This window comes from Oryctolagus cuniculus, chromosome 10, assembly GCF_964237555.1.
Source record: "Oryctolagus cuniculus chromosome 10, mOryCun1.1, whole genome shotgun sequence".
Taxonomy (NCBI): domain Eukaryota; kingdom Metazoa; phylum Chordata; class Mammalia; order Lagomorpha; family Leporidae; genus Oryctolagus; species Oryctolagus cuniculus.
The window spans coordinates 121,253,282-121,396,760 of record NC_091441.1 but is presented as its reverse complement, the minus strand read 5'-3'; the positions used below and the strand labels follow the sequence as shown (position 1 = coordinate 121,396,760).

The following is a 143,479-nucleotide window of genomic DNA, read 5'->3' as shown; positions in this document are numbered from 1 at the left end:
ACCGTACCTATGAAATTTATATTTATTAAATAAAGCTTTCTAAAAAACAGAGAGAAGAATTAGATAACAGTGAAGGCTTTTCCTGCATCTTCTCACACTTCCCCCACATACCTGGAATGGGAGAACAGGATTAGAAACATCCTCAATTGTAGCAGAGACAGAGGACAGTTTATAGACACAGGGAAACAGGTGCAGCCAGAGAAACATGCAAGAGCAACATGTTCTAGAGCCAGCATGCACTGTGGAAGAAAACCAGACCTCCTCAGCTGCACCTCCAGGCCCTGCACAGAGCAGAGGGGCAGTAGCTTCAGAAGCCTGCAGCAGGATAGAGAAAGCATGGAAACCACAGGTGTGGTCCACTGGCACCCCCTCCTCCTCCTCTTCTCATTGAGTGGCATCTCATTGAGATGCACCAAATGCCATTTATCCCACTCAGCTGGTTAAGTCTCCCCTAACTCAGGACTTTCTTCCTTATAGACTAGTATGCAAAATTAGCAGAGAAAAGCCCTGTTCTCTGGAAGACTGGGTGCCATTTGTCTTTCACACTTAGCAAACCTGTATCAAAGGAATGCTGGTCTGCTAGGGACTGTGCATTCCACTGCTGAGCTACAAGCCCAAATACATGTGGAAGTGGGAATTTCCTGCCTGATTTCCTCACTGTCTTAACCCCACTCACCAAAATAAACAAAGAAATGAGTAATGCTGAAAAATCTATTGATGGCTTCTAAGAATGATCTCAATCTCCTACAAAATACAGAGACATTACAAAATGGAGGTAGAACTAAATGTTTGAACTATATCCTTTTCTTCTTCTTGGCCTACATAACTGTCATTTCTAGGACAACCAAACACCCCTGAAAAGTCAACAAGAAAGTAGCAAATAATATTTCTACAGGAGGTTTTAGATTTGCATTCAAATGGACACACATACATATATACACACACACACACACACACACACACATCATGGGCTGTCTAAAAATATCTGCACAACCTGCCCACATTGTCTATTATCCCAAATTGAAAAATAAAGTAATCCCTAAATAGATTCACCCTTTGAGACCACTGAACTTTCAAATACTGAACAATAAAACCCTGAGTGGCAGGACTGGGGAAGGAAGGCCGCCAAGCTCATTACCAGCCTTCCCTTTTGCCTCTTCTACTGGTACAATGAAACTTAAAGGTCTCAGGGAAAGAATGAAAACTAGGAAAATTGAAAGTTACAACCTCAAGCAGTTTTCCATCAAACCACTTTCTTCCCAATTTGCTATACGCACCCAGCCAACCCCATTCTTTCCCCTAGGTACCATGGGAAACAGCAAAGTAAAAAATTCTACCTCCAAGAAAAAAAACCTGCAACCTACCAAATGTGGTACATAATCAGATAATCAGTAGATTATCTAGGACTACACTTGTTTTCTAATATGGAAACATAAATATTCACCATAAAAAAACACGCTCATGATAGATTCTGAGCTGAAACACCACATTCTCCAACAAATCATTGCTCTTCTAAAACCAGCATTGAGAAACACTGGACTTAGATCATCTAAATTCCAATGCAATTCATCCCAATTAGTCTTTATTACGTGCTCCTCAATAAAAGTTTTCCTTTTTCCTTTTTTATGACCAGGTAAATTATTTTTCTTTTTTAAAAAGACTTATTTATTTTATTTGAAAGTCAAAGTTACAGAGAGAGAGACAAAAAGATCTTCCATCTCCTGATTCACTCCCTTAAATGACCACAATGACCAAAGTTAGGCCAGACCAAAGCCAGAAGCTCCATTCAGGTCTCCACACGGATGCAGGGGCCCAAGCTCTTCGGTTATCTCCTGATGCATTTCCAAGTCCATTAGCAGGGAGCTAGATGGGAAATAGAGCAGCCACGACTTGAACCTGCATCCACACAGGATGTCAGAGTTGAAGGTTATGGCTTTATCCACTATGCCACAATGCCAGCCCCAAGTCCAGATAAATTTTATGTCTCATGAGATGGAACATAATAAAAGAAAAAAATCACTGTGAAAAAGCTTTGAGTTAAAACACTAACTCTATTTTGTAAGTAATTCTTGATTTACTCTCCATTTCTTGTGTTCCCTTCAAAAAAGGTTCATCTTTTGAGCATGATCCTTGCTTATCTTTAGCAAAGCTGTGCACTGTTCCTGTACCCCCTAACCCTAACCTTTACCCCATAGTTGCCACTGAAACTATAATTTAAATTAACATCAACCTACTTGACTTACCTATTACACAAGGCAAAAAGACAGATTTCAGGGAATCTGCAATTGTGTAAAATGTGATGGTCAATCAACACAAAACAAAAACCTCAAATGTGAACTATTTTCATGTTTACACTTTTTCAACGTAATATTTGTATTAATTGTGGGATATGTGACTTTTTTGGATTGTGGTTTTGTTTTTGTTTCCACCAATAAATCTCAGTACCTTGTCTTTGGGGTTATAAACAGCTCTGCACCATCTAGCAAGGAAATTACATGTCTCAAAATATCAAGCAATGAATAATTCTCCATTCAGTTCTCTTTGTCTAGAGCTCAGCTGTGGTAGTAGCAGGGGCCAGTGCTGTAGTATAATGGGTTAAGCTCCCATCTACAGTGCCAGTTTCAGTCCCGGCTGTTCCACTTCTGATCCAGTTCCCTGCTAATGAGCCTGGGAAAGCAACAGGGGGTGGCCCAAGTCCTGTCTGCCTGGCTCCACAATTAATGAATAAAAACAATTAATGACTTGGGAATGCATAGCACTTCTGGATCATCAGCATGAAAATTAATTTTTTATGATAGGGCTGAAGCCATGGAAGGCATAGAATGGGTTTTAAAACTGAAATGTTCTTGGGGCTGGCACTGTGGCATTGCGGGTAAAGCCACTGCCTTCAGCGCTGGCATCCTATATGGGCGCCAGTTCCAGTCCCAGCTGCTCAACTTCCTATCCAGCTTTCTGCTATGCCTGGGAAAGCAATAGATGATGGCCCAGGTCCTTGGGCCCCTGCGCCCATGAGGGAGACCCGGAAGAAGCTCCTAACTCCTAGCTTCAGATCAGCACAGCACCAGCCCTTGCGGCCAACTGGGGAGTGAACCAGTGGATGGAAGATCTCTCTCTCTCTCTTTCTCTTTCTCTCTCTCTCTCTGCCTCTCCTTCTCTCTGTGTGTAACTCTTTCAAATAAATAAATCTTTAAATATTTATTTCATTTATTTGAAAGAGTGACAGAGAGGCAGAGACAGAAAGAGATTTTTTTTTTTTTTTTTTGACAGGCAGAGTGGATAGAGAGAGACAGAGAGAAAGGTCTTCCTTTGCCGTTGGTTCACCCTCCAATGGCCGCCACGGCCGGCGCGCTGTGGCTGGTGTACTGCACTGATCCAAAGGCAGGAGCCAGGTGCTTCTCCTGGTCTCCCATGGGGTGCAGGGCCCAAGCACTTGGGCCATCCTCCACTGCACTCCCGGGCCACAGCAGAGAGCTGGCCTGGAAGAGGGACAACCGAGAAAGAATCCGGCACCCCGACTGGGACTAGAACCCGGGGTGCCGGCGCCGCTAGGTGGAGGATTAGCCTATTGAGCCGCAGCGCTGGCCAAATAAATAAATCTTAAAAACACACACACACACACACACACACACACACACTGAAAGGCTCACAGAGGAATCAAATGGGTCATATAAATGAGTAGGTACAAAGATCTTGTGCATAGACCTCCTGTAGGTACTACTTAATTCTGGCTCATTTCAGTAAAAAGAAAAGCACTCGTGATCATATTCTCCTGTGTTGTGCTTTACTGAGGCTATTTATGTATGTGTTTATGTGAAATCCCAAAACTTAAAATTTTTCAATTAAACAGTAGTGTTTAAAACATGCATGCCAACCCACATTAATATGAGCCTAATTTGGCCTATGGGTCAGTTTGTAGCCTTGATTATCTGAGATTGGGACAAATCTGAGTAGGATCTAGGTCACATTCCTGATCTAGGGAACAGCACTGGGCAGAGAGCAAGCAGCACAACTGTATAATACTGACAGAGACTCAGGAGTCAACCAAACGGTGCGCAGATTAATGACCCCTCCCCCCAGAGATCTGCATGTCCTAGTCCACTGAACTTACAAATGTCACCTTACAAGGCAAAGAGGACTTTTTGGATGTGATTAAATTCAGGATTATTGGGGAAGAGGGGGAATCCAACCTACTCACATGAGCCCCTAAAAATAGAAGAAGAAAAATGAGTAGGGTCAGAAAGCCAGGCCATGAGAACTCGACCTGCCCCTGCTGGCTGTGATGGTGCAGAAGGGCCACAGCCAAGGAGCACAGTGGTCTCTAGATTCTGGAAAAGGCCAGGAGGAAAGGAACACTGCCCTGACGACACCTTGATTTCAGCTGAGTGAGAAGGGAGGACTTCTGATCCACAGAACTATTAAAAATAATAATGTGGTTTAAGCCACTAAATTGGTAATAATTTGTCACAATAACAACAGTAACAAACTGAATCAGTGGCCCTAGTTTGATATTTTAGAAATTGGAAAACAAAAGTCCACAGAGTATAATGTCAAAAATAGAAAGAAAATAGGTCTCAAGAGTTTCTTTCTAGTAATCTGTACTAGACTGCCTTGATAGCTTTTTAGTTGCTTTTATGGAATTTTCTCATAGGAGGAGAATGAATGGCATGGAAGAGAGAAGGGGTGGAGAGAGAGAAGAAGGAGGAGGAGGACAAGGAGGGAGAAGAGAGGGGAGGGGAGGAAACAGAGGAGGAGATTCTGTTTCATTAGGATTTAGCTTGAATAGAAACATTTGGTTTGGGATTCAGAGTTAGGTAACAGCAAAATCCAGTCAGAGGAAGGCATTATGCCTAAAAACACAAAGCTGCTTCAATATATAAAATCAGCCTACCTTCTTACTGCTACCTAATTGCTGACCTTTGATCCTTTGCTATGTAACCAGTTTGGAATCTGCATAAATTAAAACATCCTGGACCTGGGCTGCCCGCCCTGCTGTCTCTGGAGGGTTTGTAAGGGTCTGTTATCCCATGGATTATGCACATTGTGGGTTGGCTTAGGTGTCAGCCATCTGCAGTCTAACTGGAGCTGTGATACGCCTGCCGAGATCATGATTACAGTCACAGCTCAGTGGCCCCTGCAATGCCAGAGTCAGCAGCATGAAGGACATCAGAGCTCAAGCCTGCTTAGAAAATCAGTCCACGCTCACTTTTGCGTCCCCTCCCCATGTGCACGAGAAGATCAACATCAGTGCCACACACAGATTTCTCCCAAAAGCCCCACAAAGAGCGCCTGTGCTGCTGGCACCTGAGCAATGATATACACAGCTGGCAGGGACAGGAGACGATTCTGCTTTCTGGCCCTGAAAGTCCACAATCAGTATCCCACTCTAATGAACAGCATACAGGTTGTCCTTTCTTCATCTCTCTGTGATACTCATTTTACCCAATTTCAACAGAGAACAAAGCATATGACATAATCTGCCCCTCCTCTTCTCCAAATGGCCCAAACTGACCACATCTCCAATCTGCTCCGTGCAAACTGCCATTGGCAAAAGTCCATCTGTGCCCCATCTCATCCCATGCAAACAGCTGCAAGGCAGTATGGTTGCCTCTCCCTTCAGAAAAACTGACCTGGAGGGTACTTGGATGTGACTTTTCCTGGGCCCAGTGAGGGAAACACTTCGCTCAGCACACCTTCAGACCAAGGTGTTGAGAACCAAGTCTGATGTACCAAAGCTATCCCAAATAGTTGGCAAAGTTCCCTAGGAACTCCACCTGCAGCAGGAAGACCTCCCAGATCACTCAGCTCCCAAAGAGGGCCTCCTTCCTCTAGGTTCACCCCCTCTCTGGCATGCAGGGGTTGCTCTACGTGTGTTTGTCAGTGGCCAAAATACTGTCCAAAGTGGCACAAGTTTAAAAAAAGAATTATTTTCAGACAAAACTGAAAATCCCGTGGCTATAAGCCAACTTGTGGCATGGCCAGTGCTCAAGCAAGATTCCCAGATGGCCGCTCCCTCTGCTCCTGGATCTGCCTTCCCCTGGGTGGCTCCACTCTGAACCAGTTATAGCAAGATGGCTAGCAGCAGCTTTAAGCTCATGTTGTATTTTTCTCAGCAGCCCTGGAGTAAAGCATGCCTCTTTTCCAAACATTTCAACAAAAGTCACAGAATTTAGTCTCTGGTTCCAGAAGGCCTGGCTTGACCCCATCCCCATCCTTAAGCTAATTACTATTGCCAGGGTGATGCGATTGCCCTTACGGCCATGCCAGAATCCTCTTGATACAGCAATAGGTGAGTTCCACTGTCGCTCCCCCATTCGCGGAGGAATGACACTAGACCCTGCGCTGTTCTTTTGTCTGCTAGGCCCTTCCCGGGTTAGCTGCTGTTCCCTCACTTGCGGAAGAACAATGCCATCCCGGGTTAGCTGCCAGCCCCTCCACCTCTGTGGAGGGGCGGCACCCCCCCCCCCCGCCACTTTCCCCGCTTCCACGGAGGAGCGGCACACCGCCGGCCGGCTCTCTTGGGGGCTGCTCAGGTGTTCCCTCAGATGTTCCTGGTGCGTGTCCTTTCTCTTCCACCAATCCCAACTCTGCTGCCCACACGCCGAGCACGCTGCTCTCCTCCAATCAGGAGCAGGATCAGCTCCTGCAGCTCATCAGTCAAATTGGTGAAGGAGCTGCGTAGAAGCTGTTTACTCCCTTCTCAGTGCCATACTGTGGGAGAGCAGATGCATAGAATAAGTCTTAATTCCAGTAACTTAGTCTAGTCTCAGTTGCTCCCCACATCCACCACAACCACAGAGCTCAAGAATAGTCTCTGTCTCCAGGGGAAATTGAAGTGCTTCTTCAGGAAGAATGAGGAATGGCCTCCAGCAATGTCCACCGAACTCCAACAGCACCCTGACCTGAGGCCAGAACCATGACAGTAGGATGAGTTGCAGGAAGAGAAGAGCAGAGGATGAGTGTGTTTGTTTTTCTCTCTCTTTCCAACCTTCTGTAAGGTTATTACATTGGCTTTGTTCTTTATATAGGATGCAGACAAGGACTGAAGGCAAAGAAAAGCAATGCTAAGTTCTAAATAAATGTAGATATGATCCTATAAAGGTCAAAGGTCTCCTTCAGAATTAAAAAAGAAAACCCATCTGTAATACATGTGATCTTTTGTAACACTACTCCAGGTGTGTAATAACTATCAATCAGTTTTAAAAGTCACTCTTTGCAAAGATGAAAAATAGGACTAATGACATCATGAATTGCCTTCCAAATGATTTCTGCTCCACTAACATGTATATCTCAGAAATCAGAAACATGACTACAAAATAATTCAAGGTAAATGTGTGCAGTTTTTTTAAAAAAAAAATCAAAGGAAAAAGGTATTTCAACTGGTTCTAAATGCTGTGCTGAGAGATACAGTACCGCCAGGTTACTCAGCTCGCAGACCCAAGACCCTCCCTGACCCGCCACTGCCTATCTCTCAAGTCTTGCCTCTAGGCGCACTAGCAGGCACCCCCTACTCAAGATCCTGTTACATTCCTATTCCAGCAACCCTCCGAGCATTCTCAGGCCTCCTATTATTTCACCCAGCTCCCTGATTGGGTAATGCCCCAGCCTGTTCTTTGCCTATAAAACGCTTCTCATCTTTGGCGCTGGTACTGTGGCACAATATGTTAAGCCACCACTTGCAATGCCAGCATCCCATATCAGAGGGTCAGTTTGAGTTCTGATTGCTCTGCTTCTTATCTAGCTCCCTGCTAATGCACCTAGGAAAGCAGCAGATGATGGCCCAAGTACTTGGGCCCCAACCACCCATGGGAGACCCTGATGGAGTTCCTGGCTTTGGCCTGGCCCATGCCTGGCTGTTGCTGGCATTTGGGGAGTGAACCAATGGATGAAAGATCTCTGTCTCTCCCTCTGTGTTACTTCCACTTTTAAAACAAATAGGTAAATCTTTAAAAACCAAAAACTCCTCATCTTTGAAGGCCCAACCAAACATCACGTTTCTAGAAAGCATTCCCTAATCCCACTCATAAGTTCTCTGAGCTCCCAGAGCACACAATGGATTCTCTTCTCTGGCCCTTGCTTTGCTCTGTGTTACATCACAGGTAGCTATGCTCTCTGTGTCATCTGCTACATAACTGGCCTCCTTATCAGAAGGTTCCACGTCCATGGACTCAACCAGTTGAGGTGCAGAAATACTTTAAAAAAAAATGTGCCAGTGCTGGTGGCGTATAGACTTTTTTTCCGGTCATTATTCCCTTAAAAATATAGCATTACGGGGCTGACACTGTGGCGCAGTGGATTAAAACCCTGACCTGAAGCACTGGCATCCCATATGGGCGCCGGTTCTAGTCCCACCTGCTCCTCTTCCAATCCAGCTCTCTGTTATGGCCTGGGAAGGCAGCAGAAGATGGCCCAAGTCTTTGGGCCCCTGCACCCACCTGGGAGACCTGGAAGAAGCTCCTGGCTCCTGGCTTCGGATCAGTGCAACTCTGGCCATTGCGGCCATCTGGGGAGTGAACCAGCAGATGGAAGACCTCTCTGTCTCTACCTCTCTCTGTAACTGTCTCTCAAATAAATAAAATAAATCTTTAAAAAAATACATACAGCATTACAACTATTTCCATAGCACTTACATTATCCTAAATGTTATAAGGAATCTCAAAGGCAATTTGAAGTATACTAGAGGATGTGTGTGGGTTCCATGCAAATTTGACACCATTTTATATAAGGGACTTGAGCACCCCAGATTCAGGTATCCATGGGGGTTCTGGAACTAAAATCCCTCAAATACTGAGACGCAACTTCATTTACATAACCTCTTTCCCACCCTTAAGATCACAATTAGAATGCCAAGCTTTATCTTATTGATTGCATTGATCAATAGAAGCCCAAAGAAAAGAAGATAGAGGTGTTCCTCCAACACTACAGATGGAAGATGGAAGATATACAGGAAATCTGTAGTACTATGCACATAATATTTCAGAGCTTCCTATCATTTCATTTCCTTTTCCAAGTGACAAAAGAGAAGAGGAAAATGGTTATGACCCATATTAAATGAAAAAGGAGCTGTAAGTATGAATCTAGCTCTCCTTACTATAATCTGACTTCAGCCATCATCTGAAATTGGGAACAGAGTTAAACATAAAGCTCTCACCCACAAGGCAGCCAGGATACAGCCCAGCCAGGCTGAATCAGCAGCTTTCCAGAGGTACTTCCCAGGCAGTTAAATACCACCACACACAGTTCTGGGACCAGAGCCGGAAGGCCATTAGGGAGCCTGGAAGGAAGAAGGACGCTGAAAAGAAGAGCTAGCGCAGCCTCAGCTGGGACACCATGCCTCTGAATGCGAGAGTTCCTTTCTCATCTGTAAGCACCACCACACTGAGAAACATGAGAGGGGAGTCTGGGGGAAGAAAAATCTGGTGAACCAGAGGATGTTCCTGGGAGTCTCAGCAGAACACGTTTTGATAAAGGAGAAACAGCAGGGAAAGGCATGTGTTGTATTTTCCCAGATGCAACTTGTGAACATCTAACTCAGGTGTCCTTTGACTGCTTTAAAGAGACTTTTATTTTGAGAAGAAGAGTACTCCATTCAAGTTTCCCATCAAGCTTGATTAATTGGCGATAACACGAGTACTTCTGCAAAGTGTATCATCAGAGAGTGGGCTCACTCTAATGGTAAGATATGTCAGACAAGGAAAAGTGTTCCCGCAGACTATAAAAGTGATCTTTAACTATCTACTATCAGACCTCATTACCACAGCAATTTCCAACAAGTCTGACCCCTACCCAAGTCAGCTAAAGTACAGGACATGAATGTGTCCAGTGCATCTAAGAGGGGCAAAGACAGCCACTGATGTATGGAAAATTTTGCTGCTGCTGAATGCCGTGTTCTCTGAAACACTGTCTTTAGCTCAAAGATCACAAACAGGTGGGCCATATTTTTAGTTTCTTTAGAACTCCTACAGTTACTTACATGTGACTTCAAATATGGCTCATCAGTTTTTTAGCAATACTGATCATGATCCCTCACTTAGAATAATACTTTGTAGTTTATAAAACACTTTTTCACACATGTTATTACTTAAATTCTCACAATGTCTCTGCTAGTTGTTCCAAGCTTACCTAACTAACCCTCAGATACAGCATTTCATAAAAATACAAAAATAATTTAAATCTTATCAATTCATTTTTAAGTAATAAAGTAAAATGTTTTCCTTTTAAATATTAAAAAAAATTACAGGGTCTTATTTCAGAGCTCTGAGTGCTGAATTAATCTATTATTAGTAACACATAGTTAACAAGGGTCTAGAATATATTAGAACCTTAGCATTCCAAATTTTCAAACCTTAAATGCATAAATACAATGTTAATCTAGATTTAGTTATGAATCATAATCAAAGGGTGTTTATAAATATATGCAAATATCAAGCACTCATAACGACAGTACCATATTCCAAATTATCTGACATATACAGAAGACAGGGAAACAGTAACAAAGAGAAAATTTGTTAAGAGGGTACTAAAAATTTTATGGAAAACAGAATCAAAAAATCAATGTGAGATAGGCTCTGTGGCTCCATAGGTTAAGCTGCAACTTGTGACGCTGTTACCCCATATGAGCACTGATTTCAATCCTGGCTGCTCCACTTCTAATCCAGCTCCCTGTTAATGTGCCTGGGAAAGCAGTGGAAGATGGCCCAATTGCCTGAGTCACTGCCATCCACATAGGAGACCTAGATAGAGTTCCAGACTCCTGACTCTAGCCTGGCCCAGCTCTGGCCTTTGCAGACATTTGGGGAATGAACCAGCAGAAGGAAGATCTCTCTCTCTCTCTCTTTCTCTCTCTCTCTCTCTCTTTCTCTCTCTCTGTAACTCTTTCAAATAATTAATAAATAAATCTTTAAAATAAATTAAAAATCATTTATTTTGGTGCAAAAAATTCTGAAATCTATGCATAATTTTTCATATGCATTTTCTATGAACTTTTTGAAAACTCTTTATATGCTTGAATTTCAAGGATTTTTTTTATATTTACATAGGGAATTGAGAGTAAGGGGAATTTTAATTTAAGGCAAGAAGAAGGTCATCAAAAATTAAATGGCACTGATCTTTGCCTCAGATTTTAACAAAGGACACCAACATATGGGAAGCTCCCTAATCATGCAGAGGGCAAACTGACCAACTAGCTCTGACTACACTATATGAATTTTCAAAGTCACAAAGAAAAAATACTTTTAGATCTATAGAGTTACACACATCACAACACTAATAACAGTAGTATGAGAAATGACCACAATGCAGAACAAAAAACCAAAAGTCCTGGAATATATCAAACTCAGAGTCACTGATAGCATCTCAGAGTGAACCTGATGGACCACAGAGTACCATCACCAGCTATGTTTCATGAGGATCTCAACTGTGTTTTTCCTTCTGAATAAAATGTTTAACATCCTGAAAAACTAGTGACAACCAAAGTCTGAGGATAGAAGATGAAGAGCAAGGTATCGAGTAAAAAGACTAGGCCAAATTTTAATCCTCGGCCTCCCTGGTGCTCTTGGGTAACCCAACCAACCAACTTTTATCTGCCAAGTATTTTCACCTACAAAATAGCAAGGTTGAACTAGATAAATCCTGGAATTTAATGTTCTCTGATTTTATAAGGTATCACTAAATTTCCTTATGTCTACTTTATTCAAATTATTCTACCATCAACTGAAACATTAATTAAAAATGAAAGCCATATCCTGTGCTCAGAAGTGTCTCTAAAAAGGAGTTCCTCACAATTCCTTTTTTTCTTAGAGCATGCAAAATGAAGTTTATTCCTACCTGTCTACTGATCTCTGGTAGATACAAGACAAGGTAGCAAAAATTATTTTTTGAAGAATAAAGTGTTGGGAATTTCTGTGATAAGAAATTCTCTTTTCTCTTCACGTGGCTGCCAGTTTAACTAACATTTCACTGCCCCCTCCAGGCAGATACTGAAAAAACAAGATAATTTCTTCACAGGAACCGGAATTTGGCTTCAGACATCAGTGGAATACAAGGGATATTCAACATGTAAAGTAAGATGTGTATGATGAGAAAGCAGTGCACAGATTTAAAAAATTTTACAAGAAAATTAAACAAATTTTAATCTCATATTTTCCACATATTATTTGAATATTCTCAAGCTCTGATTCTAGCCAATAGAGGATCTACTTAATTAAAGTAAGTATAAATATAAACTGTAACATTTAAAAGATAGCAATTTGGGGTGAACATGTGCCCTAGCACATATGTATTCCACATCAGAGTTTGATTCCTGCCTCCAAATCCTGATTCCAACTTCCTGATAATGGCAGATCCTGAGAAGCAACAGTGATGACTCAAGTAGCTGGCTTCCTGTCAAACCCATGTGAGAGACCTGGACTGAATTCTCACCCCATCCGTACATTGGCCTTTAGGAAATGAACTAGTAGATAGGCATTCCCTCTCTTGCTTTCTCAAATAATTTTTCTTTTATTGCTTCTGAGGTTGATTTTTCTCAGAAAGCTTATTAGGATGTGCTTTGGGGATCAACCCTATTTCTTTAGAAGAAATGAAAGAGGCAGAGATTGGGCTCTAATGTGGTTCCAACAAAGGCACTTGTTGACCCCACAAAACAGCTCTGAATTTAAATGGCGCATTGGAACTGTCCTGAGCTGGGGCAGGAACAATGGGCCTTCCTAACCATATATCAACTAGTCACTGGTTACAAGCTGTTTCCAAGGACAATTTCTGGAATGGGCTGACATCGGAGGACACCAGCAAGCAGCAGGGACAAGGGACGGCCCTTCTGGTCCTGAAGGAGAACCTGGATGTGGTGGAATCAGAGTCTGCAGCATAATTACTTTGCACTGTCACCGGTAATTCTGCTTGTTAATAAATGCACAGCAAACACCAACTAATAATTGGCAGATACCAGGAAACTAATCTTATGTATTCTTATACATATAAGGTAAAGTATAAAAAACACAGGAAATGGTGCAGTCAGTTTGGAAAGCAGATGTAAAGTTTCTTTAGAAATTAAATTTACCATATTATCCAGTAATTCCAATCCTTGTTGGAAGACAAATGACAACACATGTCCAAACAAGTCCTCATACAGGAATTATCATAACACCATTATTCATAAATTGTGGAAATCATTCAATGTTCCGTCAACTAGTGGATGGATAACAAAACATGCTATATGCATAGAATAGAACAAAGCACTAATATATACATGCTACAATATGGAAGAAGCTCAAAGATATACCAAGTTAAAAAGCCAAGGGCAAAAGATTATACAATTATAAGATTCCATTTATATGAAACATCTAGAAAAGGAAAACCTAGAGAGACAGAAAGCAGACCAAGGACTGCCTGAGGCTGGGGGAGGAAACAGGCAGCAACTGCTAATGATGAGCACAAGCAATCTTCTGTAAGTTACTGACCTATTCCACAACTGCATTCTGTGATGACATCACTGCAAATTTACTAAAAGTCTTTGAATTGCATACTTTAAATGAGCACATGTTAGATTAAGTAAATTAAACTCAGTAAAGCAGAAAGAAGGAAGAAAAGAGCTAGGGGTCAGCATCACGCTCCTGGGTGGCATAATCTGATCAATGTTTTTTCTCTATCTGAACATAGCACATGAGGTGGAAATAACTGCGTGTCTGCATCCGTCAGAATACGTCAGAGCAGCAGGTCCCTGAACCTCAGTGTTAGTGACTACATTCATTTTGGGAGCGGCCCAGCACAGACAGGCCACATAAACAGCGTAATAGATAACTCCTTTAAGGCAGCTGGTAGGAGCCTGGCCTGTCAATAACTTGAAAAACAAACCGTTCTCAGATATATACACTCATTGTAGCTCTACATCTCCATCTTCACCCAATTTGACAAAGCAAACTGCTCTTTCTCATTCCTTCCTAGTTATACTGGCTCAATGCTACTATTTCCTACTTATTTACCTCTTCAAGATTTTCCTTGATTTCAACTTGACGTCACCAAGAAACAACATGGGAGGGGGGCGCAAAGGGAGAAGTGAGGATGGGAGGGGAGAAGAAAAAGATTCTAACCTCTGCTGAAGGCACACTCACTGTGCCAGGTATTCTTCACACATGGCAGCACTTAGTCTAAGAACAGGCTGTGCAGAAAATATTGTTCCTGTTTAATATATGAGAAAGCCGAAGCTCAGAGGATGAGGAGACCTCTTTGGAAGTCTTTCAGCATGGTGGTCAGACAACCAGGAAGACCGCTGTACACACCAGATAATACACAAAGATCGGACTATTCCATGAGGGTCTTTCTGGAGTTACACACTCAAGCTCTGCCCCTATGAATAGGAATGGGGGTTACCCCGAAAAAAAATTACTTGGAAAGAAGTTTTTCTCAAAACTGAAAATGATGCTCCGAAAACAAAACATCTCCTCTCTAGTCCCTTTGCCTGTGACGCTGAAGTTCAGGGCAGTCTGGAACAGTCAAGCAGGATGGGGTGCCCCTGGCCACATACAGGCAGGGCAGCAGGCCCTAGGAAGCCAGCCTGGAATCACAGGCTGGATTCTCAGATGATATTTAGGGTACAAGATGTCTACCAGGGAACATGCTCATGAGAGGAAGGAGGCAGGACAGGACAGAAGAAAAAGTTCCAATGTGATGCAAGCCTGCAGAGCCCTGACCAACCTGGTGGGACTCTGGAGCAAGTTCTCTCATCAGAGTCATTCTGTACTGCACATCGCTGTGTCTACCAAACCTAGCAGGAGATGCTGGGGTTGCCCTGGGCTTCTGACTAGCTGAAAATTATTCTGCACACTCTACATCCTTTTCATTATAGTCTTGCCTCAGTAGTGCTCTGAGAAAATAGGAAAAGAACCTGTGACTATAAACGAATAGATGCAAAGATGTAGCAGGAGAGATGTGATAATTAGCATGCCTTCTGCTGCAACTGTAGACAGACTATTTCCATTGCTTGAAATAAGATGTGTATTGTCTCAGACACAGGGACATAAGAGTTAGCATGACTCCAGAGTTTATGTGACTGGAGCTCCACTTCCCTGTGCAGGCCTGGATTTTCCTGTGTTGGCTTCTTTCTTAGGATGGTAGTCAAATAGCAGGTTTATATAATTACTTTGTCATAGTTGCTGAATATTTTTACATTTTGGAAAAGGATTCACTCTAACTCAATAAGTTATAAGAAATGTACAGTATTGCAAGTGAACTAAAGTCACTAAAAAGACATGTATTATAGATCTAAAGCCTATCAAACCAAAATAAAAATAAGAAAACAAAAACAAACAGTTTATTTGTCCACAAATGATACTATAGTACGACATGCATCCTATGAAATCAATTATATCTTGCAGTCATAGACTATGATGATTAAGGGAAGACACTGTGGTACAGCATGCTGCGCTGCTACTCATGATGACCACATCCTACACTGGAATGCCTGCTTTGAGTCCTAGGAACTATGACAAAGTAATTACATAAACCTGTGCACAACTATAACCAGCACTGCTTTAAATATGCTCACACCACCAGTCTTCAGGACTTTCCAATGGAAAGTGAGAACAGCGGAAGGCAAAGAAACATGAGGTAAAATATCTGACATGTAGTTTCAAAAGTGGGTAACACTTTGGAGATAATCTATAATCAAATCCACTGGTTCTCAAATCTAGATATACACTCTGTTGCATATGGAACTGGTTTAATATCAACTGTTGCCTCACTCCCACTCCCCAACCCTAAAGAAACTCAGCAATTCTGAAACTGGTGAAACAGACCTTCTGTATTTTTATCAAGTTTCTCAGGGATTCTGAAGCACAGGTTAATTTAGAAGCCATTGCTATGGTTGAAATCTCTTGAATAACAAGAAAAATATTTAAACAAGTCAAATAGTTAAAGAACAAAAGCAAAAAAAAATACTCACGTCATCTTTACCAAGTCTGATATTCTTTCCCTTACCTCACCAATCCATGTGTACTATAAAAACAGTATGATGAATATTAAGTTAGGAAACTGGATGATTTTTTTTTTGATCCAAGGACAAAGATTATCCAAAACAGAGCAAGAAAATGAGAAGAGCATTAGCTGGCTTTAATACAGAACTAACTAAAATAGAACTAACTAATGTAGACCCTAACCTAGTAACAAAAACAGAAAAAAAAAAAGGAGGGGAAAGAAGCAGGAGACAGGAAAGGCAGGGATGCCATTCAAGTTACTGAAAGAGAACAAACACATAAGACCTTAGATGGAACTGAAAATGAAAATCATACTCTATACATCTGGAAAAGCTCAATGGAACTAGTGTAAATGAGGATGACCGCAGGTGTCCATTCTGTGTTATACTTTCTCATCAGCATATCAGCTGAAATCGAGGATTGCAACAGGGAATTACAAACAGTATTAGACTACTCCAGAGAAAACAGAATGACAACCGGTCACTGGGGCCCCAGAAGAGCTCCCCTGAGGTCCACCATTTCCAGACAAGTACCTTTAACTAGGGCTGCTATAGATACAGTAGGGCTTGTCACCCCAAAACTCACACAGATGTTTAAATTCGGATTCTCAATGTTAATGACTGATGAATTAAGATTAAGTGAAGACTTGATCTAATTACAGCTTCTGAGAGATGGGTCTGGTAGGAGATGCTTGGGTCATCTGGGGGCATGACCTCAGAGGGTGGTTATTTGAGTTCAAATTTGGCCTGGCTGTTTGCTCTCTGCTTCCTGGCTCACCATGCGATCCTCCTCTGCAGACACCTACCACAGGGCCACCCTATGCTGAACTGTAATCACCAAACTGTAAGCCAAAGTAAAACTTTTGTTTCCCAAATGTCGCTCCCCCTCTTCGTGGAGGAGCAACACAGGACCCTGCGCTGTTCTTTCGTCTGCTCGGCCCTCCCCGGGTTTGCTGCTGGTTCTTCCCGGGTTGGCTACTATCCCTTCCACCTCCGTGGAAGGGCAGTTCCCCCTGGCCGCATTCCCCACTTCCGCAGGGGAGCGGCACACCGCCGGCCGGCTCTTTCGGGGGCTGCACAGGTGTTCCCCTTAGGTGTTCCCCTTAGATGTTCCTGGTGCATGCCGTCTCTCTCCTCCTTTATAGTCCTCCTCCGCCAATCCCAACTCGGCTGAGTACGCTGCTCTCCAATCAGGAGCAAGTCCTACAGTTAATTGGTTGAACTGGAGGCAGCTGTGCGGAAGCTGTTTACTTCTCTCCCAGCGCCATATTGTGGGAGAGCAGATGCATAGAATAAGTCCTAATTCGAGTAACTTAGTCTAGTCCGGATTGCTCCCCACAGATCCCCCTTTCTTTTTATTTTTTAGCGTTGATACGCGCCTGTCTTCGGTGTCCCGCGGCACACACTCTACTCTACTTGCTAGAGTTGCCACAGGCTCTTACAAGTCCTAACAATCAGGAAAACCGAATCCGGGTCCTCTCTTCGCCATTGTGAGGAGGTTTTTAGGCGCTGATGCGTGCCTGTGTTCGGTGCCCTGCAGCGCATGCTCTGCTCTGCTAGAACTGCCTGCAGGTGTTTACAAAACCTATCAGGCAAACCGAATCCAAGCCTTCTCATTGCCGTATTGTGGGGGAGACTTATTAGTGTTGGTTTGTGCCTATCTTCGGTGACCTGCAGCTCATACTCTGGTCGAGCTTTGCTGGCGCTTACCGCCTTAAATCAGGCAGACCGAATCCAAGCCTCCTAATTGTTGCATTGTGGGGAAGCTTTACTGATGTTAATTCGTGCCTGTCTTCGGTGACCTGCGGCTAGCCGCCCAGGTGCTCATAGCCTCACTAATCGGGCAGACCGAATCCAAGCCTTCTAATTGGCATGTTGAGGGGAGGCCTTATTTTCTCTATTTCTCTATCTCCGGGCATTCCTATTTCTCCCATTTTACTTCTATCTTCCAGCATTCCCATTTCTCTTTTACTTCACTTCCAAACTTCTGTTTCTCTTATCCCCGCAGCTTCCCGGCACCTCGCCCCGCCGGCGGGTTCCCGGCTCTGCGCCGCTTCAGCCCGCGCGCCTCTCTCATCTGCGCAGCTTCCCGGCTTTGCGCGGCTCGGCTTTGCGCGCTCCGCGGTCTCCACGCTTAACCCTTTCGCGTCTGAACCACGGCCTACGCCAGCGTTCCCTATCTATTCACGCCCCGTGCTCTCTCTGCACGCGGCGGCTTCCGCGAGTAACACAGCGTAGCTTGCGTCTCCACCACTAGCATTCAATCCAAGTTCCCCGGGCTAGCCTGGCGAATTCAACCCAGCGTACGTCTCCGCCCCACGGTTTGGCTTCCCGTCCTTTGCTCCCCGGGCTAATCAGACGGATCCCAACCTGGCTTGCGTCTCAGCTTCTGGTTTTAACTTTTCGCCCCCTATTCCCGGGCTAACTTGAGAATCCCAAAGTGGCTTTCGTTTCCGCCTTGGCCTGCCCCCCGCGGCTTCAATTTCCCTAACAGTTTTCTCTACCCGGTATGTTTCCCCAAGCTTTCCTCCAACGATATTCCTCCCTCATTTCTCCTGGCCTCTCCCCACAGTCCGCGTCCGAGTCTGTTTGTTCTAGCTTTCACTTTCGCTTTCGCCCTTAGAGATTTCTCCCAGCTTCCCCCCGTAGTCCGTATCCGAGTCTATGCCTAGGCTTTCAATAGCTTCCTCCGGCACCTCTTTCGTCCGGCTTTTCCCTAGGCTGTTTGCTAGTCTCTCTCTCCGATATTTTCCTGCTTCTTCCCGTTTCTTCCCTCCTAAGTTTGCTATCCGTCCTAAGTTTCCTATCCGAGTCAGGTTTCCTATCCGAGTCACGGCACCATTATGTCGCTCCCCCTCTTCGTGGAGGAGCAACACAGGACCCTGCGCTGTTCTTTCGTCTGCTCGGCCCTCCCCGGGTTTGCTGCTGGTTCTTCCCGGGTTGGCTACTATCCCTTCCACCTCCGTGGAAGGGCAGTTCCCCCTGGCCGCATTCCCCACTTCCGCAGGGGAGCGGCACACCGCCGGCCGGCTCTTTCGGGGGCTGCACAGGTGTTCCCCTTAGGTGTTCCCCTTAGATGTTCCTGGTGCATGCCGTCTCTCTCCTCCTTTATAGTCCTCCTCCGCCAATCCCAACTCGGCTGAGTACGCTGCTCTCCAATCAGGAGCAAGTCCTACAGTTAATTGGTTGAACTGGAGGCAGCTGTGCGGAAGCTGTTTACTTCTCTCCCAGCGCCATATTGTGGGAGAGCAGATGCATAGAATAAGTCCTAATTCGAGTAACTTAGTCTAGTCCGGATTGCTCCCCACACCCAAAGAAGCCCCTCTCCAGTGTTTTAGTTAATGAAAAGTAGACTATTACAAAGGCACATTCCAAGTTTTAAGGCAGTAATTTAATAACCTAAGCATTACATCATCATATTATCATCATCAATTTAAAAATGCAGGTTGAAAGTACAGTAGTTACACAAAAGAAAAATTCCATGAAGAATCCTGGAACTACAAAATGAATTTCTTCTTGTGCTGCAAGATAAAAAAGCAATTTGGTCCCAAGTATTTAAAGATACTGCATACCCAAACTTGCTTATTTTTCTGATATTTTTGGCACTTTTATGCTCTTAATATTTCCATTAAAAGGACTGTTAGATCTTTTTGATGGCAGGTGAGATAAAAGAAGAAAAGCAAATTTTTAAAATCTGGAAAAATATATGACATATACTGTAACTTTTCAATGTACAAAATACCTTAAGTTGATAAAACTTTAAAATTTTATTTTCCATTTAAAAAGGATTAATTTTATTGCAAGGTCATTTAAATTTACCTATAATTTTAAAGGATAAATAGTTGTAATTAACTACTGGTAAAAACTAAAGATAAATTTTGAACATACAGAATTACTTGCTTAATTTCAAAAATATCCTGAGCTTGTTAAATTTGTTTTTAAAATGTCTTGCTATGGTGGGCCTACCTATTAAGCTTCCAGATGGGACATTCACATGCTATACCACAACATTTGTGTTTTCAAGTCCCAGCTGCACTGATGGGAGGCATCAGATGACACATATCAAACAGTGGACTCCCTGCCACACACAGGGACCGGCACTGAGATCCCAGCTCCCAGCCCCCGGTTTTGGTCTAGCCCAGTTCCAGCCATCAAGGGAATCTCTGGAATAAACCAGTGAATAGGAGGCCTCTTTATCTCTCTGCCTCTCAAGTAAATAAATAATTTCTTGAGATTTATTTATTATTTGAAATGCAAAGTGACAGAGAGAGAAGAAGTTGAAAGGATATGTCATCCACAACATTCATCCAAATAAATTTATATTTTTAAAATCTCTTCCTACATAGCCATAAAATACTTCTGAGACTGGTTTTTCTTTTTTTTTAAGATTTATTTATTTATTTGAAAAGCAGAGATGTGGAGAGAGCGAGGAAGAGAGAGAGAGATCTTCCATTCAGTGGTTCACTCCCCAAATGGCCGCAACAGCTAAGCTGGGCCAGGCTGAAGCCAGGAGACAGGAGCTTCTTCCAGGTCTCCCGCATGGATGCAGGAGCCCAAGAACTTGGGCCACCTTCCACTGCTTTCCCATGTGCATTAGCAGGGAGCTGGATCAGAAGTGGAGCAGCCAGGACTTGAACCAGTGCCCATATGGGCACTGTGTCACAGTGGCAGTCCCAAGACTGGATTTTCTTTAAGGAGTATTATTAAGATAGATCACAGAAACAATTTAGATATACATGATCTCCTACAAGTGGCATTATCATCAATCCCACAGAGATTAGGTAAGTTAACAAGCAAAAAGCAATTTTACTTGTTACAATGAAAACATTAAATTTTTATGTATATGGTATTCTTTCAAGTGAATATATAGGAAGGCATTTAACACAAGGAAACACTGTTTCACTTACAACATTTTGTGATGAAACAACAAAAATTTTTAAATGTAATAGAAATTCTGTGTAAAACTTTGAAAAATTTATAGAAAATGAAAAAACTATGTGGGGATTTCAAAAAAATTTTTTGTACCAAATCAACTTATCGTTCAATTCCATTTTCCATAGACTTTTGAAATACCCTTCTGTTCTCAAACTTTTGGTCCCTTTTAGATCCGAAAAAAGACTGAGAGCACCAGACCACTCTTTGAACCACTGTTCTGCATTAATCACCTAAGCTTCTTATTTTTTAATTTCATTTTTTTTTAAGATTTTTTATTTCTTTACTTGAGAGGCAGAATTATGGATAGAAAGAGAGACAGGCACAGAGAAAGGTCTTCCATCTGCTGGCCACAACAGCCTGAGCTGAGCTGATCCAAAACCAAGGGCTAGGAGCTTCTTCCGGGTCTCCCACGTGGGTGCAGCGGCCCAAGCACTTGGGCCATCTTCTACTGCTTTCCCAGGCCATACCAGAAAGCTAGATAGGAAGAGGAGCAGCTAAGACTAGAATATGGGATTCCAGTGCCACAGGAGAAGCTTAGCCCACTACACCAGAGCACCAGCCCATCATTTTTCTCATAATTTGATTTTACTGCATTTTATAAAAGTACTTGTCTGCAAAGGATTAAAAAATAAAAATAAATACAATCTTCCACATATATAGTTGAAGAATTGTTATAAATCAGCCCTGAATAACTAAATTGGACATTTCTATTTCCACCCTGAATGATTCATAGCCACTTCATTTGACAGACTGAGTTTGTTACTATTACATTGAAGTACTATATGAAAGTCATGATAACCTACAGTAGCTCACTGAAAACCAGGTATGTGCAGAAAATCATTTAAATGCTCTTAACATTTTTATTCTGTCAATTCATTACTTCAAAATGAGAAAATGAAAAGGTCAAGGCTCTTAGAAGGGTCAAATATACTTTGTTAGTAGTTAAAAGAATGGAAGCAACTGGCTGGCACCGCGGCTCGCTTGACTAATCCTCCGCCTGAGGCACCAGCACCCCGGGTTCCAGTCCTGGCTGGGGAACTGGATTCTGTCCCGGTTGCTCTTCTTCCAGTCCAGCTCTCTGCTGTGGCCCAGGAGGGCAGTGGAGGATGGCCCAGGTCCTTGGGTCCTGCACCCCATGGGAGACAGGAAGGAAGCACCTGGCTCCTGGCTTCAGATCGGCGCAGCACACCGGCCGTAGCAGCCATATGGGGGGTGAACCAACGGAAAAGGAAGACCTTTCTCTTTGTCTCTTTCTCTCTCACTGTCTAACTCTGCTTGTTGGAAAAGAAAAAAAAAAGAACGGAAGCAGCCTACACGTCCATCAACAGTTAAATGAACTAGGACACATCCACAGAATACTGTAAAGCTGTGAAGAAGCCTGAAGAAGCTTTTGTGTGCTGAAGCACAACTCCCTCTGTTGTACGTTAGGGCAAATGCAAGTGGGAAGGAATATGTGCCATCATCCCATTTACGTGAGAAAAAATGGGGGAAGAGGGTAGGTCATATATCTCCATGCCTAAGTTGCAGACACTGACTTTATATGATATCCCTGCTTCGGGAGAATACTATTAGATAGATATGGTGCCGGCGCCGCGGCTCACTAGGCTAATCCTCCGCCTAGCGGCACCGGCACACCGGGTTCTAGTCCCGGTCGGGGCGCCGGATTCTGTCCCGGTTGCCCCTCTTCCAGGCCAGCCCTCTGCTGTGGCCAGGGAGTGCAGTGGAGGATGGCCCAGGTGCTTGGGCCCTGCACCCCATGGGAGACCAGGAAAAGCACCTGGCTCCTGGCTCCTGCCATCGGATCAGCGCGGTGCGCCGGCCGCAGCGCGCCGGCCGCGGCGGCCATTGGAGGGTGAACCAAGGGCAAAAGGAAGACCTTTCTCTCTGTCTCTCTCTCTCACTGTCCACTCTGCCTGTCAAAAAAAAAAAAAAAAAAAAAAAAAAAAAAAAAAAAAGATAGATATGGTGTGGCTGGAAACTCCCAAGTGGAAAAGGGCCAATCTGCTCCCTAACTCAAGCAACCAGTTCCTGATGCAGGCCTGCACGTCCAGGCAGTCAGACAGCAGAGGAGACCAGAGGTTGCCATCTTGTTGAGGATTACTCCCACGTTGCCAACTGGGTCTATCCAGAGAACATGGTAGAGTCCTGGAAGGAATCATACTATCTAGGGACCACTGGACCTGAACATATTTGAGAGAAAGAAACGCCTCAGCAGAGTCCGTTAAGGTCACCACACTTTCAACAGTGCTCAGTAAACAGAAACCTAAAAGTTATAAATCAGATCTGAGATCGAGGTTTCTAAATGAAAAGGAGTCCGCTTTGAAGAAATGGGATAACGAGGCTGTTCTAACAGATAGTGCCTGAACAGTTATGCAGGTGAACTGTGACTACTCATTCTTTGGGGAGAGGGGATATCATAGCAGAGCTAGAGGCAATAAATGCAAGAAAACAGAACCATTTAGTGTTTATACTCTGAGAGGAGACTGGTAATGCGAACCAAGTTACATATGCCACCCTGCAGGCTGGAAGACAATTGTTTTAATGGGACCACTTTTTCCCAGCTCCTGGTTTTAATTAGAGAGCTCATTTCCTAAAACTCACAACTTTAGGATGCATAAAAATTAGTGTACCAGATGGCATACACACAAAAAATTGCATGGACTCTATTTTTACGATATTTTAAAAGCATTTTCTAAAGGTGTTTTTGACTATGTCTTAAAGCTAACTTTAACGAATCCTTGGAGCTGTGTTCCGTAAAGGATTTGACTCCACCATAGTAAAAACATACATAAGAGATGACACAAACCATCTGTAAAAAAAGAGTAATTCCAGTTTTAAAAATCACTAAGTGGCCTCACCACAGAAGAATGATAAGTATGTGAGGTAACGCACATGTTAATTGCTCTATTGAGCCAACCCACAAGGGAAACCTTTTTCAAAGCATGATGGGGCCAGCGCCGCGGCTCACTAGGCTAATCCTCCACCTTGCGGCGCCGGCACACCGGGTTCTAGTCCCGGTCGGGGCGCCGGATTCTGTCCTGGTTGCCCCTCTTCCAGGCCAGCTCTCTGCTGTGGCCCAGGAGGGCAGTGGAGGATGGCTCAAGTGCTTGGGCCCTGCACCCCATGGGAGACCAGGAGAAGCACCTGGCTCCTGCCTTCGGATAGGCGCAATGCGCCGGCCGCAGCGTGCTGGCCGCAGCGGCCATTGGTTGGTGAACCAACGGTAAAGGAGGATCTTTCTCTCTGTCTCTCTCTCACTGTCCACTCTGCCTGTCAAAAAACAAACAAACAAAACAAAAAGCACGATGGTATACATGATAACGACATGCAATGATTACTTTTCAATTTCAAAAATTTAATTTTTTTAAAAAAGAACAATGTCAAGAGACATTTTATGAATGTACTGTTATGGAACCAAGGATCTAATCAAGAACACCTTAAGGCTTCCAGTTCACTTAACATAGGTTTGCCTGGTCCACACACTGTTTTAGCAATCACTGGGAATTCAGAGGTGAGAAGTAGCTGATGGTCACAGTGCCAGGGCCGGAAGTCCAAGATCAAGGTATGTGCAGGCTATTTTTCCTCTGAAGGTGCTGCGTTCAGGGCCTCCTGCCAGCATCTGGCAGCTCCTTGACTTAGGGGAGTGTAACTCTAGTTTTCATATGGCATCTCCCTGAGTACATGGCTGTCTGAGTGCTCTTTCTATAAGTACACAATCAGATCCTGTGAGGGCCCACACTACTGATATACTCTGAACTTGATCATCTGCAAAGACTCCATTTCCCACAGTCACAGGTACGAGGGATGAGGATTTCAGTGTCTTTTGGAAGAAGACATGATTCGGTCCCCAGTAGCCTGTAAGGTAGATAAGCAGGGACTGGGAAGAAAGCAATGAGCAGTACAGCAGGACAAAAGAATTAATAACTTGAGGCTGGCTGAGAAGAGCCTGGATCATAGGTGCATCATATAAAGAGCATCACACACCCTTGGAAGTGCATCCTCTGTGCAGGTGACTTTACGAGCCCAGAAAGAACATTCTATTCCAGTGTGAAAGGAGATGGCCAGGGCTGACCTACAGACAAGAAGACTATCTGTGAGGTTGCTATAGCTTCAATTCAAGGAAGAGATGGTAAACCCTTCTTCAGGGATGGAGAGAGAAAGCACTGGAGAAAGGGAAGAGAAGCTGCTGTGCACTGACTATCCACCACAGGCTACTGGCTGGAGGCTGCCTCATTTAATCCTCATAGCAACCCTAAGTCAGAAATGCAATACTTGCCTTGTACAAACCAACCAACTGAAACCCTTAAATTTAACCCAAAGTTACACACTTAGTTGGCAGCAGAGCCAGCAGTAAGATAAAGGCATGTTTGATCAGAGAAGTCAAACAACCTAGGGAAACTGTTTACAGGTTAGAAGTAAGAGAAGGCCGGCGCCACGGCTCACTAGGCTAATTCTCCGCCTTGCGACGCCGGCACACCAGGTTCTAGTCCCGGTCGGGGTGCCAGATTCTGTCCTGGTTGCCCCTCTTCCAGGCCTGCTCTCTGCTGTGGTCAGGGAGTGCAGTGGAGGATTGCACCCCATGGGAGACCAGGATAAGTACCTGGCTCCTGCCTTTGGATCAGCGCGGTGCGCTGGCCGCAGCGCACCAGCCGCGGCGGCCATTGGAGGGTGAACCAACGGCAAAGGAAGACCTTTCTCTCTGTCTCTCTCTCTCACTGTCCACTCTGCCTGTCAAAAAAAAAAAAAAAAAAAAAAAAAAAAAAAAAAAAGAAGAAGTAAGAGAAAAGAGAAAATAATTAGAAAAAAAATCAGAAAAGTACATGCAGGAAAATCTGCACATAAAGTGAACCCTTGGGGGAAAACAAGAAGTGAAGAGAATAAATATGTTCTTACAAAAGGAAAAATTGAACAAATTCAGAAGAAACTAACAAAAGTTCTGACCTAGGGAGTACAGAGTAGAGAGGGAGGAGATAAAGAAGAAAAACAGTAGGAACAGGAGTAAGAATAAGGCTCCTTAATACAAATATGTTATATTCTCTTGAGGTTCTTTTCCCTTTGAACACACTTCTTCTTTAAAAAAGCATAAAGCATAAAATATTTTATAAACAAGGAACAATTCAGTATAATAGCAAAGACAGTCAAAATCATATCGCAGAAGATTATATAGGTATTTATCTTTTGGTAAAAACTCACAAGCTAAATTTTGTTTACTTAGCATGCCCAATTTGTGATTATCATTATACATTTTATTTAGAAGAAAAAAACTTCTTTGTAGACTCTGTGTGAGTTTGAAAGATAGCTAATTTCAATAACAATGCAGAAAAGATTAGAATCAGTAATCCCTATTACCATTTGTTAAATCACTAATCACCATGAAACATAAAATCAATGTGCTTATTTAGCCATAGAAAGAATTCATGTTCAAATGTGTACGGTGGAAAGCTTATTGCAGTTTTACCAGATGAAATGTCTGGCCACTAACATGATACAGAATTAAGAATTTAGACTTTTGTTTTCTGAAAGTAAAGAAATGTTTAGGCAGAAAGGATGTAGAGTTAAGGCACTGCTATTCCTACTAAATTTCTATAGTCTTTAATTAGAATAAAATATCAATTCACACAAACCTTCTACAATTTCCCTGTTCCATAATTCTTTCCTAATCAGAGCAAAGGAATAAAACCACTTGGTGGGAAAAACCACTCCTGACAACATGAATGGCTCTTAAACCACAGTTATTACAATTTCAATCCTTTTATACTAAACGGCACTTCCAGTGAAAATAATGATAGCCTCACAAGAGTGGAAGGTGGGAGAACTGTCGCTTAGTCAATTCCTAAATGGAAATACATTTTAAAAGAAAATCTCATTCTGAGTCCTAAAGGTCGGGAAGCACGTCTTTTACAGTAAGATGTCTAGTTTCTGTGTTGCATCCTACAGTCCCTCCTCCCATGACTGCCTGTGGAGGCTTAATATCACCAAACACAGTGCCAAACAAGAACTCCAAAACTGTCTTTATTGATTGGACACTCCACCCAGTGAACAATTTTTTTTTTTTGTCAGAAATGGCTGTCAGAGCAATTTTTATTACCCTCCTAAAGACTCAATCTGGGGGCCGGCAGTGTGGCGTAACAAGTAAAGCCACCACCTGTAGTGCTGGCATCCCATATGGGTGCCAGTTCGAGACTCAGCTGCTTCACTTCTGATGCAGCTCTCTGCTATGGCCTAGGAAAGCAGTAGAAGATGGCCCAAGTGCTTGGGTCCCTATACCCGTGTGCGAGACCCGGAAGAAGCTCCTGGCTCCGGCCATTGCCGGAGGAGCAAACCAGGGGATGGAAGACCTCTTCCTCTCTCTCTCTCTCTCTACCTCTGCCCCTCTATAACTCTGCCTGTCAAATAAATAAATAAATAAATATTTTTAAAAGACTAAATCTGTAATCATGTACCACACTTCTGTACTCTGAGAACAAACTGAATTAGATGACGCCTCTCTTCTTCAGACTCATAGTATGCCGTTTTAGCAGCTCGGAATGGACCCGAAAGGAACTGATGCTCTGCATTTGGTGCCTTCCCCTTGAGGACCTTTATACTCTGAGACTTTTTTTTTTAATTTAGCTTAGGAGAGAAGGTTTGGAAACCTGCTACGAGTTTGCTCCTTCAGGAAAACTGCTTCCACGTGCAACTTCTAGAGATACCAACAAGTGTACAAAACCTTGTGGAAAGAAATTTTCAGATGCATATTTGCATTAGAAGCCATAAATAGCACTCCCCTCTTCTTTTATTCTTGTCAAAAGAGATATGTTCAACTACAACTGTGTGACCATCTGACTGAGGGGTCCTTCATATCAGCCCTGTCTCCAACCCACCTCAAATTTCAACACTACACATCTATTCTTTCTCAGTTACAGGTTTGCCTTTCTGTAAGTTTTATATTAAAATTCCTGTACAGTAACAGGTTAACCAATCAAAATATCCTAAGTAACTAACCTCTTGAAAGTATCTGGTAATTAGTTAATTTTCCAGCATAACAAAGAAAAGAACCAATGGTATGCACAAGCTTTGATAAAGGGAAAACTCATAAAGTATCAGTCTAAGTACCGACTACCAGCTAGAGAGGACAGAGACAGGAGTTATCACCAGAAATGCAATGACTGGGTCCATTCAGGGTGCCAGAACAGAAAATCTTAGGCTGAGTGACTTATAAATAACATCAGTTTTTTCCTCACAGCTCTGAAGGCTGGAAGGCCAAGTTCAAGGCAGCAGCAGGTTTGGGATCTGGTGAAGACAGTGCCTTCTCCCTGAGTCCTCACATGGTGGACGAGATCAAGAAGCTCTCCGAGGTCCCTTCTCAAATGGCACTAGTCACCTTCAAAATGTCCCAGCTTCTGGTGAATCCTAACCATCACCTTGAGAATTGGGATTTTAACATAAGGATTTTGAGGAAATGCAAACGTTCAGTCCACAGCAGAAACCCTAGAAAAATTACCAAGGGAGAGCTAAGAATAAAGAATGCTGAAAGAAAAGCTAAGAAAATATTTTTTAAATGGGGAAGGGGAGCTCGCCTTGCGTTTCCATGTTGCATACAGCTGACCCTGATATCAATTTCCATTGTAGACATCAATGATCCACTTTAGAAACTACCTCTGACATATCTTTAACTCCAACGTGATATTCTTCTTGTTGGTTCTTCCAACAAATTCACACTAACATCAACAACTACTTCAAACTAAGGAGGACAAACAAATCTACTGGGTGGAAAAAACACCATAGATCCCAACACAAAAGAGAATGAAACACAGCCTCGGGGCCGGCGCCATGGCTCACTAGGTTAATCCTCCGCCTGCAGCGCCGGCATCCCTTACAGGCACCGGGTTCTAGTCCCGGTTGCTCCTCTTCCAGTCCAGCTCTCTGCTGTGGCCCGGGAGTGCAGTGGAGGATGGCCCAAGTGCTTGGGCCCTGTACCTGCATGGGAGACCAGGAGGAAGCACCTGGCTCCTGGCTTCGGATAGGCATAGTTCCGGCCGTAGCGGCCATTTGGGGAGTGAACCAACGGAAGGAATACCTTTCTCTCTGTCTCTCTCTCACGGTCTCACTCTGTCAAATAAATAAAATTTAAAAAAAAGAAAGAAAGAAACACAGCCTCATTTGCTATTCAGGGTTATCTATACACAGTGTTTTTTTTTTTTAAGATTTATTTATTTATTTGAAAGCCAGAGTTACACAGAGAGAGAAGGAGAGGCAGAGAGACAGAGAGAGTCTTCCATACTGGTTCACTCCCCAATTAGTAGCAATGGCCGGAGCTGCACCGATCTGAAGCCAGGAACCAGGAGCTTCCTCCAGGTCTCCCATGCAGGTGCAAGGGCTCAAGGACTTGGGCCATCTTCTACTGCTTTACCAGGCCACAGCAGAGAGCTGGATGGGAAGTGGAGCAGCCGGGACTCGAACGGGTGCCCATATGGGATGCAGGCACTGCAGGCAGCGGCTTTACCTGCTACGCCACAGCGCTGGCCCCTGCCCACTGTGCTTTGAAAGGAGAAAAGTTAAGAGAAAGGGACTGTTCAATGCATTACTTTTTCCTATAGAAGGAGTAAATAATAAGCAAATGACACTTCAAATACGATTTAACCGAGAAATCCTTGTGGACATTCTTGGGAGTGAAGGTTTGCTAGGCATTTGGCAGCGTGTGTAACAGTGTCTCTAAGATCAGCTCAGAACCCTCTTCTCTCAAGTAAAATGAGGCTTGAAACCATTCCTGAGTAGCTTCGGCATTCTTAGAAATCCATGAGTGCAACTCTCTTGTCCCAAAGCCACCAATTAAGGTAGCAATGTCATCTTTTCATAGCTCTTGGACACACCTGAAGTTACTACCACAGCCATAGCCAGATCACAACTGTTCATAAAATCACATGTACCTAAAGCAAGTTGACTTAGTATTTCCTTTTTCACAATCACCAACAGGGGCTATATGTAAAACTTGCATATTCCTAAGATTGTACCTGAATTAATATCTTTAAAAACAATTTTTCAAGAGTCTACTTAAAATAATGAATGTCTAAGGTTCTACACTAAAACACTAATGATGGTATTGTTATATGAGGCTACAAATTATTTCTGCCTTGTAGATCTCTAGTTTTTGCTTTTTTCAATGAAAATACATTATTTTAATAATTAAAATATATGTGGCTATTGTTAACCATCTTTTAAAATGTTTTATCTATTCATTCTCATCTTGTTTGAAATTGAGAGAGAGACAGAGACAGAGAAAGACCTTCCATCTGTTGGTTCACTCCCTAATTCCCACAATAACCAAAAGTAGGGTGAGCTAAAGCCAAGAGCTAGGAACTATTTCCAGGTCTCCCACGTGGAGGGCAGGGACCCAAGCACTTGAGCCATTACCCGTTGCCTCTCAAGATATGCATTAGCTGAAAGTTGGATCAAAAGAGAAGGGGCCAGCGCTGTGGCTCACTTGGTTAATCCTCCGCCTGCGGCACCAGCATCCCATATGGGTGTCGGGTTCTGGTCTTGGTTGCTTCTCTTACAGTCCAGCTCCCTGCTGTGGCCCAGGAGGGTAGCGGGGGATGGCCCAGGTGCTTGGGCCCCTGTACCCGCATGGGAGACCAGGGAGAAGCACCTGGTTCCTGGCTTTGAATTGGCGCAGCACTGGCCATAGCAGCCATTTGGGGAGTGAATCAGTGGAAGGAGGACCTTTCTCTCTGCTTCTCTCTCTCATTGTCTCTAACTCTGTCAAATAAAAAGAGAGAGAGAGAAGCCAAGATCCAAACCCAGGCACTCCAGTATTGGATGCAGGTATCACAAGCAGCATCTTAACCTTTGTACCAAATGCTTGCCCTGGTACCAAATGCTTGCCCTGGTTATTGTTAATCTTTGACAATGAGATTTCCTTAACAAAAATGTGTCTCTACATGAATGCAAACTGTATGCTGTTATTAACATTTCTTTTCCAATATTCAGCACTTTCTTCCATATAGTCTACTTACCTGTATAGATATATCACAGATGCTACATATATCTGTGCCTTCATACATAGGGCCTCATATTTGATAGGTGATTAACAGCTCTTTGAGCAATGAATGACACTTCCAAGAATATAAAAGGTTAGGATTGATACAGCTATCCAATAGACACCATTACTGTTAAAACATTAAATATTTAATGTTAGTTAAGAAATGGGCAAAAGACCTCAGTATAGAGATCTCAAAAGAAACATAAATAGGCAACAAATATATGAAAAAATGCTGAATATCACTAGCCATCAGGGAAATGCAAATCAAAACCTCAAGATATTACCTCACCCCTGTCAGGATGGCTTAAATCCATAAGACAGAGTATAATTAATACTGGAGATGATATGGAGAAAGGGGAACACTTATGCACTGTTGGTGGAAATGTAAATTAGTGTAGCCACTGTGGCAAAGTGTGCAGATTTCTTTAAAAACTTAAAGCAGACTTGCCATATGATCTAGCAATCACCTACTGGGTGTGTACCCAGAAACCTGAACACACTGCATCAAAGAGACACCTGCACCTCCATGTTTATAGCAGTATTGTTCCCAACAGCTAAAATTCAGAATCAACCAGGGTGTCCATCATCAGATGAATGGATAAAGAAAATGTAGTATATATATACAATGGAATATTATTCAGCTATAAAAAAAGAATGAAATTCTACCATTTGCATCAAAATGGATGCAACTAGAGGACACCATATGGCGTGAAATAAGCTGGACACAGTGTGGGGAGCAACTGGGAGCAACTCAGACTAGACTAAGTTACTGGAATTAAGACTTATTCTATGCATCTGCTCTCCCACAATATGGCGCTGGGAGAGGAGAAAACAGCTTCTACCCAGCTGCCTCCAGTTCAACCAATAAACAGCAGGACCTGCTCCTGATTGGAGGAGAGCAGCGTACTCGGCGTGTGGGCAGCCGAGTTGGGATTGGCGGAGGAGGACTATAAAGGAGGAGAGAGACGGCGTGCACCAGGAACATCTATCTGAAGGAACACCTGAGCAGCCCCTGAGAGAGCCGGCCGGCGGTGTGCCACTCCCCTGCGGAAGTGGGGAAAGTGGCAGGGGGAACCGCCCTTCCACGGAGGTGGAAGGACGGTAGCCAACCCGGGAAGAACCAGCAGCAAACCCGGGAAGGGCCGAGCAGACAAAAGAACAGCGCAGGGTCCTGTGTCGTTCCTCCGTGAAGAGGGGGAGCGACAACACAGAAAGACAAATACCACATACTGTCACTTATATGTGGGAGCTAAAATTTTTTAAAAAGGAAAAACAAAATTTAAAAAAAGAAATGCCTGTATATGTATTATAGCAAATATAGTTTTGTAAAATTTTTTATATCTTTGTCAAACCAATGGCTGAGAGTGTTATACTACTAGAGTTTTAATGATCTGTAATTACATTAAAATTTACTGTATAAGGGTAAAATCATCATTTTTTGATTCAATTATTATTTACAGCCATTGGCTATATTCCCACTAAAGTCTTTGTTTTTAATTCATTAAACTTCTTATTGAGTGAAGTATTAAGCATTTTTACTGTAATTTAAGTTTACAATTTGTTATCTCAAAAACTAAAAAAAGAAACAGAGAAGGAAGAAGTGTAGGAGGCAGATAGAGAAAGGAAGGGAAGAAGGGAATATGATTATAATCATAGAACTGCATCTACAAACTATATTGAAGCTGTTAAAAACTAATGAAAAATCTTTAAAAACTGAGAAAAAGCTTTAAAAATGTGTTGTATCTACAAACTATATTGAATTTGCTAAAGCTGTACTCTAGATGTTGTGTGTGTGTAGGTGAAAAATGTTGAAATCAGTGCTTAACATGGAGTTGATCCTCTGTATATAAAATCAAACTAAAAATGAACCATAATGAATAAAGGGATGGGAGAGGGAGAGGGAGGTGGGGTGGGAGTCGGGGTGGCAGGGTGGGTACGGGTGAAAGAACCACTATATTCCTATAGTTAGTTGTACCTATGAAAAATGCATTCATTTAATAAAAACTTAAATTTTTTTTTCAATTTAAAGAATTTTTTTTTCACAGATATATGATTAGTTTATAATATAACAGTAGTTCTAAGTAAGAGTTCTGTTAGATTTTCTTAATTTTTCTAAAGATGTTTCTACTGTATTTCTTGGTCACATTCCAATTATACATAAGTACACTTATTACTTATACAACGTCCAGATTGTATTGGGGCTGGTGCCATGGCTCACTTGGTTAATCCTCCGCCTGCAGCGCCGGCATCCCTTACAGGCGCCGGGTTCTGTCCCGGTTGCTCCTCTTCCAGTCCAGCTCTCTGCTGTGACCCAGGAGGGCAGTGAAGGATGACCCAGGTCCTTGGGCCCTGCACCCACATGGGAGACCAGGAGGAAGCACCTGGCTCCTGGCTTCGGATCGGCACAGCACTGGCCATAGGGGCCATTTGGAGGGTGAACCAACGGAAGGAAGACCTTCTCTCTCTCTCTCTCTCTCTCTCTCTCTCTCTCTCTCACTGTCTGTAACTCTACCTGTCAAATAAATAAATAAATAATCTTTAAAAAAAAATAGTAGTTTCTACCATTAAACTGATTCCATCGGCAGTTTCTAATACATAATATTTTTTCCAGAGAATTAAGAGTTTTGTATGTCTTATCCTCTCCTCAGCACTTAGAATGCTTTATAGAATAGGCCATAATATCCTATGGTCTCAAATAATAAACTCAAAACTTGCTAAAACAAACTCCATGGAATAACCTGCTAGCAATCTATATTTGGAGGAGTCACCGCTCCCTACTCTCACCCCCATTTCCATTACCTCTCTTTAAAACCCTTCCTGAAATAACATCCTGATGTGGCCTTTAGATCACAGACTTTCTAATTTTTCTCTGAGTCCATATAAATCCGGGCTTAAATTTTACAGCAGATTTTAGGCATGCAGATAAGGGTGTCCTGATGTGACTCAGATTTACCTTTGTCACTTAACTGTTAGTGTAATGCCTGTTGGTTAAACAATGCAATTGTAATATTTGCAGTTATAACCTATGCCTGTTAAAAAATTTTTTTTAAAAAAGTCCTTATTTTCATCAGAAAACCCTTGGACTTAGGTGGCTAAAAAGGTAGGGTTATCCTGCCACCTTGTGGACTACTAGAGGATTACTGTGTCTGGGCCAAAGCACTTCTAAGAATGGGAAGATGAGAAGCAAGGAACACTGGCTGCTCCTGCTTTCTCCAATCCTTACCCATTTCTCCAAACACAATAACGTTCCCCTCCTAGAGCATCACTAACAGCAAATGAAAATTATAATAAAACGGATAAATGAAACCACTTCTCTGCTTGAAGCCTTCAAGCCTCCTTATCTGGTTCCTCTTCTACTTTATATTATGTAGTCTATGTCACCCACTAGACTGCAAAGATTTTGAGGACATGTGAACAATCTCCTTCAGAGATCAGCTGAAGCCGACTCGTACCTATCCTCAAAAGCAGTTTCACGTTCAGAAAGTTTTGCAAACCACTGTTAAACTTTTGGTAGCTTGAAACTGGCATGATAGCTGTATGTACACAATGGAAATCAGGAATCACTGAATATCAAAGCACTTAAAATGTTCAACTTGAACCTCTCCACACATCACTTTCTCTACATGTACTACGTAATGGAGAGAAGTGATCTTGTCTATTTCACAATATCGCTGTAACAATTAAATAACCCATATACTCTGTCCAGTATCTAGCAAATAGTTTATACCCACCAAATATTACAGTAATTATTTACTACAGCCCTATTTTTTTATTTTTTAAATATTTATTTTATCTAAAAGGCAGTGTTAAAGGGAGAGAAAGGACACAGAGAGCGAGAAAAAGAGATCTTTCATCTACTTGTTTACTCCCCAAAAGGACACAACAGCTGGGGCTGGGCCAGGCTGAAGCCAGAAGCCAGGAGCATCACCCAGGTCTCCCATGTGGCTTCAGGGACCCAAGTACTTTCCCAGGCCATTAGCAAGGGAGATGGATCAGGTAGTGGAGCATCCAGGACACAAACCAAACTGATTCGCATAAAGGATGCCGGCACTACAGATGCTGGCTTTATCTGCTGAGCCATAGCACTGCCCCTCACCACAACCCTACTGCAGTGTCTTGCAAATAAATGGGTTCTTGGGGCTGGCGCTGTGACACAGCAGGTTAAAGCCATGGTCTGCAGTGTCGGCATCCCATAAGGGCGCCGGTTCGAATCCCGACTGCTCCACTTCTGATCCAGCTCTCTGCTATGGCTTGGGAAACCAGAAGATGGTCAAAGTCCTTGGGCCCCTGCACCTGCATAGGCGACCCGGGGGAGTCTCCTGGCTTCAGACTGGTGCAGCTCCCACGGCTGCAACCGCTACCGTTGCAGCAGTCTGGGGAGCGACCTAGCAGACAGAAGAACTTTCTGTCTCTCTCTGCCTCTGCCTCTCTTTAACTCTGCCTTTCAAATAAACTAAACCTTTAAAATCTTGAAAGAAAGAAAGAAAGAAAGAAAGAAAGAGAGAGAGAAAGAGAGAAAGAGAGAAAGAGAGAGAGAGAGAGAGAGAGAGAGAGAGAGAGAGAAAGGGAGGAAGGGAGGAAGGGAGGAAGGGAGGAAGGGAGGAAGGGAGGAAGGGAGGAAGGGAGGAAGGGAGGAAGGAAGAAAGAGGTCCTCAATAAATATCTAATTGTTAAATGCAAATAAAGTCGAGAATTTCAAAGGAACGTTTTCAGATATGTTAACACTGATGGTAGTTCCAGATTAACAGGCCAAATCATTATAGGTAATACACACACTTTAGTTATAAATAATTCAAATTTTGTCCTTTTCCCTCTCTCCTATCTCCTTTCCCTCTCCCTCCTCCTCTCCCTCTCCCTCCCCCTCTCCCTCTCTCTCTTCCTCTCTCTCTCTCTCTCTTTCCCCCTCCTCCCACCCCAGTCTCCATTTCTTTCCCGTTCTGATTCATTCTAAAGTGTCTTCCTTTTCTCCTACCTGTTTTTACGACTCTATCTCAATCGTAAAATAAATAATTTAGACCTCACTTTATTCTGGAAAAGGTTTGCAGTGAATAATAGATAAGCAAGCTTCATGTTAAGTGAATAAGCATTTTATATTTCTCCAAGGGAAGAAATGAAATAGCTTTTGACCACTTCTGTCTCTCAGCCCACACTCCTGTTTCACTGACCTTTGGCAGGAAATGCCTCTTCACATTGCAAAGTTGAAACCTGGACTGCTGGGCGATCCAGACACTAAGAGGGAAGCTGGAGACATCTTTGTCTCTTCAAGCTGACGTGGCCACATTTCTAGACAAGCAAGCTCTCCCTGATCCTCAGGGTACAATCTCTGTATTACACCACCTCTGCCGAAGGTTGCTCACTCTCCTCTTTGGGCTTCTCTCCTGTCTTCGCCTACCTCACACCCCACACCTAAACTGATGTCTCCTTAGACACAAACTTCTTCCATCAATGAGGACGTTTAAAGGTCTGCCAGTAGCTTCACTTGCTTGCTAAAAAACAAAACCAAAAACCAAAACAGCTAATTAGATGCAAAAACAAGTTTGGAATATGATTTACTCCAGATGGTTTAGAATCAAATTCGAATTGTTCAAATGCAAATTTATTCATCTAAAATAAATTTCCCTACTTGTCTGTCATTAATTAGCATAAAGATTTTTTGAAAGCAGTAAAAAAATTAAAATATTGGCTTTTCTCTAAGATAGTCATTTGCCCTCTACCGTACAAATACTGCCCACAATGACTTCTGCTTTCAAAACGCACAACTGTTGAAACAAACAGCACACTTAGGAGACAATGGTTAAACGCAAGGCTTTTTGTTCAGTGGCAAATCTACGTCAACGTCAGTGTACACGGAGATGATGCTGTGCCTGACAGCAAGGGGCTTCATCCAAGAAGCAGACATGAGGTGGGATGAATGAGAAGTAAAAATTCCACCTAACCCGTAGGCAGGCATCTGTAAAATGAAGCAATCTATTGGATCTGATTCGCCTCCTGGTCTGTCCCAAATGACACTGTCAAACACAGCTGCCACCATCACGTTGTTTACACTTTGTACTTTCCCATTATGCTCAAAAGCAAAACCTGGAGCAGATGGCTAGAATCTGTGCCAGAGCAAAGTTAAAACTGGCTGCATCACTCATACAGGTACTGCCAAATTTCATTAAAGAAAAAGCCCCAGCAACAAATATCCACAAAATCTAGGGTCTGCAAAGCACAGTCTGACTTCCTATTTAATTGACCACCTGAAAACAAAATCCTTCTTCTGGGGAAAGCATTCCTCAGTTTGCAAAAAATAAAGGAAGACTCACATGTTCCTGGATCACCAGCCTGTAACTTCCAGACTCTGTAAAAGATAAATCACATTCACTGTTCGTCTAAGCTGAGCCCATGGGTGGGTTCCAGAGCTGAAACTGCACTAAAGTGAACATGTTGCAAAATATCTCTTTAAAAATGACACTGAAAATTAAAATTACAATGAAACAGCTAAGTGAAAAGTGAGACTTCCTAATCAAGGAGATTAAAGCCAGAACCAGGAATAGAGGAGGGAATTCAGAGCTACAAGACGTGCCCAATCATTCATTAACCACATAAGGTAATTACATGTCACTGAAAGAGCTTAGGATTAGAGTGACACTGAAGAGTTCCTCCTACTATGGCAAAGAAAGTTCCATTTCCCATAAAAATAATCTCTGACCTTCCATTCTGAAACTGAAACTCCATTCTGAACTGCAGTTCAGAGAGTCGCCTATTTCGCCTCTCCCAAGTCGCACAGACACACAGTCACCTATTTTGCCTCCACTGACTTATAAGAAAGACCAAAAAAATATAAAGAGAACAGAACTAGAAAATCACTTCTGTGCCCATCCATACAGTGGTGCTTTTCTCAGCATTTTCATTTCATAATGTTTTATGAATGACAATGTTTTCTCAGCACTGTCATTTCATAACCCATATTCATAATAGATTTATGTTATTTAGCATCCTCTCTCAGGTAACTCACAATTAGCAAAACGGCAGCTGATAACAGTTCAGTGTTAGAGGCAGAAACCTCAGTGCTCAGGCTTCAAGACTGGGAGGGTCAGCCGTGAGATGAAGCTCTCTTTTGAAGCAAGCTCATTAACCTGAATATATTCTCGAAACGCAAGGGGACAACCCCTAGGAAAAAGATCCCCCAAGCTACTAATTACCTTCTTCACATAAAACACAGTGCTTTCAAAGGGGAGGAGACTTGCATGTATTTTTTAATTTCAAGATTATAATCCTTTACTTTCTTCACAGCAGCCAGAAGAAGGCAGCTTCTGAAAGTGGCTAAGTCCTAGTGAATGCTGAGTAACCTTCTCTTCATACAAGCAGTTTCATACCTGGGCCCAAATCCCACTCTACCATTCACACTTAGACCACTGGAGGTAATAATATTGCTGACCATGGAGTTGTTGTGAGGTTTAAATTAAAAATATACACAGCATTTCTTTTTTTCAAATCAGTTCCCATACATAATGGCCATATTTCACAGCTTCACTAGTCACATGTGGCTGACAAAGCATTTTTATCATCAAAATTTTTTTGGACAGCATTAGAGAATGAGGTAAGAGTTCAACAATACATGTTCACCTAATATCTGACATTTTCCCTCCTTCTCCTCCTCACCAGTTCCTCTAAGTCCTCAGGCTTAACCTAGGCACATCCTTTTCAGGAAGGAAAGTGACAGGATAAAACCTATCTGTGGCTGTCATGTTCTTCACTCCCATGAATACTGCAATTCTGAAAGAACATTCCACAAGGAGGTTCTAAAGACAGGGGCCTTAGGCATGTCCAGACACTGAAGAGAGTCCTTTTGGACTGAGTGTGAGGAGACAAAAACAGTGAGGAGACAAAAACATAGTACTCCTCAATTCACACAAGAAGACTCACCTACTTATGGCAATGGCACTAACATATCCAGACCTACGGGATAATGAAAAGGGGAAGGGAGGATTTTTCCTCCTGATTGAAATATCTAAAATAAGCAGAAATCATCATTCTTCCAGAGTAACCAAGTTAGTTTTAGACTCCTGAGTAGAATTCCGCACCTTTGATTTTGTGTTTGTTTCTTTCGTTTCCTTCCTTTCTCCTTCTAAATGCCAGAGCTGGGACTGGGAAGGTACCAGTGAAAAAGCTGCTAGGCCCCTGAAAGCTGCAGGATACTAAATTACGAGAAGCTGAAAATTAATACGATCCCTAAAAAGGATTCCAGTCTCAGAGGATATACAGGAGTAGCATGAAATTGTCTCACAGGACTTACAGACCTGGCTTAACTGTTAGGGGTAGGTTTCTGCATAACAGGATGTGTGTGACACTCAGCTTCCTAGAACACACATCTTTGCTTTCACAGCTAAAGCAGAAGAGGAAGCCACGCCCCTCATTACAGGTGAGGAGGAGGAATTAGACTTTACGAGTCAGTAGTGTTTTTCCAAGTTGTATACAAAGCTTGCAGCCTAGAACATGAAGTGAAAATCAGAATGCATGAATGCAACTCCAGACGGTGCTTCTCAAGATCAAGTAGCAAAAAGAGAAGTCTGTTCTGGTCACCTTGGTAATCGTGTTTGAATGTATCTGGTAACAGACTTGTTCATACCTTTCTCATGAGTGAAATTAACTCCTTCCTTGTGACATTTCAGGTGAAGTGAGTTATGAACCATGAGCCAATGGGACAGACTAGAGAGCCCTGTTACAAATCCATGTATCTTCATACAGCCAAGTGATTCTGCAAGGACAACCTTTTCAATTAAAGTGCTGAGAAAATTGCTCATCCACATGCAGAAGATTGAAACCAGAACTTACCACACCCCATCCTCCCTCTCACCTCATGACAAAATCTACCAAATATGTTTCAAAGATCTAAACACTAAGAACTGAAACTACAGAACTATTAGAAGAAAAAACATGGGAACTATTTCAAGACACTGATATAGGCAATGACATTTTGGGTAACAGCCCAAAAGCATAGACAGCAAAAGCAAAACTAGACAAATAGCATTATATCAAGCTAAGAACCTTCTGCACAACAAAGAAGCAATCAACAGACAGAAGAGACAACTGGGAGAAAACATTTGCAAGCTATTCATCCAAAAAGGGACTAATATCCAGAATATTTAAGAAATTAAAAAACTCATTAACAACAACAAAATCCAGTTAATAAACAGGCAAAGGATCTGAATTGACATTTCTTAAAAGAAGAAATTCAAATGGCCAACAAATACATTAAAAATGCGCAGTATCGGCCGGCGCCGCAGCTCACTAGGCTAATCCTCCACCTTGCGGCGCCCGCACCCCGGGTTCTAGTCCCGGTCGGGGCGCGGGATTCTGTCCTAGTTGCCCCTCTTCCAAGCCAGCTCTCTGCTGTGGCCAGGGAATGCAGTGGAGGATGGCCCAAGTCCTTGGGCCCTGCACCCCATGGGAGACCAGGGGAAGTACCTGGCTCCTGCCATTGGATCAGCACGGTGCGCCGGCCGCAGCGCGCCAGCTGCGGCGGCCATTGGAGGGTGAACCAACAGCAAAGGAACACCTTTCTCTCTGTCTCTCTCTCTCACTGTCCACTCTGCCTGTCAAAATAAATAAATAAATAAATAATAAAAAATAAAAAAAATGCGCAGTATCACTATTAGAGGAATGCAATAGAAAGCTATAATGAGGTACCATCTCATTCCAGTTAGAAATAGCTACTATCAAATAAACAAAAAAAAAAAAAAAAAAACCACAGTAGCAAATATATGGACAAAGGGGAGCCCTAATACGCTGTTGATGGGAATGTAAATTAATACAGCCACCACGGACAATGGTACAAAGATGACTCAGAAAATTAAAAATAAGCTGGACATTTGGTGCAATGGTTAAACCAGTTTCAGACACCAATATCTCATACCAGAATGCCTGAATCTGAGTCTCAACTACACTCCTGATTCCAGCTTCCTGCTAACACATACAGTGAAGGCAGAAGATGAAGGCTCAAGGAGCTGGGTCCCGGGGCCGGCACTGTGGCACAGAGGGTTAAAGCTGCGGCCTGCAGCACCGGCATCCCATTTGGGCACATGTTCGGGTCCCAGATGCTCCACTTCTAATCCAGCTCTCTGTTACAGCCTGGGAAAGCAGCAGAAGATGGCTCAAGCCTTAGGCCCCTGTACCCGCGTGGGAGGCCCAGAAGAAGCTCCTGGCTCCTGGCTTCGGACAGGCTCAACTCTGGCCATTGCAGCCATTCAGGGAGTGAACCAGCAGATGGAAGACTTCTCTTTATCTCTCCCTCTGCTTCTGTCTCTCTGTAACTCTGCCTCTCAAATAAATAAAATCTGTACATATGAAATACATGAAATTTGTTCCCCTCATATAAGTGAAAAATTAAAAACATTTTTAATAAATAGTTTAAATGTTTTCAAAAGCATAGATCAAGATGCCACAGTGTTTTTTATTCTGCTGAAAACATATTCATTACAAGTCTAAATACAAAACAATCTATTATCTTTCAGAGAACATAAATAACACAGGCTCATAATTTTTTAAGATACAACCACCAAATTCCCTTAATCATTTGCCATATTTCATCTTACTGCAAAGCAATCCATATGTCTTGAACTCTGACATAAAAGTTGAGCAAACAAAAAGATATCTTTTCTAATTTGCTTTGCATTTTTGCTGTTTTTAAATAAGACTAGGCACAATATGGATTCAGAGTATTATTTATCTTTATTATCAACCCTTCCACTAGATAGGAATTTTATGGTTTTTTTACTACTTTTTGATGCCATAAGTTTCTATTAATATTATTTGGGAGAGGCCATCTTTAGTGAAGGCATATCAGAAAGGTAAAATGGTAAAAAAGAAAAAAAAACAATAATTTACCGACTTCTAAAATGAACAAAAATTCATAGACATCACCTAATTTTTGTAGAGAGGAAAGATATAATTATGTAGCCTTTGTTTTCCAATATTAACCATGGTAATTATATCACAAAGTGCACAAGGCTTTTGCTGCTCAAATTCTCAGACCAAATTAACAGAAACCACTTTGACTTTGTGTAAAACCAAAGAAAGAATTTATTATAGAACAAGTATGTCATATCAATCAAAATCCAAATATGGAACAAAAACAGACAGCTGTCACTAACTAAAAAGTCTTTTCTCCCGGTCATTTACCTCCCTTACTTTTCCTTGGAAGGCTGACTTTGCTTTGCCTCTCCATCCATATACCAAATAAAGCTAACTCTCAGCTCCCAAATTACAAACAGTATTTGCTCTTAATTGATCCCAGCTCCTCCTCAGGGGAGTACAATCAGCCTAGCTTGAATAAGCGATGCACCTGGACACCAAAAGCTGGACAAGAGCCATTTAACTGTGTGACAGAAAAATGATTGCCAGGGAGTCTGCCCCCAAGTGATGGGCTGGGTGGAAGCTGATATGTTCTCATGAGGGAAATAAGCACTGAACTGGGCAAAAATATTCTCAAGTATCAACTGCTTGTTCTCTTCAACGTGATTTCATTTACACAAGCTTATTTGATGACAGGATCCAGCGCCTATCCTTTATCTACTTAATACTTGGAAGTAATAGTTCTTACTGGGAAGCTTAGATGTTCCAAAACTTTTCTATTCACGCTGTCATCTAACCTAACAAATATGTAATTTCTGCTCACTCTAAAAGTCCCATCAATGGCTGTAAAGTGCATCCAAAATGATGAGGCTCAGATAATGCCAGTGAGACGCTGAAGAAAGAATGGCTCTGAATACAAATCCATGAAGAACTTCATAAAAACCCTCACACAGAAGAGTGAGTTAAACACCTCCATCAGAGACCATTTTAAACTTTAAAAAAAGGTCATACCTCATAATTCAGCCAAAGATAATTGAACCTATGGAATGTTGGAGTCCTACGTTGAATTCTTTTCTTTTTCTTTAATGTTTCTCTTTATTACTGATTTTATTATGGCAGTGAAAAAGTCAAAAGAAACTTGAATGTTCAATGGAATAGTCAGGTCTAAATCTATTTACAGCAGTAAACCAGGGCAATTCGTTAATGTTCATGGATACTTTTTTTTTTCTTTTCACCATCAAGCTACAATGATTTTCAGAGCAAGTTCTGAAGATCAAGCTCCCGGTCAGAGAAGAGCAGGTGTCTACAGAAAGTAAGATGGGTTTTTAGACCTGGGAAAGATGAAATACGGACTGCTTGGCATTCTGAAGATTGGTTATATCAGCCTGCAAACATCCCCTTATTATCTTAATCTCATACTCTGTGGATCCTTCGCCAATGAGATAAAAAATTAAACTGAAGTTCCGATATGAACTGAGTATCTTATTTTGGAAGCACCCTCACCGACAGCTTCAGAAAAATAAAATAAAATGGATCGTTTGAAACAGTTTTACACTAGACAGATATTACTACCAAGAGCAAGTCAAAAATAGAAACAGCACAATATCTACAGGAGTGTGGTTCCCCTCACAGCTCCCATAATCCTTTCTTATAAAATCCTCTGAATTTATTGCTTTCTCTGAGTGTAACTGTTTACTGGCTTGCACGCTCTCAGAGCAGCACGTCTTCATATGTGCACATTCCCAACACCGGCAAACACGGAGTTACGCATGTAATTAGTGCTCAAAAGCTTCCTGAAGTGAAAGAACTCCCACTTCTTCTAAGTTGAAGGGACTTTCATTACTTGAAGATGTACAAGATTCTCTTATTAGTCAGTCATACTTCCTGAAAAATGATATTTATCTCTAGCCAATGTTAAGTTGCTCTTTTTTATACATACCTTTTTCTTTCTTTGCTCATGCTATCTCTTCTGCCTGGAATGTTGTTTCCTAATCTTCCCAAATCCTATCCCTCCTTCCAGGTCAATTCCAAATAGCCTCTTCCTTATGAAACTTAACCTAATCTCCCCAGCTAGACGTAATCTTTCCCATTTTTTAAGTTCTATAGCACTTTACCTAATGCATCCTCTCTCTCTTAATTACACTACAAGTAGCAAATTTTATTGCATAAGACACTCTCTCTCCTTTTGAGGAAGACCAAGTACATAACCGTATACTGAAGGGGTATGTCTGATAAAATACTTACTAGACATCCACTTTAAAATCCCTGATTCTGGCCGGCACCGCGGCTCACTAGGCTAATCCTCCGCCTTGTGGCGCCAGCACACCGGGTTCTAGTCCCGGTCGGGGCACTGGATTTTGTCCCGGTTGCCCCTCTTCCAGGCCAGCTCTCTGCTGTGGCCCGGGAGTGCAGTGGAGGGTGGCCCTGCACCCCATGGGAGACCAGGATGAGTACCTGGCTCCTGGCCTCGGATCGGCGCAGTGCGCCGGCCGCAGCACGCCGGCCACGGCGGCCATTGGAGGGTGAACCAACAGCAAAGGAAGACCTTTCTCTCTGTCTCTCTCTCTCACTGTCCACTCTGCCTGTCAAAAAAATAAAATAAAAAAAAATCACTAAAATCCCTGATTCTTCTAATTCAGGCTGCTCTTAAAGCTTATTAATGAGGATCTGTGCTTGCATTTGAGCCACCCTCTGGGAGGACAAAGATGAGGTCCCAGGTTGTTCTGTGCTGCTGTGTGGACAGCTAAAAGCACTGTTTCCAAAGAGAGACAGCTGATGCCTCTGCTAGTAGACCTGGCTTCTGTCCCATACCTTTCTGAGTGAGCCCAACACCATGCGTCATCCTGTGAATGTGAACACAGAGGAATCTAAAACAGCCCTGTGCTGCGTGTCTGCCATGTCTTATGATGCCGAGTCAGTGAATCAGTACATGGGAAGTGATTTAACAGCGCCTCAGGAGCCAGCTTTCTGGTGCAGATTAAGGCACTGCTTGCGATGCTGACATTCCATATTGGAGCACTGGTTGAAGTGCTAGCTATTCTACTTCCAATCTAGCTCCCTGCCAACGCACCCAGAAAAAGCCACTTGGACTCTTTCCCAAATGTCCCTGGCTCCTGTCTTTGGCCCAACCCCAGCCATTGCAGCCATTTGGGAAGTGAAAAGGTTGATGGAATACTCTTTCTCTCTCTCTCCTTCTGCCAGTGGATGGAACATATCTCTCTCTCTCTCTCTCTCTCTCTCTCTCTCTCTCTCTCATATCTCCCCATCTAGAAGTGTCCATATATATCTATAGATATATATAGATAGATATACAGATAAATCAACCTGCCTTTCAAATACATAAATACTTTAGAAATAAAAACAGAACCTGACAAAAAAAAAAAAAAAAACTAAGTAATGGTTAGCAATTGTTGCCCATGATTAGGAAGCAGTAGAGTAGGAATGAATTTATCCACGTCTGATTCTAACCGCTGCACTTTGGTTCTTTTTTGTATATGTAATCGCCTTCTCTTCCCCCTAAAAACTAATTTCAAACACATTTTAGTATCAGACACATACTTCAGTGCAAAATTGGGTATATTACCTGCTGATGGACACCCATTTTTAAGTCTGATCTTAGAGCACATACCCAAACCTCTTAATGCAAAGAATAACCGTTTTCATAATATTCTGAGATGATTTAATGAGTGCAAAAAGTTTTTGCCCTCTAGGAAAACAAAATGAAATACTCCAGAAAGACTCAGAGAGGTTGGGGGGGTGGGAAGGCACACACACAAAAGTTCTGCCATTCAAAGTAGGTGTGAGGAAAGCATAAAAGACTAGGAGAGGAGGGACACACCGTGCTCGGATCGCTTCACTGCCTTTCAGGTATGTCCCACTTTAAAGACTCCAAAACTGGACCTCTGACTGAACAGGACATAGAGCTCTAACCGACAGACCACACACAAACTCTTGGCCCTGTATCAAAAGGCTGGCAGATACATGTAACAAAATCATTTAAGTTAAAAACAAAATGTTTCTACCATCTATATATATATATACACACACACATATGCATATACATATAAGTTTATTATTCCAATAAAGGACTTCGTGGCAATATTAAAGAGGCTATGACAAACAGTTTACCAAGTGGGAGAACCAAAGGATAAAGAGTGACCAATGCCATACGAACAGTCAGGAAAATGACAGGCAAGTTGCCATTTGAGCCTAAGGTGTACGCACTGGAGACACAGTATGATGCGAACGAAGACACAAAGGCCTGAGTATCATGGCTTGTTAATAAAGTGTCGGTGCCACAAAGGATTCAAAACAGAGTAGCAGCAACAGAGACCAGAGAAATAAATGACGTAGACTCTGAGGGAAAACATGGGGCACCCACAGGGTTTTAAGCAGCAAAATATAACAACTGGATGTCCGTCTTCACGAGCTCACTGGGGGCAGGGATCTGGCCCAGTAGCTAAGATCCAGCAAGCCACAGAACCTGCATTTCACGCGTGGCTTCAGTACCTGACTCCAGCTTCTCGCCAAAGCAGACCCTGAGAGGCAGCTGCCACCTGCGTGGGAGACCTGGGTTGCAGTCAGCTCCCAGCTTCAGCCTGGCTCAGCCCTGGCCACTGCGGCTATCTGGGGAGTGAACCACAAAATCGGAAGTCTGTATTTGTCTATTTGTCTCTGGGTTCTCTGCCTCTCTAATCCATCAAAGATAAAAATTGTAGAGCAGCAACAAGGGTGATTTGGGGGGTATGGAGAATGACAGACTTAAAAAAAACTCAATACTCCAAGTTAAGCAATGAGCGCCTAGGACCAAGTAAGAGAAAATGGAAAACACCATGAACACAAAATCAACCAGACTTGGCAGAGTCCTTAGCTTGAGGATCCAAGGAGGGAAAAAAAAAATACAGGGTAACTTCGGCATGCTCTTCCGGTAGCTCTGCAGATCACCAACAGATTACTCTCCGCGTGTGTTTTTAAGAAGGAAAAGTCAGATTTGCACAAGAATAACTGAATTCCTGTCCGTTAATGTGAACGTGAAGACCCTCCAGAACGACGGGCTGGGCCCGCATCGCCCGAGTGGGGGGGAGGCAGCGTCCGGCGCGGGGTCGGAGAGCCCAAGGGCCACCCGCGCACGTGTTCTCCCTGCAGAGCAGCCCCGGGTGGCAGCCGTCCTCGAGTCAGGCAGGGGCCCCGAAGGCCGCTGGCCACGCGCTAGCGCCCGGCCCCGCTGCCTTCCCCGCCCCTGCCTCAGCCCAGCCATCTCGGCTCGGCTCCTCCGGCGGCCGCCAGTGTCCGCGGGCAACGCCGCCCTGGCGCAGGCTCCGAGGGGGCGGCGCGGGACCCCCGACGCGGGCGGCCAGCGCGGAACGGCGTCGCGAGCCCGCGCCAGGCGCCGCCTGCAGCCCCCGACGCTCTGGGGACTGTGGAGGGCCGGGTTCCGTGTCCGTACCTGACACGGGTGCCAGGCTCGCGCAGGGGCGCCCTACAACACGGAGACGGGAGGCTGAGGGAGACGCCTCCCCGGGCTCGCCTGAGGAGAAGCCCACGCTCCCAGCAGGCCGCGCGCCCGCCGGCTGCGGCTCCCAGCGTCCTCCGCGGCCTCGCGGCCGGCCGAGTGCAGCGCCGACCCGGCGGGGACTGGTCGGGGAAGCGACGGCCATGGCAGCGTCGGAGGACGACCGTGAGGCCGCAGCTGAGCCGCTGGATGTTGCGCGGGGCCTGGAGAACTTGGCGGTGAGCGCGTGGCCCCCGGAGGCGAGGCCGCCGCCCTTCAAGGTAGGGAACAGGAACGGGTGGCCGGGAGGGCTCAGCGGCCCGCAGCGGAGACGGGCAGGGAGAGCGGTGCGCGAACCCGGGAGCGGGGTCAGCGGCCGACGGGGCTGCGCGTGAGCAACCCCAGGGGGCGGGGCTGGGCGGCCCTCGGGGCGGTGCGCGAACCCGGGAGCGGGGTCAGCGGCCGACGGGGCTGCGCGAGACCCCCGGGGGCGGGGCTGGGCGGTGGACGGGGCTGCGCGACCCCCCAGGGGGCGGGGCTGGGCGGTGGGCGGGGCTGCGCGAGTCCCTCAGGGGGCGGGGTCAGCGGCCGACGGGGCTGCGGGAGTCCCCCTCAGGGGCGGGGCTGGGCGGTGGACGGGGCTGCACGCGAGCAACCCTAGGGGGCGGGGCCAGGCGGCCGACGGGGCTGCGCGAGACCCCAGGAGGCGTGGCTGGGCGGCCCTCGGGGCAGTGCGCGACCCCCCAGGGGGCGGGGCTGGGCGGTGGACGGGGCTGCGCGACCCCCCAGAGGGCGGGGCTGGGAGGCCGACGGGGCAGCGCGAGTCCCCCCCCAGAGGGCGGGGCTGGGCGGCCGACGGGGCAGCGCGAGTCCCTCAGGGGGCGGGGCTGGGCGGTGGGCGGGGCTGCGCAAGTCCCCCCCTCAGGGGCGGGGCCAGGCGGCCGACGGGGCGGTGCGCGACCCCAAGGGGCGGGGCCAGGCGGCCGGCGGGGCTGCACGCGAGCGACCCCAGGGGGCGGGGCTGGGCGGCGCGCGACCCCCTGAAAGAACCTGGCGGCGGAGAGGTGCAGGCTCGCGGCTCCTTATGGACTCAGTTCCGCAGCTCACGGATGCACGGCTTTGGTCTCTGGCTTTACTGCGTCGTGGGTCTTAGGGCCCCTGTCCGCAGCCCCCGCACCCGGCAGGTCATTTCCCGCCCCGGCCCAGGCTTCCTGCCTTTCCCTGGGCCGCAGCCGAGGGGCAGGCTGAGCCCGGCCCCGTGGGACGTGAGCTCCTGGCTGGGATCTGGAGTCCGTCCGCCTCCCTGGCAGGGCTCAGCAGACGTGCACTGCAGTCCGCGGGCGAGGTGGGCAGGGAGGAAACCAGCCGGGTGCTCAGTGCTGGCCGCCTGCCCTTCTGAGGGTCAGAGGGCCAGCCAGGTGAGACAGCAGACCTGGGAGGACTGGCCAGGCACAGCAGGACATGCACGTCGGACGTGGTCTTTCCCGCGGCTGCCTTGGGCAGTGCCTGGCCCAAGTGCCTGGCTAGCACCACATGACCCCTGAAAGCTTACTCAGTGCCAGCCACATCGTGGAAGGCCCAGTTAAGGCCTCCACCTCCCGTAGTAGCAGGGTGCCTGGGTTCCACGCTCGGCTTCCTGCTGGTGCGACTCCAGGAAACTCAAGGAACCGGTCCCTTCTGCCCCCGCTGGTGTAGCGGTTGGAGTTTCTCCCTCCTCCCAAATCCATGTGCTATTTAACCTGCTGGTATGTTCTTCACTCAGCAAGTGACTGGATGCCCGTATCGTGCAGGGACTGTTAGCTGCACTGCTGTGACCCGTCTTAAGGAGATGTAACGAGTTCTTGCTGAGAACTGACCGTGCACAGGGCGGTGGAGTTCGCTCGCCTGCACAGCCTGCCTGCAGATTGTTGCGGGCCCACTTCAGGAGTGGTTTTGAGCGTCTGTGCTTTTAGATGAACTGTAGCTTTTGGTGTGTGAGTTCTGTAAATCCGTTTCAAAACTACAGTCATAGTTTTCTTTGCCATATCCAAGAACGGTTATGAAACTATTTGTTTAATATATCTTCCTTAACTCACTTATTTTAAATATGAAATTATCTTATTTAAGATTAATTTATATAGCTGTCTTCTCTAGAATAATCGTAATTATTAGTGTTCATTAAATCATGGGGTTTGATGTACATTAAAATAAATGCCTGCCTATGAAAAAAAAGGAGCCAGAGCCGAGGAAGCCTTGTGTTTGTCCCTTAGAAATAATTTTTTTTTTTTTTTGACAGGCAGAGTGGACAGTGAGAGAGAGAGACAGAGAGAAAGGTCTTCCTTTGCCGTTGGTTCACCCTCCAATGGCCGCCGCGCTGCGGCCGGCGCACCGCGCTGATCCGATGGCAGGAGCCAGGAGCCAGGTGCTTTTCCTGGTCTCCCATGGGGTGCAGGGCCCAAGCACCTGGGCCATCCTCCACTGCACTCCCTGGCCACAGCAGAGGGCTGGCCTGGAAGAGGGGCAACCAGGACAGAATCCGGCGCCCCGACCGGGACTAGAACCCGGTGTGCCGGCGCCGCTAGGCGGAGGATTAGCCTAGTGAGCCGCGGCGCCGGCCTTGTCCCTTAGAAATAAATGAGGGGAGGCGCTGCAGCTCAGTAGGCTAATCCTCCGCCTTGCGGCGCCGGCACACCGGGTTCTAGTCCCGATCGGGGCGCTGGATTCTGTCCCGGTTGCCCCTCTTCCAGGCCAGCTCTCTGCTGTGGCCCGGGAGTGCAGTGGAGGATGGCCCAAGTGCTTGGGCCCTGCACCCCATGGGAGACCAGGATAAATACCTGGCTCCTGCCATCGGATCAGTGTGGTGCGCCGGCCACAGAGCACCGGCTGTGGCGGCCATTGGAGGGTGAACCAACGGCAAAGGAAGACCTTTCTCTGTCTCTCTCTCTCACTGTCCGCTCTGCCTGTCGAAAGAAAGGAAGAAAGGAAAGGAAGAAGGAAGGAAAGGAAGGGAGGAAGGAAGGGAGGGAGGGAGGGAGGGAAGGAAGGAAGGAAGTCAGTCAGTCAGTCAGTCAGTCAGGGGCTGGCACTGTGGCACAGTGGGCTAAAGCCCCGGCCTATGCCGCCAGCATCCAACATGGGCTTGAGTCTCTGCTGCTCCACTTCCAGTCCAGCTCCTTGCTGATGTGCCTAGGAAAGCAGTGGAAGACGGCCCAAGTCCTCAGGCCTCTGCACCCATGTCGGAAACCCAGAAGAAGCTCCTGGCTTCAGACGGGCTCAGCTTGGGTCATTGTGGCCATTTGGGGAGTGAACCAGTAGTTAGAAAATATCTCTCTCTCTCTCTCTCTCTCTGTAACTCTCTTTCAAATAAATAAAGAAAGAATGAGTGAAATCAGGAGATTGAAACTCCATGCCACAGTTATGCGCAGCTCTGGGCCCGCTGGAGTCACGGAAAGAAGACAGGACCCTTCCTCTGGAGCTTCGCAGAAACACGCCCGGAGCGCTGGCGAGAAGCCAGCAGTGCCTTCGCGAGCGCAGAGCCGGTCTTACGAAAGGTCAGAACCCTTTGCCCACTCCAGACCGTGCTTTCTCAGATGCATGCATGTGCAGGAACTAAGGCATGCGACACGCGAGGCAAAATACCTTCAAGTCTGGTTTGCTTTGAGGTGCAATGTAGAAAAGAACATTAATATGTTCAGATTAGAAACACAGCATAACCTCATCCGTGGAGAAAATAAAAATAAAAAGTAATTCATTTTCTTGAGCTAAGAGTTGGACCTACCCATTTTTCATGTCTCTAAAAGCAGCTTCAAACATTATTTTTAAGACTTTGGGTCTTGAGAATCACCTGGCTTTCATTCTCCTTACAGTTGCCTGGGCCAGAAACTGATTTATGAAGCTGGAGGCCAAGGACAAAGATTGTTGTTGCTGGGTTTCAACACAACCAAAAAAGGAATGAAGATTTCACAACACTTGGTTAAAATTCAGAATTGAAGTCCAGGTTTTCAGCCTAGAATGCTGTCGCCTGCTTCCATGTGGGCCTCCTGTATAGCCATGGCTCGCTGAAATTTTTTCTTTTCTGGTGAAAACCTGAATTCTCCACTCAGAGCATCATTTTACCCTGATCACACTGCATTTATGCCCAGCTTCTACCTCAAGAAGAAAAGGTACAGCTTAGGTTGTGACAGTGCAAGAAATGAAAAGTCTCTCTCTCCGGGCCCCTGCCCCTTCCTACTGTCCTGGCCATTGTTTCTGAATGCCAGCATGTGCACAGAGCAGGCAGAGAGGCGGTATTTGGGGACTGTGTCAGCTCTTGGCTTTCACCTACCTGTGAGGGGTAAGAAATGGAGGACAGGAAAAGAATCGTGTGGCGTCCTGGCCAGTATTGGTTTGAGTATGGTCCCGCCTGGCAGCTCAACTCCAGAACCTGATTTCTTCAGCACCCTGCTATTGTGCCTGCGTAATTCTCCTGAACACCAGAGTAAGCTTTTGAAGTGGATTCTTGCAAGATTTTTTCTCTTCTTCACAACGTTCAGGGATGAAGGGCTCAGGGAGGGATGGAATGGTAAGGAAATGTTGAGAGAGGTAAATTTGGCAAATGTGTGATATCATAAGTACAAGATGTAAACACAGCATCTGAAAGAAGAGAAGCTAACTTTTTCCAAGTATCCTTATGTGGCACTGAGTGCAGCATCAGGTTTTTTTGTTTGTTGGTTTGTTTTTAAGATTTTATTTGAAAGGCAGAGTTACAAGGAGGCAGAAGGGGGGAGAAAGAGAGAGGTCTTGCATCTGCCGGTTCACTCCCCAGATGGCCACATGGCTGGAGCTGGGCCAATCCAAAGCCAGGAGCCAGGGGCTTCTTCTGGGTCTCCCACACAGGTGCCAGGGCCCAAGGACTTGGGCCATCTTCTGCTGCTTTCCCGGGCCACAACAGAGAGCTGGATGGGAAGTGGAATAGCTGGGACTGTTCCATATTGGATGCCGGCACTGCAGGCAGCAGCTTTCCCACTGCACCACAGCATTTATGGAAAACACAAATGATGAAAATACTATGCATGGATTTCAAAATAAACTTCTTGTAATTCCACTTCCCATGAACCTTGGAAGTCCCTCACCTATGAACAGTATGACCTCCCGTGCTGACTCGGGACATCTGTGTTTCTTGCAGTACACTCCTGATCACGTGGAGGGGCCCGGAGCAGACACTGATCCCACTCAGGCTGTCTTTCCTGGATGCGCGTGCACCACGGCTCCCTGCCTCCCTGGCACCTGCTCCTGCCTTCGCTGGCAGGAGAACTACGATGATCATTTGCGCCTTAGAGGAATAGGAGCCGAAGCAGACCACGCCGTGCCCGTGTTTGAGTGCAACATCATGTGCCAGTGCAGTGACCGCTGCAGAAACAGGGTGGTCCAGCGGGGCCTGCAGTTCCACCTCCAAGTGTTCCAGACGGACCTGAAAGGCTGGGGGCTTCGCACCTTGGAATTTATACCAAAGGGCAGGTTTGTCTGTGAATATGCCGGGGAGATTTTAGGATCCTCTGAAGCACAGAGGAGAATTCACTTACAAACAATCCATGACTCCAATTACATTCTAGCCGTCAGGGAGCACGTGTCCCAGGGGCAGGTCCTGGCCACGTTTGTGGACCCTACCCACACAGGCAATGTCGGGCGGTTCCTTAACCATTCCTGTGCGCCAAACCTGCTGATGGTTCCTGTCCGAATTGACTCAATGGTACCCAAGTTGGCACTGTTTGCAGCCAAAGACATTTTACCAGGAGAAGAACTCTGTTACGACTACTCAGGGAGGTTTCTTAATCGTTCAGATGGTGAAGACAAAGACGGGCTGGATAATGGGAAACTGAGAAAGCCTTGCTACTGTGGGGCCAAATCATGTACCGCGTTCCTGCCTTACGACAGCTCGCTGTACTGCCCTGGGTAGGAAAGAGATTCCGGCCCGCTGGCCGCCCTGTCCCGTGTCAACAAGAAGGAAGCAAACATGGGGCTCAGCCTCATCTGTGTTCCCCGGTGCAGGCGCCCCTCCGTGCAGGGGAGCCGGTGGCCAGCCAGCTTTGCTGCCCGAGTTAACTAGGCGTGTGGCAGAGACCACAGATGGCTCCCTCAGCATCCTTTCTCCCGTCCTGTAATAGCATCCCCCGTTTTGCCTGGTACATGGAATACTCACTTCCTGTGTGGATGTGGCTCCGTGACTCTGCTGGAGCTAACAGGATATCAGTAAAAACTGGCATGTCCTTCGGTGGAGCTGCCCTTTCTCCTCTTCCTGTTGGCCTGACTGCATGCTGAGGGCTAAGGCTGCAGCAGTCCTGGAGCACCCAAGATCGCCCTGGCAAAGGGCCGAGAATAGCACATGAACAAGATGGAAAGGGAACTGCATCTCTGGCACCACAGAACATCCTATGAGTTGTGGCCTGACACCCTGGACTTCTAAAGATTTGTTTGTTTATTTGAGAGGCAGAGTTACAGAGAAGCAGAGTCAGAGAGGTCTTCCACCCACTGGTTCACTCCCCAAATGGCCGTGATGGCTGGAGTTGGGCCAATCCAAAGCCAGGAGCCAGCAGCTTCTTCCAGGTCTCCCACGTGGGTGCAGGGGCCCAAGCACTTGGGCCATCTTCTTCTGCTTTCCCAGGCCATTGCAGAGTGGGATCGGAAGTGAGGCAGCTGGGATTCGAACAGGTGCCCATATGGGATGCCAGCGCTACAGACGGCAGCTTTACCCGTTACTCCACAGCACCAGTGCCCTCACCCCTGGACTTTTAGATGAATAGTTTCTCCCTTAAGTCAATACTCTTGAGAGTTTGGTAGCACTCACACTAATGTTAATCATTATCCAAGAGAACCTGTAGGTGCATACCTAAACCCTACCTTCTATTAAGTTATGATATTTTTTTTCCTATTAATTTATTTACTTATTTGAAAGAAGGAGTGACACGGAGGGAGGCAGAAAGAAAAACAGATGTTCCATCCATTGGCTCAGTCCCCAAATGGCTACAAGTACCAGGGCTGGGTCAGGCCAAAGCCAGGAGCCACGAGCTTCATCTGGGACTCCCACATGAGTAGCAGGGACTCAGGCCCTTGGGCCATCCTCTGCTGCTTTCCCAGATGCGTTAGCAGGGAGCTGGATCGGAAGTGGAGCAGCTGGGTGGCAAACCAGTGCTCCACTGTGGAATTCCGGCATCCCATGCAGCAGTGTAACCTCCGTACCACACAGCCCACCCCAGCCTTCTGATCAGCTTTTTTTTGGCAATAAAAGTGCTACTCTGATTTCTGTCCAACTCCTGCATCTTATTTCTCTAAGCATGGATCAAGGGGAAAAAAACTACAATTAATTATCACCTGCATGAAGTCTAATAATATCACCAATTATTGTGTTGTCCTTTTAACGTTAATTTACTGTCATCTACTTAGAAGGCAGAGACTATGCAAAGAAACACACAAGGAGAGAGATCTTCCATCCGCTGGTTCACCCCTGAAATGTGTGCAACAGCCATGGCTATACCATGGCAAAGCCATGAGCCCCGAACCCCAGCCAGGTCTCCCACATGGGTGACAGGGCCCCCAGCACTTGGGCCATCATCTGCTGCCCTCCACGATATATCAGCAGGAGCTGGACAGAACACATTAGGTGGGACTGGAACCAGCCCTCCAGAATGGATGTGGGCACCCCACACAGTGGCTTAACCCACTGCACCACAACAGCATCGGTGAGCTTGTTCTTAGCCACTCAACAGCATTATGTTTTGCCTGGCTGCCCAAAGCACAGGTCATCGATAATTTTCCTCCTCCCCACAGCTGGTCAGTCACTGACCAAGTCCCATAAAGACACGCCCTGCACACCCCCTGTATACTCTTCCCTCCTGCTTCCACCACCTCTCCCCTGCGGCAGCCTGGCCGCCCTCCCATCTGTGCCCTGCCGTGCATTCTCCACCTCCCAACCCTTCCAAGACTTCTCGGCACTCCCAGGAAGGTGCCCAAGCTCCTGCATGGGCCGGACGTCCCTGTGGAAGAAGCTTAAAGAAGCAGGATGCTTAAGTCTGCCTTCAGAAAGAGGGAGGCAGGGAGAGTGAGGGAGACAGAAAAGAGGAACGCGTGGTTTCACTTTACATTGTCCTTACCTTGTTTCTCCGCGGAACATCTGGATTCTCCATCCTGATGTTACTTTGGGGTATTTCTGGGGTTTCTTACACTCTTCTTGTTTATATGGCTACTAGGTAGAAAAAAAGGGGGGGGGGGCAGCAATATAATCTATTTCCTGTCTCATTTTCCTTCCTCCCCCCTCCTCCATTGGCCACCAGCCAGCTACCCATCACGGATCAGCCTGCTGTCCCCTTGTCACTCATTTTCCTGCAGTCACTCTCTCAAAGCTGAACTAGGAAAACACAGGTGACTTCCTGTACCACACAGCCAGCCCTGTTCAGTCCTATTCCATGGCCCCTACTTTCTAAGGGCAGCCACTCACAAAGCAGAGTCTATGCACTCTCCCCACCTGGCCCCACCCCTTGGCCACTTGAGCCCTCTCTCCCTGTCTTCTGCTCCATCAAAGCCTCAGTGTATGGCAGGCAGTCATGAAAAGGAGTCCCAAACAAATGTGAAACCCTCCTGCACGTGGACGCCAGGGAGCCCTCCACCTGCCCTCACATTCCAGGAAGTGGTCATTCTTGGGGTTTTCGTGGTCGTGTTTGCTGGCCAGTCTGGATTGTTTTCTTTCCTCCCCAGTAACCAACTCACCTGCCCTCTCTCCCCCAAGCATGGACACGTCCTGCAGCTGTTCAAGGCAAGAAGTCAGGGACAGCTCAGGCCAAGCCTCGATCTTCAGGAGCCTTAGACCTTTCCTGTCCTAACTTGCTGGGCAGTAAACTTCCCAAACTTCAGATGAATGCAAAACAAATTAGTCTCAGTGGCTGAATTGTTGACTCTTTCAGCCTAATAAAAATATTTTAAAATAAACCAGAATTTACTGTCACAACAAAGAAGAGGCCCCTTGGTACAGGGACGCTCAGCACAGTCGCCTGACCCCTCAGCATCCACCACTCGAGCTCTCCCAGAGTTTCTCTCCGTCGGAATAACCAGGGCTCAGTCCGACACACGCTGCTTGGCCCCGATCCCAGAGTGGCTGTTTTTTAATTTTATTTATTTGGGAGACAGAGAGCTCCCATCTCTGTTTGATCCCCAAGCAATCACAGTGGTCAGGGCTGGGCCGAGCCAAAGCTGGGCGTCAGGAGCTCAGTCCAGGCCTCCCACGCGGCTGGCAGGAATCCAAATACTTGATCGTGACCTGCTGCCTCCCAGGGTCTGCATGAGCAGAAAGCTGCGGCAAGAGCTGCAGCCAGGAATGTGAGCCAGGCCCTCCCATGTGGCGTGTGAGGCATCTTAACCCACGTTGTAACTGCACGAATGCCAGCCCCACGCAGAGTTTTTGACTTCATGGATCTTTGGTGGGCTAGAAGTTTCCAGGCAGGGCAGGCCCATCCTGGGGGGCCGCATCACGGGTGAACACACCTGACTTCTCACCATTCACATTGTGATCACTCCGGCCACCTTGTGCCCCGTGGATGCGGCATTGTCTGAGTCGTGTCCCCTAGGAAGGCAGAGCGCCACCAACCACACGATGGTTCTTGTCCCACGGGAAAGCAGATGGAAACCCCAGTGGGGTCCGAGCATAAGGGGCTGGACCACACCTGCATTTCCAGAAGCTCATTGTGGCTGTGCTGGGGAGACTGGCTTGTGCAGGGCTGGGGGGGGGGGGGGCGGGCTGGGGGGTGCGAGGGGAAGAGCAGAGCAGGGGGAAGGCTGCATTCAAAAGAGCAGGTGTTGGGGGGCACTCTGGCGCAGTGGGTTAATTCCCTGGCCTGGGGTGCCAGCATCCCATGTGGGCACCGGTTCGAGACCTGGCTGCTCCACTTCCCATCCAGCTCTCTGCTATGGCCTGGGAATGCAGTGGAGGATGGCCCAAGTCCTTGGGCCCCTGCACCCGCGTTGGGGACCCGGAGGACACTCCTGGCTCCTGGCTTCAGGTCGGTGCAGCTCTGGCCATTGCGGCCAATTGGGGAGTGGACCAGCAGATGGAGGACCTCTCTCTGTGTCTCTCTCTCTCTCTGCATCTTCTCTCTCTCTCCCTCTCTCCCTCCCTCCCTTCCTCCCTCCCTTCCTCTCCTCTCTCTGTGTAACTCTGACTTTCAAATAAATAAATAAATCTTTAAAAAAAAAAAAAAAAAGACAGGCACAAACGAGATCCAGGGGGTCTTTCGGAGGCAACGGTGACAAGCCTTGGCGATGGACGGCGGCCCAGTGACCGTGCCGTCTCTGCTTGGGCTGCCGTGTGCCAAGGCCAGGTCCTCGCTGCGGAGAGAAGCAGCTTGTGCAGCCCGCATCTGCAGAGCGCTTACAACTGTGTGCATCCCCCAAAATATCAAGTTGCAAAGGCTGGCTGAAAAAGAACTCCTTCCTTGCTCCGTGTTTCTGCCTTCTGCCACAACAACACTGATTTTCCCACACCATGTTCCGAATGTGAGGAAACGGACGCACTGTGGCTTTGGCCTCCAGAAATCTGACCATCAGAAACCGATGGGAAGGCTCACAAGAGAACATCTCGTTCTGAGCCGGCTGTACCCCAGAAGCGACAGAGGACGTCACACAGTCTGGTGCACTTGCCAGGGAGCGCATCCGCATTTTGCCAAATTTGCTGTCCTCAAAGGCAACCTCTGGCCACTGCGATAATAGCACGGAAAAAGGAGAAAACGCGGAGTGAGGACACACTGGGGAGTGGGGCGTACCGGATCCAATGCACACACGCCCGGCGGGAAGCAGAGGGGCTCAGGGAACGGCAGCCATGGTGGAGAGAGTACTGGGTGTGGAAACCCCTAGGCCCCCTCTCGTGAGACTTGGGGATCTGTCCCTGGTTCTGCAGTGAATCTGTATCCATAGCTCTCCTGCATTTTTTGCTGTTGTCTGCCAAGTGGACACACGGTGCTTTTGTTTTCAGAACACAACGGCATTATCCAAGAGTAGGTTTTTACAGTTCTCAAAATCCTAGGAGACTCTGAAGACTTAAACCCAGAAACAATTTGGCACCTGTCGCAGGCAGTGACCTGAGGTATGGCAGGGACTCAGGTGCCTGCTGCTGGACAAACATGGAATGGGTTCGCTCCACTTTTTAAGATGCTTACTTCCTGTTCCATCTTAGAAACTCGATTTCTGTACTGAGACACGTGTGCATGGGTGGCTGGCTGAACTCCCTGCCTGCCTCTCCTGGACACACCACAAAATACCCACAGTGAGAAATGCTGTTTGCATTTCTTCTCTTTTTTTAAACTACCAGAAATTCGTTCAGGATACTCCAGTTTCGGTTCCATTTACAAAGAGTGCCACTCTGAGGCCATCCAAGCCGATAACCAATAAACAGGATCCCTCTTCACTCAGTCCACTTGAGCCTAAGAGTCGGGAAGAGAGCATGGCCCGTCAAAGTCCCGCAGCTTCAAGTTCACAGCGCAGAACCACCGGTACCAACAAAGCAAGCACATGCAGTGCATACCCCCAGGGCTGCAGGGCACGGAGCGGGCACTGGCAGGCAGTGTGGAGTCACCCACAGACTGACCGTGAGTGTCCAGTCCAACCATGTCAAAAGTGCAGGCCATTTAGCCAGCTGTTAACACCCGCTCCACACCAGCTACGGCTGGGGTCTGGGGTGTTCAGTGCAGGAGCTCAGTTTTCAGCAGCTGGGTTCCCCTTCAGGTTCTTTCACCCCCGCAGCCTGGGCACACAAACCCAGGGTGGTAGACTCCTTAGGGAACAGGACCACGGGGCTGACAACGGCCCCATGCCAAGGGAGGCCCACACACGTTCTCAGTCCCAGCTCCCTCCCAACTCCATTATGCAGAAGCAAGAAAGAAAAGGCCAACACAGAAGCAGCACCATCATCCTCCAGGAACAGGGCCACCCAGACAGGCCCAGCGGTCCTCGCGGGAGCCACTCTCCTGGTTGGAAATGTCCCAGCAGGCTCACGTGCCCAAGCGCCCCGCCTCCTCCCTACACCAGGGTCCTCCACACATCCAGCCCGCATTTCCCAGAGGCCATACAACACCCCCAAGGGACAGGGGCCCACAGCCCAGGGGTGGGGCAGCCAGGAGTCTAAACATCCTGGCCTCAATTTCCTGCTCTGGGAAGTGCACTGTGGAGGGACCAGGGGCAGGAGTCAGGATGGGGAGCCGGTCCCTGCTCTCCAGACCAGGACTGTTTAACTTGCAGGGACAGCGGAGGTCAGACGCATCCCCCGCCACGCGTTTGCAGGAAAAGTCAGTGTTCTCAGCTCAGCGAAGGGCCACAGAGCTCAACAGCACAGGGAGAGAAATATCAGGGCCATTACAGGCGGTGAAGAGGTCACTGCGCACGGCGGGCAGCGGGGTGCAGCTTGCTCCTGAACACCGACTTCGTTAGCTGTGAGTCACTCTTGCAGGCTGCAGCCCTGCACCACCACGCTGGGCTCATTAGCATACCCCAGGGTTGGGTGTCAGCCAGAGAAAGCAGGGAGAGTGCCAGCAAGGAGGCCTGCGTCGTGGCACAGCAGCTCAGGCCACTGCCTGCAATGTTGGCATCCCATACGGATGCCGGTTCAAGTCCCGGCTGCTCCACTTCCGATCCAGCTCCCTGTTAATGCCCCCTGGAAAGAGCAGCAAAAGGCTGCCATGTGGCTCCTCCACCCACATGGGAGACTGGGAAGAAGCTCAGGACCCTGGCTCCTGGCAGATGGAAGATCTCTCTCCTCTCTGTCTCCCTCTCTCTCTAACTCTGCCTTTCAAATAAATAAATAGAAATCTTAAAAAAAAAAAAAAAAAAAAAAAAAAAAAACAACGCAGGGCTGCTTCATCCATTTCCCCCCACTGCCACTACCCAGAGGTTCCCAGACTGCAGGACACAGAAGCCGGCAGGGCAGATTCTCTGCGCGAGGCTGTGGGGCTGCGACACAACAGGCAGACGGCAGTTTATCCAGCAATGCTGCAAGTGAAACAAACAGGTCTGCTGGGACTCTTCACAATGAAAACCAGAAATAACCCAGAGACTCATTAACAGGGGCGGCTTAAATACATCAACTCAGCTATTTATAGAACGAGTCCACTTTGCTTTTACACCTGTGTAAGCTGTACGTACTACGGACGGTTCCTTGGTGTGTGCAGAGGGTTAAAAATCTCTGCATTCAATACACGTAGCTCAATGTACACACATACCAGTACCAGATCTTTGTAATTGTGAAGAAAAATCTAGAAAGGCAGACTAATTGCTGGCCCCGGTTACCAACTGGCATGAACTTGGCAGACCAGGACTCACAAAATGAGGAACTTCTAAGTATATTTTGATCAAGGTTTTTTTTTTTTTTAATTTCTAACTTTACCCTGTTCCTCTGATATTTAAAAATACTAATATATATTTTTATAAAGAAATCTGATAATTCAACATAAGATAATTCTCCATAAAAGCAGAAGTTCAACAACAGAGAAGACAAAAAATCACTCCAAAGCCTGCAATAGGTGACATTCTCTTCCCCTCTCCCTCTGTGAATGTTTGTTTATTTTTCTTTATTTGAAAGGAACAGAGACAGAGAAAGATGGTGCATCTGCTGGTTCATTCCCCTATGGCCACACAGCTGAGGCTGGCCCAGGGTGAGGCCAGGAGCCAGGAGCTCCATCCGAGTTTCCCACACAGATGGGTAGGGGCCCAAGCACTTGGGCCACCTTCCACTGCCTTCCCAGACACAACAGCAGGAAGCTGGTTTGCAAACAGAACACCCAGGACTTGAACTCACTTCCATATGGGATGCCAGTGTCACAAGCCAGGGCTTAACCTGCTGTACCACAACAAAGACCCCGTCTCCTTCCTCTCTTGAAAATATAACAGTGGGGCCCGGCAATGCGGCATGGTAGGCTGGGCCTCCGCCTATAGCACCGGCATCCCATATGGGCACTGGTTTGAGTCCCAGCTGCTCCACTGCCGATCCAGCTCCCTGCTCAGCCTGGGAAAGCAGCTGACAATGGCCCAAGTGCTTGGGCCCTGCACCCTTGTAGGAGCTCCACAAGAAGCTCTTGGCTCCTGGGTTCGGATCACCCCAGCTCCAGCAGTTGTGGCCACTTGGGAAGTGAACCAGCAGATGGAAGATCTCTGTCTCCCTTGCTCTGTATGTAACTCTACCTCTCAAATAAACAAATCTTAAAAAATGCAATAGTGTTGGGGCTGGCATTGTGCTTAGCAGGTAAAGCCACCACCTGCAAGGCAGACATGCCACTGGGTGCCGGTTCACATCCCAGATGCTCCACTTCTGATCGGCTCCCTACTAATGGCTGGGAAAGCAGTAGAAAATGGCCCAAATGCTTGGGACCCTGCACCTATGTGGAAGACCTGGGAGAAGCTCCTGGCTCCTAATTTCAGCCTGGCCCAGGCCTGGCTGTTGCAGCCACCTGGGGAGTGAACCACAGGATGGAAGATCTCTCTCTCTGTCCCCCTCCCTCCCTTCCTCTCTCTATCCATCTTTTCCTCTCTCTATAACTCTGACTTTGAAACAAACAATAAATCTTTTAAAAAATGCAACTGTGGAACACTTCAGAACAGTTCTACCTATAGAATAAAGGTTTATGCCTCCTCCTGTATCACACCCCCTCTTCACCCTCCAAAATCTATAGCTCCCCTAAATGCAAGGCTCTCTCCAATACTAGAGGGTGTGTGAGAGAGAGAAACCAACCAAAACCAAACCCCAATCTGGCCACTAGAGGGAGAACACCACCCAGCAAACCAGGTCCTGCCTTCACTTCAGAGGAAAACATTGCCACAGATGGAGGCACGAGTTGGCTCCGAAAGTGCTTGTTAAGGCTAAAAGCCCACAAGCAGTAGCCAGCGTGGTTCAGCCTCTGTGGCTTGCCTAATATGTCCTGAAGCTAAGGGCTTCACTAATAAATATAAAATTACAGATGCGAATGTGGCTCCCACAGCAGCGAGGCCCCCACCCCGGCTGATCCGATGATTTCCAGATGTTCTGAAGCAGAGGCAGACGCTGGCTGGGAAGCTGCCCTGCCACAGCATCTGCACAAACAGCGCCGGTGCTGAGCCCGCCACAGAGCTGGGAGCGGCGAGGAAGAAAGGGGCCTCGTCTCGCCAAGACCCGCAGCTTGCGCTCTCCAAAGCAGTGCGCCCGTGCCCGTGGCCCCCACCGCGGGCCCTGCAGGCTCCACACCACCTCTCCAGCCTCTGTCAGCTGTGGACGGAGCCCAGGGCCAGCATGCTGACAGCGCAGCTGCTGACCCACCTTACTCCAGTGGATGAGTGGCCACTCGTCCAGGCCCTGTCCCACCAAAAGGCAGAAAGAATCCGTGTCTTTAGGGCACAGAACCATTTTGGAAACAGAGGTGGGTTGGGGCCAGAGCTGTGGCATAGCAAGTAAAGCCACTGCCTGCAGCACCCGCATCCCATATGGGCACCAGTTCGATTCCCAGCTACTGCACTTCCAATACAGCTCCCTGCTATGGCCTGGGAAAGCAGCAGAGGATGGCCCAAGTGCTTGGGCCCCTGTACTCGTGTGGGAGACCCAGAAGAAGCTCCTGGCTCCAGATCGGTACAGCTCCAGCCATTGCAGCCATTTGGGGAGTGAGCCAGCAGATGGAAGACCTCTCTCTCTCTCTCTCTCTGCCTCTGCCTCTCTGTAACTCTACCTTTAAAATAAATAAATAAATCTTTAAAAATAAATAAGTAAAACCGAGGTGGGACATACTGGGGAGGGGAGGAGGGTGGTAAATACACGCCTTTGGAAAACACAGACTTCACCTGGAGCACCCCATTAGCACACCGTGCCTCGGCATCGACCTCGGCCCCACGGACAGCACTCAGTGCAGGGCAAAGGTTCACACGCTCTCGTCCCACACAGAAGCCTCCATAGAAATTTCCAAGTCTGAAGACTAAACCAGCTTAGGAACTCTCCCCGAGACAGCCTGGCTGCAGAGCCCATGCAGCTGTCTGCCCGTCACTCCTGCCCTGTGTTGTCCTCCAGACCATCATCTCCTGCCCCAGAAGTCTCCCCTTGCAACCCACCCCTTCCCACCCCAAACAGAAGTCATGAGATTGGTGCAAGTCCTGACTGGGCCACATCACCTGGGCCCCGAGCAAACACCAGGACCTACTTTTCTGAGTGCCTGTTGGGAATTCCGACCAAAAATATCCAAATCCCCGCAGATTGCTCCGCAAGCTGGACCAGACAGCATCCACCAGGCATCCAGCACAGCTCCTGGCACCTGTCGGGAGCCCAAGATGCTGGCTGGAAGGCCAGCCGGCCAGGAGACAGAAGGGGCAGGCCACAGCTCCCAGCCCCTGCCAACAGGGCCTGCAGCAGACAGGCAACGCGGTGACGCTCTCACCTCTCTCCCTGGCTCTGTTCCACAGCCACCATGAGGTGGCAGGTCCCACACTGGTCAGCAAACCTTGCCCAGTGTGGGCCTCGTACTCATGGGACCCTGCAGGGAGTCCTTCCATTCAGACTGATTTCAGCTACCGGATCGCTGAGCACAGCCCGGGCACAGTCATCCCGCACAGGCCTGGGTCCGCCATCGCCGCCTCCATTAAAGTCTGATGACTCAAGCAGGGCCCTGGGTCCGAGCCCATCTCCAGGGCTTCCTCTCTGACCATTCCAGGCTGAGCAGCTTCGCGTCAGCTCTTGGTCCTGGGTCCGAGCCCATCTCCAGGGCTTCCTCTCTGACCATTCCGAGGTGACCAGCTTCGCGTCAGCTCTTGGTCCTGGGTCCAAGCCCATCTCCAGGGCTTCCTCTCTCTGACCATTCCAGCCTGACCAGCTTCGCCTCAGCTCTTGGTCCTGGGTCCGAGCCCATCTCCAGGGCTTCCTCTCTCTGACCATTCCAGGCTGACCAGCTTCGCCTCAGCTCTTGGTCCTGGGTCCAAGCCCATCTCCAGGGCTTCCTCTCTCTGACCATTCCAGGCTGACCAGCTTCGCCTCAGCTCTTGGTGGGTCTTCCTAGCTAAAGGGAAAGAAATTCACCTGTGCAGCTAGCAGTCCTCGCTAGCTTCTAGCTTCCTAGAAGTGCTCTCTTTTGGTTCTTGTGGTCACCTGAACCCACCTCTCCTCGACTGGCCCCAAGACGTGCGCAGGGGCCGCTTCTCTTGAGACAGACTCGGGCACTCTCAGATCTGGCTTTTCTCCTGGGCCACCAACTCGCAAGTTTCTTGATGTCAGGAACCCTGTAACCCCACAGAAGTAAGTAAGGACCCCCAAGAACCTTTGTAATCTAGAGACATTTGACACACTAACAATGAAGCCAGAGGAGTTCTTAAAATATAAAAATAAACAAGGTCACAGCCTGTGAGCCACCGGGCTACTTAGCATGCAGTCACTGGAAATTCACTGTACACTCATGAGACGCAAGAACAGAAAAGGCAAATGGGCGGGCCCTGGCCTGGAGGTTAAGACATCTGTACCCGACACGGGCATACCTGGGCTTGGTTCCAAACTCCAGCCCCTGACTCCAGCTTCCTGTTACCACAGACTCTGGCAGGCAGCAGTGATGGCCCAAGTGGCTGAGTTCCTACCACCCACACGGGTAGATCTGGATTGAGTTCCCCGCTGCCAGCTGCCAGCTTTAGCCTGGCTCATTACTGAACGAGCAGACAGGCGCTCTGTGTCTCAAATACATATTTTTTAAAGGCAAATAACTTTGCTGTAAGATAAACAGTTCTGAATCACAGACCCCCTGGGAGGGAGCTCTAGACCCTGGGGCAGGGGGTGGGGGGCAGGGGAAGTCCGCAGACCACACTTTGAGAACCCGAGCTTGATCAAGTCCACTTCACCAACCCTGCGAGTCCTGTCTGACAAACCCTAAACCACCTCCCTTTGGATATCCTCTTGGTTTTTAACTCTGGTAACTTAGGAAGTTGGACCAATAGCCTCAGAGACGGCCTGAATGAGGAGGAGGATGCTGGCCATGGTTGTTTTTTACTATGTTTGACATGGGGTCAAGGTCATGCTTTATATGGCCTCTTTGCTTTTTCTTGGTAGTTCACTTTGATCTCTGTCCCAGACCTGCAACTTCAAGGCAGAACCTGCATTGGCAGCGTGGGAACAAGCGCCACGGCAGCACCCACCCAAGCACCCAGACTTCCTTCCTGCATTGTCTCCAGGCGTTACCGTCACCCCCACGTCACCTCAGACGGCACCACAGCCCAAAGTGAGACGGCGGTGGTGTAGGGCCAGGGTCCCAGACCTCCGCATGCCAAGCTGCTGAGCTGCCAACCATGGCAGGACCGAACACAGCACATTTAAAGGTGAACAAATACAATCTTACTTGGCAAGCGCCTGGGGCACAGAAAGATTGTCGATCTGGACAAAGCAGCCAACCAGGGCTCTCCCCACAGGCGCCGGAGTGGCCGCGGGCACACTTCCCATCAGCACCACCTGCCAGGAGGGGCTTCTCCCCTTTCCCCGAGAGGCTGTGAGCCCGGTGCTCTCCACCCAAGCGTGGGCTCTGGCTTCCAACGTTACCCTGCCGGGCGGCCAAACTGACATGTTGAGAAAAGCTGGGTCTAATCAGCTGTCCACCTCCTTCGGTCAAGGAAACAAGGACTCTTCAGACATGGCCAGAGCCCAGAGCAAGCCCACCCGGCCTCCGACTCCATGCTGTGGGCCCAGCCAGCCAGCTCGCCGTGAAGACTGTGGAGCCGACAACCATGTCGGGGCAGATTCGAATCTGATCTGGGGCTGAAGAATGCCCCCCTTGGTGCCAAGCCTTTGAACTTTCCAGTCATTATTGGGGCAAGTTTCATTCTCTCATTTCACAGCCTACCTGAGAACTGCCCATAAAGATTTTGCTTTATCAAAAAGTAATTAAACTCTCCTCTAATGGTCTGCACACAGAGGAGAGGGGGAAAGGTCTCCTTGCAGTTAGCTATTTCCAGGGTGCTTTGCACTTGCAGAACAGCAAGCCTATAAAACCAGGATCCGCTCTGGGGACGTTTGTATTCCAGAGAGTGAAGTTTTAATAATAAAGTGAAACTAACCTGCAAGAAACCAACACTTCCGCTGAGCTCCCATGTTGATCTGCAAACTCAAGGTCATGAACACGGCTATCCCTGGCCCTGCAGACACCACCCCGGGCTGTCCAGGACAGGCCATGGACAGGAGGGGACAGCCGTCTCAAGGGGCACTGCTGGGTGAGCCAGTGCCCTCCCTCACATCTGCCCACTTCTTCCTAGCACGCTACGTGCCATTCTCCAGACACAAACTCCTGACATTCTGTGCTCCATCAAAGGAAGAACCTTCATAATCTGGGTTACAAAGTGGCACCGCACAGGCTGCAGAAGCCATTCATGAGGGCTTCGCAGAGTTTGCTTTCTAACTCTGAAATGGATGCAAATATTAAAAGCTCCAAAGACCGCTCACCAAAACGCAAATATCTGCCCCCTGCTGGAAGCTGTATGACCGTGCAGCCGTGGCTGACATTTCTGGAGGGCATGGGCAAGCACAGATCAGTGACAGCCCCTTTAGAAAGAGCCTGGCGGGGCCAGCACTGTGGCGTAGTGGGTTAAACTGCCGCCTGCAGCACCATCATCCCACATGGCCACCAGTTCCAGTCCCAGAGGCTCCACCTCCAATCCAGCTCCCTGCTAATGCTCTTGGGAAAGCAGTGGAGGGTGGTCTAAGTGCTTGGGCCCTGCACCCGCATGGGAGACCTGGAAGAAGCTCCTGGCTCCTGGCTTAGGTCTGGCCCAGCCCCAGCATTTGTGGCCATTTGGGGAGTGAACCAGTAGATGTGGATTTCTGTCTCTGTCTCTCTGACTTATAAACCATTTAGTTTTTAAGAATTCTATTTGCCACTTGTAAAACAAGGATGGAAACACCATCTAATTAGAAAAGGTGGTTAATAAGAAGCCCAGAATCCTAGGATCCCACAGATGCAAAGCTATCGCAATATTTCTCGTCTCCAATGGCTCGCTTAGTAAAGACGTTCCCTGGACAACGGAACTTCCCAGTGCGCTGTCCTGCGCCTCCCACCCAACATTTGCATAACAAATGTGCCTTCCATTTCTGTTTTCCTGAAGAGTCACATGAACAACTAGGAAACTTCATCCAGGAAGCAGGGAGGGTAGACGGCAAGGAGAGAAGAAAAACAAGTCTGTATGACAAGGGCCTGCACTCCAGAGTAAGCCACAGGCTGAGCCACACATGGCTTGAGGCTTCTTTGCAGTGCCACGAGTCCCAAGAGGGAAATGTCATTCCTGATTACCACCTCCACCTCTGGCCCCTTCTCATCATGCTTAAAGGCATCAAGAAAGAGGGTACGCCTGCGTGCCACTCAAGCAGATGTGCATGTGCCCCAGTGACAAAGAGAGACTGGCCCAGATTCAGGACCAAACCAATGCCAACAACAAAGCTCAGACTCTCTCCCCACTTCCATGGGGCAGGAAACAAGAGCAGGAAGTCAACCCCACTCCCGATACAACAGGAAGAACAAAACAACAAGGGTTTTAGTCCTGGAACCAGTGCACCAGCTAGACAGTCCGTCCTGCTTCTAGTGCGTCTTCAATGCAGAAGGAGCTCACAATTAGCAAACAAAGGTGGAGGGCAGGGGCAGAGGCGACCTAGGGAGTGTTTCCAACACTCCGCCCCGACTCCCCTGTCTCTGCCCTGACTCCCCTGTCTCTGCCCTGACTCCCCGACTCCCCGGGAGTTTTATTTTTTGTGTGCAATGTTGCAGAAGGAAAGGTTTTTCAGGAACATTGTCTTTAGCATTGAAACCAAAAATCCTTGCATTGTCATTTTGCTCATACTTAGTCTGCAGTGAAGAGCTTGTTTCAAATGCCAGTATTATATGCTGCTTAAGTGCAATTTCAAAGACTATGTCCAAAAACACTCAAAAATATTGACGTCGTGTAAGGCTAATTAACAAGAGAATTCAAAATATACACCCTGTAAATATAACAACATAAAAAGTATACGCAGGTGGGAGGTAAACAGTAAAAAATAAAGAAGAAGAAACTGCACTGGAGTCCTGGTGACTTTAAAAATAAAATACCTCATTTCCTACATTAGCTATTTCCTGCAAATATTTGTTTCTTTCTTCTGCCTAGGATTAATCATCAACTGGTGGCAGTTTGCAGAGAAACATTTTATACCCACAAAGTGATTTACCCCCCCTGGCTAAACAGGCTCCACGACTGCGCTCCAGGACAGAGGCTCTAAAACACCAGGAGGCGGTGTGCACAGATGCAGCCAAGGGTCACCCACTACTCACGGACAAGGGAGGGCGGGAGCAGCCAGCGCGCGGGACCCCGGTGTGGCAGATACCAGTTTATTCAGCACAGTGCATGATTCAGGGCTCAGGATGCCCCAGAGCCACCAAGACTCCCCACTTCTCTATCACAAAACACAGCGAAGCTAAGGGTTCCTCTCCCCCGTCTGGAATTGTGCACACATCTCACTCAGCGAAGGCTTGGGGGTGAGGGGAACACAGGGCTGCCAGCCACCCCTGGACCAAAGGCACTTAACGTCAGAGACAGAGCACAGCCGAGGCCCGGGACGCCGCCAGCACGCCGTCACCGGCCATGAGGGACTCACCGTGAGGACGTGAGGTTCGCTGCTTTCCCCGGGAGGACACCGCGCAGCAGGAACAGAAAGCGTGCGTCGGCCCCTCCCTTCCGGAAAACAGCACAGCGCCGAGCTCTGACTTTCTGTGACTGCTATCACCCACATTCAACCAGGGGAACAACGGCCGAAAATAACCTGGCGTAAGCTCTCACTACGCAGTCACCATCGAAGCTGATTGCACTCACAGAATCTAAGAGCTGCAGAGCCTTGGAAGCCAGCTTCCATCCCCCCCATTCGATGGATGAGGGCCCCAAGGCCCAAGAGGACAGGTGCCGGGCCCCAGGCTCCCACCACCCCTTGTTCAGGGTTCCCTGTACTCCCCTTTCTCCCTAAAAGACTCAAAAGTAAAACAGGGCTGTGGTGTCCAAAGACAGGCCACACACGAAGCACGTGCACTTTCGCGGGTCAGCGAGTGGGTCTGTAAGACAGTTCCTTTGGCCGCTGGGCAGGTGTGTGGCCCACCTCGGGGTGGGACTACTTGGCACAAATCGTATGGAGTTCTGAAGGAAGCTGAGCACAGCTTGGTCCCGACGTCTTGGACTCAGGAAGGCTCTCCTTGGCTGTCAGTCCGTGCTGGGCAGACGGTCAGCCGCACAGCGGAATCCCAGATTCGAGGCGGAGCTGTCGGGTGTGTTCTGGCTCCGGGCGGCGCAGCGGTACCTGTAGCAATAGGACTTCGCAGAGAGAACAGGAAAGGTGAGTGCTCGGGGCCTCCAGCCAGGGGCCTGCGCGCGCAGGGCCTGTGCTGAGTCCCCATAGGCGGGAAGCCGCCGCTGCCTGCAGACGCCTGGCACACAGCCTGCCCTCATGACACTGGACGTGGAGGGGGCATGAGGGGCAGTGCGCTCAAGAGTTAACCACGCGCTACCCAGCATCCTTCGTCTTGCCAGTGTAACACAGATGCAGCACAGAGATGCCTGTGCCAGCGTGACTTGGAACAGCGCGGAAGAACAATGCAATGACCCATGACTACAGAAGTCTGGCACATGCATTTGACGGAAGAGCAGACAACCATCGAAAGTCACGTCCTTACATGACGCTCATGATGTAGGCAATCCTCATGCTCGAACATCAGATGGAAGCGTTAGCGTACAAAACTGTGCATGTCGTGTGACCCCCGTCCAGCTAGCTGCACAGCTCCCCTCCACACAGCAGTTACCCTGGAGCAGCAGGCTTTCAAACTTCCCACACTCAGGAGGCAGTAACTACTGACATTCCACCAAGCATGAAGATAAAGAGCAACCGAGAAAGTACCGAGAACATTAAGCTATCATTTAATATCCAACACACTGGCAGAAATTAAACAGCAAGCTTAGCAACACAAAGTGCAGCACAGGCTGTGTAAAACCACAGCTCTCTTTTAAAACTGGTCTCCTGTGCCTTTGGAGCCTAAATCACAGTAAGCAAGAAGCCACACATTGTGGTTTGTTTTATATCTGTGTAGTTTTTAAACAACAGGGACAGTGTGCCCATGAACACAAACACAAGCAAGGAGCAGCCGGTTCACCCCAGGCACTGCCATCTGCCATTTCATTTGACTGGAACAGCCCAGAGGAACTAAAAGCCACCCAATATCACCTAGCTGGTAAAGGGGGCTTCCCAGCTTCCAGAAAGAACCACACATGGCACTCCTGTGGCCTGGGACTGATCTCTGATCCAAAACAATGGAGGACGACAATGCACGAGTCCCCCTGCACACGGTGAGCAGACTCTGAGAGGGCTCAACAGAACCCCACAGAACCCCGGGCCCTGCCGGCTGGCGACACACACTGCACAGACTCGTGCTGAGTAACGCTGGAATTCACGAAGAGATAACTTGGGGGTGGGGGAAGGCTAGGTCAGCACGCAAGAGTTGTGTTTTTTTTTTTTTTTAAAGTTATTATTCTCTTGTCTCTCACAAAACTCAAATGCTTCTGAAGCTCATGAAAATCAAATCTAAAGTTAACATGGAAACTGCCAGGCGCATTTCCACCATAATACACAGACACAGCGCTTTGCCTTCAATGGACAATGAAACAGCAGCAATCGATTTTCTCATTTTCTCTGTAGCCAGAGAGCACTAGGATGTATTACCATTCCTGGGGTAGGCAGAGGGAAGATGAGTAAACAATGTGCTTGAAACAATGCAACACTGGGGACGGCACTGTGGCTCACGGTTAATCCTCCACCTGCGGCACTGACATCCCATGGGCGCCGGGTTCTAGTCCCGATTGTTCCTCTTCCAGGCCAGTTCTCTGCTGTGGCCCAGGAGTGCAGTGGAGGATGGCCCAAGTGCTTGGGCCCTGCACCCATATGGGAGACCAGGAAGAAGCACCTGGCTCCTGGCTTCGGATCGGCGCAGCACGCTGGCCGTGGTAGCCATTTCGGGGGTGACCCAACAGAAGGAAGACATTTCTCTCTGTCTCTCTCTCTTACTGTCTAACTCTACCTGTCAAATAAATAAAAATTTTAAAAATTTAAAAAAATAAATAATACAACACTGATGGCACCTGCTCCCAGGCGTGATGCACACGCAACGGACACTCTAGCAGGTGACCCTGCAGGAAGACATGGCAGAGACCCTGCTCCACAGGGGTGATGGGAACAACCAGCTTTGCTAGTTCTAGAAGCAATGCCGTGGCCTGCCCAGGCCCCCGTGCAAACCACGCCCGTGAGGTGAACTCCACACTGCAGCAGGTTCAAGTTCGGGAGAGGCCAGTCGGCCAGGCGCCTTTGACATTCTTGTCCCATGATTGTGCTGCACGGGACGAGACACAGGCAAGTGTGTGTGCACACAGGGAGGAGGATGGATCTAAGCCTGGGCCTGTCTGTCTGTGCAGAGACCACAGGCTGGTGGAGCAAACAGTGACACATCCATCAGCTCCGGAACATGCTAGGGTCGAACAATTCTAAGCTTCGTAGAATTCAGGTGAAGAAAGTGTCACTGGTAGAATGCCAGTCTTCAGGAATGAATTCTGGGAGAGTAGACCTTGACCTTTGACCTGGGAGGGTGTGCACAATGATGGCAGTGGTTAGGGAGAGCTGCTTTAAAGGCCTGCTCCTGGCCGCACACCCGGAGACTCAGGTTCCACAGAGCTGGGGTGGGGTCCAAGAACCTGCATTTCCAACAAGCGTGCTGGCACTGCTGATGCCGTGAGCCCGTGGGCCACACTCCGAGAAGCACCGATCTACAGGAGCCAGAAACTAAGCAGGAAGGAGTACTAGCAGGGAAAACAGTGACCTCAGAGGCATGAAAATGGAAAAATCCAGCCAAGTTCAGAGGACAGCAAGACCACAGCCTGACCATGTCAGAGCCTGGCTTTGTTTATTCATTAAACACATGAGCTCTTACAATATGAGAGATGCTATTTTAGGCACGAGGGATATGGTCAGGCAAGACAAATAAAGCACCTGTTATCAGGGAGCTGGCATTCAACAGGGAGTAGTCAGCCAAGAAATAAACCACTTCCGGCCACAGCCATCTGAAGGAAGCACAGGACTGAGAAAGGGGTACGGGGGCTCCTTCCGACAGAGCAGTCTGGGAAAGAGGAGACCTGTGAGCCGAGCAGCTCCAGGGCGTGGAGATGAGAATCCCAGGGAAAAGCCGTGGCAGGAGACTGGGTGGGCTCTAGAATGGTCAAGGACAAGAAGCAGGAAGCGTGGGTGGGTCAGAAGGGTGGAGTCGCATTACAGTCTGCTGGGCAGAGGGGCTGGGGCTTGACACAGATGCACCAGCAATAAGCAAACATTTGTTAAACTGCTCACCAGAAAGGGCAAACCCAGGACTCCTAAGCTCTTTGGCCTTGGGCAAAGGCTCTCTGAATCTGTTCCTTCACGGACAGAGTGGATCTATAAAGGAATGACATTCAAACCCTTCTCTTCGTCTTTAAGTTAAGAAGTGGAGAACTGGACACTCTGTGACTGTAACTTTTACTAAACACAACATCCCAATCCCGAGGGCTAACTGGGCTCTCTCAGGCTACCCCGTTGGTTAGGCTGCTTCCTTCTAACACAACAAAAGCACAGTCAGCCTGAAAAGTTCACGCTGGACTGCAGGGACTCGTGGCAGCCTGGGCCAGCATCTGAACACGGACACAGCTTTGCTACATAACCAGGACCTCCAAGGGTCCTCTGCTGATACTACACAGGGCTGACATTACCAACGGTACCTGTCTGCATGCCACAAAGCCCAGGGTGGAGCAAGTCCGCTGAACCACTGGTACCTGCCCCCAGCATGGTGTTGAGAAGGATCCTGCAACCCTAACAGGGGAGGGCACGAGACCCATGATACAGAAGAGACAGTGATCACTGCCATGTTTGAAAACCCTGGTCAATACAGGTACACAAAACGGTCTGGCAGGATACAATCTACAGGGTTTTTCGGAAAGCAGGATGAGTTGGCTCACAGATAGGATGACACTCAGGAACCTGCATCCCGTATCAGAGTTCCTGGGTTCAAGTCCTGGCTCCACTTCCAATCCAGCTTCCTGCTGATGCACACCCTGGGAGGCAGCAGGTGAGGGCTCAGTGCTTGGGTCTGTGACACCCAGAGTGAATTCCTGGCTCCTGGCTTCAGCCTGGCCCAGCACTGGCTGCTGTGAGCACTTGTGGGGTGAAACCAGTGGAAGGAAGATCTATCAAGTCACCTATCTACCTGTCTACATCTGCTTCTGTCTCTCCTCATCTCTCTACCTTTCAAACACAATTTTTAAAAAATAAACCTTTTAAACAGAAAGTGTGATTAATGGTTTTATTTTCATCTTTATTATTTCTAAATTTTCTGGAATGAAAACGTTTTGTTTCTGCAACAACAGAGAGTTGTTGATCTTCATTAGATCTTAGCAATCCCTGAGACCTCCCCCGAAACAAAGACGAAGAACTGAACTGTAGAAGCAGGTCTCACCACGGAAGTGAGCAAGGAGAGCAGTCAGCTCCCACCATTGCTCCATTCACTCAGCAAACATTTATTAACAGGCCGTTCATTTTAAATTCCAATAATGGGCACCTAATGGAGCACGTAATTAAAGAGGTAAATGGCCTGGTTATGAATGTCCTCGTTGCTCTTTTTTTCCAATTCTACTTTTAGCACCGAAAGTGGTTCTTAAGGACGTAAGGTCTTTGGGTGGCTGAAAAATGGGTCACACTGCTAATGAAGAACAGGGGGAGTGGAAAGTACCTGTTTTAGCCCTGTTTCATCAAAACGGCTAATTACTGCGTGAAACTGAGCTCAGGATCTGTGCTGAGAATGCAGCCCTGGGCTCATGAGCACTCCATTCCAGAAATGACGTCCAGCTGTGGGGTTCTGAAATCAAACGGGACAGCAATGTGGTTTTTCAAAAGGGGGTCTTGCAGTGATAAAAGGTAATCGTAACTCACACAGTGGGAATCACACAGCAGAACACAGATCCGCTGGTTTCCCATCCTCTGCTCCTGCCTCTGACACCAGACCAACAACTCGACCTGGTGGGAGGGGAGCACGTCCTCCAGGCTGCAGAGTGGACTAGGACTCCACGGGGATTAATCCCACAGCAGCAACGGACACAACGGATACCTTCGAATATTTACTACAGCAGCTGGTCTAGGAGCTTCTTGTGCACTGACTCACTGAAGCCTCCCAACAGTCCTGTGCAGAAGGCTGCTGTCAGAATCCGCATTGTGCACACGCAGGGTGTTCCCAAAGCCCCTGAGGTCACTGAGTTCACTGTGGGGGACGCAGGACTCCTGCCCCTGCCACCCCAGCCCAAGGCGACTCTGACCCGGACACTGCACTGCCTCATGGCCTCCCTTCCAGACCATCTCCCCAGGCAACTGAACTTTGGACGGACTTCAACAGAACCATGACCTATCATCAGAATTCACTGCAGCCACACCAACCAGCCTGGCCCAGGACCAAAACTAAGGCATTGGGACCGGCACTGTGGCACGGCAGGTTAAAGCCCTTGCTTGCAGCACCAGCATCCCATATGGGTGTCAGTTCAAGTCCCAGCTGCTCCATTTCCGATCCAGCTCTCTGCTTTGGCCTTGGAAAGCAATAGAAGATGGCCCAAGTACTTGGGCCCCTGCACCCACGTAGGAGACCTGGAGGAAGCTCCTGACTCCTGGCTTCGGATCAGCACAGCTCTGGCTGTTGCGGCCAACTGGGGAGTGAACCATCGGATGAAGATACCGCTCTCTCTCTCTGTGTAACTCTTTCAAATAAATAAATATTTTTTAAAAAAGTAATAGGTAATAAGCCAAAAGAAAGAAAATAAAGTGTTAAAAGTTACTTAGGCCAAAAGAAGACAGTATCAGAGAAAAGAACAGACCAAACAGGAAAACTAATACCAAAACAGGAAGGTGACACACTTAAACTCAACCATGTCAATAATTACATTAAATATAAATTATCTACATATTCAATGAAAAGGCAGAGATTATGTCAATAAATTCAAATATTCAGACAAAATGGACAAAAAGACACAAATGATCAGAGCTTATTCAAGAAGAAACAGATAACCTGTATAGTCTTACATCTATTCAATACATTAAATTATAGTTATAGCTTCAGGCTCAAATGCCACTACCAGGAAATTCTGTCAAACATTTCAGGAAGAAATAATGCTAATTTTATGTGAGCTTTTGCAGAAAACGGATGGTGAGGCAATGTTTCCCAACCCAGTGTACGAAGACAGCAATACTGATACCAAATGTGGGGAGCAATCCGGACTGGACTAAGTTACTGGAATTAAGACTTATTCTATGCATCTGCTCTCCCACAATATGGCGCTGGGAGAGAAGTAAACAGCTTCCGCACAGCTGCCTCCAGTTCAACTAATAAACTGTAGGACTTGCTCCTGATTGGAGGAGAGCAGCGTACTCGGCGTGTGGGCAGCCGAGTTAGGATTGGCGGAGGAGGACTATAAAGGAGGAGAGAGACGGCATGCACCAGGAACATCTATGGGGAACATCTAAGGGAACCCGTGCAGCCCCCGAGAGAGCCGGCCGGCGGTGTGCCGCTCCCCTGCGGAAGTGGGGAATGCGGCCAGGGGGAACCGCCCTTCCACGGAGGTGGAAGGGATAGTAGCCAACCCGGGAAGAACCAGCAGCAAACCCGGGGAGGGCCGAGCAGACGAAAGAACAGCGCAGGGTCCTGTGTCGTTCCTCCACGAAGAGGGGGAGCAACATAATGGTGCCGTGACTCGGATATGAAGCCTAGGCAGGGTTCAGTGTCGCTCCTCCACGAAAACAGGGAGCGACATAGTGGTGCCGTGACTCGGATATGAAGCCTAGGCAGGGCTTAGTGTCGTTCCTCCACGAAGAGGGGGAGCGACATAATGGTGCCGTGACTCGGATAGGAAACCTAGCTCGGATAGGAAACCTAGCTCGGATAGGAAACGTGACTCGGATAGGAAACTTAGGAGGGAAGAAACGGGAAGAAGTGGAAATTACCGGAGAGAGAGACTAGCAAACAGCCTAGGGAAAAGCCGGACGAAAAGGGTGCCGGAAGAAGCTGTTGAAAGCCTAGGCATAGATTCGGATACGGACTACGGGGGGAAGCTGGGAGAAATCTCTAAGGTTGAAAGCGAAAGTGAAAGCTAGAACAAACAGACTCGGACGCAGACTGTGGGGAGAGGCCAGGAGAAATGAGGGAGGAATATCGTTGGAGGAAAGTTTGGGGAAACATACCGGGTAGAGAAAAATGTTAGGGAAAATGAAGCCGCGAGTGCAGGCCGAGGCGGATACGAAAGCCACTTTGGGATTCTCAAGTTAGCCCGGGAATAGGGGGCGAAAAGTTGAAACCAGAAGCTGAAACGGAAGCCAGATCGTGGGGCGGAGACGTATGCTGGGTTGAATTCGCCAGGCTAGCCCGGGGAACTTAGATTGAATGCTAGTGGCGGACACGTAAGCTACGCTGTGTTACTTGCGGAAGCCGCCGCGTGCAGAGAGAGCACAGGGCGTGAATAGATAGGGAACGGGGCTGGCGTGAGGCCGTGGTGCAGACGCGAAGGGCGTGGAGACCGCGGAGCGCGCGAAGCCAAGCCGCGCAAAGCCGGGAAGCTGCGCAGATGAAAGAGGCGCGGGCTGAAGCGGCTCAGCCGGGAAGCCGCCGAGAAGTAGCCTCGGGGCGGGCAGCGGGAAGCTGCAGGGATAAGAGAAATAGAAGTTTAGAAGCAAAGTGAGAGAAATAGGAATGCTGGAAGACAGAAGTAAAATGGGAGAAATAGGAATGCCCGGAGATAGAGAAATAGAGAAATAGAAAGGCCTCCCTACAACACTGCAATGTGAGAGCTTGGATTCGGTCTGCCTGATTAAGTGAGGCGATGAGCACGATGAGCACCTGGGCGGCTAGCAGCTTATGCGCCGCAGGTCACCGAAGACAGGCACGAATTAACATCAGTAAGGCCTCCCCACAAAAAGGCAATGAGAAGGCTTGGATTCGGTTTGCCTGATAGAGCTTGTAAGCCCCTGCAGGCAGAGCAGAGCATGCGCTGCGGGGCACCGAACACAGGCACGCATCAGCGCCTAAAAACCTCCTCACAATGGCGAAGAGAGGACCCGGATTCGGTTTGCCTGATTGATAGGACTTGTAAGAGCCTGTGGCAACTCTAGCAAGTAGAGCAGAGTGTGTGCCGCGGGACACCGAAGACAGGCGCGTATCAACGCCAAAAATAAAAAGAAAGGGGGATCTGTGGGGAGCAATCCGGACTGGACTAAGTTACTGGAATTAAGACTTATTCTATGCATCTGCTCTCCCACAATATGGCGCTGGGAGAGAAGTAAACAGCTTCCGCACAGCTGCCTCCAGTTCAACTAATAAACTGTAGGACTTGCTCCTGATTGGAGGAGAGCAGCGTACTCGGCGTGTGGGCAGCCGAGTTAGGATTGGCGGAGGAGGACTATAAAGGAGGAGAGAGACGGCATGCACCAGGAACATCTATGGGGAACATCTAAGGGAACCCGTGCAGCCCCCGAGAGAGCCGGCCGGCGGTGTGCCGCTCCCCTGCGGAAGTGGGGAATGCGGCCAGGGGGAACTGCCCTTCCACGGAGGTGGAAGGGATAGTAGCCAACCCGGGAAGAACCAGCAGCAAACCCGGGGAGGGCCGAGCAGACGAAAGAACAGCGCAGGGTCCTGTGTCGTTCCTCCACGAAGAGGGGGAGCGACACCAAATGTAGAAAAAGATATTCTAAGAAAAGAAAGAGACCAACACAGATGCAACAATGCTCAGCATTTCAGCAAATCAACTTCAAAGTATACAAAATGGGGTAACACATCATGACTAAGTGGTACATATTACAGAAAGGCAAGGATGGTTTAATATTTGAAAATAAATCAGTGTAACTCACCATGCTAACAAACTGAAAAAGAAAACCTCTTCATCATCTCAACCAATCCAGAGAAAAATTCTAACAAAATCCATGTCTATTGCTGTTAAAAAAAAAACTCCTTAAAAACTAGGAACAGAAGGAGCTTCCTCAAGCTGACAAAAGCATCTACAGAAAAGTGACAGCTAATCTATCTAACTATGAAAAACCAGATAAATGTTTATCCCCTAAGATCAAGAATGAAGTACAAGGTACCCCTCCTACTCGAGGAATCCTGGAGTTTCTAGCCAATGCCACACAGCAAGAAAAATATCACAAAACACATTCTGATTAAAGAAGAAGTGAAGTTGTCTATATTCACAAATCATGATTTCTCATGAAGAAAATGTGACAGAATCTACAAAAACATTACTAGAGATAGTATGAGGAGGCTTCCAGAAATCCGTGGATAATGCACATTATCTTGTAATTCCACTTTTCATGAGATTTTTTGAGGTGCTTTGTAGGTAAGCTTAACAAGGCTAGAGGAAACGAGATGAACACAAACGTGGTACAGGGCTCTCGGATGAAGTAACTACATGAGGAAAAGGGACAACCCTGGTCTCGCAGGGACACGAGTCCGCAGCTGCAGCGTGGAGCTGTGGGTCATACACAACCTCTGCTTCGCCTGCCGCATGCCCGTGCTACGAGCCGTTCCCAGATTGCCCACCATTCTCTGGTTTGGAAGGTGACCAGTGGATCTCAGCATAAGTGAAGGGGACCCTCTGGGAACACACGAGGGGAGGGACGGCACTGACCTTATGGCACATGTAGGATCCACCTTTCTTCACCCGGTCCTTCCCCGAAGGGGGTCCTTTCTACGGATGGAGAGAAAAAAACACCGTCAGTCCAGGGTACGCGGCTGCCTCTCACACCGTGGCCCTCACCAGCCTCCTCTGCTGCTCTGAACTCTCCACACCCACTGCTGCCCCAGGACCTCAAACAGGCTCCTCACACCTCCCTGCTGGTCCAGGTCCCCAGATGCCCTCCTGCCTTTCTCATCACACCCCCTCCCTTCCCTTGGTGGAGTCTTAAGACCACCGGAAGCGATCCAGGTGCAGCCCCCACAGCACCTCCTCCTGGCAGCGTCTCTGGCCTCATTGCACCCCCTACAAATTCAGCCTGCACTGTGACTGCCCTCACCCAGCCTCATTATAGGTTTTTGTAGGGTTAGTAAACTCTTTGCTGATTGATTGAAAGGATTTTCCTTTTATCTTTAAAAAGAACAAATGGGGTAAGATTTATTGGGGACTTAATTTACAAACAATAAAAAATAACCATTTTTTTTTTTTAGAAAGTAATCATTACATTGATGGTTTCCTTTCTGTGCTGACAGCGACTGTATTTACGGGCGACAAAGCATGGATATACACACACTGATCAAATCAGGCACATCCCAGCATTCCTCCTTGTTTATTGTTTTAAACTTTATTTATTTATTTATTTGAATGACAGAGTTACAGAGAGGTAGAGACAAAGAGAGAGGTCTTCCATCCGATGGTTCACTGCTGCAACAGCCAGAGCTGAGCTGATCCAAAGCCAGGAGCCAGGAGCTTCCTCAGGGTCCCCCACACAGGTGCAGAGGCCCAAGGACTTGGGCCATCTTCTACTGCTATCCCAGGCCACAGGAGAGAGCAGATCAGAAGAGGAGCAGCCGGGACTAGAACTGGCACCCATATGGGATACCGGCGTTTCAGGCCAGGGCTTTAACCCGCTGAGCCACAGTGCCGGCTCCTCCCCCTTCTTTGACATCACTTTATGGCTGCAGCCCTGGAGCACCTTTCTCCTATTTGCTCACAAAATACATAATAGAATACCCACAATGTAACACTAGGAGCTAATTGATGTTTAATGCACAGCTTGGATAAGTTTTGACAAATAAATACAGTGATAGAATATGGCTTATCTAACTCCTTTAACCAAAACTTTTCTGTAGTGCCTACTCTGAACCAGGCCTGGCTGGGAGCACCTGCAAGGATGGGCTCCTGTGCTCCCCACACAACCCCAGGGCCATGGGTCACAAGTGGCAGAAGAGGCCTTCTGAGAGTACAGTTTGAAAACCTGCTACGGGGTCCCAAATCCCCTTGGGCTCTCCAGGCTCCAGGCTCTGCAGCACTCCACCTGCTTCCAGAGACCAGCAGGGCAGAAAACGACTGTACAAAGAAGGAAGGTGACGCTCACTGTGATGAGAATTAAGAGCCAGACACAGCCAGGCAAAAGGTACGACTGTGTTTCTACGGAGGGCTGAACTGTAAATCAACATGCTGAAGCTCGGCTGCCAGGACCAGAGCCTGACATCAGGCAAGTGCACGCAGACATCTGAAGGTACCAGGAAGCTCCTCCATGCCAGAGCCACACCAGAGCCACACCACACCGGGGCCACGCCAGGGCAGCCTGAGGGTGGGAGTCTGTGCTTCTCTTTCATGCAGACAACCCATCACACAGATGTCTGCTCTTTGTTTACGGAAAACAAAAGGCGCCTGGACAACCCTCACCCCTCCACACACAGAAACCCTGGTTTTCCCATTTCTTGTCAGTCACCTCCTGGCCAGGGCCCTGGCCCAAATGGCAGAAGCTGAAAGAACCGAGTGTTCCCTGAGCACGGCTTAACACTGCATTTCAAATGGCAACTGCGTGGGCAGAAGCGCGTCATTCCTTCAAAGCACTTCCAGATGCTCAAAGGTGTCACAGACAACGCCACTGCCTAGCCTTCCTTCCTCTGCGTGGCTCCGGCAGTTCCACTGAAAGACCTCAAATGCTTAATGTTACATCACCAACTCTACCAACCGTAAAGGGTCAACTGGAACATGCGAAAGCAACACGTGCAATCAAAAGGCGACTACAGCTCAGCTTTCCCCCCCGAGGCACGGAGAACCTAAAGCTGCAGCGTGAGAGCCTGCTGCGTGAGTTTATGACTCCACATGGAGTAAGCGCTTCACCAGGAAGGCACGGCAGCAGAATCGAGAGCATTGACGACCGGGCAGCTGCTCCGTGTCAGAGCCACCCTCGCCTAGGTTCTCCAGCTGCTGTGTCTCGACGGCCCACATGACAGTTAAAATTCTGAGCCAACTCTCTCACAGGATCAGCCAGCAAACAAGACTCAATTCTTGGGCCAGCATTGTGGCGCAGCAGGTTAAGCCACCACCTGCAATGCTGGCACCCCAAACGGGCGACAGTTCAAGTCCTGGCTGCTCCAATTCCAACTCAGCTCCCTGCTAATGCACCTGGGAAGGCAGTGGGACATGGCCCAAGTGCTTCAGCCCCTGCACCCACATGGGTAACCCCGATGAAGCTCCTGGCTCCTGGCTTCAGGCTAGCTCAGGCCTGGCCTTTGCAGCCATTTGGGAAGTGAACTATTTCTGTCTCTCCCTCCCTCCCTCCCTTCTATAACTCTGACTTTCAAATAAATAAAATAAACCTCATAAAAAAGAATTCTTTTGTTGAGAAGAACATCTAAGAATGAGAGGGAGCTGATGTGCCCATGGGAAGGGATGCCCTGGGCCAGCCAGCAGCAGGCATGGCACCTGAGCACGAGGGACTCGTCAGATGCCTCCCACTCTGACACAGGGCAGTGAGAGGGCTGAGTCCTCCCTCTAGGGGGCTGCCTGGCCAGCTCTCGCAAATCTAGAAAACAACGCGAAGCCGCCACGGTGCTGAAAACCAGGAAGATTACTAGGAGGGGTGAACGGCGCCCTCAGACTTCCCCTTCACTCAGAGCCCCAGGGTGCAGCCTGATTTGGAGACAGGGGCTTTGCAGACTCGTAACTCTCATAATGAAGGTTAGGACACATCTGAGGACAGCAGGTCCTCAACCCAATGACTGGTGTCCTTTGGAGAGGAGGAGAGGCCACAGCTACGTGCCAAGGAAAGCCAAGGAGTCCCAGAGCCCCTGAAGCCAGGAGAGGAGCGGAAAGACCTCCCTCGGAGATTCAGCCCAGCTGGCTCCTGGGACTGCTGGCCCCCTGGTCTACACACTACTGGGGCCATCAAGACAGTTTGCTAGGGAGGTTGCAGCAAACCACTCCAGCAGGCGAGGACACCTCCCTTCTATGTGTGAAAGAGAAGAGCAGGACATCAAAGTGAATGTCAGTGCCTTCAGCAACCACACGCCCAGACCACGCGTGGGCCAGCCTGGCGTGCGAGCCTGCGGGAGGGCGCATGTCCCAGGTCCAGCGACAAGGACACACACTCCTGTGCGTTCCTTCACTCCAGTGTACTGGCAAGGTGGCCACAGAAGAGTCCAAGAAGAGGACAAATCCCCACCACCAGCAGTCGACAAGTGCTATCACTGACCGTGCTGCCGAACGAGATACGCGGCTGGAACCATAAGCACCCACCGCAAGAATGAGGCTGTGCATGTTTTTGTATGAAAACAACAGCACCTGCATTTTTTTTAAGGTTTACTTAATTATTTGAAAGAGTTACACACAGAGAGAGAAGGAGAGGCAGAGAGAGAGGGGTCTTCCATCTGCTGGCTCACTCCCCAGTTGGCCACAACAACCAGAGCTGCACCAGTCTGAAGCCAGGAGCCAGGAGCTTCTTCCGGGTCTCCCATGTGGGTGCAGGGGCCCAAGAAGTTGGGCCATCCTCCACTGCTCTCCCAGGTCACAGCAGAGAACTGGATGGGAAGTGGAGCAGCTGGGCTTCGAACTGGCGCCCATAGGGGATACCAGCACTGCAAGTGGCCGCCTAACCCATTACACCACAGCGCCGGCCCCAGCACCTGCATTTATTTGACTTTCTTATATAAGAAACACTCAGGGAAATAGGAGAGTTAGTTAGGAGGGAATGAGCCACAAAGAGGAATTCCACACAATTACGGCAGGAAAAAATAACATCCCTGAGAACACCACTGTATATTTAACTCAAAAAAAAAAAAAAAAACAAAACAAAAAAAAACAAACAAACAAAAAAAACAAATCGAGGCATTGAGTACCAACGGCTGCTAGTCACTGCGTGACATGCTGTGACAGATGGGGGGGACACGCAGGGCCTGCTTAACTACTGGTCAATCTTACTGTCAATCTCACTATAAATAATACCATCTTATCAGCAATCACTACCCCAAGAGCCAGGCAAACGTGCCTCTGTACTCCCACCTCTCACGTCCCCGACCTCTGATTCAGCTCCAAACTGCAGGAAATGCAGGGGTCAGAAGAACACTAAAGTCACACAATGTCGATGCAATGACCAAAACAACGTGGGGAAATTCTTAAAATAACCGAGGGGTTGCAAGGAGAAAGCTTTTCACAGCAAATCAGCAAAGGGTGACAGCAGAAGGGGCCCATCAGCCGCCAGACTCAAAGCACTCGTGGGAGAGTAGGAGAGGCAACCCCGCGTGCTGTGACAGCCTCTGTCCTGCACTGTCCCCATGCATGTCTGCCCAGCAACAGTCGTGGCAGATGACCGAGGCCAGACCTGTTTCCTGGGCAGGCTGTGAATGTCACAGGCTGGCGCGTGTACTAGAAACCCCTTCACGCGACTGGGACTTTCCCAGCTCAGGATTGGTCAGCTGTGGCACAGACCCACTGCGTGTTCCCACAGAGTGTAGGGACAGAGGCAAGCAATGTGAACTTGAACTTGTGTTCCCTGCTGCACTGAGAACGGTAAGATTGGCGGACTCCCATACAGGAGTTTTGGTCTTCTGCCAGATCCACAAAACAGCAGCAGTAGGGGCCGGTGCTGTAGCATAGCAGGTAAAGCCACCACCTGCAGTGCTGGCATCCCATATGGGCGCCGGTTCGTGTCTCGGCTGCTCCGCTTCCGATCCAGCTCTCTGCTGTGGCCTGGGCGGGCAGTGGAGGATGGCCCAAGTCCTTGGGCCCCTGCACCCACTTGGGAGACCCAGAAAGAGGGTCCTGGCTTTGGATGGACACAGCTCCGGCTGTTGCGGCCAGTTGGGGAGTGAACCAGCAAATGGAAGACCTCTCTCTCTCTCTCTCTCTGCCTCTCTCTCTGTGTAACTCTTTCAAATAAATAAGCAAATCTTAAAAAAAAAAAAAACAAAAAACAGTAGCAGTGAACTCATCAGCTCACGAGCAGGGAGGATCTTGGGTCCTTGTAGTCTTGACAAAGACCAATCAACCCCACAGAGTATTACTGCTAGATATATTAAAGTTAGACAAGTGAAAAATTCAATACCCTTATCGCTTTAAATCATCTTGGGTTTTTTCCAAGGAATTCAGAGGGGAGAAAAGCAGTCATGGATGCTTCCCCTGTGTTTGCCTAGCCGCCCTGCCTAGTGCTCGCCAGCCCAGACTGTGCGGCCACGCTACCATCCTTCCGGGAGGGACAAACAACCCAGGGTTTCCAAGATCATGGCAGAACCACTAACAGACTCGCTGGCTTTCTTTATCTAGAATGACTTTGTCGTTCCATTAAGAACACTAAACTTTTATATGACATCACTGTAGACTCACAGGAAATGCTAACAAGTAATAGAGATGTCCCATACCCAGATTCCCCCAGGACCAACCTCTTCCAAAACCATAGCACTGTCTCCCTGGTGAGAGCTGACCATCCCCCCCGGGTGACCCCCGTGTTGTCTCTCCACGATCACAGTCACGTCCCTCCTACCCCCAACCCCTGGCCAGCACCTGCCTGGGCTCCACTTCTGTACTGTGCTGTTCAAGAATGGTGTGTCAGTTTAAGTGCGATCATAGAGACGTGACCTTTGTCCCCCAGCAGAGTCCTCTCAGGAGTCGCCTGGCCCGCTGCACACGGCAGCCTGCTGCTTGTCACCACCGAGGCACAGCCACGGCACACGGCACAGATGTGCTGGTCTGTTAGACACTCAGCCCCAGAAGGACATCTCAGCAGGTTGCAGCTCTTGCCTATCAAGAACAAGTGGCTGCAGTGCCTTTGCACCTGCTGTTTCGGGATAAGCATGAGTCTGCATCCCCAAGGAGGTGCAGCTTGGGCTCACCGAATGGCTGGATGTTCAGCTTTTTGTTCCAACTTAATGTTTTAGTTAGTGTTTTTTGAGATAACATATTTTTAATTTACATTATAGTCAAAGGCTATTAACAAGTTCAACAAATAAAAAGTAAAAACAGGAGCCGGCGCCGTGGCTCACTAGGCTAATCCTCCACCTTGCGGTGCCGGCACACCGGGTTCTAGTCCCGGTTGGGGTGCCGGATTCTGTCCCGGTTGCCCCTCTTCCAGGCCAGCTCTCTGCTATGGCCAGGGAGTGCAGTGGAGGATGGCCCAGGTGCTTGGGCCCTGCACCCCATGGGAGACCAGGAAAAGCACCTGGCTCCTGGCTCCTGCCATCGGATCAGCGCGGTGCGCTGGCTGCAGCGGCGGCCATTGGAGGGTGAACCAACGGCAAAGGAAGACCCTTTCTCTCTCTGTCTCTCTCTCTCACTGTCCACTCTGCCTGTCAAAAAAAAAAAAAAAAAAGTAAAAACACCAATTAACTGCCAAACTGCTTTTCAGAGTGGCTGTAGCAAGCTACATCACCATGCAACACATAGGTGACCCACTTTCTCTGCATCCTAGCCAGCCACCGTTGTTCATTGTAGCCATTCTGACACATGTGTGATCTGCTTCTCCACCAAAGGCTAATGGCAGTGAGCATCTTTTGTGTGCTGACAAGCCATCTGCATGTCCTCTAAGCTCTCAAGTCTCTTCCTGTTCTAAATGGACTGCTGGACTTTTACCGAGGAGTGCTGAGCATTTATATATATATATATATATATATATATATATATATATATATATATATTAGGGATGGCAATCAAGAGATGGCTTGCAAATATTTTCCCCCACTCTGCAGCTTGTGTTCATATCCTAAAATATTGGGGGTGGGGAGGCACGGAGGGAGGGCAGGTGACAGCGAGGAGCATCATGCCCATGTCAAGGAGAATAAATAGTGAGGCCTAGAGGAATGAAGTAAATGCCCCGGTCTGGCAAGGGGTGAGGGCCAGGGCCAGGAGTCTCAGTGCACCACACCACGGCCCCTGCAGGCTTACCAGACCTCCGCCAGAGCAGACTGGCAGTCAGCCAGATCTGCAGCTCCTCTATCCAAGGTGTACACAAGAAAAACAAAGCCAAGGCCCCAAAAGTCACTCTTTCCACCCAACAGCAAACACGACAGAGGACTAGAAGTGTGGGCAGCTGAAAGCGCGACTTTAAACAGATTTCTGGGTTACGGGCAATTTTCATTATTCCTAAGACAAGGACAAGCCAACGAGGGGGCTCCAATTAGCTTTAGTTATTGCATAAAGCAAGGAAAAGGAAGGTGACACCCAAAGAAAGGTCAACAAAGAACTGGAGAGCAAAAGGGAAGGAATAGCACATTTCACAGGCAAAGCAAATTAGCAGCTCCCACGGATGTCCTCCGCAAAGCCAGCATGCCCACCGCGGTGCAACGAATGAAAACAGTCCTTTTCTCCACACTGCGTTCACCCACGCGAGGGTGAACAGGCAGAGAATTCTCACAACTGGTTCAACTGGCTCACGCCACAGTGGCTCCCCACCTCCCAGTGAAATGGTCCCTTTCACAGCCCAAGGAGCATGCTGACAACACTTGCATCTATAGAAACACAGCAAACCGGGCACGCAAGCTACCGACTCCAGCTAATGACAAAACGGCAACCAAACAAGTAACAGTGGCAAAGATCCACGGAGCACCTGTTGTAACTCAGCACTGCTTTTTACTGTTCAGTCTTTAAAACTTCCCGAGTGGGCTCTGTTACTGGTACAAGAATCACACAATTATTGTCCAAACAAGGACATTTTGGGGAGGGAGAGGGCAGGCTGCTAACTGCCAGGTTCAGGCGTGAACCAAGAATCTCCGCACACCTGGCCGTCAGCCCATTTCACAAACAGGGCACAAAGGACAGCCAAGTCAAACAGCCCCTGCCTGGTGTCTCCGAGCCAGTGGGCAGGCGAGCCAGGTCTCAAACCCGGCTCCAGACCCATCCTCAGCCACCAGCCACATCCGCTGTGACCTCACTCATAGGTATTAGACTTTTAAAATAAGCTATTCAGCTGTTCCAACTTGAGGTGTACAATCTTTCTGTACCTTATAAGCTCCTCTCAAGAAAATGGCAAAAATCTGAACAGAAATGAGGGTCAGGAGTTCATACTCTTCTTTTTTTTTTTTTAAAGACAGCCATTAGCTTTTAAAAAAAAGTTTACTTATTTTTATCCACTTGAAAGTAGAGTGACAGAAAGGGACAGATTGGGGGAGAGAGAGAGAGAGAGAGATTTTCCTGTTACTTGCTCACTCCCCAAATGCACACAACATCCAGGGCTGGGCCAGGCCAAAGCCAGGAGCCCAGAACCCCTTCGGAACCAAGTACTTGAGCCATCACGTGCCTGCCAGGTTGCATTAGCAGAGGTGCAAGATGGCACGTGCCTCCCAGGTAGCTGCCTCGCGTGCTGGGCCCCAACACCACTGCCAGCAGCTTTCTGGTGGGCTTAGACGTGCACCTTCTCAGGTGTGCTTTTCCCAGGCTTTCCCTCAGTCTGGGATATACACGCACAGAGAGCAGCGAGCCTGCGTCTCGGACGACCGCACTGGGGTGCGCACCGCAGGCCCGTGTGCTTTCTGCAGCTCAGGCACTCCCGCCAGGTTTGTGCCTCTCAGCCTCACCGGTGGGGGCGGCTGCTCCATTTCAGGAGTGAGTTGGCAGTTTCACTTTCTCCTGGGTAGGACTGGAACAGTTCGCAGAAACCTCCAAGCAAACCTCACGTCTCAGAGGCAAAGCGCCCATCAGGCGTACGACACTGACTTCTCACTACAGGTCCCGCACCCTGCGCTGGACCGGAGCTTGGCGCGTCAGCAGCCCGACTGTGGTGGGCGCACTGCTGAAGGCAGCATGCACCGGTGCGTCCGACCCTGCGCCTGTCTTGAGTCCCTCAGTGCCATCCACTGGCCCTGGCCCTGGCTGCCCCCAAGAGCCCTGCAGGGCTCACTCCGTCACAAAGGGTGTCCCCCAGGTAGGCTGCAAGAGCGTCCTCTCCCCTTGTCCCACACATCCCTGTCCCCCAGCTGTGGCCTCTGTCCCAGCCTCCCCACACGGAGCTGTCACACCCTTCAGAATCTGCAGGGTCTTTCTCTTGTAGGCCAAGGAGAAGCAGACAGGACAGGAGCCAGGATTCGAGGGCTGCACTACCTATACCACCCCTCACTGGACACTAACGCCAATCACCAATTCTCCAATCAACCATGCTCAGGTCATGACCCCGCCACGAAAAACGCTAAATCCGCAGAGAGCATCCACGCAGGGAGCATCCAGGCCGGTGCCCCAACTCCACACCCTGGCCTCGGGCTCTTTCCCACCGGGCTTTGCCTGCACTGCAGCCTTTATGCAAACTGCTAATCACAAGTGCCTCCCTGAGTTCTGTGAGCACACCATCTCGCCTGAACCCCAGGATCTGGAGCTGGCCAGGCACAAGGGTGGGTGGCCTGGGCACCTCTGCAGAGCTGGTGTCTGTACTGAGCCCCGCAGGACCAGTCCTCCACCTGTGCGGTCTGCGCCCACTCTAGGAGTCGGTGCCGGAGCTGAACTGAGTTGCAGAACACCTGACTGGTGCTGGAGATCCAGGGAAGGGGTGCAGAAAAAACCCAGACTTGGTGTCAGAAACAAGGAACTACGCTACAGTCACACCCCATGACAAGTCACACAGGCACTCACCTCTCCGCTAGGGGGCGGGCCCTGGCAGCCTGGCCTCTGCCCTGTTCTCTGCCTCTGCACAGAGCCCGCCGTGGGGTCTGAGGCTGGGAATGTCAGCAGGGAGGTGTCCGCTCAGCAGATGCCGCCCTGCACCGAACGTCCTAGGGGCTGGCTCCTGGCTGCAGGGCCCGCTCGGCAAAGGAGTGGGGAGGACGTGAGAAGGTGGGAGCAGTCCCTCCACAATTCACCAGCAGAAAAGCACAAAACAGCGAGCCTTAACCTGAAGACAGACACAGCAGAAAGCATCTAGGACAAGCCCAGAACGGAGTCAGCGCCAGGGAGCCAATGCACCAGCCGGGAGCCTGAACAGCCAGCTCCACCCAGGCCTGGCTCTGTCCCCTCACTCAGGACCCGCGTGCCCTCAGCTCAGAGACCTGGTGAGGTCCCTCGTGCACCAGCACTGCAGGAGCCGGTGGACACTCCCCACACACTCCCACCGCACGCCTTTCCCAGCCCAAACTGCTGAACACCCCCCACCCCGGGGAACTTGCCCTGTGCTCTGGCTGAGAAGTCCAATCAATGACTACAGTCTTCTTCCGGGGGCCTCTGCACTCCAACAGCCACCCCCCAACACAGGCCCCAGACTGGGGACGCCTAACAAGTATAGGTTCTAAGAATGGAGAAATCAATCGTGGCTTTTCAATACAAGGCTAGGAAGCACGGAGGTGCTAAAGCAGTCGATTCAAACCCAGAAGAAATACCTAACTCGTCTGGTTCCTCCAGCAAAGGAGTGGCTTTCTCATCACCTCCTAATAACGGCATCCTGCATGAAGGGATTTTTCCTCCTTCAATTATGCAGGTGCTTCTTTAACTTCGGAGAGCTTAACAAGGGAACGCACAAGAGAAAGGAGCATTCAGCTCCAGCCAGTGCCAGGTGGATGAGTTTGAGAGAACAGAGCAAGCAGCTCGCTTCATGCTAAGGGCACGTGGACGCAGCAGCAGTAAACAGGTGACTCCCAGGTGAAGGGGAGGCAGCGACACTCCGGGACACACACAGGTCAGCTGCTGGAAGACCCGCTGCACACTCCACCACATCCACGTCTCAGAACAGCTGCAAAACTGCCCCGCCCTGCAGCCCTTAAAGTGAGAAAACGGACGTGCTGAGTCTACTAAGGATTTCTCACGTTCTCCGACCCTCAGAGCCTTCTGAGTTCTCCCCTGGCAATCCAGCGTGGGAGAATACTACTAGCTTACCATGAAACCACACTGTACCTTCACCATTATTTTAAAGAACTACTTGACGACTTGGGTGATTTCACTGGGGTACTGCACAAGCCCAGCTCTGTCTGCTCAGCGGCAGCGTTGACTGCCTGTCCTGACCACTCGCCCGCAGCAATGTCCCTGATGGCCGCATGTGACCCGGGGGCTCCCCTCTGTTCTCCCCGCACTCCTGAAGAGGAGAACACGAGTCTCCATGGAGTTGGTTTCAGAGTGAGGTGCAATCTCATGGCTGCCTGGCTTATTCCATTTAAACATTCATGACATAAAGCACAGTAGGCGTGACACGTTCCCAGCCACCACGTGCATTCCTCCCTAAAACAAGGAGACACGTGGCTGTTCTCGCACACCTGTGCACCTGGTGTGTCTGCCGCGAACTCTGTGAGGCCAGGGGCCACGCCTGTGGGGTTGCCAGAACCCAGCACACCGAGCTGGCATTCAGCCAATCAACCTGCTAAACGAATCAAGGTGTATGTTTATGTGAAAATTACACATTTCAATATGCATACAGTCATACCCGGGTACTTCAAAAAGGTAGAAAACAGAAGTGTTTGTTTTGGTGCAAAATATTTTGAAATTCATCCATACTTGCTTCACAGTATGATTTTACCATGAACTTTCCTAAGAGCTTTGTATATATGATTTCAAAAATGTCTACACCAGTATAAACCTATCTTTGTTTAATAAATTATTTTTCTGAAACTTTTATTCATTCATTGGAGACAGAGCGAGAGGCACACACACAGACAGAGAGTAAGCTCACTCATTCTGGCACACCTCCGAAATGCTCACAACAGCCAGGGCCAGGCTGGGCCAAAGACAGAAGCCAGGAGCTCTGTCCAGGTTTCCCACCTGGGTGGCGGAGGCCCAGTCCCTGAGCCATCACCTCTGCCTCCCAGGGCCGTACTAGCTGGAAACAGCAGCCAGAGCCGGAACCGGAGGCAGGCACGCCAACGTGCAGCTCGGGCACCTTAATCAGCAGCTAAGCACCCATTCCAAAATGTACCTTTTAATTCCATTTTTCCACAAACTTTTCAAGTACCCTCATACTATAAATGTGTTCACATAAAAAAAAAAAAAAAAACCCACAGCCGACCCTGTACAAGAAAGAAAAACCCAGTAAGTTAGCTGTCCTGTCTTCACCTGTCAGTGACAGTGTCAGCTCAGGATTCTTCAGGGGGAACACGCTGGGGCAGGAGGCACCACAGGTGATCCAGCAATTCCTGCGCCATTCGCTAACCAGGTAGATGCCACAGGCAAAAGCCAACCCCTCAAGGCAACGATTTTTAAGAATAATGTAATGGAGACAAGAGATTAAGAAGGTAAGAACAAGAAGCTAATTAAAAATCCCAAGATACTGAAAACTACAGGCATAATTAACTCCCTGCCTTCTCGCTGCCTTTATAAGAAACCTCTGCATGACACAGCAATTCGCATCTCTCAAATTATCTTTCACATTTACAACACTGTTTGAAATTTCCCATCTAACGTATGTGGTCTCTGATAAAATTTTACATCAGGGAAGCAAGCAGCCCTCCGTGTTTAGTGTGCAAAAGGACACCGAGCGTCCAGCAAACACCTGGATATGAGGATGCACGGATTCATTCTCGACTGCAAATCCTGCCCTAAACTCCACTCCACAAACCATCCTAAGAAATGGGACTGAGACCACCATCTCCGTTCATACTGTCAGGAATATTCTGCAGATATGAGCGAGAAATGGAGAGGGAAAGACAGGGAGAGAGGGAGGGAGACAGGAGGGAGAGAGGGAGGGCAGGGGAGGGAGTGCTGAGCGCCTCAGAGGGAGAGGAGCCTATGATAGATGCAAAGACACACACCGGCTTCACTGCCCCACGGCCGCTGCCCCGGGAAGCCTGGGGTGAAGGCAGGAGACACACAGGCCGGGCTGAGCCGCCCCCGCACCCAAACCTGATCCACACTATTAGTCTATAAACCACACGTGGAGAAGGCCCAGGGACCACTCTCCAAGAATAATGAGACCGTGCTTCTCCTTCCCTGGGGTTCAGGGCTGGTGTGGGGAAATGGCCTATCACTGAGTGCTAGGTGGGGACACTGGGAAGACAGGAACTGTTTTCTGGGTCAGAACTCACACACATGTGACCTCTGCCAACGGCTGAGTGACTGTGGTGAGAACTCACACACGGGTGACCTGTGCTGATGGCCTAGAATGACTGTGGGTCAGATACACACATGTGTGACCCGTGCCAATGACCTAGAATGACCGTGGGTCAGAATGCACACATGTGTGACCCGTGTTGATGGCCTAGAATGACCGTGGGTTAGAATGCACACACGGGTGACCCGTGCCGATGGCTTAGAATGACCATGGGTCAGAATACACACATGTCTGACCCATGCCGATGACCTAGAATGACCATGGGCCAGATACACACACGTGTGACCTGTGCTGCCTCCAGTGATCCTCCACACAGAGGCCACGGTTCACACTGGGTCCTGCTCTTTTTGGTCAGGCAGAGTCAACAGTTATTAGCATGAGGAAATCTGAAGGAATTACTATTGCAAAGAAGAAACAAGCAGCAATTACATCCTCTTCCAAAAAGTGACAAGAACAAGCAGTCACTCTTTGGAAGCCAGAAGCATGTGTTTGGAAACACATCTGTGGATCCGTGTCTCCTGGCCACATCCGTGGATCCGCATCTCTGGGCCACATCCATGGATCCGCGTCTCCGGGACATATCTGTGGATCTGTGTCTCCGGGACACATCTGTGGATCCGTGTCTCCTGGCCACATCCGTGGATCCGCGACTCCTGGCCACATCCGTGGATCCGTGTCTCCGGGACACACCCGTGGATCCGTGTCTCCCGGCCACATCCGTGGATCTGTGTCTCCGGGACACATCTGTGGATCCGCGTCTCCGGGCCACATCCATGGATCCACGATTCCTGGCCACATCCATGGATCCGCGTCTCCGGGACATATCTGTGGATCTGTGTCTCCGGGCCACATCCGTGGATCCGTGTCTCTGGGACACATCTGTGGATCCGCGACTCCTGGCCACATCCGTGGATCTGTGTCTCCGGGACACATCTGTGGATCTGTGTCTCCAGGCGACATCCATGGATCCACATCTCTGGGACACATCCGTGGATCAGTGTCTCCGGGCCACATCCATGGGTCCGTGTCTCCAGGCCACATCTGTGGATCTGCGTCTCTGGGCCACATCCGTGGATCCGTGTCTCCGGGCCACATCCGTGGATCCGTGTCTCCTGGACACATCTGTGGATCCGCGTCTCTGGGACACATCTGTGGATCCGCGACTCCTGGCCACTTCCGTGGATCCATGTCTCCGGGACACATTTGCGGGATCCGCATCTCCAGGCCGCACATGTCCCAGCTGACTTCTGTTTCCTCACAGGTCTTTGTGCTGGTTCTACGAACCACAGGTAAGCGGCAGTGTGCTAGTATCAGCACTGCCTCAAAGACGAGAACAAAGGTGTTTTCTGAACAGTCCAGCGAGGCTGACAGTCATCAGACCCTGCCTTCCTTGGCCACTTACCACGCACAACTGCAGCCATGCTAATTATCACAGGACCCTCACTAACACCCTCGTGCCTTTGCCATTCTGACTGCGAGGTCACCCCCCATCAGGTTGCTGCATTCACGCCCCTGGGAGATCCTCATGGAAAACACCAGCGAAGGCACAGGGCTGGGCCGAGATGCCCAGGGACGCACAGAGCTCCCCGGGCTCCGGGCTAACGGATGAAGCTGCTGTGGCAGACTCCACGGAGATGGGTCAGGAGACCGAGGGTGGCCTCCTGCTGTGGACAGCAGCCTGGTGCTTGTATCACACATGGAGACACACGTGGGCAGGCAGGGAGGAGCAATCACAAGTGGCGGATAGGAGACCCACAGGAGTGAGGCAAGGACAGCCCCATGTCCAAACATGCAGCAGCCAAGACCACCCAAGGCTGGCACCTGCTCACAAACCAAGAATAGGCATGTCCCCAGGGTGGCCTCCTGTGCCACGTGCAGGTGGACAAGGGCTCAGCAGGTGCTCCCTGGAAACCTGCCAAGTCCAAACTGAACACACAGAGGTCAGCGGGGAGGGCAGCGCCTCCCAGGTCCACTCTCCAGGTGTCTGGAGCCACACCATCTGCCGTACGGTCCAACTCCACAGAACAGAACCCGGCAAGTAGCATGGATTTGCTCTGAGGAGAATCGTGCCGGGACGCTCTCTGCCCCTGCTGGACTCTGAGTGGCCAGGACGCAGGAGGTCCTCCAGTGAGGACGCCTGGGGACCTGCTCATGTTCCTGATGAACCCTGCTGGTGTGAGCACATGATGCTCCCATAAGGTGGCCAACGTGAAGCATAAACAAGAAGAGCAAAACCACACTGTACATAAAAAGTATTATATATATACACATAAAGTATTTTCACATGCACTGACAAACTTCACAATATTGTCATCACTGCCCCCATCTGTTGATAAGGAAATATTCTAAATATAGAGCTATTCCTTAAATGTTAAGTGCAATCCCAGTTATTTTGGCGACTTACAAAACTAGCATCTCCCAAGAGGGGAGAACTGCCTAGGAGCAGTGGTGTGCTCTCTGCGAGTGGAGGACAAGCGAGGCCCCAAGTGGCTTCCCCACCAGGGCTCAGTAGGCGGGCCTGGGTCCTGACAGTGAGCACAGGGTATGGGAGCTCGGGAGCTTTTACAAGATTAATAGAAGTTTTTACTGAGAGCACCATGTGCTGCCATGGTTAATATGAGTGTTCGCATTAGGTACACAAAAAGGAAAAACACAAACCACATTTTTAAAAAGTACTACTTGGGGCCAGCACTGTGGCATAGTGGGTAATGCCGCCACCTGCAATGCTGGCATCCCGTAAGGGCACCAGTTCAAGTCCTGGCTGCTCCACTTCTGATCAAGCTCCTTGCTAATGTACTTAAGAAAGCAACAGAAGATGGCCCAAGTGCTTGGACCCCTGCACCCATGTGGGGGACCAGATGAGGCTCCTGCCTCCTGGCTTCGGCCTGGCCCAGACCCAGCTGTTGCAGTCATTTGGGGAGTAAATCAACACATGGAGGATATTTCTCTGTCTGTCTCTCTCTCTCTCTCTCTCTCTCTCTAACTCTGCCTTTCAAATAAATAAATATTTTTTTTAGAAATACTATTTGGTGGGGCCAGCACTGTGGTGCAGCAGGTAAAGACACCATCTGCTCTGGCCATTGCAGCCAGCTGGGGAGTGAACCAGTGGATGGAAGACCCCTCTCTCTGCCTCTCCTTCTCTCTCTGTGAAATTCTGACTTTCAAATACATTTTTAAAAATCTTTTTAAGGCCGGCACCACGGCTCACTAGGCTAATCCTCTACCTTGCGGCGCCGGCACACCAGGTTCTAGTCCCGGTCGGGGCGCCGGATTCTATCCCGGTTGCCCCTCTTCCAGGCCAGCTCTCTGCTGTGGCCAGGGAGTGCAGTGGAGGATGGCCCAAGTCCTTGGGCCCTGCACCCCATGGGAGACCAGGATAAGTACCTGGCTCCTGCCATCGGATCATTGTGGTGCGCCGGCCGCAGCGCACCGGCCAGGGCGGCCATTGGAGGGTGAACCAACGGCAAAGGAAGACCTTTCTCTGTCTCTCTCTCTCACTGTCCACTCTGCCTGTCAAAAAAAAAAAAAATCTTTTTAAAAAATACTAGTCGGTTAAAACACAGCATAGCACTGAGCACACCTTGAACTGTGAGTGAAAAGGGGTGAGTGATGCCCTCTCAATGAGGGTGAAGAGAGGCCCTTGCAAGGGACACACATGGAGCTAACCCCAAACCAACTGAGCTTCATGCAGCCCAAACACCTCTTCTTCTCTCAAGACCCTGGAGCTTCCCAGTGAAATCGGAACTCATGACTAACCTGCACTGCCTCATGCCCCTGAAGGGAAAAAGCCGCTTCCTAAGCAGCTTTGTCCTCGGGGCGCTGACTTCTGCCAAGCGCGCCAAAGAAGCCTTCCAAGTATTTGTCCTGAAGAGTTAGTCTTGGAGGCAGCATAATAGGAGACGCTGATGAGGCCGGTTCCTGAGCCGAAACGCTGAATAGTCACGTGGACGCTCTGGCTCAGAACATTCCCTGAAAATGTCTGCTTCCAACCAGCACTTGGTTCTAAAACACCTGGGGTTTGGACAGGGATCTAATTTGAATTCTAGGTAGCTGGAGCCGGCATTACCAGAGGATCAGTGATCACACCAGCACCAGCCTCCTGCTACACACTCGAGCTTCACAGGCCGTTAGGGAAGCAAGGCAGAGCAACTGAAGCCTGGAAGAGGCGGAGGGCTTGGCCGGCCAGGGTGAGAACGGCCCCAGCGTGAAGGACGGACAGGTCACAGCCCAGGGAGCACGGCTGCCCGGGAGGGGAAGGCACCCTCTCCACAGCTCTGCCGCTGCCCAGTGGGCGAGAGCGAGGCTGTGGCGGCACAGAACTTCCCACAGACCCCGGGTGGAACTCAGCAAACGCAGACCTGGCGGTCCAGACTCTTCAGGAGAGCAGCCACGGAACACCCCAGAGCTTTGGTGAACATCCCAACAGCTACGCTCAGAGTGAAGGAGACAGCCCTCAGGACTGCAGCTTCGGCTTGTCTCAGTTCCTGAAAGAATGAAGCTAACCCGAGGCAGAAGAACCCGGAAGCAGAGGTAACTCTGCCGAGGGGGTGATCAGACTATCCAAAGCTCAGACAACCGCTACAACTTCTCACACACTGTGGCTGGCGCTCAATCAAAAACAACCAAGCATGTGAGCAGACACCGTGTGACCAAAAGCCAGGAATGCCAACAGAAGGAGCCAGGCATGACCACCCAACATGAGAGGTGTCACATGCAGGCTACATGTAAGACACGCTGGCTCAAAACCACCGTGAAGCGGTGCTACACACAGAGCAGCGCAACGAAAAATACTGCTAATACCAAGTGCTGACGCAAAGAGTAGCAAAGAAAACACAGGAGCTGTATACCATCTCATAACTAAATGTAAACATCTCATAACTAAATGTTTAAAGAAGAAGAAAGAGGTTTGGCAGAGAGAGATCGGCAAGAGCTACGTCATTTTCATAGGCCCATCCAAGAGTTCACTCCTCCTCCTTCAGACAAGCAGCCTTTAAGGCCTCTAAACGGGAGAGCGGCGACACAAGAGCTGCCCGGTCCACGGTGGTCTGGCAGGGAGGCCGAGGAGGGACCAAGATGAAAGGTGACGGCAGCATTCGCTGGAAACGAAGACCACATGTAAGCCCCTGAACCCAGCTGTCCAGGGGTTTGCAGCGGACTTTCTAAAAGTGTTGACTTTTGGGGCTGGCGCTGTGGCGTAGCGGGCAAAGCCGCCACTTGCAGTGCCGGCATCCCACATGGGCACTGGTTCTAGTCCTGGCTGCTTCTCTTCCAATCCAGCTCTCTGCTATGGTCTGGGAAAGCAGTACAAGATAGTCCAAGCCCTTGGGCCCCTGCACCCACATGGGAGACTGGGAAGAAACTCCTGGCTCCTGGCTTCGGATTGGCGCAACTCTGGCCATTGCAGCCAGCTGGGGAGTGAACCAGCAGATAGAAGACCTCTCTCTCTCTCTCTCTCTCTCTCTCTCTCTGCCTCTCCCTCTCTGTGTAACTCTTTCAAAAAATAAATAAATAAATCTTTTTTAAAAAAAAGTGTTGACTTTTATCCTTATCAAATCACATAGCAAATGAGGCCACTGTGACAAAAATACCCCAAAAATGGGAACCATCCCATGAGAGCCGGGGCTGGTACAGAGCCTGGGAGTGGTCAAAGGAAAAATGCAAATATTCCAAGCGGGAAAGGTACAGGCAGTCGGCTGTACTCTGAGGCTCGGTGGGCCCTCACCATGAGCCCAAGCACTGGAGCTTCCGCTACCCCCTTGCACGTGGGCAGACGGTTCAGCCTGACTGTGCCACAGACGCTGAGGCGTGTCCTGCCCGTAGATGACAGCAAGCCGAGCACAGACCACCAAGAGCCCCGCAGCGCCAGGCCCACTCTGGGGAGACCGAAGACCTGCTGCACACCTTGGCCTTCTCACCACAGGTTTCTTGGGTGAAGATGAAAAAGCCAAGTCTCATCTGCAGGTCCCACCTGAGCAGTCTGCGTGTTAATGGTGCCAAGGAAACTGCACACAGCCCACAGCGACGTACCCCACACTCTGAACCCAGCCTGAGGCACAGAGCCCCATGGTGCCGGCAGGGACTCCCAGCCGTTTAAGCCTCTGTTGAGAAGAGACTGGGAATCTCTCCACCACTGCCCTTCATGCATTTCAAGAGCTTAGGGTCCAAAATCAAGCAGATCAGGTTCCCGGTCTGGCCAGTCCAGGGGGAAACACACATTCCTGGTTGCGAAGACCCAGTTTCCGGGAAATGGGATTCTTACGGGACCCTTCCCCAAGTCTGTTCACACAACCGGAAATACGCAGGCAATATTCTTCTAAAGGAAGCACTTCTACACACGTGCCCACTGCAGTGTCCCAGTTCCCACTATTCCACTAGCAGAGTCGTCTCTAGCGGCAAGGGAGTACATGGTGCGCTTCAAAAAGTTCATGAAAAATGGCATGGAAAGGTAGGTATATTTTGCTGAAAAAAAAAAAAAAAAAAAAATTTGAAATCCACACACATGATGGCTCTTCAAAAGGTTCATGAGAAATGCACATTATGATAAAACTGTGCATGGACTTCCAAATTTTTTGTACCAAAACAAACTTCTTTTACTTCCATTTTTCCATGAAGCTTTTTAAGTACCCATCAAATGCGGGGAGCATGCAGCTTTCTTCACGTACGAGAATACAGAAAACTCGGACAGCTCAGGGGGGCTTCTGCCCCAAGATGAACAGTAAGAGGAGGCACAGGAAACAACTACTGAGTAAGCCACCTTCCTGACTCAGTGTCGACCCAGAAACCAGCCTCTCTTGTTTTCTCCAAATAATGGCACAGAACCAAAACGTCAGCCCTTCAGAATTCAAGCAGCCAGCTGCAGTGGCACCACCACGGGGCAGATCTGAAGAGTTAATAAAACACTGATGAGTTCTGCAGTTATTTTTACATCACACTTTGATCAGAGTTGTGAAACTGGAAAGAATTTCAAGTCGAATGCAGATATCACCCTCACAGAGAAACGCTCACACTTTCACACCACGCTCCAAGGTGGAAGTAAGAAACTAGTACTTGCTGGGGCAGGTGCTGTGGTGTAGCGGGTAAAGCCCTGCCTGCACTGCACGCGTCCCATATGGGCGCCAGTTCAAGACCAGGCGGCTCCACTGCCTAGCTAGCTCTCTGCTATGACCTGGGAAAGCAGTAGAAGATGGCCCAGGTCCTTGGGCCCCTGCATCCACATGGGAGACCTGGAAGAAGCGCCTGGCTCCTGGCTTCAGCTCGGCGCAGCTACAGCCATTTGGAGATGGAAGCCTAACTCTCTCTCTCTCTCTCTCTCTTTCTCTCTCTCTTCCTGCCTCTCTCTAACTCTGCCTTTCAAATAAAATAGATAAATTTAAAAAGAAAGAAAGAAAGAAAGAAAGAAAGAAAGAAAGAAAGAAAGAAAGAAAGAAAGAAAGAAAGAAAGAAAGAAAGAAAGAAAGAAGCACTTGCCAGGAAATTCTGGTTACTTTTCAAAGCACGTAAAGACCCTCAGAAACTCAGGAAATCCTCCCAGCACAGGGCCCAGAGCACAGACGCCACCACTCCAAGGGACATGCTCTGAGAACAACCGACACTCACTGGGTTCAGCGTTTCTTCAACAGAGTGGTGACGGGTCCACCAGTCTGAGGTCCACTCCCAGGCGTTGCCCACCATGTTGTACAAGCCGTAGCCATTGGGAGGAAAGGCATCGACCTAAAGACAAAGAAAGGGAAACACTGTGGAACACTCGCCGTGATTAGAAAGCCAGGGTCTGCGGAAACTAATTCCAGCCCACAAGTATTCACTTACATTCCAGCGGTCAAAAGCGGCCAGTGTGAAAACAAAGAAGGAGAGTGATGTTGGCTGTGAGACCTCAAAGGGAGTTTAGAGACGTACGAAGAGTTCATAGAAATGGTATGGAGAGTGAAATTCTTCCTTAAAGAGGTGATCATAAATTCTATCTGTTTGACAGTGGGCGTCGGTGGGGGATCAGAGGTGAAATTCAGACTATCAAAGTCACTGACAGGAACATCACAGGGGACCAGTGTGAGTCGTGTCACCTGAACTCAGCTTGGCCAGCCCCCAGGCCCTCTCCACCACCCCGCCAACTCACCGGCTCATCTTTAAGCACACCACTCCCATCCAAGCACTGCGGAGATGGTTTCTAACAGAAAGAGGTAAATCTCTGACCAAGTCTTTATAGAACAGACAGTCTGAGCCTTGGCCCAGAAGCCACAGGGAAACCATACACAACCTTCCGGAATGACCATCCATACTCCTAAGGCAGGGCAGATGGCGCCACAAAACGTGGCCCCAGACATGGAGCCAGGGTGGGGTGCAGGTATCAAACAGAAGGAGAGAGCAAAAAAAACCTCTACTGAACAATTCAAAGGTACTTCAAAAATTTTGTGGGAAATGGAATTGAAAGACCAAAAGACAAGTTTATGTTGGTGCAAAGAAATGTGGGAATGCAGGCATAGTTTCTTATTGATAGTTTCCCATGAACATTCTGAAGCCCCTCATAGAGAACCGCTTTACTCGTGACTTAGAATGTTAAAATTTTATTTATTTATTTTTATTCTGTCTGAAAGGCAGAGAGACAGAGGGAAGAGGGCTCTTCCATTTGCCAGTTCACTCCCCAAATGCCTGCAGCAGCAGGAGCCCAGATACTTGGGCTGAAGCCACAGCGCAGAACCCAACCCAAGTCCCCCCTGTGGGCTCCAAGAGCCCGAGTACTTGGGCCATCATCTTCTGCCTTCCAGGATGCACTGGCAGGAAGCTGGATGGGAAGTGGAGCAGCCAGGCCTCCAACTGGCTCTCTGACATGGCATAAAGGCAACCTAGGCAGTGTCTTAACAGCTGCACCCAACACCTGCCCCCACCACCATTTTAAATTAAAAAAAAAAAACAAAACTCAAACATAGTGGAAAATTTCTTTCTTTATGTTATGGCTAAAAAGAAAAAGCAAGCTATCCTTGGGTTTCTTTACTTGAAATTCATACTTTTTGCACGCTCATGAAGCGGGGCTGAGGAATGAATCCACCACGGCTCATCTCTGGGGGCTTCTGCGGGTTGCCCATCCACTGCAAACAAGGCAGAGCCACGCTTTGGGCAGCTCAGAGCGTTCAGTCCACGCTGCGGAGCTTCTCTGAATAGATCTTCACCTAGACAACCAAGTCTGATTCATGATTAGTGTTCGGTGTGTGCAACAGTGGGCGAAGTCCGGGGGAGGGCAACACATCAATGAGCAAGTGAATGATGCGTGAAGATGCCGGTCAAGATGCCCACGCCCTTGAGGTCAGTGCTGTGGCGTAGCAAGTGAAGCCGCTGCCTGCAGCGCCGGCATCCCATATGGGCACCAGTTCAAGTCCTGGCTGCTCCACTTCCGATCCGGCTCTCTGCTGTGGCCTGGGAAAGCAGAAGATAGCCCAAATCCTTGGGTCCCTGCACCTGTGTGGGAGACCCAGAGGAAGCCCCTGGCTCCTGGCTTCAGACAGGTGCATCTTTGGCCACTGCGGCCATCTGGGTAGTGAACCAGCGGCTGAAAGACCTTTCTCTCACTCTTTCTGCCTCTGCCTCTCTGTTGCTCTGCCTTTCAAATAAAAAAATAAAAAGATACCCACACCCCACACCAGAGTACATGGGTTCTATTCCCAGATTCAGCTCCTGGCTCTAGCTTCTGATCACATGAGGCTTTGGGAGGCAGCAGGCGATGGCTCAGGAGTTTGTCCCTACCACCCACATAGGAGACCTGGGGTCAGTTCCCAACTCTGGCTTTGGCCCAGCCCAGCCTGGCCCAGGCTGTTGCAGGCACTTGGTGAGTGCACTGGTAACCAGGAGCATGTTCTGTGTGTGTGTGTGTGTGTGTGTGTGTGTGTGTCTGCCTCAAAACTAAATGTAAAAGAAAAAGGGAAAAGAAAGAGATTGGCGCCTTTGCCCCACCTCCCCCCAGGCTCAGGTGCCCCACACTCACGGGCGCGGTCCCCCGGAAGCCGTCCTCGCCGGTGTTGGTCACAGGAAAGTCGCCCTGCCACAGGTTGGCGTAGTGCTGGCCTCGGGGCTGCAGCTTGTTGCCCCAGGGGAAGAGTCTGGTGGGAGAGACAGAGGCACCCGCCCGCCAAGCGCGAGTGAGAGGAGGAGCCAGAGCACAGCACGGCGCCCGCTCGTCCTGCCAGAGCCGTCTACAAATCAGAAGCTACAGCTTTCAGGGCGGACCCGGAAATCTCCCAGTCACGGCCCACGTCACACCACCTCAGTCTCCCCGAGTACTCGGCAGCACTGAAGTCACTGTGTGGCTACAGGCAGGACACAGAGGAGGCTGAGGGTGGACGCGGCTCTGGACGCGGTGGTGGTGTGGCGACCAGGCACCACCACAGCACACTCGTATGCAGCTGGACTATCTGAAGGAGCTTTTCCTAGAGGATGAGCCCACATGTGGGTCTCTCCCTCAGGGATCTTGAGCGGAGAAATACAAGTGCTTCAGAAGACAGCAAAATAAGACAATGTGGAAAGCCAGGTGCCTCCACACTGGGAGGAGCGCCGCGGAACCAGGGCAGGCGTGGAACCGGGGCAGGCGCGGAACCAGGAGCAGGTGTGGAACCAGTGCAGGCATGGAACCGGGGGCAGGCATGGAACCAGCGCAGGCGCGGAACCAGGGGCAGGCATGGAACCAGCGCAGGCGCGGAACCGCCACCACGTGCGCTGGACTACAGGAAGCCCAGCGGGCAGGTTATCGGGCTTTGCAGCTGCAGAGGGCCAGCAACCTGTTCACCAGCATCTCCTCCTGAGTGGCCTCACAGGAACTCCGGCAAGGCCGGAGCTGTGGTTCTCGTCAGCCTCCCAACTAAAACGAGCTCTGGGGTCAGGCGAGGTGAGACTCCCCAAGTACCTGTTCTGCAGACCGCCACGACAACTGTATTCCCACTCAGCTTCCGTGGGCAGCCGCTTCCCCGCCCACGTGCAGTAGGCAACTGCGTCGTTCCAAGAGACGTGGAGTACGGGATGGTGCGGCCTAGGCAAGGGGCAGAGCACAGGTGGGAGTGGACCCGCTGGACAAGCAAGGTCCAGTCTCAGCAGGTGGGAGTGGACCCACTGGACAGGCAAGGCCCAGCCTCAGCAGGTGGGAGTGGACCCACTGGACAGGCAAGGCCCAGCCTCAGCAGGTGGGAGTGGACCCACTGGACAGGCAAGGTCCAGTCTCAGCAGGTGGGAGTGGACCCACTGCACAGGCACAGGCCCAGCCTCCACAGGTGGGAGTGGACCCACTGGACAGGCAAGGCCCATCCTCAGCAGGTGGGAGTAGACTCGCAGGACAGGCTAGGCCCAGTCTCAGCAGGTGGGAGTGGACCCACTGGACAGGCAAGGCCCAGCCTCGGCAGGTGGGAGTGGACCCACTGGACAGGCAAGGCCCAGCCTCAGCAGGTGGGAGTAGACCCGCTGGACAGGCTAGGCCCAGTCTCAGCAGGTGGGAGTGGACCCACTGGACAGGCAAGGCCCAGCCTCAGCAGGTGGGAGTGGACCCGCTGGACAGGCAAGGCCCAGCCTCGGCGGCCGCCCTCAACTCAGGACATAAACCCCAGCCGCCCTGATCCTGAGCCCAGGCCCTGAATGCAAGCTCAGCCCGGCCACTTCGGTCACCACCAGGGGTTTCTGATGTCCAGACTCCACTCCCCCATGCATTGCAGTTCCTCTCGGACTCAAAGCACTGCTTCACCTCGCAGACTTGGTTCCCACAGAACCTCATTAGCGCGGTGGGTTGCGAGTCTGAGTTCTGAACAGCGCTGTCGGCGGAAGCGTCCAGCCCCTTCAGGGTTCTGCAGGGCTGCAGGAGTTCCCTCAGGGTCCCCAGTGATCCCCACAGCAGAGCCATGAAAGCCCAGTCCCTGTGGCCATCCCAGCCCAACCTGGGGGCCCCCACTGCTGGCTGCGACGTCCCCTTCCCGGGGCCTGCCTGGTGGCCGTGACTCCGCCCTCTGCCCAGTCTGGCTCCAGCACCCTCCTTGCAGGTCAGGGCCCTGACACTCCACGTGCCACTCTGTGCCTCGGCCCCATTTCACAGGATCCAGTCCTGGCAGCTGGCTTCCACCCCTGCCTGCCCACCTTCCCACGACAGATCGGCAGCCACGTCTGCCTCTCTTGAGCACATCTCAAGCCGGTCTTCCAGCTTCCTGGAGGTAGAGAGGGCTGGAGAAGGCTGCAAGAACTCTGAGGCCCAGGTGGCGCTGGCCGAACTCCCCAGACCTCTCTCTTGGTCCAGGCCTCACAACCCTCTGACCTGGCCACAGCGAGCCCACCAGGTCCCGCGTTTATTCTAAGGACCAGCAGGTGCCCCACAGTGTCCAGCACTGATGGAGGCACTCGCCCTGGAGCTGGACTCACAGTGTTTACGGCATGAATACATCACAGCCCCCACGGGGTCTTCCTTCCTGCCCTCACTGCCTCCTCTCCCCGAGTTCAGGAAAGGAGATGCCCTCCTGAGGTGCCCGGGAACCCCATGCGTCCACCTCACAGCCTGTTTCCCCACCACGCTCTGAAAGGTTCCTGACCTCTGTCCAGAGATGACCCCGCGCACACCAGCTGCCGGATGGCGAGGGCGGTCACCAGGAATCTTGCTGAAAGCAGGTGAGGAGAGCGGCGTCCCACGCTGTCGGGGCCTAGCCTCCCGCCCTGAGTCTCTATTTCTGTGCCACGTAGTAAGTTCCTGGTCTCCCTAGAGACTCACGCCCCACGTGGCTTCAAGACACGTCAGGCCAGGACTGAAGGGTCCGGGGGTCCCACAGCGGGCCAAGCTCCTGCAGTGGCTGACGGCAGGACGCAGCTGCTGGTCCTGAGGCAGACTCCTCCCTCCCAGGACATGGTAAACAGGCCTAGGGCGCTGTCCCAGGGCTGTCGCAGGCAGGAGGCCCGCAAGGTGCCACCCTCCTACAGGGAAGGCGCAGCATCTGGGTCACACAAAGCTTGCTTCCTGCCACGTCCCTATGCCACCCGTCACTAAGAGCGTGTCGCTCACGCCATACAGAGGAAGAGGACCAGGGACTTCTCGGCGCACGGGGATCTCTGTGGGACAGAAACCCACCACCGGAGGAAGCAGCCTCACCTGTGCCGGATGGTGGAGTCGGGCCCCTCTGGGTGTCTCCAGTCAGCGCCTTTCACAGGTAACCACCAGGGAGCAGCCGCAACCTCAGAGAGACAGGACAGGCCGGCGTTAGCCACGACCTCCGGAGGGAATCCCGTGCCTTGGTGCATGCACCCTTGGATCAACCCAGAAGAGGCAGGTGTCGACCATGACCAACTCCTCCTGGCCACAAGGACCCTAGGGAAGCCACGCCTCAGTACATGCAGCACAAACCTCACTACGGGGCTGAGCTCACGTGTGCATCACCACTTCGCCAGAATCCCCAAAATGAGGACTCACACCTGAATGAATCTTTACTTAAAAAAGGCATATTCTTTCACTTCAGAAAGCACCACTTAACCAAGTGAGTAGGAATTTAAGTGCTGTGCCCCACAAGAGCATCCCACAGGTGTACTGGGAGCCGGTGGTGAGGCCAACGAGCCCACGAGGGGCTGAGGGCCATCACGTGCGTTTTCCAAAGACTGGACTATGTTTTCCAGCCGTACCTGAGCGGTGGGGTCCTGAGCAATGTACCTGTCTGCCCCTCCCCCAAGTCCTCGCCTGGGAACAGCAGCAGCCCTACCTGTCTCGAAGACAGGGAAGGTCAATCCCATAAGACCAGGAAGTACTTGGCTCCTAATTTGCATTGTTAACCAAAATACCAGTAGCAAGTGCCTTGGCTTCCCAGAGGGTTAAGAACATAGGCCTTGGTGCCAGTCAAACAGACCTGAATCGTGGGCCCGGCAACAGATTTAATCTCCCCAGTCCTGTGACTTCATCGCCACATGGACACAGGAGCACAGCCTACATCTCAGGCCATTACCAGGACACAGCTCACGACCGTGCCCTCAGCAGTCAGCCAACAAAGCAGCAGGCAGGCAGAGACGAGAGCAGCCCTGGGACACAGCTCTGGGACAGTCACGGGGAGCCACGGCAAATCGTCATCAGTGCCACCAACACAGCCTGAGCAATCTCCCCATGGAGCCAGCACAGACGCAAGGTCAGCCCCAAACGTGAGGCTCTTGTCCACCTGCGTCCTGACCGGCATGGCGAGCACAAGTGAAGGGGACTGCCCTGACCGCCCAGCGACCTGCAACACCACGCCCACTCTCTTCCGTCTGCCTTCGTCCCAACACCACCAAACCACTCACAGACGCCCAGTCACATTCCTATGGGAAAGGCCAAACTTTTTCTGTTTCAGCAAAAAGGCCATAAACACCGCTCCTGCCAGGTGATGGATTAGACAGTGCACAGGAGAACCAAGGTCTAGGCTTGCACCGCACCTGCGCCACGGCAAGAAGCCAGCCCAGGACACGTGCCGGCTGGGCTGCTCTGTGTTAAGGGGCCAACAAGAGGCTATTGATCCTCCAACAGAGAAGGCACAGGAAGCAGGGTCACCCCACCCTGGGTCCTGGGGAGTCTCCAGGTTGCTTGGCCACCACCCCGTGATAAGTCCCACCCGTGCAAAAAGCACCACGTCCGTACTGAGAACCAGCACCAGAGGCTTCTAACTCTCAAATTAAAAAAAAAAAAAAAAGGTAAATAAGACAAACATGGCCTCTGCTAACTCTGGGCAGCAGATATAGGAAGGTCGTTTTTTCCTGCAACCTTCAGTGTTCTGAAATAATTCAGTCCCAGCAATTTTTAAAACCTCGTGATTCATTCATTTATCCATCATGCAGGGCCAGGGTGCACTACGCCCCCTCTGACGGCACACAGAGCCATCTCAGGCTTTGGGGGTGTGTACTTCCGCAGACCACACACCAAGGGGTGGAGACCAGGGTCACATGCACTGGTAGCCTCAGCAGACACAGGCTCAGTGGTCCACAAGCCCTGAGACCTCCCACCCTCCTGCCCTTCTGCCCCTTCTCACAGGGGACCCCACAGAGGGGGCTTAGGGATGGGAGACCCAGGGCAGCGGTTTTGGCAGCCTCAGGCCACGCCCTTCCTGTCCTTCCCTTCAGGTCACCCAGCACCCTAGCAGGGCAGGCAACCTCCCAGAGGGGTTCCACAAGCCCCACAAACCCTCAGAGTACAACGGAAGGCAGGTGCTACATTGATAGTTTTTAAATGATCTATTTCTCCACATAATAGTGAATTCTTTCATGGCAAAAAATAAATGAGGAACAAAATATGAACGCAGTCACCTCATTTCATTCAGAAATGTCTGCAGAATTCGAATTGGCGGGTCCAGGCACCACCGCACACACATCCAGGCTACAGTGTCCGTTCCTTCTCCTGCGTGCCACACTCCCCGCCTCTCCTCGCAGCCACCCCCTTTCCACTTCTCTGAGGACCTCTCCTTTCTCGACATTCTCGGCCCACCCCAGCAACCCACCAAACTAACCAGCTTACGAGACGCCAGCCGCGGAGCTGCAGGACAGACACAGCCGCAGCAAGCAGAAACAACACACCAGCCATAGTGAGGGAGGGACCGCCAGACAGCACTGCCCTGGACAAAGGGCCGTGACCTGGTGTTCAAGTCCAAAACATGCCACAGAGTGGGAGGTGAAGACACGCTCTGACCTGGACGTGGGAACAGAACATGTTGTGTCATGAACACTACTACAGAACACATACGTGATTCTGTGCATATCAAACGTATGCAGAAGCACGTGTGCTGCCAGGGCAGGCACCTGGCTAGCAGTTAAGATGCACATTAAGACACCCACACGCTGTGTGCAGCACCCACTCTGAGTCGTGCCCCCAACTTCCTGCTAACCCACACCCTGGGAGGCAGCGGTGACGGCCCAGCGACTTGCTGGGTTCCTGCCATCCACACGGGAGACCTGGATTGAATTCCTGGCTCCTGGCTTCAGCCCTGGCCACTGTGGGCACTTGAGCAGTGAACCAGTGAATGGAGCCCCCTTCCACTCACTCCTCTCTGTCTCTGCCTCTCAAATAATAATAATAATAAAAAGAATGTGTTAGTATCAGGAGAAGGAAAAGGGAAGCCGTGTGGAAGAATGTGTGTACACTGAACAGGAATGAAAGATCAGGTTAGCGTGAGCACAGGCCCTGTAACGGGTGTTCTCCCCGCAGCCCTGCTGATGTTAGGCCAGAGGATTCAGTAACACAGACGCCTGTCTCATACACCACAGGACGCTTAGTTGTGTCCCTGGCTTCTACGCCCCAGAAGTCGACGGCATGCTCCCACGCCCACCCAAACCGGCACACAAAAGCGTCTCCAGACATTGCCGAATGTCCCCTGGCGGAAGCAAAATGCAATAATCAGAACAGAAAATACCAGGGCATGCGCTGGCCTAGGGTGGAGACCAGGGTCTCCTGTGGCCCGACAGGGGGCCTGGGTTGGTGCCCCGCTCCAGCTGCCGACGTCAGCTTCCCGCTCATAAGGACTGGGAGGCGGCAGCAGTGGCACAGGGGCTGGTTCCCATCACTCACGTGGGAGACCTGGACTGGCTTCAGCCCCGGCCCGGCACCAGGCGTCTGGGCAGTAAACCAAGGAAATGAAGTGTGCTCTCATGCTCGCTCGCTCGCTCGCTCTCTCTACCTCTCTGCCTCTCAAAATTTTTTAAAGAAAAGAAAAAGTGCTCTTCTTTCATGTTAACATGGGGTGCACAGCAACAGTGTAACAAGAGATTCCCACCTTGGAGCCAGCTGCTGGAATTTCAACAACAAATTACATGAAACAGGATCTGGGCCTCCTAACTTCACCTCTGTGGGCCTCAGTTTACCAATGTGAAAAATGGGGATGAAAAATACTACTACCTACTGTGTGGAGCTTCTGAGGACTAAATAAGGAAACGCATGTAAAGCATCAGAACCCTGTCTGCCAGAGGGTAAGCTGCCGTCATCACTTTACTCGGCAACGTGGCTGCTCGCTGCAATACTGCCTTAGAGCTGTCTTATAACAGATTCTAACAGCTGAGAATCCCCCTGCCCTGATGCTTCATCTGAGCCCTTCCCCCCACAGGCTTGTCTTGCCCAGCCCAGGCTGAGAACAGTGCTGGGGGCGGGGAGGGCGAGAACACCTGTCACCTCCCAAGAACCCTCTTGAAAAGCCTGTTGTGACTGCCTTCCATCACAGTCCTGATGGAGAACACCTAGACATAAACGAAACCATGGCAGGGAGGCATCCGGGACAATGGGAGGCCAACAAAAGGCCCCATCCCTCAACTGCCAAAGCAAAGCCAGGAGCCTGCAAGAGGAGTGCAAACCACACGGCCGCTGCCTGTGCTGTGCACCTGAGTCATCACCATCTGGTCCAATGCAGAGTCAGGAACCTTGGCCCCAGGTGACAGGCATGCAAGGGAAGACGGGAGCCCCGAGTCTCCCACGGGGAAGAGGAGGACGAAGGAGACAGAGGGGGCCCCAGCCCCCAGCCAAGCTGCCTGCAGGAAGCCAGGGCATTTTCTGGCCAAACTCTGGGCAAACCCCATCTGCCGTCACCATCTATCTTCCTTTCCCAGACACCACCGTCTCCTAAGTCAGCATTTAAAACTTGAAAATCAACGCTGTTCTACTCTGTGTAGGAAGTTACAGAGAATCGCAGCCAGGCTATCAAGGTTCCCCCACAGCAAGAGGCATCCCCAGGCCCTCCTCTGCCACAGGCACCCGTGGGAACCTCATCCTCAGAGCCCCGTTTTCTGGATGAGGCTGTCCGCCGCCACATTTTCTGCTCAGCTGAGACAACTTCCAGAGGCCCGGCACTCCCTTCCAACCCTGGAAAAGGACTTGAACCTGACCTATTTCTAGTGCACCATCGCCATAGCAACTGTCGGGTTTAAGGTGAAACAGCTGCGCCAGACGAGGCAAAGGGGACCCACGTGAGGGCAAAGACGTCCACTTGCCACCTCTCTCCGAGGACAGAGCTGGACTGGTAGTAACAGCTTCGAGAACAAGACAGGGGAGTACAGCCGTGGTGTCTTTCTTCTGGATAGCAGTGGTAAATCACGTTTCTCACACACATGCGACCTGGAATGAAACCTGCATAGGGAGCCACAGCTGTGTCACCATGCAAATTGACGTGTGAAGACGGCGGACTCAAACTTCACAACTGCGTGCTTGGAAATATACGCATTTAGACAAGGAAATTAAAAAGACAGACGTTTCTTGGAACGTAGCATAAACATGACAGCTACAACTATAAAAACAGCCTGGGAGGATTCTTCAACTGGCACCAGCCAACAATGAGAAAGTGCAGATCTGTCCAAATTCATGAACTACAAATAAAACTGGAAGCGGCTCCAGCTACGACAAGAAGCACACAGAATGGCGGGACAGGGGAGGAGCGAGCTTCATCAACTCCCAGGGCAACGTGGGAAGCCAGAGAACCAGCTGGAAGACTCGAGGAGTTGAGTCTGACAAGTTCACTCAAATTATATCCTAAATCAAGCACCCTGTCGACTTCAGACCATGGGAGAGAAAAATGCATGCTTTTAGACAGGGTACAAATATTTATGAAACTTAAGGCAGACCTGTAATATTTCTGCATTTTTTTTTCATTTCTCAGTACAATTCCTCATACTGCAATAAAATGCATTCCCACAGCGCACAGTCAGGAATGCCCTCAGCACCTCCACTCCCACAGCGCACAGTCAGGAACGCCCTCAGCACCTCCACTCCCACAGCGCACAGTCAGCTCTCTCAGGGTCTCCCAACCCGAGGAGAGCAAGAAGACAGACAGGGCCACCACCACACCAGGTGTGAAAGGGAGCCATGGAATCCCTGAGAGGCACAGACTTCACACATTTTGAATTAAGACCTGAGCAAGCCTGGTTGGGAGCGGGGAGCTGGGGCTTTGTAAGAAAACAGAAACGAGGCCGGCGCCGTGGCTCACTAGGCTAATCCTCCTCCTGCAGCGCCGGCACCCCGGGTTCTAGTCCCGATTGGGGCACCAGATTCTGTCCTGGTTGCTCCTCTTCCAGTCCACCTCTCTGCTATGGCCTGGGAAGGCAGTGGAGGATGGCCCAAGTGCTTGGGCCCTGCACCCGCATGGGAGACCAGGAGGAAGCGCCCGGCTCCTGGCTTTGGATTGGTGCAGTGCCGGCCGTAGCAGCCATTTGGGGAGAACCAACAGAAAAGGAAGACCTTTCTCTCTGTCTCTCTCTCTCTCTCACTGTCTAACTCTGCCTGTCAAAAGGAAAAAAAAAAAAAAACAACCCTAGGACCTGATGCCTTCACTACTAAATTCTACCAGACATTTAAAGAACTAACTCCAACTCTTGTGAAGCTATTCAAAAAATTGCAAGGGAGGAAGTCTCCCAAACTCCTTCTAGGAAGCCAGTATCACCTTGATTCCTAAACCTGAAAAAGATACAACAGAGAAAGAGAACAACAGATCAATATTCCTGATGAACATAAACATAAAAACACTCAACAAAATACGAGCCAATCGAATCCAACAACACATTCGAAAGATCATTCACCAGGACCAAGTGGGAATTCCCCCTGGTGCTCAGAGATGGTTCAACATTCGCAAAGCAATCAACGTGTTACATCACATTAACAAACTGAAGAAGATAAACTATATGATTATCTCAAAAGATGCAGAGAAAGCATCTGACATAATATAACACCCTTTCATAAAGAAAACTCTAAGCAAATTTGGTATAGAAGGAACACTCTTCAACACAATCGCGGCAATATACGACAAACCCATGGCCAGCGTCCTATTGGATGGGGAAAAGTTGGAAGGATTCCCACTGAGATCCAGTACCACACAGGGATGCCCACTCTCACCATTGCTATTCAATATAATCCTGGAAGTTTTAGCCAGAGCCATTAGGCAAGAAAAAGAAATCAAATGGATACAGATTGGGAAGGAGTAAGTAAAACGATCCCTATTTGCACATGACATGATTCTATACATAGGGGATCCAAAAGGCTTCACAAAGAGCCTACTGGAACTCACAGAAGAGCTTGGTAAGATGGTGGGATATAAAATCAACATGCAAGAATCAATAACCTTTGTATACACACACAATGCCACAGCTGAGAAAGAACTTCTAAGATCAATCCCATTCACAGTATCTATAAAAAAAATCAAATACCTTGGAATAAATTTAACCAAGGGCATCAAACATCTCTATGATGAGAATTACAAAGCATTAAAGAAAGAAATAGAAGACACAAAAAAATGGAAAAATCTTCCATGTTCATGGATTGGAAGAATCAATAACATCAAAATGTCCATACTACCAAAAGCAATTTACAGATTCAATGCAATACCAATCAAAATCCAAAGGACATTCTTCTCAGATATGGAAAAAATGATGCTGACATCCATATGGAAACACAGGACACTCCAAATACTTAAAGCAATCTTATACAATAAAAACAAAGCCAGAGGCATCACAATACCAGATTTCAAGACCTACCACAGGGCACTTATAATCAAAACAGCCTGGTCCTGGTACAAAAACAGATGGATAATCCAATAGAACAGAACAGAAATGCCAGAAATCAATCCAAACATCATCTACAGCCAACTATCTTTGACAAAGGAGCTAAAATCAATCCCTGGAGCAAGGACAGTCTCTTCATCAAATGGTGCTGGGAAAACCCAATCTCCACATGCATTAGTATGAAGCAAGACACATTACACAAAAATCCACTCAAAATGGATCAAAGACCTAAATCTACAACCCAATATCATCAAATTATTAAAGAACATTGGGGAAACCCTGCAATACACTGGCATCAGCAAAGAGTTCTTGGAAAAGGTCCCAGAGGCACAGGCAATCTAAGCCAAAATTCATAAACGGGATTACATCAAATCGAGAAGCTTCTGCACTGCAAAAGAAACACTCAACACAGTGAAGAGGCAACCAACAGAATGGGAGAAATCATTTGCAAACTATGCACCTGATAAAGGGTTAACAACCTGAATATAAAAAGAGATCAGGAAACTCAATAACAACAAAACAAACAACCCAGTTAAGAAATCGGCAAAGGACTTAAACAGGCATTTTTCAAAAGAGGACAGGCATCACTTCCCCTCAGCCGTGCCTATCACGTTCAGACCATTCTGACAGAGGTTCTGAACCCACAGCTGAACAGAACTCTGTCCGCAAGGAGGAGGTTCCCAGGGACCACAGAGAACAACTGGACTCCTCCTGCATCACCTTCCAATCATCCACACAACAGTCTAACTCACCCCTGCTCAGGGTGACAGCCTAACTCACCACCGGTCAGGGTCAGGAACCTGCCTGCTGCCCCGGGATCTCCCATCTTGAATTAAGGCACCACACTCAGGCCTGCCAGCACTCTGAGGCCCTTCTCGGCATCTAGATCCCTCCAGCTGCCCTCTGCACTCCTCCTGTCACCTGGACTTTCCCAGAAGCCCACAGAGAGGTCACAGCCGTCTCCAAACGCAAGCTGCATCCTGCATTCCACCTGAGCGTCAGCAGAACCCTGGCCCCTCTGCGGTTCACGAGACTCTGCACTCAGCTTGGTCAACTTCTCCAGCCCAACCCTGGCCTGCATAATCCGTATCTCAAGCCTCCCCTTAGTGGGCACAGGGGCCCCAACTGTCCAGGTTTCTGCTCGGTGTCACCACATCAGAACCTAACCCCCCAGACTGCAGCCACTATTGACTTCAGTCACGCGCTCATCCATCTGGAGTCGGTAGCCCCCTGGGAGAACTCGCCTGTCCCTGATGCCCACTAGCGAGCCCTGATCTACTACACCAAGTCACTGGCCTCTTAGGTTCACACCGTTTCTAGTCCCCTCCTGCTGGGTATGGAAAAGACCAGTGCTGGGTCCAGCCCTCCAGCACACTGTGCCTGTACGGGGAAACAACCAGATCCTGGCGTCAGGTTTCTAGCAGAGGCTTGCAGGGAGTGGGACAGCGGGCAGGCCAGCCCTTGGACACTAACAGGTGCCACTCTCTGCTCTGCCTGGTGCAGAGGCCAGCCATGCCCCCTTCCAGGCCACACTACCACCTCTGTCCAACACCTGTGCCCACGTGACTCTCAGGTCCAGCAACCTGGGCCCCTCTGATCCTGCTCGAGGGTGGCCCTGCAGACCCCACAGTAGGGGCAGGGACATGAGAACCACTTGTATTCATTAATCTAAGTCAGGCCTCAAATGACCCATGACTTGAAAGGGAATTCAAGGTCACTTTAAACAGGGTTTTCAAATCTATGCTCATTCAGATCAGGTGCCCTGGGCAAGCTGGCCTGCTATCTGTTACCAACTTGGCCTGGGGCAGGCCACCCTGCCATCCTGCTACTGACCAGGCCTGGGACAGGCCACCCTGCTATCGGTTACCAACCTGGCCTGGGGCAGGCCGCCCTGCCATCCGTCTGTTACTGATCAGGCCTGGGGCAGGCTGCCCTGTACTATGAGGCTGGGCTCTCATCTGCCAGTGTTATCAGGCTCCGCTTCCTGAATCCACGCCACACACTGACTCCACAGGGAAGCGAACAACTACTCTTTTCAAAGGCACACAGAAGGCGTGAGCTTCTTATCACACGCACTCAGCCAGCCCTTCTCCAATATCTGAGTCAGTGCAAGTCCATCTCGACCCCGGTGACCAGGCCAAGGTTCTCTGGCCAAACAACAGCTGACCCTGTAACACGAGAGGGGTAGGATGGGGTCAGGTCCATCCAAAAACCAAACGCCCCACAGCGCACACTCGATGGATTTCATCCCGCGACAATGTTTTCAGGAAGCTTATCAGGTGAGCTTTACTGTGCTGAGGACGTGGTGGGGAACGGCACAGAGGCAAAACCCCAATCGGGTAATCACAAGGGGAGAAAGGAAATGACAGCGAAAACAATCAGGGAACTTTAAGTCACACCAATACAAAGTACACGATCTGAAAACCAGAGAGAAAACAAGCAAGGCCTCATAAACCGATATAATAACATCCAAAAGGCTAACATTTATGCCTTGGAAACCCCAAAGAAGAGGAGAGACTGATGTCGAAAAATACACTTAAGGATGCAAATTTACAGACAGAAGAATCTCCACAAACCCCAAGCAGATTAATTCCTAAGAAACAACATCCAACTGCATCCTGTGAAATAGCTGAAGACTACAGATTTGGTACGGCACAAGCACGTGTGGGAACAGTGAGTGCCTGACTGTCCTCAGGAACCACACAGAGGGGACGGCATTTGGCCCAGCAGTTAAGATCGGCTTGGGACACCTGCAGCCCACACTGGAGTCCTGGCTCCATTTCTGACTCCAGATCCCTGGAAGGCAGCAGGTGATGATGGCTCCAGTACTTAGGTCCGTGCTATCCGTGTGAGAGACCGGGACTGAGTCCTCAGCCCATGGCTTGGATCTTGCCCAGCCCTGGCTGTTGTGAGCATTTGGGGAGTGAACAGTGGATGGGGGCAGGGGAACCGCTGTGCTAACTCATGCTGGCATGCTCTCTCACTCTCTCTCTCTGCTTTTCACATAAATAAAATATTTTTTAGGAGCCGGCGCCGTGGCTCAATAGGCTAATCCTCCACCTTGCGGCGCCGGCACACCAGGTTCTAGTCCTGGTTGGGGCGCCGGATTCTGTCCCGGTTGCCCCTCTTCCAGGCCAGCTCTCTGCTATGGCCAGGGAGTGCAGTGGAGGATGGCCCAGGTGCTTGGGCCCTGCACCCCATGGGAGACCAGGAAAAAGCACCTGGATCCTGGATCCTGCCATCGGATCAGCGCGGTGCGCCGGCTGCAGCGGCGGCCATTGGAGGGTGAACCAACGGCAAAGGAAGACCTTTCTCTCTCTGTCTCTCTCTCTCACTGTCCACTCTGCCTGTCAAAAATAATAAAAAAAAAAAAATTTTTTTAAAACACAGAGAAATCACATGATCACAAACGCCCAGAAAAGAGCTCTAAACTCAGAACTCTGTACGTATCTAGAGAAGCGTCTTCAGGATTAAAGGGACTTACAGCGTCAGATGAAGAACAACTAGGAATTCATCACCCGGAGACTTTATCAACAAGAAGCACTACAGGAAGGCGTTCAGGCTGTGGGGAAAAGATGCCAGAGGGAGGCGCTGGGCCGGGAGCACAGGAACAGCAACAGTTTGGGCGCATACAACACAGACTCTTCCTTAAAGTCTTGAGACCACACATGCACCACATTCCCAGCAAAAACAGAACACTGTCTCGGTTGTTTGCAGCATACACAGGCATAACACACATGAGCTTTCTAACACAGGGGAAGGGGGAGAGCAGCCCGTGCTAGCCAGGTGTCCACAATGACCTAAAGCTTCAAAATGGTGACTATAAAGGTCACTGCAAGGAGGAGGGACCATGTATTCTGAGAAAAAAAAAAATGTTCAGCTCAACAGGAATGCATGCCTAAAAACTGACACTGCCCTTTGCATAGTTATAAAATATAAAGCAAAAACTGAAAAAGAGAAATTACCCAACCTACCATCTCATATGGACACTATTTTTAAGACTTATATTTCATTTAAAAGGCAGAACCACATGCACACACAGAAAGAGAGAGACAGACAGAGAGAAATATTTTCCATCCACTGGTTCACTCCCCAAATGGTTGCAATGGTCAGGGTTGGTCAAGGCCAAAGCCAGGAGCCAAGAACTCCATCTGGATCTCCCACGTGGGCAGCAGGGCAGCAGAGCACAAGTACTTGATCCACCTTTCACCATTTTCCCAGGCACATCAGAGGGAACCGGATTACAAGCTGAGCAGCCAGGACTCAAACTGGCACTCCACTACGGGATGATGGTGCTGTAGTCTGTGGCTTAATCTGCTGTGCCACAATATCAGCCCTCTTAAATGGAAATATTAAAAATCTCCCTCAGTGGACGGCGCCACGGCTCACTAGGCTAATCCTCCCCCTGCGGCGCCAGCACACCGGGTTCTAGTCCCGGTCGGGGCACCAGATTCTGTCCCGGTTGCTCCTCTTCCAGTCCAGCTTTCTGCTGTGGCCAGGGAGTGCAGTGGAGGATGGCCCAAGTGCTTGGGCCCTGCACCCCATGGGAGACCAGGAGAAGCACCTGGCTCCTGCCTTCGGATCAGCATGGTGCACCGGCCGCAGCGCGCCAGCCGCGGCGGCCATTGGAGGGTGAACCAACAGCAAAAGGAAGACCTTTCTCTCTGTCTCTCTCTCTCACTGTCCACTCTGTCAAAAAAAAAAAAATCTCCCTCAGTAATTTTTAAGGTCAATCAGAGGGAAAAAAGCTAGTAGGAATATTGAAAATTGGCCCAGCCGCATTAGAAACCTTTCTATAACAAACATGTACAGAATACTCCAGCCAACTGAAGGAAAAGGCACACCCTTTCCAAACACACAGGGAGAGCTGGCCCTGGGGAGTGCTGACACTTGAACAAATAATAAATTTCAAGGACCAGTGCCACACAGACCCAGTTACCTGACCGCAGTACCATCAAGTCAGAAATCAGCACCGAAATGTGAACAAAATAGCTGCAAGTTAAGCAGTAAAAACCTTACACATAACGTAAAGAAGAAATGATCACAGAGGAAACCAGTTGGTGGTAAGCAATCACAATACTAAAATGGTGCATACTAAATGCTGTGCTAACCAAGAGGACTCTGGGACATGGAGAGACACAGGCGACGGGAGCTTGAGCAAGGGCACCAAAACATGGAGGGAGCAAGCTGTGGTGTCCCACGGCTGAGGGCGACCACGGGTGGCAATCACCTACTTACTACATGCCATGGATGCACAAAGCGTCCAAACAGAAGTGACGACGGGGCGGGGGAACCATTACTCACCCTGACTGGGTCAGTACACAAGTGTGGCAGTATCACACTGTGCGCAAAGGAATACGCGGAATTAAAACAACAACGTCGGGGGCAGGCATTTTGCACAGCAGTTGAGACGTTTCTTGGGAAGCCCACACCGCGTACCAAGGTGCCTGGGCGGGTTCCCAGCTCCACGTCCAATCTTCAGCTTCCTGCTGTGCGCACCCTGGGAGGCAGCAGGTGAGGGCTCAAATACTTGCGTCTCTGCCACCCATGTGGGACGTCCAGATTGAATGCAAGGCTCCTGGCTCCAGTGTGGCCCAGCCCCGGCTGCTGCATGCATTTGGGAGGGAACCAGTGATGGAAGATCTCTTTGTTTCTGTCTGCCTGTCACTCTGTCTTTCAAGTAAAATGAAAACAAATATTTTTTTAATGAAATCTGTTTTTAAAGAGGTAAATGACATTAAGAAAATGATACAACAAGGCAGAATTGTGGTGCAGCACGTTAAGCCACCATCTGCGATGCCAGCATCTCAGGAGGACTGGTTCACGTCCCAGCTGCTCCACTTCTGATCCAGCTTCTTGCAAGTGATCCTAGGAAAGCAGCAGAAAATGGCCCACATGTTTGGGCACCTGACACCCACATGGGAGACCCAGATGGAGGTCCAGGCTCTTGGCTTCAGCCTGGCCCAGACCCAGTCACTGCAGCCATTTGGGGAGTTGATCAGTGGATGAACGATCTCTGTTTCTCCTTCTGTCAGCACACTTTTAAGTAAAAACAACAAACCGAAGGAAGAAAGCTAAGTGCTAAAGGTGACAAAGGACACGTCCAAATCTGAAGCTCAGAAGAGGAACAGAGATCTGGAAACAACCGGAAATGAAAGAGAAAGTCACTTCAGAAAGGAACGCAGGTAACTTGAGAGACACAGAAGGAAGAAAACTTCAACTCAAATAAAGATAAAAATGATTCAGAAGAAATGGCAATGTTGCTGAAAATGATTCAAAAGAACCTTATACACGGATCTACATGTGAAGAGCTCCTAAAGAAGAAAACAGGAAGGCACAGGAGAAAGAACTGTAAAGGCTAAAGGAAATGTCTCCAAAGTTTAAGATCCATGTGAAGCCCTACAGTGAAAGAGGAAACCCCGCAGCGAGACAGGACCCACCCCCTCACCAACACCAAGAGCGAGTCGCCTGGAATCACCACCATTAAAGAAAAAGAAAGAATCCTTTTGACTTAGACCACAATGAACAGCTTTCAAGGCAAAGAAAATAAGATTATCGCCAGACTTTTCAACAGCAACACTATTCCACAAGAAAGCAAAATTAGGACATACGATTCTCGAGACAAAGATGTAACAAACACAAGACCCAGCAAAATGGACTCCGTAACAAGCACTGAGGAACCACTGTGCACACAGAGAAGCTCGGGCAAGCCCGTTGCCACGACCGTTCCCAGAAGAACCTCGTAGAGAAGGAGTTTCACACTCAGACAACTGGAATCGACACAGAAGCATTAAAGGAGTGGGTCTCTCTTCACGGCACATGTGCTTCCACAATACAGAAATAGCGCAACTATTTTAATACCAGGGGAGAAACAGGAAAAGCATACGCAAAAGTCTGTTGTTTTTTTAACCTACTCTCAATCATTACTCTGTGATGGTTGCATTAGTATTTTTTTTTAAAGCCTCAGTATGTAGTTTGGGACAAAATGAGTAATTCCAGGCTCCTCAAATCCTATCATTCTCTGTTTCCTGAAAAACAAGGACTCTGCTGCAGAGTAAGGAGGCCAGGGTAACACCGGACAGATGAAGTCACAAAGTATGCAATGCAGACCCAGCGAGACCCTTGGGGCCTGCATCTGAGTTTGCTATCTACCCAAGGGCATGGAAACAACAACCCGACACCAATGGGCACCCTCAGAACCCAGATCAGTCCACATCACGGGGAATGCTCACAGCCGAGGCCAACCCAACACCACCATGCACACTCACAGCCCAGATCAACCCAACACACGAGGTACTCTCACAGCCCAGGTCAACCCAGCACACAAGGCCACAGCACTAAGCACACTCACAGCCCAGGACAACCCAACACCACTGAGCACACTCACAGCCCAGGACAACCCAACACCACGAGGCACACTCACAGCCCAGGTCAACCACAGCACTAAGCACACTCACAGCCCAGGACAACCCAACACCACCATGCACACTCACAGCCCAGATCAACCCAACACCAGGAGGCACACTCACAGCCCAGGTCAACCCAACACCACCATGCACACTCACAGCCCAGATCAACCCAACACCACGAGGCACACTCAGAGCCCTGGTCAACCACAGCACTAAGCACACTCACAGCCCAGACCAACCACAGCACTGAGCACACTCACAGCCCAGATCAACCCACAGCACTGAGCACATGCACAGCCCAGGACAACCCAACACCACCATGCACACTCACAGCCCAGATCAACCCAACACCAGGAGGCACACTCACAGCCCAGGTCAACCCAACACCACCATGCACACTCACAAACCAGATCAACCCAACACACGAGGCACACTCAGAGCCCAGGACAACCCAACACCACTGAGCACAATCACAGCCCAGGACAACCCACAACACGAGGCACACTCACAGCCCAGGACAACCACAACACTAAGCACACTCACAGCCCAGGACAACCCAACACCACGAGGCACACTCACAGCCCTGGTCAACCACAACACTAAGCACACTCACAGCCCAGGACAACTACAGCACTAAGCACACGCACAGCCCAGACAAAGTCCCTGGAATATACTTTCTATTAAACACATGACAGCTTCTCAGAAAAATGGTTAGTTCCAGGCTGGAGGTAGGGTGCTGACAGCTCTTGTCATTGGAGAGGGCACAGCAAACAGGAAGGGCTTCCCAATCCCCTCCAAAAGAACTCAGGACTACTGTCCGGGGCTGCGGTGGGACTGAAGGTTAATGGGCACAAGGCTTCTTTGTGGCCTGGCAGGAATGTTCTAAACTTAGACTGTGGTGGTAGTTGGGCAACCATATAAAAAATCCCCCAAAAAACACCAGTACACTGGATTGTATATTTTCAATGGTAAGTCTTACAGCATGTAAATTACATCTCAATAAAGCTGTTATAAAAAGGAGAGGAAATGGGTGTTGTGTCACAGCAGGTAAACCACCACGTGAGACACCTGTATCCTACATGGGAGTGTCTGGGAGACAGTCCCACCTCGGCCTACAACCCAGCTTTCTGCTCATGCTCACCCTGGTGGGCAGCAGATGATGCTAAAGCACTTGAGTCCCTGCCACCACCCACGTGGAAGACCAGGGAAGAGCTCCTGGCTCCCGGCTTCAGCCTGGTCCGGGCCCAGTTATTGCAGGCATCTGGGGAGTAAACCAGCAGACAAAAGATTCTCTCTCTCCTCTTCCTCCTCCCACTCCTCCTCCTTCCCCTCCCACTCCTCCTCCTCCTTCCCCTCCCACTCCTTCTCTCTCCCTCCCCCCTTCAAATGAGACAGAGTGAAAAGACAGAGACTCACAAGAACTTAAAGAGTCACCGAATGCCCAACAGAAAAAACTATCCTTTAAAAGAGATCACGATTCAAAGAGAATAAAATCCATAAAACACAAGGGTACTTCAAAAAGTTTATGGAAAACAAAAGAAAAAGAAAATTTTGGTGCAAAGAGTTTTTGAAATCCACACAAATAAGGGGGCTTCAAAAAGCTCCTGGTGCAGGTGGGAGAGGGGAGGGGAGCACCTTCTCAACAGTTACGATATCTCTTGGGACGGCCACATCCTACATCAGAGTTGCTGGTTCTAGCCAGCTCTGCTTCCAATCCAGCTCCCTGCTAAAGCTCACCTTACGAGGCAGCAGAGGTCAGTTCAAGTACTTGGGTCCCTGCATCCACATCGAAGATCTGAAATGAGTTCCTGCCTTCAGCCTGACCTATCTCCGGTTGTTGCAGGTATCTGGGGAGTGAACCAGGGTATGGAAGAACTCTCTTTGTCTCTCCCGGCTTTTCAAATAAATGAGTGATTAAAAAAAAAGTAATTTCATGAAAATAAACAACTTACTAAATTTTAATTAGTACTGTAGCTTGAAGAAGGTGTCGAGGCTTAGTTCTGTGCTAAGAGAGACCAAAAAGTGTGCCTGAGCACCAAGGGCATGCAGGCCACGACAACACTTCCTTGGCAATCAGGTCTTCAAGGACAACCGAAAGAGAGACACTCGCTCAGGAGCTCCTGGGCTTAGCCACCCACCACCTAAAACCACGCCCTGCACCGTGTAGAGTCCCAGCTTCTGGGAACTCTGGGATTGAAAGGGCTACAGGGAGGAAAACACGAAGGCTCGCCTCTGCCAGATCACCTGCAGATTTCCTCCAGGTGCTCAGCACTGCCCAAAGCTTAAAAGGCGTGCTCTTAAAGGAGAGTTGGGCAGAGGGGTGAGCGTGTGAGCACGGCTCCTCGGCCGGTTACCAGCACACACACTTGACCGCGCACTCCACGGGCGCCCTCAGAGCCAGCCCCTCACCTGCGCCTTCACGCCTAACCTGTTCACAGGTTCTCGAGTGACAAGAGGCCCTGGATCTCAAAGTGCTGCTCACGTGAATGAGCGCAATGCCCTCCCTCATTGCGGGCCCATCAACCCCTGCCTGCCTGACCGCAGAGCCCCATGGGGAGGGGTGGCTATCCGATTACGTAACAGGCCTGTAACAGAAGCTTGGCTGTGGGCAAAGACACCGACAGGCAGACAGCAAAACCAGGGTTCTCAGACATTTATCTAAAACACGTTTTAAAAAGTGGCCTGAAGCGCCTACAAATGGCCGCAAAGCGAGCCTCTCTTGGCTTCATCTTCTCCCCGCAGGTGATGAGCAAGAAGAGGGGCCGGGCCAGCCTCGTGTTTCTGCCTCACTGCTCAGAGGACACAGCCACGCTAGCCCAGGAAGACAAGCCCCCACCCCACCCCGCAGCTCGGGCAGGAGAGAGGAGGGGACTCGCAGATCTTTAACACCTGTGTCTCCGGGAATGCCAGTCTGGTTTCTTCCCAGCCTCCTGCCTGTCCCGCACTCCCTCCTCTCTGGTCACTGAGCCCTCAAGCTCCCAGCTCACCCTCACACCTCCACTGCTCCCAGGTTTTCATGACACTGAACCCAGCAAATACACAGATCTGCCCACCCAGGCGCTTAGGGAACTGCACTCCCAGACCTCCTCGGCCAGGGCCAAGGGCAGACCCAGCACACTCCCCACTGCCGCGCCCAGCAGGGACCCCTCCATGATCATTCCTCTGGTCCCGTGAACACAGCAGCTCCGAGACCAAGACTTGAAGAAGAGAACTGAAACCGCTGTCATCAGCCCCTCCACTCCAGAAACAGCCAGACGCGAAAGACAGGCTCAGGTGAGCTCCACGTGGCATCGCGGGACACGACAGAGTCGAGGCAAATCCAGCGCTCCCTTGGATGCCCTCTGCCTCGAGGTAAGGTGACTGAGCCCACGGCCGGGAACACAGGCAAATCTACCATGGAGGACGGCACGGTGCTGGGGGCGGGGGCCCTCCCATGGGGTTTCTCAACCAGCCCGTCTCAGGGAGCCCGCTGGAACGTTACTTACTGCCTGCTGGATGTCAGTCTTCACCCGCTCACTCAGCATGCCTTCGAAGACGAAGGAGTCGCCGAACGTCTCAGCCTAGAGGAAGGTAGAAGACAAAATCCGGAAGAGGCTGTGGTCCCGCATTCCCCAGGGCCATTCCCGTCTCACGGCACTGGGGTGACTCTGCCTGCCCAAACGACTGCCAGACGACTCGCGAGAGCATCTGGCCAGCGTCACTTACAGGACACTTGTCATTCAAGACCCGGTAGGCTGGAGGGATTACTGCTCCTGCTGACGGAAACACACTGCCCGTGTTACAGGTGGCTTCAGAATGTGCATCCCCAGGACCCGTGCAATCACACTTGAGCTTTGCCCCCCATCCCACCCCTGGAATCATGACGTGAGAAGGCAAGGGCGCCGCCTGCTGCTCTCCTGACACACCTGAGTGCCACGTGGGTGTCAGCCATGCTTGTGAACCTCAAGCAGCCAATCTGGACAGAACAACTCCAACCGACACTGAAATCTCCTCCCCGCAGCTCCCTGGCTCTCTGTGCTGGAAATGGAGAGTTTTGTTTTTTTTTGTTTTTTTTTTTGTTTGTTTGTTTGTTTTGACAGGCAGAGTGGACAGTGAGAGAGAGAGACAGAGAGAAAGGTCTTCCTTTTGCTGTTGGTTCACCCTCCAATGGCCACCGTGGCTGGTGCGCTGTGGCCGGCGCACCGCGATGATCCGAAGCCAGGAGCCAGGTGCTTATCCTGGTCTCCCTTGCGGGTGCAGGGCCCAAGCACTTGGGCCATCCTCCACTGCACTCCCTGGCCACAGCAGAGAGCTGGCCTGGAAGAGGGGCAACCGGGACAGAATCCGGCGCCCCGACTGGGACTAGAACCCGGTGTGCCGGCGCCGCAAGGTGGAGGATTAGCCTAGTGAGCCACGGCGGCGGCTGGAAATGGAGAGCTTTCTCCTTCGGCTTCCGCAACTCTGCTTCCCTGGTTGCTTCTACTTTCTAGTCTTGAGCTCTGCCCTGGGCTCCCTGTGCCTCTCCCGATGCCGGCAGCTCTCAGACTGTGTGCAGCTGAGATCAGCCACACGGCTCTGACAAAAGCACACAGCTGTCCTGCAACCCAGCAGATCCTGATTCTGGGGGAGCCTGGGCTAGGCCGAGGAATCTGCGTGTGGACACTGCTGCTGGCGGCTCAAGTGAGGGGACTTGAGGTACAGCGGGTGACCACCGCAGAGCCTGCTCTGGCTCAGGGCTGCAACCACGGCAGTCTAGGAACACGCTCTGATCTCCACCTCTGGTCCTGTCCCGTCTGCACCACAGGAGACACACAGAGCACCGCGTGGACCTAGAGCTGCCGCTCCCACGGGAGCTCATCACCTGTGCTTCACCAGGAGCTGTCTCCTGGATTCCCTCCGACACCAACACACGAGTAACACATCATGGATTCCTTCTACAAACACGTACTGAACACCTACCACGTGCCTGGTACGGGCTAGATGAGCGGGCACCAGGTCAGTACCCAACAGGCGTGGCCCCTGTCCTACCTGTGCTTGAGTGTGGCGCACAGGCAAAAGTCAAGAGAAAGAAAATGACTACAGTTTCACCTTGCCAGGCAGAAGTGTCGAGGACAGTCTCCTTGAGACACTGACACCTAAGCTGGTGCGGCGCAAGAACAAGGAGGAGCCACACAAGAAAGTGGGGAGGGGCTGTGGAGCCAGCCGGGGGGTAGGCTGAGCTCTAACACTGGCAAACCATGACAAGTTCTCAAGGGACAGGAATCAGCCGGCGCCACAGCTCACTAGGCTAATCCTCTGCCTGCGGTGCCAGCACCCTGGGTACTAGCCCTGGTCGGGGCGCCGGATTCTGTCCCAGTTTCTCTTCTTCCAGTCCAGCTCTCTGCTGTGGCCCGGAAAGGCAGTGGAGGATGGCCCAAGTGCTTGGGCCCTGCACCCGCATAGGAGACCAGGAGAAGCACCTGGCTCCTGGCTTCGGATAGGCATAGTTCCGGCCGTAGCGGCCATTTAGGGGGTGAACCAACATAAGGAAGACCTTTCTCTTTCTCTCTCTCTCTCTCTCTCTCACTGTCTAACTCTGCCTGTCAAAAAAAAAAAAAAAAAAAAAAAAAAAAAAAAAAAAAAACAAGGGGAGGGGGGGACAGGAACAAGACCAGGGGCTGCAGTGCAGTGAGCAAGGGTGTGTGTGTCAAATGAACACAGAGAGATGGGAAAATTCTGGAAAGTGCCCTCTATCACAACAAGAAATGTTTGGCTCAAGGCAGGGGTTCTGGCCCTTCCTGTGCCCGACACCCCTCTGGCAGGACCAGGAAGCTTCTGGACTTTCTTCTAGAACGAAATGCTTAAACGCACAAAACCAAACCCAAAGAACTGCTAAGAAAACTAGGTGGACTGAAATACCAGTAAAATAACTAAGCTACAGTAGCATACGCACTATTTATTAAGGTCTCTCACTGATCATGCATCAGAGTGGTGATAAATGCAAACTATATTCCAGCACGTGTTATGGCAACTATGCAATGAAAGATGTCCACAGTTTCTGGTGGTGACAAAGTGACGGGCACTGCTGCTACCACTGCGGTTTGCTGTCTGCATCATAACTGAGGAAATGCTAAATTCTACCTAGAGGACAGCAAATATCCAGACTAATTCTCATCCATGTTCCCGGACACCGTGAAGCCAATTATTCCGCCCAATGTTCATGGAAAACCCAGGTCCAGGCAAGGCCTTCCTCCCAGATCAGTCTTGGAGCTCAGTGGACCACGAAGGAGCTCAGCCTGAGAGTATCCTCACAGAACAAAAAGAGCTACAAATCTGCATTAAAAAAATCTAAACCATGTAAATCCCAGAGAAATATGACAATGCAAAACCAAACCTGAATGCTATTCTGCTTTCGGCATTCACTCTCAAATTGCTTTTTTAATTAAAAAAAAAAAAGATGTCAGTGGCCTAAAAACATAGAACAGGGACTCCACAAACTAAACACAAGGTAAGGACTCTCAGTGGGAGGAAACTGGAAGTATTTAAAAGACCAGTGTGGATCAGACACTCACAGGAACACTAGAAAGCCTTCTGCTCCTCACGCGGTGAGGACAAACATCAGAACCCTGCCTTGGGACCTAGGGATGGCAGGACAAGGCCTGGAAGCAGCACGGGACAGAGTGGGCGTGGGCATGGAGGCCATGGGATAAAGCTGTAGACGAAAGGCTGTGTTCCAGATCTGTCACTTACGAGCACACTGCCACTATCTGAGAAAGCAGAATGGCCTCACTTTCCATGCCATCGGGTGTCCCGGGACCCTGAGTGGTCAGTGACACTCGCCCACATACGAAGGTATCACAATAAGCAGAAGGGCTCAGCACACACGTTCTGAGGTCACTCCCGGGCCTGAATCCCAGCTGGAACACAAACTGGCCATGCAGGTGCAGGCAAACCACTCTTCTAATCTTCAGTTTGTCACTGGGAAAATGTCCACTTGTGGGGTGACTGTGAGGGGTTAAGTGAAACAGCCATCACTCGCTAGCCAAGGACCCAGGCTCCAGGGCTGCCCATGGACACCAGGATCCAAGGAAACACAAGCCCTTACATAAGATGATATAGTGTTTGTGCAGAACCTACTCCTGTTACCTATAATCCCTAACAAAACAGAAATGCCAGTGAACAGTGGCTGCGTTGCATTGTTTAGGGACCAGTGACCAGGAAAACAGTACTCAGTACAGACACGACCTTTGTGCAACGTCTCCCATCTGTGATGGGCTCAGTTTGCAGATATGGATCCCACTGAAAGGAAAGACTGACTGCATACAAAGAAGCTTTCTAAAGCCCACAGCAGCAATGCATGCGAGAATTTTCCATAATTTTTTTTTCACTTTCTTAAACAGACACATAAAAACTGTACATATTTGTGTGATATTTCAATACAAGTATACATTGTGAAATGCCCAATTAGGGTAAACATAACTCTCTGCTCAAAGATTTAAAGTCTCTCTGGTAGAAACATTAAAACTTGTATCTCCAGTTGTTTCATGGAGAAATGCAGGGGACACAGACGTTATCTACAGTCACCTGCTGTGTCAGAGCCCAGAACTGCTACCTCTCCCACAGCCACAACTCAGTGTTCATCCATCAACCTTGCCCCAGCCTCTGGGAACCAACACGCACTTCCAGCCTGTAGGAGGTCCCGTTTCCAGGCTCCCCGTGAACTTCCTGAAGCCCCCTTGTACTGAGCACAGAGCTAGGTACAGGGCGAGACTGGCCAGCGCTAGCTGTGATCACAGCATTCCAAGAAGCTCTGGAAAAACCCGAGTTCTCCTCCCACCCCGAGCCCCATTACCTCTGTCAAATAGCCAGTTGAGTTCACAAACTTCTCAAAATCAGCGTTACTGACTTCATAGGCATCCATGTAAAAGGCGTCGATAGTCACTCTCCTGGCTGGTGCTTCCCCATCCTGCTTTATCTGAGGATCGTCCGTGCCCATGGTAAACACCCCGGCGGGGATGAGGACCATCTGCAGCGAAAGCAGAAACACAGGGAGTCACACGTCACACGTGTCAGGTTCCCAGCACAAGACCAGTCAACCCTGACCACGAAATTGCTGCGCCACCAGTGAAATCCCTCGACCCCTCAGTGAAGGTGTCACTAGTCACAAGAAGAAGCAAAGAAGTCCTCAAAAAAGAAACCTCTCCAGACAAAACCTCTCCAGGCAAAATCCCATGTTACAAATTCATGCACATGACAGGGACAGTCCTGGAATCAGACACGCAGGCTGCTCATACATGGAACACAGGGCAGGGAGACTGTCCCACTTTTTTCTTTTTATATTTGTTACACTTTTTAATTTATTAGGCCCTTGGGGTTTTCTGTTTTTAAGATTTATTTATTTATTTATTTGAAAGGCAGATTCACAGAGACAGAGGAAGAGACAGAGATCTTCCATCCGCTGGTTCACTCCCCAGATGGTGGCAATGGCCAGGGCTGGGCCGGCTGAAGCCAGGAGCCAAGAGCTTCATCCAGGTCTCCCTCGTGGATATAGGAGCCCAAGCACTTGGGCCATCTTCTGCTTCTTTCCCACACCACGAGCAGGGAGCTGGATCAGAAGTGGAAGAGTCAGGACATGAACTGGCACCCATATGGGATGCCAGCTCCACAGGCAGCAGCTTTACCCGCTGCACCCCAAAATCCACCCGTTTTGTTTTTTAAATTACTTTTAGGGGCCAGCGCACCAGGTTAATCCTCCGCCTGCGGCGCCGGCATCCCATATGGGCACCGGTTCTAGTCCTGGTTGCTCCTCTTCCAGTCCAGCTCTCTGCTGTGGCCGGGGAAAGCAGTGGAGGATGGCCCAAGTGCTTGGGCCCTGCACCCACGTGGGAGACCAGGAACAAGTGCCTGGCTCCTGGCTTCAGATTGGCGTAGCTCCAGCTGCTGCAGCCATCTGGGGAGTGAACCAACGGAAGGAAGACCTTTCTCTCTGTCTCTCTCTCTCTCTCTCACTGTCTGTAACTCTACCTGTCAAATAAATAAATAAAATCTTTTAAAAAATTACTTTCAAAAGTTAAAAAAATTCCACAAAAATACGCTCAAAAACCACTGTGTGAATTCTGGAAAAGACTGACGTCACTGAAATGGAAGCCCTGGGAAGCTTACTGAGGATCCGTGTGAGACACAGTTCTTTATTAAAGCCTTTATTACAGTGGAATGCAACCGATCCACCTTCACATGAACTCGGGCTCCAAGAGGGCGGGGACTCGGGGCAGGCGCCTGCAACACCAGCGTCCCACATGGGCACCAGTACATGTCCCGGCTCTTCCACTTCCGATCCAGCTCCCTGCTCGTGGCCTGGGAGAAGCAGTGGAGATGGCCCAAGTGCTAGGGAGCCTGCTACCCACGTGGGAGAACCAGAAGAAGCTCCTGGCTCTTGGCTTCAGCCTGGCCCAGCACTGGCCTTTGCTGCCATCTGGGGAGTGAACCAACAGATGGACAATTTCTGTCTCTGTCTCCCCTCTCTCTCTCTCTGTAGCCCTTTCCAAATAAATAAATCTTAAAAAAATAAAATAAAAAAGAGGGCGGGGACTGTGGCTGCCTTGCTCACCACTCAATTCCCAGCAGTGAGCACAGGGGTGTGAGGATTGCACTGAAAATGCTAGCTAAAGACAACAAGCGTGGGGCCAGTTCTGCGGTGCAGCAGGTTAAAGCCCTGGCCTGAAGCGCCGGATCCCATATGGGTGCCAGTTCGAGTCCTGGCTACTCCTCTTCTGATCCAGCTCTCTGCTATGGCCTGGGATAGCAGTAGAAGATGGCCCAAGTGCTTGGGACCCTGCACCCACATGGGAGACCTGGAAGAAGCTCCTGGCTCCTGGCTTCAGATTGGCACAGCTCCAGATGTTGTGGCCATCTGGGGAGTGAACCAGCAGATGGAAGACCTCTCTCTCTGTGTCTCTACCTCTCTGTAACTCTGTCTTTCAAATAAATAAAATAAATCTTAAAAAAAGACCACAGGGCAAGCTCAGCATCATGAGTCCTTACAGAAATGCACACACAATGAGAGTGAGCCCACCTGATATCCACTACCACAGCTATAACCCCAAAAAGAAGCAAGGGCTGATGGGGAAATGTGAACACGGAACCCTCACAGATGTACAACAGCACAACCACCATGGAAAACAGTCACACAGCTCCCCCCGGAAACAGAGCACACAGCTACCACGTGAGCCTGTACTCCTAGGTGTATACCCAAGGGAAACAAACTCGGTTCACACAAAGCTCACAGAAGCATTCCTCACTACAGGCAAACAGAAACAACCCAAGTGGCCATCGGCTAATAGAATCAGAACAGAACGTAGTACCCCCTTCAAATACAGTAGCAGCCATAAAATGGAATGAAACACCGAGCCACACTACGCTGTGGAGGAGCCTCTAAAGTCTTGCACTCATTCAAAAAACCCAGTCACAACAGGCACATAGTATATGAGTGCATTCACACAAGATAAGAATCACAAAGTCCAAAGAGAAACAAAGTGGCTGAGCGGCAGTGGGATACAGGCTCAGACGCTTTCTGTGAGGATGAGATGTAGAAATAGACTGCAGTGATGGTTAGGACCACACTAAAAGCCACGGAACCGTATGCACGCATGAAAGGAGAACTGTATGGTGCATGAATTTCGCCTCAACCCTTGCGCTCTAAGCCGCACTGCCTCTTCAGGCTGATTCTCTGACTTCATTTTCTCTACGCGACTTGAAGCCTTGTTTATACATCAGAGGCTTGACACTTTCTAGCTCCTGAGAAATCTAATTGATTTTTCACTTAAACGATTTGAAAGCAAGACACTGTGTCTGCAGAGAATGTATTTCTGACAGCTGGTTAGAGACACAAGACAGCTGGTTAGAGACACAATCCTGAAAGAAACAGCAATCAGGAAACAGGAGTTACTGCTTCTACTTTGTATCTCCACTGACCCTCTGTGCTAGTGCAAGCTTCCATGCCATGTGTTTCTGCCTAAAAGTGCTACTACTTTCATCCATGATGTGGGAATAATAAAGGGTGATTTTCCTAAGGGATGACCACTGCTCCCAACCATTATCCTGGACTGCTCGTCCCTGACCCCAGCCTCGCCTGGCTGGATCTCTCCGATCGTCCCCTGCTGCTACTCCCAGGTAACTGCAGCAGCATCACCCAAGGTCTTGCTGTCCCCAGCCTCACCCTCCCACAGCTCTCCTGGCTCCTAAGCCACCTACCTTCCCCGAGTCACTCGCACAACCCACAGTGAGCCCCTCCCAAGCCTTCTAAAAACACTACTCCCCTGGCTCCAGGGCAATCGCGGCTCTGAAAAGCTCTACTGCTCGTGGACAGGTTACGAAGGTTGTGGGCCAACCATACATTAAAATTAAGCAGCCATGGCCGGCACCGCGGCTCACTAGGCTAATCCTCCACCTGCAGCGCTGGCACCCTGGGTTTTAGTCCTGGTTGGGGTGCCGGATTCTGTCCCGGTTGCCCCTCTTCCAGGCCAGCTCTCTGCTGTGGTCCGGGAGTGCGATGGCCCAGGTCCTTAGGCCCTGCACCCCATGGGAGACCAGGAGGAAGCACCTGGCTCCTGCCTTTGGATCAGTGTGGTGCGCCGGCCGTAGCGGCCATTTGGGAAAAAGGAAGACCTTTCTCTTTCTCTCTCTCTCTCACTGTCTAACTCTGCCAGTCAAAAATAAATAAATAAATAAGCAGTCATAAGAAGACAATAGAAGAGGAACAAGAGGACGCTTTTAGAGCATCACCCTGCAGAGACGGCAGCAACATGCAGAGCTGAGAAGCAACGACCTCAGCAGTGCCTGGGCGGCCGCTCTCAGGGGCAAAGGAGAAGAGCTTTGTGTTTCCGCACAGGCAGACGTCCCTTCTCGGACGGACGAGAAACACGGGCAGCAGTGTTCTGAGGGAAGGACAGGAAGCGAGATTTCCCACCACACACCCTTCTATATACGCTTAGTTTTTTGAAACATATAAATGTACCAATTACTAAAAAATAAGATGTCAATCCGATGACACCATTTTCTTACTCAAATTCTTTAGGGATTTCCGTCACCTTTCAGGGCAAGACAGCTAAACCTCAGAACCTAACCTCTCCCCATCTCTGACCCTGTATTTTACCTGCGTGTCCAGGAGCCGCCGCGTCTCTCTGTAAACAATGTCACTGTTGCAGTACCACCATCTCTAGGAAGCCCTTCCTGCCTGCACAGCTCACATGGCCACCCCTGATGCACGCCTCTGTCCATGATGACGGACACACAAGGCATCTGCTTCCCTAGATCCAAATTCCCCTGGGGACCAGAAATACACTCTTCATTTCTGCCTCCCCAGCAACCACACAGTGCACTGCCCACAGTCGACACTCAAAAAATCTTTACCAACTGAACGAGTAAGACTGAATACATGGAGGAATCCATCATCTGAATTACTCATAAATTCTAACTCATTTATAACCCAGTCCCAGACGCAGACAGCGTGTCTGCCTTCGATGAGCCCTGCTGCAGCTCCCACTCCAGGCACACAGCTGCCGGGCGTGTTATCTCCACCATCCTGCAGGCGTGTGGACCCCAGATGCCCCAGTCCCGGCTCTCAGAATTTTAAGCAGCTCAGGGCCAGCGCTGTGGTGCAGCAGATGGAGCCATCACCTGGGACGCTGGTATTTCATGTCGGGCACCACCTGAGCACTGGCTCCTGTTTCCAGCCCTCCTTCCTGCTAATGTGCCCGGTAAGGCAGAGGAAGGCGACCCAAGTGGCTGGGCCCTGCACCCACTCAGCAGCCCAGACAGAATTTCCTGGCTCCTGGCTTAGCTGTGGCCCAGACCTGTCTGTAGTGGTCACTGGGAGAGCGAACCAACAGATGGAAATGCTCTCTTTCACTCTCCCTCTGTTATTTTGCCTTTCAAACAAATAAACCTTGTTTTTTAAAAAAAGGAATGGGGGGGGCAGCACTGTGCCATAGCAGGTAAAGCCACCGCCTGCAACACCAGCATCCCACACTGGAGCCAGTTCCAGTCCCGGCTGCTTCACTTGTGATTAGCTCCCTGCTAACGAGCTTGGAAATGCAGTGGAGGATGGCCCAAGTGCTTATGCCCCTATACCCACTCCTGGGTTCTGGCTTCAGCCTGGGCCGTTTGCAGCCATCTGGGAATAAACCAGTAGATTGAACATCTGTCTCTCCTTCTCTCTCTGTAACTCTTTCAACTAAACAAAACTGAAAAAAAAAAAAAGAAGGAATTGTAGAGAGCTGGTTTTGTGGCATAGTAGGTAAAGTCGCTGCCTGTGATGCCAGCACCTCATATGGGCACCAGTTCATGTCCCAGTTGCTCTACTTCCAATCTAGCTCCCTGCTATGCATCCAAGAAGATGCATGGGACAATGCACCCATGTTGAAGACCTCAAAGCAGGTCCTGGCTCCTGGCTTTGGCCTAGCCCAGCCCTGGCTTTTGCAGCCATCTGAGGGAGTGAACAAATGGATGGAGGATCTGTGTGTGTGTCTCCCTCTAACTCTTTGAAATAAAAACAAATAAACATTTTTTAAAAAATTTTTAAGCACTCCTACAAAAAAATAGAAAAACTGAAGACTTGGGACAAAACCTCAAGAGCATTTTTTTTTTTTTTGACAGGCAGAGTTAGAAAGTGAGAGAGACAGAAAGGTCTTTCTTCCATTGGTTCACCCCCAAATGGTCGCTATAACCGGCACGCTGCGCTGATTCAAAGCCAGGAACCAGGTGCCTCCTCCTGGTCTCCTATGCAGGTGCAGGGCTCAAGCACTTGGGCCATCCTCCACTGCCTTCCCGGGCCACAGCAGAGAGCTGGACTGGAAGAGGAGCAACCAGGACAGAACCAGCGCCCCAACTGGGACTAGAACCCGGAGTGCCAGCGCCGCTGGTGGAGGATTAGCCTAGTGAGCCATGGCACCGACCTAGAGTAATCTTAAAATTACTGTTCAGAGCCCCAACACTGGGGCTAGCACTGTAGCATAATGGGTAAAGCCACTGTCACAGTGCCAGCATCCCACATGGGTACAGGTTTAAGTTCCAGCTGCTCCACTTCTGATCCAGCTCCCTGCTAATGCACCTAGAAAAGCAGCAGAGGATGGCCCAAGTGCTTGGACCACTGCACCCACATGGGAGACCCAGAAGAAACTACTGGCTCCTGGTTTTGGACTGGCCCAGCTCTGGCCATTATGGACATTTGGGGAGTGAACCAGCATATGGAAGATCTCTCTGTAATTCTGCCTTTCAAATAAATACATAATGGGGCCGGTGCTGTGGCGCAGCAGGTTAAAGCGCTGGATTAAGCACCGGCATCCCATATGGGTGCCAGTTCTAGTCCCAGCTGCTCCTCTTCCAATCCAGCTCTCTGCTGTGGCCCAGGAAAGCAGTGAAGGACAGCCCAGGTCCTTGGGCCCCTGCACCCATGTGGGAGACCTGGAGGTGGCTCCTGACTCCTGGCTTTGGGTGGGTACAGCTCCAGCCATTGCGGCCATCTAGGGAGTGAACCAGTGGAGGGAAGACCTCTCTCTCTGTCTCTACCTCTCTGTTTAACTCTGCCTTTCAAATAAATAAATAAATCTTTAAAAAAAAAAAAAAAAAAAGGCCGGCGCCGCAGCTCACTAGGCTAATCCTCCGCCTAGCGGCGCCGGCACACCGGGTTCTAGTCCCGGTCGGGGCGCCGGATTCTGTCCCGGTTGCCCCTCTTCCAGGCCAGCTCTCTGCTGTGCCCAGGGAGTGCAGTGGAGGATGGCCCAAGTGCTTGGGCCCTGCACCCCATGGGAGACCAGGAAAAGCACCTGGCTCCTGGCTCCCGCCATCGGATCAGCGCGGTGTGCCGGCCACAGCGCGCTGGCCGCGGCGGCCATTGGAGGGTGAACCAACGGCAAAGGAAGACCTTTCTCTCTGTCTCTCTCTCTCACTGTCCACTCTGCCTGTCAAAAAATAAAAAAAAAAAAAAAAAAAAAAAAAAAAACAAATAAATACATCAATCTTGAAAAAGAGGCCCCAAAAGCTTTCCCACAGCACACGGGGAGCTCCTGTCACAAGAGCGGCCGTTCAGCCCTCAGCTCAGAGTCGAGTCCCCGGGAAGCTGCGCCAGTGCCCCCGGTCAGGGTTCACTATCAACCACGTTCCCATCCTCCTCCCCTCACGGTGAGCGTCACCAATGCCTCCACTGTGGACTCCTGGCCTACTTTTCTGTCTCCTGCCATTAACCAGGGAAGACGCCAGAGCTGGGCGAGCCACGTTTCCATCCTGCAGGCTAAGATAAAAATAGCCTGTGTTGCTCTGAGAGGATCATCATTTCCAATTGACACTAATGAAGTTTTCTGTCCTACAAATGTAAAATGTCACTCTGGCGAAATCCAGAGCACCAGGTATCTCACTCGGCAGGACTGAGGCCCAGTGGAAAGAACCACCCCAGTGAGGTCTGCACTCAGGGTCTAGATTCAAACAGCCCATTCTCAGAGCACAAAATGAGTAACAGCCCCTCTGCCACCGCCCCCACAAACAACTCTGTTATCTGTTCCCTTTGGCCCAGTAGTACCCACGTCCCCTACTTCTTGGGACAGCACCTGAAGTCCCATTTGAAAGCCACTTCTTAGGCACCCACAGCCCATGTGCAGAGAATGACCAACTCCACCTGCCACGTCTCAGGCTTGGCAAATCACGGCACACTCTGATCACAGAGCTGTAATGACAGAGAGGCCCATGACCCAGTCAAAGTGCATCTCAGCACTTCTACGAGGAGCTGCCAGGAAAGGAGGAACTCCCTCTCTTCCGATTTTCTCAGCAGGAAAAGTAGCAAGGGGCCGGTGCCCTGGCGCAGCAGATTAAAGCCCCAGCCTGCAGTGCCGAGATCCGATATAGGTGCTGATTAAAGTCCTGGCTGCTCCACTTCTGATCCAGGTCCCTGCTAATATGCCTGGGAAGGCAGCAGAGGATGGTCCAACTCCTTAGGCCCCTGCACTCATGTGAGACCCAAAGGAAGCTCCTGATCCTGGCTCCTGATAGGCTCAGCTCTGCCCATTGTGGCCATTAGGGGAGTGAACTAGCAGATGGAAGATCTCTCTCTCTCTCTCTACCTCTCTGTAACTCTTTCAAATAAATAAAATAAATCTTAAAAAAAATAAGAAATAAGAAAATTAGCAAGACACAGCCAGGTGCCAGGGCAAGGTGCTGAGGCCCTGGGTCCAGCTGCGTCTGGGCCACATCTACTCTTGGACACTGCAAGCCGGAGATCCCTAAGTGTTGCCTCCCTACTCTCTTCCCTCCGCGTCAGTTTTCATGATCTCCTCTTCACTTGTGCTTCGTACCTCTGTCTTCGCACAGAAGCTCACGTTGCCACCTCCAAGTCACTCCTCTCCCTTCCTGCCTTGCCAGCCCACCACGCCAAGTGAAAGACCGCAGTCTCGGCAGGAAGCCTGTGAACACCCAAGCATGCGCTCCGGCTGTTCACCAGCAGCTGCCTCCTCCACTCACACAAGGGTTCTCTGTACTTTCCCCCGCCTTGCTGCCCCACACCACACAGGCATCTCAGAGGGAGCCACAGTCAGCCCTTTCCAGCCCTTGGGTCAGCAATAATGAGTTCCCTAAGTCGCTCACTTGTAAAGTGGAGAACACACCTCAGGAAATTCTTGAAGGACGGGTGCAGCAAAAGCACATTTAGAAAGGGTCTTTCAAAGCGTTATCAGACGGTGGGCCAGCACTGTGACACAGCAGGGGAAGCCACACCTTGCCATGACCACAGCAGACCACGACCTGGTTCGAGTTTCAGCTGCTCCGCTTCCCACCCAGCTTCCTGCCAGTGCTTCCTGGGAGCCAGCAGGTGAACACGAAAGAGCCTGGGCCCCTGAAACCACACCGGAGACTGGGGTGGAGTTCCAGGCTCCTTGCGTTAGCCCGCACGAGCAGAAGGGCCATACTTCTCTGTCTCTCTCAATCTGTTAGGTGTGTTACTCTGCCTTTTAAACAGATGAAAAATAAACAAACTTTAAAAATATTGAACAGAGTAGGCATTTAGCCTGGTGGTTAGGACACCAGTTACAGGGCCTGTGTCAGGGGCCGACACTGTGGTGTAGTGGGTAAAGCCGCCACCTGCAGTACCAGCATCCCATGTGGGCACTGGTTCAAATCCCGGCTGCTCCACTTCCACTCCAGTTCTCTGCTATGACCTAGGAAAGCAGAAAATGGCTCAAGCCTTTGGGCCCCTGCACCCATGTGGGAGACCCGGAGGAAGCTCCTGGCTTCTGGCTTCAGATCGGCACAGCTCCAGCTGTTGCAGCCAACTGCGGAATGAAACAACAGATGAAGACCTCTCTCTTCTCTGCTTCTCTCTCTGTCTAACTCTGACTTTCAAATAAATAAATAAATCTTTAAAAAGAAGAAGAAGAAGAAAGCCCGTGTCCAACGGAGCCAGCACTATAGCACAGCACAGCATCCCATATGGGTGCTAGCTTGAGTCCCGGCTGCTCCACTTCTGATCCAGCTCCCTGCTAATGTTTCTGGAAAACAGTAGAAGATGGCCCAAGTGTTTGGGTCCCTGACACCCACATGGAACACCAGGAAGAAGCTCCTGGCTTTTGCCTAGGGCAGTGCCAGAGATTACGGCTGTTTGAAAAATAAACAAGCAAATGAAAGATCTCTCTCTCTGTCTCTCCCTCTGTACCTCTGCCTCTCAAATAAATAAATATTGAAAAAGAAGAGTAGGAGGAGGAAGAGAGAAGGAGGAAGGAGAAGGAGAGGAATGCTGGTGCCCCACACTGAAGTGCCTGGGTTCAGTTCTCGTTCCAGCTCCTGATTCCAGCTTCCTGCCCATGTGGACTCCGGGAAGCAGCCGGCGAGGACTGCTCACGCAGCTCAGTTCCTGCCACTCACATGGGAGACCTGAACGGAGTTCTCAGCTTCAGTCCCCAAAATAACACAGGCATCTGGAGAGTGAACCAGCTGCTAGGAGTTCTGTCTCTCAAATAATAAATAATTCTTAAAGTAGCAAACATCCTTTCTTTCCCAAGTTAATTTCTCAATATTTTCTTCACCAAAAAGGCAAAAAATCATTCAAGAAGGGGCTAGGACTGTGATGTAGAGGGTACAGCCACTACCTGGGGTGCCAGCAACCCATATGGGCAATGGTTCAAGTCCCAGCTACTCCACTTCCAATCCAGCTCCCTGATAGCATGCCTGGCAAAGCAGTAGAAGATGGCCTAAGTCCTTGGGCCTCTGCACTCACATGGTAAACGTGGTAGAAGCTCCTGGCTCCTGGCTTTAGCCTGGCCCAGCTCTAGCTGTTGAGGCCATCTGGGGAGTGAACCAGCAGATGGAAGACTTCTCTGTCTCTTCCTCTTGCTCTCTCTGTAACTCTTTCAAATAAATAAATCTTTTTTTTTTTAAGACGTCAATCAAGAAATTAAATAAGAAGAATTGCCTGTGTACCGCAATGGAGCACCCAGGTTCAATTCAAAGATGCTTACACTGCATAAGACATCTGGGGGGACACAGAGATCAAAATGAGCCCTGGGGCCAGCGCTGTGGCGTGGTGGGTAAAGCCGCCGCCTGCAGTGCCAGCACCCCATATGGGCGCCAATTTGAGTCCTGACTGCTCCTCTTCTGATCCAGCTCTCTGCTGTGGCCTGGGAAAGCAGTAGAAGATGGACCAAGTCCTTGGGCCCCCGCACCCACATGGGAGACTGGGAGGAAGTTCCTGGCTCCTAGCTTCAGATCGGCGCAGCTCCGGCTGTTGTAGCCACTTGGGCAATAAGCCACTGGGTGGAAGACCTCTCTCACTCTCTCTCTCTCTCTCTCTCTCTCTCTGCCTTTTCTTCTCTCTCTGTGTAACTCAGTTAAGAAAGTGATTTAACACCAGGGTCGCATAGGGGAGCATGGGTTCCAGTTCAGGCTGCTCTGTTTCTTTTTTTTTTTTTTTCTTTTAAGATTCATGAATTTATTTGCAAGTCAGAGTTAGAAAGAGAGAATGAGAGGCAGAGACAGAGGTCTTCCATCCACTAGTTCACTCCCCAAATGGCCACAACAGGAGCTGCGCTGATCTGAAGCCAGGGGCCAGGAGCTTCCCCCGGGTCTCCGAGGTGGGTGCAGGAGCTCAAGGGCTTGGGCCGTCTTCTCCTGCTTTCCCAAACCATAGCAGAGAGCTGGATCAGAAGTGAAGCAGCCAGGACTTGAACCAGCGCCCATATGGGATGCTGGCACTGCAGATGGCAGCTTTACCTGCTACGCCACAGCACTGGCCCCAGGCTGCTCTGTTTCTAATCCTGATAATGCGCCTGGGAAAGCAGCCGATGACGGTCCAAGTGCTTGTATCCCTGCCATCCATGTGGGAGACCCAAACGGAGTTCCTGATTCCTAGCTTCAGTCTGGTCCAGCCCTGCTGATGCAGCCATTTGGGGAGCGAACCAGCAGATGGAAGATCTTCCTCTCTCACTCTGCCTTGCAAATAAATAAATAAATCTTTTTTAAAAATAAAATATATACACTGCCATCAAGCAACAACAAAAAGTGCTATGGAAACTCGGAGGATTAAAAAAATAAAAAATAAAAAATAAAAAAAACACTTCTTGAAAGACAGTTTTCACGGAAGACACGACGCTCACTGGCCCTCTGAGGCCCAGAGAAGCATGAGGCTGGTCAGAAACTCCCAGCATGGCAACCCTACCCGTGCACACAGGCAGGCACTGACAACGCCAGCATCCTGTCCTCCCAAATGCCTTTCCAGACTCTTTGAAAGATGCAAGATTAAGACATCTTGCTCCCTTGTTACACAACAAGAAGCCAGGTAGCAAACTGCTAGGATAATTTTCTCAAGGAGAATTGTTTTTTTAAACAAAATTTAAGCTAAATTTGAAAATATCTATATTTTTTCCCACGCAATTCTTACTGTCATTAACTTCCCAGTGAAACTGTAAAATCCTTGAGGATAAAGTCAGTGCTACTTACTGCTCTGTGTTCTTCATCCTGCCAAGTGCTCATTAAAAGGCAAAACATTCCACACTTTAAAAGTGTGACATCAGCAGGTGTCATGTCACTCCCAGAAAACCTTTACTCATTCCATTTCCTGAAACACCCCATGTGCTTCCCGGTGTTCACATGCTGATGCTACACTTTTTGGAATGCCTCCAAGTTGACATCTCCAGCTCCTGCAGATGTTCCCCCCCAGGGCTGCCTCAAATGTGTCCCTTTCCTCAAGGAACAAGCTGACGTGCAGGAAGAACGAATCCTTTCTCCCTCCATACATACTCCTCCTGGAGCTCTGTCACCACAGGGACACAGTTTGTGTGACAGAGACAGCCAGCCAGCGAGAGAGCGAGAGAGCTCAGTGTCACAAGAGAACAAAGTCTTTACTTCTCTGTATGCCCAGCACACAGAACAGTCTTATGAGTGTCAAATAAACACCTGTTGAATTAAATCAAATAGAAGAGAAAGAGATCAGCACTGTGGTATAGCAGGCAAAGCCATTGCCTACGACACCAGCATCTCACAGGGCCACTGGCTGGTGTCTGAGCTGCTACACTTCTGATCCAGCTCCCCGCTAACAGCCTGGGAAAAGCAACGGGAAAAAACAGCCTAAGTGTTTGGGCCCCTGCCACCCACACGGGAAACCCAGAGAAGACCCTAGATCCTGACTTCAAAATCCCAGCCCCTTCCAGCCTTCTGGGAAGCAAACCAGAGGATGGAAGATCTCTCTCTCTGGCTCTTCTCTCCCCCTCTGTGTAACTCTGCCTTTCAAATAAGTAAGTAAATCTTTAAAAATAAGTAAACAGAAAGAGGGGGAGTAGATCTACTACTGTTTACCTCCCCAGAAGTCTTGGTTTCCTTGATTTAGAATGGCTTGTCAGAATTAGACCAAGGTCATCTGCATACGAACTAAAATATTTGAAACCAAGGAAAACAGCGATGAAAAGCTGTGTCCTATGAAGTCTCTCACCTTGGTAACAAGAGCTCAACCAGCAGGTTAACAGTCCTGGGGGGGGGGGGGTGCCAGCGCTGTGGTGCAGGTTAAGCTGCTGCCAGTAACACCAGCATTCTGTACTTGAGTGCCGGTTCAAGCCCCAGAAGCTCTGCTTCCAGCTCCCTGCTAATGCAACTGGGAAGGCAGCAGGTGATGGGCCCTGCCGCTCACCTGGAGACCCAGATGAAGCTCCTGGCTCCTGGCTGTAGCCTAGCCCAGGCCTGGCTGCCATTTGGAACCAGCAGATGAAAGATGTCTATCTGTCTCTCTCCCTCTGTAACTCTGTCTTTCCAATAAATTAAATAAATAACCCTTTTTTGAAGCAGTTCCTGAGGACTTGTGAGCTACCTCCTCATCAGCCATAAACTTCACAATGCTTTGGGACACCTGCAAACATTACCGGAAGTGAACACACAAGCTGGTCACGGATGACCTGCACGGCATCCAGTCAGAACACAAAATCACTCGCTAGAGATGAACAACAGCATTTTATAAATGTAATTCAAAACAGGCTTGCACCTACATCCTCCTCAGGAGCATACAGAAAGATAGCGAGTTTAAAAATGAAGAGTATTCAGTACTGGCCAGAAGGCTCTGGGCAGGTTTTTGACACAATATGTATGAAAGTGTGCTTCAAATAGTCACGGAAAATAGAAGTAAGAGATAGTTTATTTCGGTGGCAAAAACTTTTGAAATCCAAGCATGGTTTTTTCCACACTATGCATGGTTTCAAATCTTTTTGGCACTAAAATAAACTTATCTTTTTATTCCATTTTCTCATGAATTTTTTGAAATACCCTCATATATGCAATTAAGACAGCTGCCCTGTTATCTACAGGGCAGACAAACAGACACAGGCCCTTTTTCCTTAGAAAGAGAGAATGATCATCTGTAACCACACAAGTTAGAGCGAAATTAAAATAAAGTATGGCCAATATACACTGAAACAGCAACTAAGACGCCTCACCATACCAAGGGTGCAGAGCGCCCTCCGAGGAGTAACAGGAGGAAATGAAAGGCCAAGAACCACACAGGATATGGAGAAACAAGGAGTTCAGGTACTGCCACCTTGACTCTGCAGCTGAGATACTAAATCGCACAGACCAGCACCTTTAGCAAGCGCGGGGTCAGAGTGCACACAAACTACGGAGGCGGCCGGTGCAAACACGGAGCGGAGAAGGGGAGGCATTCAGGTAAGGGGGAGGGGTGGGTATCGCTCCCCTGGGTTCTGGACGTGGGTCAGAGTAAACCGAGAGCGAAGAAAGGTGGGCTGGAAAAGGAGCAAGCTGCACCAGGCGTACAGAAAGGAGTACTCGCTCCACAGTGGGAAGCCCGGGTTCCAGCCCCACAACCTGTCGGCACAAACACGCCAGGCCCAAGTCCCTGGCAGGGTGTTACCGTGTATGTAAGCGAGACCCTAACACACCCCACTACGTGAAAGGCACAGATACACAGCAGTGACCCTCACTGTCAGCTTGTCCCGCCTGGGCGGTACTAAGGACAGCAGGATGACAGCACCGGCCTGGCCCTCAAGGGGCGGAGTCCGCCGCAGGAGGCCACAGAGAAGTGGGGCGGCGGAGACAGCGTCCCCAGGGTCCTCGCTTCTCCACAGCCCAGGAGCGGCAGTGAGGTCTCCGTCCAGAGGGCAGCGCGGAGGGAGGAGGAAGCAGGAGCGAGAAAGAAGAAGGGAGGCACAGGAACCTCAAAGTGCAGAAGCGCGCAGAGCCCGAGGCCCAGCCCGTCTTCCGGTGCGGGGCGCGGAGCAGCGGCTCCCGGTCAGACCGGACCCGCAGGTGCACGTCTCCAAGGGCGGGAGACCTTCACCTGCCTTCCGGCCAGCGCCGCGCCGCGCCCCGCCCGGGCCGGCCCGAGCACCCCCACCCACTCCGAGGAACCCAAGGAGCACCTTGGTGGGCGCCAGCGTCCGCTCTCCAGGGACAGGGCCCGGGGCGTTCGCCTCCCGCGAGTACGGGTGCGCGGCCGCCGCACTGCCGTGGGCCCCGGACCGCTGCGGCGCGCCGCAACCGCACGAGCCCGCGAGGGTCGCCGTGCCCGCCCCGGCCCCGGCCTCCTCGCTCCCCGCCGCCCCGCAGAGCAGCGAGAGCAGCGGCAGCAGGAGAACGCGAACGCGACCGCGACCGCGACGGAGCCCGACCGGGAACCCACGAGCCAACCCCAACGCGGGCGCAGCCATGTTGTCCCGCGGACCATGTGACCTGCTGGGCCACGTGGGCCTGCCCTCCTTAAAGGGGCCGACCCGGGCGCGGGACGCGGAAGTGGTGTGGGGTCCGAGCTCTGCTGCCTTCCAAACGCCACGACAGCACGACAAACTGCAGAACCCGAGGCGCCCCCTTATGATTGCGTGGTTGAAAATGAGAGTCGAGTCCAAGGAGCACTGGCTGAGTGCCCGCGGGCAGTGCTGATGGGCTCCAT

At 49.7% G+C, this 143,479-nt stretch overlaps 2 protein-coding genes and 1 long non-coding RNA gene across 8 annotated transcripts; 1 reads left to right on the top strand and 2 right to left on the bottom strand.

The window, feature by feature from the left end:
- Window positions 1-45,805: 45,805 nt before the first annotated feature.
- Window positions 45,806-47,325, bottom strand: LOC138843995 (uncharacterized). The gene is made up of 2 exons (XR_011379290.1): window positions 47,200-47,325; window positions 45,806-46,379 (listed from the first exon to the last, which is right to left on the bottom strand). It is a non-coding gene; the product is annotated as an uncharacterized lncRNA (long non-coding RNA).
- On the top strand, window positions 46,847-54,509 carry LOC100346827 (histone-lysine N-methyltransferase SETMAR). 2 transcript variants are annotated; one of them, XM_070050026.1, is made up of 4 exons: window positions 47,319-47,525; window positions 50,601-50,774; window positions 51,090-51,784; window positions 52,388-54,509. In XM_070050026.1, the coding sequence occupies exons 3-4, from the start codon at window positions 51,758-51,760 to the stop codon at window positions 53,156-53,158; spliced, it is 798 nt and encodes a 265-aa protein (XP_069906127.1). In that variant the 5' UTR covers window positions 47,319-47,525; window positions 50,601-50,774; window positions 51,090-51,757; the 3' UTR covers window positions 53,159-54,509. The 2 variants fall into 2 exon arrangements, with proteins under 2 accessions (XP_051687881.1, XP_069906127.1); XM_051831921.2 differs by lacking the exons at window positions 50,601-50,774; window positions 51,090-51,784 and having other exon boundaries at window positions 46,847-47,525.
- On the bottom strand, window positions 51,918-143,269 carry SUMF1 (sulfatase modifying factor 1). 5 transcript variants are annotated; one of them, XM_051831916.2, is made up of 10 exons: window positions 142,953-143,269; window positions 127,916-128,089; window positions 123,591-123,665; window positions 105,312-105,394; window positions 103,104-103,226; window positions 102,189-102,303; window positions 99,815-99,928; window positions 78,937-78,996; window positions 53,402-53,560; window positions 51,918-52,227 (listed from the first exon to the last, which is right to left on the bottom strand). In XM_051831916.2, exons 1-9 carry the CDS (start codon window positions 143,238-143,240, stop codon window positions 53,438-53,440), a joined length of 1,155 nt encoding a protein of 384 aa, XP_051687876.1. In that variant the 5' UTR covers window positions 143,241-143,269; the 3' UTR covers window positions 51,918-52,227; window positions 53,402-53,437. The 5 variants fall into 5 exon arrangements, with proteins under 5 accessions (XP_051687876.1, XP_069906125.1, XP_051687875.1 ...); XM_070050024.1 differs by having other exon boundaries at window positions 51,918-52,157; XM_051831915.2 differs by lacking the exon at window positions 51,918-52,227 and having other exon boundaries at window positions 52,821-53,560.
- Between the last annotated feature and the right edge of the window lie 210 nt (window positions 143,270-143,479).

Coding starts and splice junctions, on each gene's coding strand:
- LOC100346827 (XM_051831921.2), top strand. CDS start 47,409: ATGGCAGCGTCGGAGGACGACCGTGAGGCCGCAGCTGAGCCGCTGGAT. Junction 47,526..52,387: donor CGAGGCCGCCGCCCTTCAAG/GTAGGGAACAGG, acceptor TGTTTCTTGCAG/TACACTCCTGATCACGTGGA.
- SUMF1 (XM_051831916.2), bottom strand. CDS start 143,240: ATGGCTGCGCCCGCGTTGGGGTTGGCTCGTGGGTTCCCGGTCGGGCTC. Junction 128,090..142,952: donor GGACGCTGGCGCCCACCAAG/GTGCTCCTTGGG, acceptor CTTTCGCTGCAG/ATGGTCCTCATCCCCGCCGG. Junction 105,395..123,590: donor AGACTGACATCCAGCAGGCA/GTAAGTAACGTT, acceptor TGTCTCTCTGAG/GTTGCGGCTGCTCCCTGGTG.